General features: G+C 36.3%; 1 protein-coding gene and 2 long non-coding RNA genes across 5 annotated transcripts; all 3 read left to right on the top strand.

Moving 5' to 3' along the window:
- The first annotated feature begins 14,691 nt into the window (after positions 1 to 14,691).
- On the top strand, positions 14,692 to 17,470 carry LOC131547119 (uncharacterized). Its single transcript, XR_009272851.1, has 2 exons — positions 14,692 to 15,161; positions 17,373 to 17,470. It is a non-coding gene; the product is annotated as an uncharacterized LOC131547119 (long non-coding RNA).
- A 12,628-nt stretch (positions 17,471 to 30,098) lies between these two features.
- Positions 30,099 to 120,751, top strand: slc4a3 (solute carrier family 4 member 3). Of its 3 annotated transcripts, none has more exons than XM_058786668.1 (23): positions 30,099 to 30,218; positions 57,824 to 57,984; positions 81,729 to 81,885; positions 84,824 to 85,071; positions 85,995 to 86,170; positions 87,646 to 87,866; positions 97,938 to 98,080; positions 100,025 to 100,205; positions 103,768 to 103,903; positions 107,145 to 107,310; positions 108,394 to 108,496; positions 108,692 to 108,876; positions 112,353 to 112,575; positions 112,657 to 112,875; positions 113,715 to 113,863; positions 114,013 to 114,207; positions 114,743 to 114,946; positions 116,160 to 116,249; positions 116,453 to 116,619; positions 116,731 to 116,984; positions 118,465 to 118,634; positions 119,160 to 119,333; positions 119,436 to 120,751. In XM_058786668.1, exons 2-23 carry the CDS (start codon positions 57,931 to 57,933, stop codon positions 119,511 to 119,513), a joined length of 3,693 nt encoding a protein of 1,230 aa, XP_058642651.1. In that variant the 5' UTR covers positions 30,099 to 30,218; positions 57,824 to 57,930; the 3' UTR covers positions 119,514 to 120,751. The 3 variants fall into 3 exon arrangements, with proteins under 3 accessions (XP_058642651.1, XP_058642653.1, XP_058642650.1); XM_058786670.1 differs by lacking the exon at positions 119,436 to 120,751 and adding an exon at positions 118,738 to 118,802 and having other exon boundaries at positions 119,160 to 119,287; XM_058786667.1 differs by having other exon boundaries at positions 112,353 to 112,875.
- Positions 70,569 to 75,119, top strand: LOC131546782 (uncharacterized). Its single transcript, XR_009272779.1, has 3 exons — positions 70,569 to 70,936; positions 74,070 to 74,149; positions 75,092 to 75,119. It is a non-coding gene; the product is annotated as an uncharacterized LOC131546782 (long non-coding RNA).
- Positions 120,752 to 134,260: the final 13,509 nt, after the last annotated feature.

Here is a 134,260-nt window from a genome sequence, read left to right as displayed (position 1 = left end):
AAACACTGCTTGAACGTAGCATGTCATTGTATATGTAACCAACAGCTTTCCCTTTTCCTGTCGATGGTGCTCGGAAGTTGTTGTTATTGAAGATCTTTCCTCCATTGCATTTTCTACAGGATGAGGCTTTAAGGGGGGCTTCCCTTTCTGGGTATGTTTTTAACAGAGCGATACATATTCAACACCACCAAGTGTGATTTAACAGAAAGACAGTTGCCTGTAATCTTCAATTAAAATTTAATGCAAAGTCAGCGCATCCAACTTTAGTGGTATTGCAAAGACTGAATTTACATTTGATAAGGCAATGTGTGAGATGTTCACAAGTTTGCACTGCCTGAAGAATTTGGCATTTAATTCTTCTATAGAGATGTTATCACGTTTTGTCTGGCATTCTTTTAAAATGCAATCCAGGTGCAGCTTATTTGGTTGCTAGAATTAGCGCTTTGTATCTTCTGGAATGTGATCTTTTCCTGAATGATGCATTACTATCAATAACATTTTAAGGCCTGGTTTCACAGACAGGGCTTAGACTAAGGCAGGATTAGGCCATAGTTCAGTTTGGACATTTAAGTAATTTTTATTAACATGCCTTTTAGAAAAACGGTCCCACTTTATATTAGGTGGCCTTAACTACTGTTTACTTACATTTAAATTAATCATTTGATACAACGCACTTATTGTGTTCATACATGTTTTTACATTGTACTTATATTTTTAAAAATACCTATATGTAATTACATTTGTAATTAATTTCTGTAATTACATTTATAATTGCACTGTTGACCCATCCCTTACACCTTAACCCACCCTTAAATTTACCCATATCACCAAACCTGTCCCTAACCTTACCCATACCCCACCTCAATAGCAGCAATAGTGATTTGCAATACAATATGACCACAATAAGTACATTGCACTTATTTTTTGATGTAAGTACATAGTTAAGGCCACCGAAAGTGTGACCGAAAAAACATTACTGGTGTGCATCTTGAGACAAAACAAAGGCACTGATATATTTTAAGATCAGTCAGTGCAAGTTTCTTTCAGTTGAAACGGCTCAGAATTACATTTTAGTCTGGGACTAGGTTTAAGCCATGTCTGTGAAACTGGGGGTAAGTATTATTAGTGGTGTTTAACTGGGCAAACACCAGTATTACTATTGCTTATATTTTTAGGGTTCAGAGTCAGACTTTGTTTTAAATGTTGTATAGTGTTAAAATTGACACATCCTGCATTGTTCGTGCTACTGACATGAATGTTTTAAGCATCTTGTAATTCTATATTCAGCCATTTCTGTACAGCTCTCAAGATGCAGGATAGCTGCTTTGATTTGTCAAGGCAGGCATGTTTATGCAAGGGGTGAGCGCTGTTGCCAGCAGCAGTGAAAAGATGTGGAAATGCTTGACTACAAGCAGTTTGCAACATGCTTTTTCCGTGTCTAGTTTTTGCATTAGTCAGCAGTGTGGCAATGATAAGTCTTGACAGAATTCATGACAGGCTTATTTAAATTGCATTTCTGTGATTCAGTAATTCTGCCAATCATTGTTGTGTGGTAAACATACATTAAAACTCAGGCTGCCTTTATGTGCTATATTGGAAACATCCTACTTCTGAAGTTGTAATTATGTGGTTGTTCAAGTGCTTTGTTGTCGGAAAGAACAAAGCATGGTGGACGGCCCATTCACGAGTTCATGCTTACCTGTTTTCTTGGGAAAGATTTGTCAAAGATTAGATATACTTCTGAAATCTATTTAAAACAGAGAAAACGCAGACTTCATACTTTATATCCCATTGCCATACCCACAGAATAACTGAGGCTGAGCTAATTTTTCATCACAAACTACAACATTGAAGTTATAATCAACCCTAAACAAAATGTCAAGCCTTTTATTGAGCCTTTGTCATAATATTCTCTATGCTATGCATCCGTTTCTGTTAACTATAGGCCAGCAGTAATTTTACAGAAGATTCTTTGGCACAGGGACCTTTTTTCTTTCGCCAGTGTAATTTAGAAATCTATTTCAAATAAATCTCTTATAGTGCCGGTTCATGGAAGAATCTGATAGCCTGCCAGTCAGATAAATGCAACTGTCTAATGTGGTTTGTTTCATGGTATTTTTATTGCTACCCACAAGGCTTTTGACAAGAAAACAGACTTCTATATTCAAAACATGTGTGGATCTAATCACTTGCATCCTAAAATGTAAACCTCCACTGCAGTTTTTCCAGAGGTTGGCTATTGTTTAATAAACACAAATGGCCTAAACACCTTCAGTTGCAGCCAGAGTGCTATCCAATGCTAGTAATTAACTAATGCCATAAACATACACGTAGTTGTTAGAGCTTAATTTATAGTTCTGCAGGGAAGCCGTAATGTTTACCACCTGTGTCGTTAAGCCTAATTTGTGCTTTACTTACTACACTTACTTTACTGTAACATTAAATACTTTTACAGGTCCCTCAGACTTCACACCTGTAATTTTTTTGTGATTTAGAAAATCGTGATAATGAATTTAAATAATTCACTGAATTAATAAGGTTTTTTTATATTGTGTTTTCATAGTGCTGTTGACTTTGACAATGTGGTTTTAATTGCCAACAACACCATTGAGGTAAACAAGCCTATGCGTTCATTTTTCAGTGAAACACAGGGATACATTTTGAAGAACCCTTTGTGTGAGGAACCAACCAAAAGGTGTCAGGTTTAAAAAATGATTGATGCATCAGGGTTGGCGACATTGATTGCATTGTTTTGGATCACAATGTGTGAAAAAGGTGAAGTTTTCAGTTAAATTAAAACTTTATTTTTTATTTTTGTGGTATTACTTCAGAATACTTTAAATGTGCATTAGTAGTATGGACTTTCATTGTGCTTTGTGGTGTGTTTTTGTCCTCTTTAGAGCTGTGACTGTCCTGCCTTGTGTGGTTCATGGAAAAATAGCAATTTTGGAATGAAATACAATTTTTATCTTTTGAATAAACTGTTCCTTTAAGATCAAAAGAATGTCAACATACTCAACAAACAGATAAGAAGGTTGGCTAGGCAAGTATGCTTCTGTCTGGCGGGGATTTTCAATGTGAGTGCTTAGCCATTTGGGGGTTGGGGTACAAACCGGTAGATGGGGGTTGGGCACTTTGTGCTGTTTCACCCTTGTGTTAGATGACGGATGGGGGTGGTGGTGAATCTCCTGTTTCAAAAAAGGTAAAGGGAGGATAGTGTAGTAAGACAAGCACTTGACGACTACAAGGTGAAAAAATACGGGACTTGAAACCCCCCTTTAAGTAAAAGGGCAGGGTGTTGCTATAGAAACAGACAGATCTGGCCTCAAACTCCTCCGACATTGTAACAGATGGTTGGAGGTAGAGCCGTTCGGGGGTGGGTTAAACCAGCATTTTCTCAAAGATCACCATGAAAAGTTTCCTTCCTGCACTTCCGTCATTGACGGTTACCTGTAAAAAGAGAGGAACAAACCAGAAAGAATACATCACACAGGACAGGACACTTCAAAACCAGAACATTTGCTATGCAATAATTTAACAATTTATTTGCATGATTTGCCCAATTTGGTTAACCTATATTAACCTAAAAACACCTAACAGTGCATGGATAGTCATCTTTGCTGTGTTTTTTTATTACCTGAATCTGGTATGTTATGGAACGGATGTCATCATTCAGAACACAACAGTATTCGCAATAATTTTCTCATGCTTAACCCTGCCCAAATTGCACACATCATGGGTGTATTGTGGTATAATCTGCTAATAGTCAGTATTTGGGATGTCAAACAGTTTTGTCTAATCTGTAAGTAAATTATGTGAGCACAGTCACAAAGTTCTGAAATTGTTAGGGCTTCTTCAGAGTGTCCCAGCCCAGTGTGATTAAGTGGCTTGCAATAATGAGGATGATGCTTCATAGTTTAGCTGTTCACATTTAAATGGAAGAGTAGCACAATTGCTGTACGATTTACAGAGATCAAGGGTAGAAGTGTGTAATGAATTTTATTGTTCGTGTAGTAGACATTTTTGTTCAAAGCAACTTACAAATGAGGAACATCAATATTCCCAATAATACAAATTTCAGGAGTAAGCTAGAGCGGTCCAAAACGTAGTAAAATCAATTGAATTTATTTGTGGGAGTTTCCTTAGATTGTGGCTTTGGTCTAAGTTAAGGATAATTCACATCATGACGTGTAGAGTACAGTTAATTAAATGGGATGATTCGCCAAATAATTCAGATTTTCATCATTTACTCACCCTCATGTCATTCCAGACCTGTATGACTTTCATTCTTCTCGGGGGTTAAAGCAAAAAAAAATCCTGAGCCTGAACTTTTCCCGGGGGAGGGGGGAGGGTGCAGCACATGCAAAGCATACAATGACTGTTGCAACTTAAACATTTGAAAGGATACTATGGCAAAGTTATTGCTTTCCTTATTGAAACTATAGCTATATCATACACTTGGAAAATTATGAGCTATATCACCGCTTATCAACACTATGGGTGTGACAATATACTTAGATCACGAGATGAGACAAAATACAGATACTTGGTTCACTAGAACGAGACAATTATAATGCTATTTTTAAGAAATTTTCAATGACAAAATATTTGTCTTTTAATTACAAAAAGTAAAAATACAGTTTTATTTTGAAATATTTGAACTAATCTAGGGCTGTAACTAATGATTATTTTGGTAATCAAGTAATCTACTGATTATTTTGACAATTGAGTAATCTGATATTTTTATTAACACAAACAGACCAAAGTGAAAACCAGGCTGTAGTATGATTATTTATATATAAACTAACGATGAGGCAATAATAATTGGCTCAAATAAAATATCAAAACCAAGTAATTACATGGTTTTATTGAACAACACAGTTAAAATGCATAATGTAATATGCCTATACATAATATGAACATAACCAATTTAAGTAAATTATGTATTATAGCAAATACCTGCAGAGGGCGCAACGGCCTGGTGACGTTTCGCTTTACAACGTGATTAAATGATGTTTTAATCCATAACATTTTAATATTTAGCCACATGCAGAAACTTTTATTTTGAAATCGCGATGTACAACATGGCATTTAGACATAGGTTGACCTATTCTCAATAGGCAAAGGTTTATAAATGATTTACGTTACAAATCTAGTAAGATAATGCACATTGTTTTCACAGATTAACTTTAAGCAATTCTTACAGCATATACTGAGGAAGAGTTTAGCCCCTTTCACACATACAGTCTTTACTGGTAAATTACCGGAATAATTACCATTAGATGAATGAATGAATGAATGAGGAATTTATATAGCGCTTTAATGTGTATTGCAACACACCCAAAGCGCTTTACAATCATGTGGTGGTGGTGGGGGGTCTCTCCTCAACCACCACCAGTGTGCAGCATCCACTTGGATGATGCGACGGCAGCCACAGGACAACGGCGCCAGTGCGCTCACCACACACCAGCTACAGGTGGAGAGGAGAGAGAGTCATAGAGCCAATCAAGTGGATGGGGATTATTAGGATGCCATGATTGATAAGGGCCAGTGGAGGGATTTTGGCCAGGACACCGGGGTTACACCCCTACTCTTTACGATGAGTGTCATGGGATTTTTAATGACCACAGAGAGTCAGGACCTCGGTTTAACGTCTCATCCGAAAGACGGTGCCGGAGAACTTTAAGCCCTGTCTTCTGTGAAATGAAAGTTTCAGATGAGGAAGATATTTAAAAGACAACATTCTTTTATATATCTTCCTCCTCTGAATTGTATCCCTTTAAGTGTTGTGTTTAATGTATACCAAGTAGCCTATAAATATAAATAGCATCAACTAGATTTGTGGTATCAAGAGAACTACACTCTCCAAGTCATGCTTGCGTGATGATGTCAGGTTCAGGCTTCTGTCAGTGAGTGGGCAGCGAGGGGCCTCACAGAAGCCTTTAGTTACACCGTGGTTTATAGGTCAGCTCTGCCCCGAGACAGCACATTCTAAGGAAAACATTCACACACACAAAGCACCTCTGTTTTAGGAAAAACAGAAGTCTCAGTTTACTAAGGTATTTGGAATTTCTAGAGAAAGAGTTGCATCTTATGGACAAGACAACAGTGTAGCAGAGCATTATTTGTTTGAATGATGCATTTCAAAAATACTTGGATAGAGAAAGTGACTGTGCATGCACGAATGGAAAAGTTGATGACTTCCATCTGGTACACAATGTGCTGAGAGGGTGGGTGTGGTTTTTGGGGTTGATGTGATGTTTTGTCATGTTGCTTGAAGTTGAATGTCATCCATTTTTGATAGGAGTAGTTTTCTTAAAGATGTGAGAGACAGACCCTAAAGTTTATCTTTGTTTCTTTTTTTCACAAAAACATTTTCATTTAAATAGTAAAATTAAATATGTACAGATTAGTTTTTTGCAACTTTTTTTGGTGGTGATCATGTCTAAAACTATGAAAGATTATTTGTTTTCATGCCAAAGTGCTAGGAACACAACCTCTTCTGTGTATTATGGAACCGACCCTAATGTTCATTAATGTCACAAATGCTGAATAAGATCGAACATGTCAGAGAAATGTCCAAAACAGTCATGTTGTCCAACTGAGCAGCCATAATAGAGGGAAGCACGTAAATTGGTTAAAGTATTCACACCTCAGTGCTCATCGTTCACACCTGCTTTGGCAGACAACGGTCCCGTTTTATGCTTTCGCAGTTGAAAGGCTGTGCAATCACATACGCGTAACAGAAAGCCACATGGTGCAGATGCCACACTTTGCAAACTTGAACTCGTAAAAGGACAATTCTAGCGCAGCATTCAGTGTCATGACCTGCTTTTCAGTGAATTGAATATGGAGGAGGAAGGGCTGACGTTTTAACAACGCAAAGAATCCTGACAAATGTTAAGGACCCCTGTTCAGTTGAAGAGGTCATTGTGGGTTGAGACTTCTACCCCCATCCATCCACCAGTGTTAAAAGCGCATGTGGCTCCATAACTTTTTAATTTGCACTGTGAAAAGAAATACCTCAGAGTTTAGCACCAGAATGGAGCTTGTAACAATAGCGTTTGGAAGCAAATTGCTCTTTTACTCTTGTCTGCGGTGGAAGAAATTTGTACAAACCAAATCGTACCTACTGTTCATTGATGTTTGTTGCTGTTTGTTTTTCATATAGTGTCTTATATTTGTCTTAAACCTTGAGCATTACATTTTTCAAGCAACACCATAACTTACTTTGTTGTTTTAAGTGACAGAGGTTGAAGTGTCAAATGCATTTTTTTTAAACATTTGATACATTAATTTAAACATGTATCATCATTTAATAAATATAAATGCCTCATTCATTCGAGAGAGAGAGAGAGAGAGAGAGAGAGAACAAACTTTTTAGCTAGTATCTTTTTGCAGTGCAAATAGTCAACCTGGTTAGCAAAGGTTATTTTCCCAAACTCCGCCCACCATTACACAGTTATTTTTACCTTTTGTACAAATAGCGCATTACTTGTATTTACACTTTGTCTAAATAGCATTTATTATTATACTTAGCGTAAACAAGATGCTATTTGTAGCTGTTTGTTCTTGGTTCAAACAGTATATACCACTATTTACATTTAGTGTAAACATCATTTACTTTTTTGTTAGTGTAAATGGCTACTGCTAATTAATGCTTAAGTTATTCATTGTCCTGCTTTTAATTTTTATAGTGCATTATTACAGAAAGTGTGCATCCTTATTTCTTGTTAAATTGTTTATGATGTGTGTGTGTGTAAATATATATATATATATATATATATATATATATATATATATATATATATATATATATATATATATATATATATATATACACACACAGAGCTGGGTAGATTGTTTACAAATTGTAATCTGTTACTGATTCCAAATTACATCACAAAAATTGTAGTCAGTAACGTAATCCATTACATTACACATTTTAGGTAATATAATCAGATTACTTTTAGATTACATTTAGATTACTTTTGACCTAACTCGTTTATCACATTGATATAAACAAGATAATCTTGTACCATAATGATGTAAAATTACAAAGACTGAGAAAATATATTCCTTTCATTGTAATTAACAACATGAAGTGCATTTAACATTATATTACATCAAGGTTTCCCAAACTGGGGTTCGTAAAGGAACTGCAGGGGGTTTGTGAGTTTAATGAAAGGCAAAAAATGTAATTAATTAATAAAAATGTAAAATTAAAATAAATCATTTTAAAATAACAATCAAAAGAATTCACTTACTAAAAAAGAAGAAATATTTTATGTTTACCTGCACGCCATATGACCATTAATGTCAGAGAACTGTGAACATGCAAATGTGATACTTAATTATTAAAATATTTATTTTAAAATCTCAGGGGTACTTAAAGGGGTCATTGATTAAGATTTCACTTTTTTAACTTTAGTTAGTGTGCAATGTTGCTGTTTGAGCACAATCAACACCTGCAAAGTTACGATGCTCAAAGTTCAGTGCAAAGGGAGATATAGTCTTTTACAGAATTGCTGATTGACCACCCCTTTAAAGTAAATATATTAGATGAAAGTTGACAAAGATAGGTTCAGATGACAAAAAGTTTGAGAGTGTTTGCAAATAAGAAAAAACTAGAATTTGTGCATTTTAATGAGTTTGAAAGACAAAAGCCTTTCAATAATACATGGTTAAATAACCTACTGAGTGATAATTCAAATAAAAATGAATGTGTTCATCAGTAGTTGATGCAATGTTAATCCAGATTACATGTAATCACTTACTACACAGCTCTGTATATATATATATATATATATATATATATATATATATATATATATATATATATATTTGATTAATTTCATATGTACAGGATGTGTTTGGGTTGAGTATATTAACCTGCTAGAAAAGTGCTTCAGTGTACCGGTGTTCATTCAATATTAGCACAGCTAATTTGGGTCAAACCCTGATATTATTGATATTATTTTAAACGATATTGTTTTATAGATTTCTTTTTCAGAAATATTACCAGTGCATTATTTTGAATGTTCTTTTTGTTTTCTTTGCATATTTTTAATAGTTTGTTAATATTTTGGCTTAATTAAAATTTTTGCCAATTACCTGATCCCTTTCCTTCGCAGGCTTGTCTGGTATTATTATAATTAATGCTATTTATAAACTTGCACATTTTTTTCCTCTGTAGTGCTTACAGTTCATTTTAAACTTTCCATGTTCCGTCTTATGACTGTATTTCAAAGGATGTACAGTTTTTTTTTTTTTTTTTGCTGATTCCTTTAAATTGCCCCAGATTACTCTAGCAGTTTTCACTCAGGTGCGATGGAACTAGCCTAAGTCTGGAGAAACAGCTTATCTATACTTAGCTGTGTCTCACAAAATGCTGGAAGTCTCCTTAGCCTTTCAGTGCAAATTAAGATGCTACATAAACTCGGTTCCCTGAGATATGGGAACGAGTACTGCGTGTTACTAGACGCATATGGTGAAAACTCCTTTTCTCCGATAACTGAAGCCTTTTTTAATAATGCAGTGTTACTGCATGGCCATTGGTTCGTGCAGTGCTTTAAAGACGAACCAATGGCTCGGCAGCGGTGCTGTGCGAGCCTATGGCGGCGTTGTCCGCCAGAATGGGCGGGGCATCTGGCTATATAAGCAGCCGCATCGCCATAGGTTCCTCAGGTTTACATCGACTGAAGTCACAACTGAGTTGTACAGCACCATAGCACGGCAATGAACGCAGTACTTGTTCCCGTATCTCAGGGAACCGAGGTTACGATAGTAACCGAGTAAGTTCCCTTTCGATACTTCACTCATACTGCGTCTTACTAGACGCATATGGGGAACCAGTACAACCACACCGTGCTATGGTAGAGGAACGACTGAATAACTAACTTGCCATGGGCACCGAAGGGCCCAGGGGACAAGTAGTAGAAGCCCTTGAAGCAGCGGGCCGAACTCATTGAGGTTGCGCCCGGCCCGGGTAATCGTCCGAAGGGGGACCTATACAGCCTCGGCACCCTGGGGAGCCGAGACCGCAGAAGTAAGCAGAAAGCAGAAAGGAAGCAGAAAGGACCCGTGCCTGCAAGGCAGGGACTTCCAGGTTACAAAACCTAGCAAATGTGGATGGCGAGCCCCAGCCGGCCGCCGCACATATTTCTGCAATGGACACTCTGCTATACCACGTCCACAACAAGGCAGTGCCTCTTGTGGAGTGTGCTCGTACTCCAATAGAGCAATGCAGGCCCAAGGAAGAGTAAGCTAGCATAATAGCGTCAACTATCCACCTTGAATGTCTCTGCTTCATGACCAGATGCCCTTTGGTGCGGTCACCGAAGCAAACAAAGAGCTGTTCCGTCTGCCTAAAGGGGGGGCGGAACGCTCCAGGTAGATTCTCAGTGCCCTAACGGGGCAGAGTAATTTCAGCTCCTGGTCCTCAACTGAGGGAGGAAGCGCAGAGAGCGAAATGACCTCCGCTCTGAATGGAGTGGAGAGCACCTTCGGTACATAACCGTGCCTTGGCTTTAGGATGACCTTGGAGTCGTTAGGCCCAAATTGAAGGCAGGTGGGGCTCACAGAGAGCACCTGCAAATCTCCCATTCACTTGACCGATGCTAGCGCCAGTAGCAGAGCAGGGCCCTCAGAACAGTAGGCAGATCCCAAGTAGGGACTGTGAAGGGGGCAAGGAGCGTTCAGCAACTAAGTTGTTCCTGCCCACCGACTGGCCTGCTATAGGAGCGTGCGAGGCTACTATAGCTGCTACATAGACCTTGAGCGTGGATGGGCAGCGCCCCCTGTCCAGCAGCTCTTGCAGGAAGGACAATATCAGTGATATGTCACAGGAAAATCGTTCTGCGCCGCGGGTTGAGCACCAGGCGGAAAAGACAGACCATTTAAGGCTGTAGAGACGTTTCGTAGAGTGATTGTGTTTTGAACAGTCTCAGGGAGGTCCGTGAGCTCCCATCGAGAAGCCAAAGGTGCAGAGCCCACAGCTCAGGCCGGGGATGCCACAACATTCTGTTCGCCTGAGAGAGGAGGTCCCGTCTCAGGGGAAAGGGCCAAGGGGCTGCAGTGAGCTGCTGAGGCAGCTCTGAGAACCAATGCTGGTTCCTCCAGCGCGGGGCCACTAAAATAACTTTGTGTTTGTGTTCCCTGATTCGTCTGATGACCTGCGGGATCAGAGCAATCGGGGAAAAGCATAAAGGGGGAGGTTGGGCCAGTCGTGGGCCAACGTGTCCATGTTCTTCAAATAATAGATCAGGCAATGAGAGTTGTCTTTTGAGGCGAAGAGATCGACCTCTGCCTTGCCAAAGATCTCCCAGATCTCCTGAACCACTTGTGGATGGAGCGTCCACTCCTCTGAGGGGACGTTGCTCCGTGACAGCATGTCTGCACCCTGGTTCAGTCTGCCTGGCACATGCATTGCTCTCAGCAAACGCAGGTTGTGCTGAGACCATGCCAAGAGGCGCTCCACTAGAAGGAGGAGGCGCCTCGAGGAGAGCCCCCCCTTGGTGATTTATGTAGGCTACCACGGTCATGCTGTCCGAACGGATCAGAACGTGGTGCCCCTTTAGGTCTGGTATGAAGGGATGACCTGCCAGGCCTCGGCCCGCGTGACAAGGGGTTGGATTGACTCGAGTGGTTTGTCGCCGTGCGGGGACGTGCCACTCATATTGTGTGGAAGAGGAAATTTGCTATCTTTTTGAAAATGTTTGTGTTTTATTTGTTCCGCTATCACAGCGGTAGGCGGTTTGGGCGCTTGAACGGTGACTGCAGAAATCGCCCTCGACACCCGGAACTGTACAGGGTGCTTGGAGGTTCAACCGTGGCAGCTCATCAGATCATGATGACACCTTGGGCGCCTGGTCCAGCACAATCTTGTTCTGGGATCCCTGGCGCTTAGGAGGCGGGTGGCGTCCAGCCGAACGAGAACGATCTCGGGGCTCCGGCTTGGACTCCGGCTGGGGAGCCAGTGGCACAGTCTTTGCGAGCTGGGGCCGAGCCAGCTGCAGAGCTGGAGCGCTTTGGCAGGAAGTGTCACATTGCCTGGGATGACTTCTGTGCTGCAGTGAAGTGCTCTCCGCGAGTCAGCGGGGAGATCAGCCAAGCCAGAGGGTCTTGATCCGCTGCAGAGGCTGGTCAATGGCGAGAAGGGCTTCAAGTCTCGTAGATCAGCTAAGACATGTCGTCGCTGAAGTAGAAGAAATCTGAGGATCCTATGGTGATGCAGCTGCTTATATAGCCAGATGCCCCGGCCATTCTGGCAGGCTTTGGCGGGCATCGCCGCCATTGGTTAGTCTTTAAAGCACTGCACGAACCAATGGCCGTGCAGTAACACTGCTTTATTAAAAAAGGCTTCAGTTATCGGAGAAAAGGAGTTTTCCCCATATGCGTCTAGTAAGACGCAGTACGAGTGAAGTATCGAAAGGGAACAAGTCAGCACAAATTAACTTGACTTCAGAGCTGCCATCTATGTGCACAGCCTAGAGCCATTCTTTGGTGTTTCACGTTATTTTGAGCTCACACAAGGTCTGCCCAAAAGAATGAAGCACTTTGCCAGACCACCATTTAGAGCTCAACAGTACAGTGAATTTCTGAATGTCTCTGTCTTTGCTGACAGTGTAATCAGTAATGAGGCCAAATTAGTGAGGAGTCTGTATATTTATGGTTGCTGTTGACCTGAATCATCCATGTGCCACACTTCCTGAACAACCCTGAAAAATGTGTTGCACATCACTAGAGTTTAATGAGAATGCGTTTGTCATTCAAGCAGAGTAAAGTAGTACCATAGCAGGGACATTTAAAATTAAAAAGACATAAAACCACATTCCATCTCAGTTAGAAGAGAATATTTCAGTGTCTGCAGTTGAAATGGCAGTGGCTAAAGTGAATTACTACTAATGTTATGATGAAGGCTTCTCTTGGCTCTGTGACGTAGTGGTTAAAATTCTATGTTTGTATCCCGAAGGTTTGTCGGGTTCAAATCCTGGAAGGGGTGATTCATGGACTGCATTTCAGTGGATGGTTTGCTAACCGCTTGATGCATATCGCACAAAAAATGGCAGTTTGAATATAATTGGCTGGTTTACAAGAAGCCGGTACAGTGAGTGCTTCTGAGTAAGAAGTCACTGGATTTGCCAGTTATAGATATCCTCAAGTAGAAGAGTATGCAGATGTGTAAGAGGATGTGTTTCTGAATTACACTACTGCTAAAAGGTTCAGGTCGGTAAGATTGAAAGACGTTTACTTATGTCTACCAAGGCTGCGATTATGTCATTGAAAATACTGTAAAACAGTAGTATTGTGTAAAAAAAAAACAGTAGTATTGAAGAAAAAAAAAAGTTCTGTATTTGAATTTATTCCTGTGATGGCAAAGCTAAATTTTCTTCAGTGCTTCAGTGTCACATGGTCCTTCAGAAATCATTCTGATGGTGCTAAATATCTTTCGAAACGGTGATGGGTTTTTCAAGATTCCTGATGAATAAAAAGTAACAAAAAAAAAACACTTTATTTAAAATAGAAATCTTCACAATTGTCACACACATGGTTTGGACTTTTGTTCAAACCATGAACAAAACCATGAACATGGACTTCTGTTTATGCATGTGCACTTGTTATCATTAGTATTTAAATTCTTATGTTTGCTTCTTCAGGTTGTTGGGTATTGTTTATCTAAACTTTGGTTGTTGCTCTTCACCTCTGTTTGGATTCCTTCAGTGTCACTTTTAATCAGTTTATTGTGTCCTTGCTGAATAAAAGAATCAATTTCTTTCAGAAATCAATTTATACTGGCCTTATAAATAGTTGTGTTAGCAGTATTAAATCAGTGTTTTGAATTATAATCTGTACTTTAATAATTTTGTATGGACAGAATTTCTAATTACAAAGTATACACACATTTCTTCTATAGATCCTGCAATGTTTGACTGTTGTGAAACTGCTCTGGCACTGCTTAAACACTTCAGATTAATTGCTTTCACAAGTCTGGTCCATTTTTATAGGATGGTGTTTAAATTTTAATCAACACAAATAAGTTGACAAGATGATGCAAAACTGTAATTGCTCATGGGAAACAGAAAAGGCTAGAAAACCGACTCGAGAAAAAAAAAGGTTGCTTTATTGGTTTCAAGGGCTGGTGATGAATAAATAGTGTTGAATGCAAGGGGCTCATATTCACTTTGTCATGGATCTGAAGTTACCATGAGTGACAATACAGCTCTCTAAGGGTTTTGTTATGTAGGGGCATTAGTGACATAGGTGAGCTAAAATTCTCTAAAGCACTTCATCTAAGGACTGGTAAATAATAATGCCAGTGAAACATTACCAAAACATAACAATACTGTTGACAGAATACCCACCCTGTTCTTTCTTCGTCATTACTGTGTTCCAGGTGACTGAAACTGACACGAAGACTGGTGCAAAAGAATCTTCAAGAAATAATCTGCCCAGAAAAAAAAAATTCTGACATAATTTACTCACCTTCACATCACTTCAAACCTATGTGACTTTCTTTGTTCCATGTCACATAAAAGGTGATTATTGAATGACACTTTTTATTTTATGAAAAGTGACTGAGAATTGGGGCTGTCAGGCTTCAATAGGGATGCAACAACACATAAAAGCATCATGAAGTTGTCCATAGAGACCCATGCAACATTATTTCCAAGTTTGTCCTTTTGTGTTGCACAGAAAATATAGCAGCAAATGAGTTTGAAAAGCTGTGAGGGTGAATAAATGATCAAACTATCCCTTTTAGATACTGTCGAGCTAAAAGGCAATGAAATGAGCAAGGAGAACAAGATCCTCTGTCCCCAAGGCTTGTACATATAACTTTTATATTAACTTTTTTTTTTTTTTTTGTAGATGAGCATGCTATTCAAAAGGGTTTTCTCTGCTGGCTGAAGACACAGGAGACTAAACAGATAAAAAGATTGGAGTCAACCCTAGCCAACTCTATTCTTTCTTGATGAAAACCGATATGTCCTAGAGACCAGGCCTGGGAGTAAAATAATAAAAAGTGATTGCCTAAAGAGCTGCTCAGGATGAGTGCATTGTGGGTGATATTATTCTAACCAGGTATGATTACATCCAGGTCTACTTTCTCAGGAGGAAACTGAGCTGGACAAGAGGAAAGTAGCCAAGCGTGGGGGCAAGAGGTAAGTATCTAGCCAAGCATAATTGATCCTATTTCTATTTCTAAGCATTTTCAGCTCACTGGTGCCAAATGGTAAGCCCAGATCTTTAAAACACCTTTCCCCAAAAACGGTTCTCAACAAATCCAGTTCCAGTTGTGAATTTCATTGAAAAGAGAGGATTGACCTCTTTTGGAGTTCTCTGGCTTTTGGTGCTTATTGCAAAATGTAACAACAGAATGTGCAGATTCAACCACTATCAACTTTACCATCAAAAATATATTTTTTTTAATCCTCCAAGATCTTGTTTGTCAGCCAACGTCTTTATCATGTTTAGGGTGTGTAGCAACTTTGTTCAAAAGCTTAGTGGAGAAAGTTAACTGAAGGCCAAAGCACAAGTATTGGAATTCATTCTCATCTGTCAAGTAGTACTGGTTTAAACATTTTAAATTTTCTTTTGCAACTGGATTTTACTTACTTAATGAGATGTATGTTTCCATTATCCATTGAGAATTGATTGGAATGTGAAAAGTGGGCATTGCAAACCAAAATTGCTAGTCATACTGAGTTGCTAAAACTATGCCGACGTAGTTGTTGCTTAACATCATCCAATAATCCATGTGACCTTCAAGTGATGTCAGCAGGAAGTTATTTCAGAGGAAGAGAAAGTTACTACATTTTGATTAAAATCTATGAAGCTGTAATGTGCACAATACATCGTCCAAAATAAACCCAAACGTGCATTAAGGAAGTAAATGGGTCTATTTTCAGTTTGTGATGACTTTAAATTTTGATTTAACTGATACAATATGTTCAGCCAAATAGTATACTTTTATCATAATAAACTGCGGGGAGTATACTAAAGAAAGAGATTTCTCACTCTTCAGGGAAAACCACAGACTAATTTATGGCCTCAATTTGATACCATTGTATTACATTGAGTAATAATATTCATCATAAAACAATGACAAATAGATTTTTATTTTGGCTTGTAGAAACCCTCTGCAAACAAAACTACTTAGACTTTTGACTCACTAAAGGGAGTTGGACCTTTTTTGGTTGTTGGCAGTGGAGACATCCAACACCATCATCTTCGGATTTATCCCATTTGTCTACAGCTGTTTGACTGACACTAAAAGCTGTGGGAGGAATAGCTAAATAGGCCTGTCTCCGCTTAAACACATGAAACTCGGCTTGTGTGCTAATCTACCATGCACCACAGCTAAATATTCCTTCATAGTTCTTTATCAGCATTTTCCTGAATTCAGACCAAAAAAAATGAAATAACACTTCCCTTTGGCCTTGAAACTTTTGCACCAGTCAGACAACATCTGCAAAGGATCACACAAAGCAGGCATCCAGAGGACAAACAGTTTTGTCACTGTCCTAACAAATAAATATTCTAACAGCTGCACTTTAACACCACTAGCATTCTGACAATGCCATTCATGAATGCGTGCTAAATTGTTTTGGGCATAATGGTCACACTAAAGTGTGAATGCATGCTGGCAGGGTCATGTGCTGTTCGGAATTTATTTGAGGTAGAAAAGTGGAAGTGATTTTTATTTGAGAGTTCAATTAATTGAAATTAAAAATTCATTCTCTAATTTTAAACTAGAACAGCGGCATCATAGATATGTTTGAAATACTGCTAATAGAAATTTGAAAATAGTTTATTTATATACTTTATGGAATTTTGTGGAAAATCACTTAATTTCCCAGAATACATTACTTGTTTTGAAGTTCTTTGAATTGCAATTTAATAATGTCCACTTCCTGTCATTCCAGTTCAGTTTCCTGTGGTGTGTGGCCAATCCAAGTTTTTGACTTTTAGTGTTTTGCAGCCACAATAATAAAAATCAATGAAGTCATGGCAAGATGTTCTTCCATTAATTTACCCAATCAAATTAATTTAATCCATTTCAGTTTAGTTTCTAAGTTATATGAGATTCAACTCTATTTTTAAAAAATCAGTTAAGAACAAATAAAGTTAAAATGACTTGTACAGTCAATTTGATGACTTGTACAGTCAATTTGACTAGGCCTATACTTAAAATTTAAGGCCGCAACTGAACTTTTAATTTTTGACTTGAAGTAGGTGAAATTAAAATTGTATACTGTGTATATATATATATATATAGTGCACCTGGCTTTTCTGTTTTAATAATGTCTTAAAGTATGCATTTCTCAAGTTTTTTAGGACTCTTTCCACTTCCTCTCCTTTTAATCTCACAGTCTCCTGCACCAACCTGTCAGTCAGCTCCCATTGAGCATGAAATGAAAATGTCTGCTCACTTCCATGCCAACTAACAACTAGTTATAGTGAATTCAAGGTATTCATTTTATCACTTGCATGGGTTAACTGGGAATCATTGACAATAACTTTAGTCAGGTTAGATGCAATATTTTAACACGGATGAAAACAAAGCTGCTAATGGAAAGACTTAGTCTATACAATGGCACACGCTGTAAGGGCCGAGATCCTGTAATTTTTGCCAGCTCACATTTTCCAGTGAGGTGTTTCATCAGCTGAACAATTGGTATGTTGTTAAAAAACAATACATCAAACTCTGCACTTCTATCCTTCACAGCCTCTTTTTCATCCTGTCGAAACTTAAATATGGCACCACCCTGAGTAAGATCTACTTACATTCTCAGCAATGCAAATCCATCTACTCTGCTGCTACATATATTTTTGGGTCTACATTTCTTTTAGAAAGAAAAACAGCGCATTCAAGAGTTATATCTGGCTGCTGACAACCTCAGTCTCCTTTTTAGAAGAGCGTGGTCTGGAAGCTGTTCATGGTTGTGCAGGTTTTGATGGACTCTTACGTAAGCACTGTTGCAGATCTTGGCTTCTCGCTGTGCAGTTGAGTAAGAATCTATTCACCATGTTGTAAGATCAGATGTGTCCACTTTGATTCAGTGAAACAGGAGAGATTAAACATCAAAGTAGATACAGCAGCATTACAAGTTAAAACATGAGAAGTGTTAACAGACTTTTAAAATAACAAGATGCTAATGCATGAACACAGAGAGACCGTCTCTCAGGCCTTATTGATTTTTACCCACTTTCTAACATCTTAAATTCATTATATCATTCATTAGAGACAAAGTGATCAGTTAAACAACTGAGAACTATCATTAGCAATTATATACTGTGTCAGTCAGGACAGCTGCTTGCACTCAGAGCAAGAATTTTTGTGGGATGCTGCTGACGTACTCAAAACCTTAAAGCAATTTGCTTTCAAACTCCTAGCCACACTTAAGGCTGTTTTCGCTTTGTCTTCACAGGTCTCTTTTCACACTGGATCTGAACTGCAGCATGCTTGCACCATCAATGTGAGTACTACCATGTGAAAGCACTGTTGGTTTAGTAGACCTCTTGGTGTTGAGGTTTTGCCATTCTCCCATCACTCTTATATATTGCTTTATGACCTTTTAATTAAAACTTTATCTGTTATTGTTAGACAGTGATGCTTTAAAAATATTATTTTTCTAAACATAATATTTGTACCTTGTAAAATTATAATTTATATGAACATTTATGACTTATTTTAGTATTTTGTCATTGAAAGAATTCTCTTATACCATAAATAATTTATTTGCATTTAAATACATTTGCAATGCATTTATTTAAACATATTTAAAAATGTAATTTATTCCTGTTATGGCAAAGGTATTTTTTTTAGCATCATTATTGCAGTCACATGGTCTTTCATAAATCATGCTGATTTGGTGCTCAATATTATTTGGTTATCAATATTGAAAACAGTTGTGCTGTTTTTTGTTGTTTTGTTTTGTTTAGTTTTTGTGAAAACTGATATTTTTTCAGGATTCTTGAATAAAAAGTTCAAAAGAACCGCATTTATTTGAAATAAAATCAGAAACTGTATGACTTGAAGTCTGAGATCTTTGTGTGTGTTTAAGTGTCTCTACTTAGTTGATTTCTAATGTAACATCCATGTAAACAAGAAGAGCCGGGTTGCCTAATTTCTGCAGAAGTGTTCTCTGGGTCACCACAGATCAGTGGTAACGTCAAATCTAAGAATACTGATGCCATTTTATAGAAAATCATCCAAAGCATCCATTTGAGCCATGCTTGCTTCAGTAGTAACTGTCTAGGCTAAGGTAAATGTCTTTATAGACTAAACTAACTTCAGAAATTAGAAAGCTAATAGATAAGTTAGATAAAGTGTAGAAATCATATGTTTAGGATGGAGGACATTATGTAACTATTCTGTGTGTCCAATTGTGATTTGTATACAGTACTAAGAACAAAGGGCAGATTAATTTGAATATTACAAAATTAATCTATGAATTTGCCTTTATTTGTTGAAACACTTTAACAAATTATGAGCCAGGTCCCTGACATGACATTGTTACTCTATTACTGGTGTTTTAGAGTGATATTCGTATCTGGACTATCTGGTATTAGTAACTGGATGATCATTGTTTGTTTGCCTCATCTGTCACTTTTAATCAGAGCATTTATTTCATGCTCTAATACATTGACTGTTTTTGAATTAATTTGGATTAGGGTGACAGTATAAAATTAAAACTAAATTTACACTAAACCAATCTTTAAAATACATGTGATGAACATGGGCATTTAACTAAATTAAATTATTTCTTATTTTGCAATACGATTCATAATGAACACAGGGATGTTTGTGCAGGTAAATTGAACCAGTTCATGAACCTATTCATTATAATAATATCAGTCTTTTGAGGAATTGAGGAAAAAGTACCAGAACTGTATTTCATGTCAACTTCCAGTTCAGCCCTGGAAAAACAAACACATGATTATTGATCTAAAAAATTACCGTCATTATCCACACCTTCACAAACAGGCTGACAGATCCATATTAACTGGACTTGTAGGTTAAAGAGTGTTAGACATCTCAGTTTGTTGGTACCAACCAGTGAGTGTCCAGGGTACCAAATCCTTCAGTCACGGTCTGAACAGCAATTAGATTGTTGTTTTAGGATGTGTCCATAAGCTTATCTAATCTGATTGACTGAGATAAACTAAAGCAAACAGCTCTGGCCGTGTCAGAGTGGAAAATCTCAGATTCTGTCTAATCAATTATGACTTTATTCAAGAGCTTTCCAAACGGTGTTTGAGCATGTAGAGATCTTGTTAATTACACTGAAAAGATGCTTCCGCATCTGTTATGAATTCTTTTACATTCCTGGCCATGAAATAAACAGGCCTCCCGTTTATCCATAGACATTGGCTGCTGCCATGCATGCACTTGGTGAATTAATTAGAGACAACGCACACGGTAAATACAACCGACTGGTTTGGCTGGTTTTATATATACGTCACAGTTAGCAAACAGGTAATGGGTGTATATGTATATGGTACGTTATAGTGTGTTACTGCTCAATAATGTGATGTCTTGAGAAATTTGGCAGTCATCATGACATGCTATTACATTGTTTACTTTAAGTTTTCTAGTTCAAATGACTAATTGCTTACTGTTCCTTAAATTGATATCTTGCAGTATAAAGTTTGATATAAAGGTGGAGATTGATAATCTCACTCGATAGTCTGAGAAGAAGTGAGTCTTTCAACAGTGTTCACAGTAAAGTGCATTTAATACATTTGCATTGTATTGTTTGCATAAATTTATAAACATAATTTTGTATATAGTAGGAATTCTTGCTTAATTATTGATGTAGCGTATAGTGGTATGTAGTTGGTGAACATTAAATATGAATTTAATGAATCATTAACATGAATATATGTATTATTGCTGTTGTCATTTAAAATGATCATTTTATTTTCATAATGCATATTTTTATTAATGCAGTTTAATAATAATTTAACAATTATTTTGTACCATAATTTAAAACAAACATGTCATCTCAGACACTCAATCTCTAGTTAGTGATTTAAAGGCCAACCCTAACCAAAATGTCTGAGGATTATGAATAAAGGAATCCATTTTTATCTTTTGACTTAAATGTCTTTTGTAAAACAGCAAAACTGACACTGTTTTATCTTCATCTTTTGCAGTAGTGGTCACTGCAGTGCATTGTGTTGTCAGCTACATGAATGGTTGGAGCACATTTTTGGCGGTGATGAAGCGAGATCAGATATGACGTGCTTTGAAGTCTAGGAAGACTGTTCTGGGGAAAAAAAATGTCAGTAATGTGAATTTGAACCTGAACTACTCTCTCACGTGCACAGATCTTTAAATATGCTTCATCAGCTTGAAAATGCAATAGTGGTTCAGGCATGATGCAGGATTGTTGTCACAGTTACAAGCCAGGGTGTGGGTTAAATTGAGTCTGAATCAGAAGGATTCATTCCATGCCAAATACCTCCTCCACACTATGATAAAACCTGGAATTAGCAGAGCAAATTTTCAGTCCAGTTCTAACAGAACACCAATGTCCACCCCAGTTCATATTCATTTTCTTCCCGTACACACCTATACATAAAGGGTTTACACATTATTTTAAGATACCCTTGCTACAGTGTAGTTATGCATTTAAGTATTGAGTAATATTAATTAACTACATGTACTTACTATAGAGTGGCTTAGGGTTACTTGCATGTAATTATGCGTAATTTATTGTAATTATAATACTAACATGTAATATATAAGTACATGAGAGATTATTCACATTTTAGCTGAAGTAATGATTTCTTCTTGTTTTGATTTATTACAAGATATTTAAACAGATAAAAATAGTTGTTTGAGAGTGTTGGAAAACTGACTCATAAAAGAAGTTCAAATAAACTACAAAATAATCAGAAATGTGTTCCCTGGGAACTTGTCCAAGGTACAAAGAAATGCTCTTTTTGCCTTAAGATTGATTTCTACTAAACAAAAAAACCTTGCCTGCAGAAGAGCTCGTCCGGCTCTTATTTAATATAAGAGGGTTGCACCAAATAAACAGAGGTACTACAAACTCATCTGCTTTACTGTGAACCCTCTGATCCTGTTCCTCTGGACAGGGGTTCAGTTCAGAAGCAACAAAGGGCCTCTGCAAACAAAAGGAGCCCTGTGAAGCAGTTCATTTCCTGTTGTTGCTCCTTGATCCTCACCTTGAACATTTGCCAGAGTGTGGTTTCAGAGAGAGAAGGAGGCAGATATAGAGTTACTAGATGTCCTGGGACAGTTTTAAGAGGAGTGTTCCGACAGTTCATTCATTTCAAATGAAAATATGTTCCTTTAAGTATCCTCAATGTTGTTCAAGCTTTGTGGTTCTCGACAGGACGTTGCAGTGAAGGAAAACTTGCCAAGCTGATGTTCCGATACTTTCATTCTAGTCTTTCATCATATTAGTTCGTAATGTATCTGGTTACCATAACAAAAAACGCTTGCTGCTGCTCCCTGATGTCCACTCAGTGCAAATATTGTCTCAAGTGAGCAAGCTAGCTTGCTAAGCTGGAGAAATTCCCAAACAAAAATGTGTTTTCAACGATGAGCTGAAAGAATCTGAAAATTGCAGGTCATATTCGGACACGTTTTTTTTTTTTTGAACGTTGTTTGGGAGTATATTTGTAGTTTTATGTTTCAGTGCTATACTTTTTGTTTTGTTTTGTTGTTTTGTTAAATGAAAGAAATGAGATGGAATGTTTTCAAATTTAGCATACATTCACATGCAAAGCTTAGTAGAAACAATATTTTTGTAACTTAACATTTATTTCCCTTTGACCATATTCTAAATTTGTGAAAAGCAAATAAAACGGAAAAATGGTTGAAACACTACCTGCTGAATAAAACATCTCGATAACACTTTATTTAAAGGAGTTCTTGTTACACATTACATGCACTTGCTATTATAATAATAATGAATTATGTATGATTACATGCAAGTAACCCTAAGCCAAACCCTAATCCTAATCCTAACCATATATTAAGAACATGTAATTAATATTACTCAGTACTTAAATGTATAATTACACTGTAATAAGGACACCTTCAAATAAAGTGTAACCAACATTTCAAACCAGCCTAAACTTGTTGGCTGGTCTCTCAGCCTATAGTCAAACTAGTCTGTTGCCTGGTTTTAAACTGGTTCTGCACATGTTTTAGCTTTTCGGATTGGGAGACTAGCTAGCTTCCTTCATAAACCAGCTTGGAAGACGGTTTTAAAGCATGCTAATACCACTTAACCAGTTTAAGGTTTTGTTTTTTTTCAGCAGATTGACTTAAACTAAAGAAATTAAACTAATATGATATGCACCAACTATATTGCGAGGCATTTTCTATCATGAAATAAACGGCGTCTTTTAGGATTAATGTTATTCCTATCATTGTTTCAGACAAGAGTCAGTTGGCACCAACACTTCAACCCCCGTGTGTCCCATGGCCAGCCTTCTTTTTTGGAAATGCTAAACTTAAATTGACTGAAGAAAGGAGGTATTTTGCAGTCACGTGTGTTCATGTCTGAACAGGTTACAACATCTTTTTTTTTTTTGTCCCACCCACAACCAGCAGCTCAGGTTCAGATCAGAGGTTTGATATTGTACCTTTACAAGATCACGTCATAGGGATGTACCCAGACAGGGTACATAAATACATAACAGTTTTTAATGGTGAAAAATGTTTCATAAATGGCACTAATAATTTTTTATTTTTTTTTTCAAAGAAAATCTTAGTTTAAGTGTAATGGTTACCTTTTCAAAATCTGTGATTTTCTATCTAAATACCAAGCTTGCCCAAAATTACAAATTAAGTTGACAAATAATCTTTTGGCAAGTTGAGAATCCTGGAAAACAAGACAAAACAAATGAGCAAAGACAGTTTTGTTTTTAGAAACCAAAACAAAACGCTGATCTCATCTATCATGATTTAATTAGAATTTCTTTTCATGTATGATACCATTGTGACTCATCTTTGTCAGACATATTTACACAAGCAAAAAAAAAAAAAAAAAAAAGGTTTATTCTAATCCGAGACTAATTCTGCCCTCTGGTGGATAAAAAGTAGAGAAACACATCAGGAGTCAACCTCTGTACAGTACAGTAATTTGTTTTAAAGAAACCATAGTTATATTGGTCTACTTGGTTTCTTTAAAAAAAACAAAAACAAAAACAAAAAAAAACTTGCTTGCTATCAACTTCATTAGGAATCTAAAGTAGGCTAAATCTGAAGTAAATTCTCTCACTCCCTTGAAAGATTACTTGGTATGAACATACTGAGTTACTTACAGTTACTTACATGTGTGTGTGTGTTAGTTTTTTTCTGTTTTTATTTTCATTTTTAGTTAGGGTTTTAGTAGTGTTTTTTGTATGTTTTTCTCATTTGTATTACTATTTTTTTTATTTTTTTTTACATATATAGTTCTTAATTTGTTTTCTTAGGTTATTTTAATATTTAAAATTGAACTAAAAGAAAATGAAAAATTATGCTTTGGCACCTATAGCTGAAATGAGTTAAATGTTTTTAATATGTTCTGTTTAACCTCAGCTATAGTTTATTTTATTTCAGGTTTTTAAAAATGGTTTTATTGTTAAATTTAGTTAATAATAATAACCCTGTACAGTGTCAACAACATCTGTTGAAGCTCCTGCTAAAGAAAGCTCGAACACAGTTGCTACAGGCCACAAATACCTGGAGCTACTGTGGTTTGGAAACACCTATACATAAAAACAAGACGCAGACATCAAGACATTTCATCACCTAGATGTCTGCCTTTGCTCTCTGTTCATGTTTCCTTAGTCATATCACCTCTGTTTGCATGCAAACCTCTTCTCAACTGTGAGCTTCAGTGAATCACGGTAGAAGTCCCGGTCAGTCTCTTTGACTCAAACACACAGTCAAAAACACATTGATCATGTGCTAAAGCGGTTTGAAACCTGCATTGCACTGGCACGGTTTGCAGTCCAATGTAAACCGCACCAGCAGCATGCAGAATATCATGCTGATTGACACATGCAAGCATCGCTTTGATAGACAGGCTGTATCCTCCTATTTCAGGGCTGGGATCTTCGTTTAGCAGAACGATGCAGCAATACCAACCAACAGTCTGTACTATGCACACTGACGCACTGTATTCCTTATTGTGGCTGAGTAATGACCGGTGCTGCTAATAATGTCTGTACTCCTCCAGGTCTGTGCTGACGCATGCGTTCTGATGGAATGTTGGATCCGTGTCTTTCTGGGATTCACGTCGGGGGAGGAGGAGATCACTTTAAAAGCAGCCGGCCCACCACCACTGACAGGCAAGCGGCCAGTCTGGGCAATGAGCTCTGAGAACAGTGCTGTGTCACTAACAAGAGCCAGATTTGAGACAGATGGCTTTTAAAATTAAAGGAAGCGAAAAAATGAGAGCAGATAAGAAAAGCAATTTGAGGAAGAGCTTTGGAGTAATGGGTCTGGCTACTGCAGCGCTTTCACTGTAATATAATTGTACGAGATTTAAGGGGAGACTGGATGCAAAGGCCAGTTTTTAAGAAATGAATGCTTTTACTCTGCAAGGGCACATTAAATTGGTCAAATCTGACAGTAAAATAAATGAATGCTGATTTTTTTTTTTTTTTGCTGTTTTGAACTTCCTGTATATTTCCCAGCGAAAATGCATCACAGTTTCCACAAACATATTAAGTGTCACTGTTTTCAACATTAATAATAATAATAATAATAATAATAATCAATATTTCTTGAGCAGCAAATCAGCATAATAGAATGATTTCTGAAGGATCATGTGACACTGAAGACTGGAATAAAGATGCTGAAAATTCAGCCTTGTCATTACAGGAATAAATTCAAATTTAAAATATTAAAATAGAAAACATTTATTTTAAATTGTAAAAACATATAAGAATATTGCTGTTTTTATTGTATGTTGGATCAAGTAAATATAGTACATTGCTCAAATAACTAATGCCTGTTTCCACCTCAGAGTAGAAAATAAAAAAAAGTAATTGTGAAAGTGTTAAATAAGATTATGAGTTATAAAGCTGCAGTTGGTAGATATAAAGTCACAAATGTGAGAGATAATGTGACAATTACTTTTTTTGTTTTGTTTGTTTTTTACACTCTGAGACAGAAATGGTCTTCCATTTAAAAAAAAGCACACATTAATTCTATCTTTTGGTTTAATATTTAATACTTTAAATAAAACTGATTATTTTGTTGTTTTCACATTTTCACCATACGGTTGTGATTCATTTATCTGTCAGAAAATGTTTTAAAGAAAATCTGAGTTGTACATTGATTATAATTATTGGAGTTTGTTAAATCCTTTTTACTAATATATCAATCAGATGATGAGTAAAGAATGATGTTTAACCAACAACTTTAAGATTAAATGGATATCAGTTTAAATTGAATGGCATTAAAACATTTTACAGCAGAAGTATACACTGTATATATATATATATATATATATATATATATATATATAAAAAAAACAGTGACAGTGTTTGACCATGGCTTCGATTTCTCAGGCAGAGAGGAAACATTACTGAGCATATTTTGAGTATGTGTAATCACTCTAGTGTTGTGAGAAAGATTTTTGTGTCACAGACATACCTGGTCTCTCTTAGTAAAAACATTGATTACTGTGTAGGGAGGTAAGGCTCTTGGTAGCAACATCAAACCAGCTTATTTATGTTCATTCCACTTCTTAGATGGATTATTGTTAAGAAATTTTCTGTTTTTGTTTTTTTGTTGTTGATGTACTGTATCGGTTGCCTCAGGCAGGGCCTTGCAGCTGAGATCTAGAAATATTCCCTGCACTGATGGGAAAGAAAAATACTGTCCCCCATCTAACAAAATTTGCTCTTCCTTTAAAAGCTCATGAATATTTTAAAGATTTTGCTGACACAGGACATTATTCTTCAGAAACTAGGTTTTTTTCATTTTCCAAAGAAGAATTGAGTGCTTAGCAAAATAGTTCACCTCTCCTATCATTCGTGTCTTTAGACAAAGTGTTGTGTTTGCATATTGACTGGAAGTTGCATAGTCACTGGTAAAGTGATTGGTTTTAGGGGTTTGTTCAACTCTTTAGCTTTCCTGTAGCTCAAATAGTAGAGCATGGTGCTAGCAACGCCAAGATCATGGGTTCGATTCCCAGGGAAAGCAAGAGCAGATAAAATGTAAAAAAAAACTGTAACTTGAATGCAATGTAAGTCGCTTTGGATAAAAGCGTCTGCTAAATGCATAAATGTAAATGTAAACTCTCTAATCTAATGTATAAACAATAGCTATATTGATACTTAATCCTGCTCTGCATTTATCATTCTCTGTCATCACACTGTGAAAACATATAAAGCCTTTCACATACCGCAATCAAATAATTTCATACTTGTATCAAATTTACCCCATTTTAGCCACAAGGAGGCAGCAAAATCTGAAAGTATACTAAATATTACTGTACTGAAGATATCTCTGTATCTGTGCATCTTTGAAATATAACTTAGTAATTATTATTTGATAGTAATTTACACAACTCAGTCAATATGCAAAAACACATCAATTTTTTTCATCAAAGTTTATGTTTGCACATCAAGAAAAAGGTTTACCTTATCCTATAGGGATAAAAGTGTGAAAGGTTGTTGGTTTAGTGAAATTAGCCATCACTAAAAAACAACAGCGGGCCTAGAACAAAATCAGCTTCCTAAAATAAATCAGGGTCAGCATCTCTATTTAAAATATTTTCACAAGACACATGAGTAACCTCTCATAACTTATATATTATTGAATAAAACTTAAATAAATAATCACATTCGCACTAAAAACAAGACTGTTATCGGCAAAACCACTGCATCAGGTTTATCCAAGGAAAACACTCCATTGCCATGTGTTTAATTTAGCTCTTCTCAACTATTTCATAAGCCAGCTGTTGTGTTACAGCATGAGGAGAGCATTCTGCCTTTGAGCTCATCTTTCAGTGACAGGAGAGAAATCAATGACAATAAAACAAGTGATTAGGGATAAGAAAATAAGCAATTTGTGTGTTTGGAAACAGTCCAAGTCATGAATTCATCAGTGCAACACTGCATTCATTTCAGACCCTCTGAAGTATTTTGCTGCAAGGCACTGAAAGGCTAATGAGTGTTATATGTCTGGCAGGAAGCAGTCAGTACAGCCTCTCATCCAATCTGACAATTTCTGATTTTCAAACAAGCATGTATGTACAATCGAAAAGTAAGGTGTACAAACTTTTAAATTGAGCAAAAGGATATTAGGCCTACTTATAAATGGTTATAGGCTTATCCAGAAAAGCACGAAAGCCAATATTGGGCCCAAAAGCCCAAATTAACTTAATTCAACTAGCTATTAATCTACTTGCTGTTTATTCATTCACATCAAGTCCTTTTAAACACCAGGAACTATTCATAGTTCATTTTGAGTAAGACATTACGAAAGCAATAACCCAAGGTTCAGTAAGTGAGTCATAGCCTATTAAGATGTTTTTATACTCTCCAGAAAAAAAAAAAAAAACACTCACATGATTCATTTTGGCAGGCTAATTCGCTGATGAGAGCCGAATCATAGGAGTCTGGGTATCAGAAATATCATTGTAAGTTTTTGATTCACTAAAAAGAACCGCATTATAAGATTTAGCATTTCTGAATCCACTAGGCCACACCAGTCACACTGTAGCCTATTTTTCATTCACTAATAGAACCAATTAACAAGATTCATTCGGTAGGAAATCGGACGACAACGATTGCGCTTTTTTGATAAACCAAAAATGGGCCAGTTCATAAGAGTTGTCGGTTGGGAATTCATTTTGAGAATTGGACTACACTGCACTTGCATCGAAAGCATTATGCTTTGATTCACTAAAAATACCGGCTTAACACAGTCAGTCGCACTACACCAGTGGTGCTGCATGCTTTGAATTCATTAAAAAAGAACCAACTCATAGGAGTCATGCTTTTGGGAATCGGACCGCACATAGGTCACGCTTGAAGTCCTTTTTTTACAGTCTGTTGTTGAAGTAGTTTTCCATGTTTTCTGTCCGCATCAGCAGAACAATGAACATTCGAGAATCATCAAAAATAATTCAGTTTTTAAATTTTGTAAAGAAAATTTAACGTTTTCTCAGATACCGACCTTACTCGTAAATGAATTTAGCATAAACTGAAATTTTTGTATTTTAATTTGACAAGTACGGTGGCCGAGAGAGCTCAACGCGCTGCAAATAGAAAAAAACACCTGCACATTAATTATTCCATAATGTTACACAGTTTCGATGCTATTTTATGTCAGATGATCGTGTTAGATTACATGTGGAAGTATCTGTTGTTTCGGTTTCTTCACTTTTTGTTGGAAATTCTGTACAGAAGATGTGCACTTGTGCCCCCTACCATATAACAACGAAAACACGGATTCTCGGAGCACAAGTATAGCTCAGATATATTTAGACTTTTTCTTAGTATAAGTCAAGTATACTTAAATGTCATTTTAAGTATATTACTGAGAAGTACATAAAGCCCATTTCTGAGAAGTACATAAAAAGTAAACTAAAAGTATACTTTCCTATTTTAGCTTAAAAGAAGTATACTAATAGCACACTTGAATAAACTTCTTTTTCATAAGGGAACAAACGAGTTGCAAATGCTCACAACACAACCAAATAAAGAAACGCACTGCAAATAGAAAAAAAAAACACCTGCAAATTAAGAAAACAACTTCATCAATTTGACAACACACGTTGAGCTCTCTCGGCCAATACATATTACATAAAAATCTAAAGCTAGATTAAAATAAATAAATAAAAAATTAGTAATACATTGAATAAACACGTAGGCCTATACACATTAAAATAATACAATCGATAAATAAATAAACAAACAAACAAATAGTCTATGAAGAAGTAAATACTAATGTAAATAACAGAAACTAAATATTTTCCAAAAAATATTTAAACATATTTATTATATTAATGTATTTTTCTATTTGAGGGTCCGTGGCATCCAAAATACCTGCTGTACAGCAGCATCTAGTGGCTGATACGAGCATCACTCTCGGATGAGAGAGAGAGACAGAAAGGGAGAGATAGAGCAGCTGGAGCGCTTCACTATGGACCAGCAAGGCTTCTGCGCTCTCTGACCGATCGTCTTCACTCTCATTTTGCTTGGACAACTCTCCAAACACACAGGTAGGCGAGCGCGACACTGTCCGGGTCCAGATCTCTAGCAGCATCACACATGTTCATGGTGGCACGATGAGGAACAGAGCAGATCATCTTGGCTAGCATGGATACTAGTGCGTGGAGGCGCTCCTTCCTCCAGAGCCTATGGCAGAAACGAGTCTCCCCGTGGATATGATGAAGGCAGGGCAGGGGTGTGTGCTAAAACAACAAAGCCGACAAAACACTCAATTAGAATGCGTAAAATGTGTGGACGGGTCATTCAGGTGGATGGGAAGATTCGCGTGGAGTCGTTAAGGGAGGTGAAGCGTTTGCAGACACATTTTACGGGTTGGATACAATGCATCTAAGGGGACGTTGAGCCTCCGTGTGTGCAGAAATGTTCTTGAGATTGTCATTTACGCAAAACATAATGGTGAAACGACATTCCGATTCAGAGTATCGAGAAACCTGTAACAAAGGGCAGAGCGTTTGGTGCTCGCCTGTCCTGAAAGGGTTAATGTTTGAAAGATGCTGAAGTAGGTTATTTGAGCTAGTCATCCTGAACATGCATGAAGTTATTAACCCAACCCTGTTATTGGTTTATAAATAGAATGAAAGCTTTATGGCAGAAACTGTTGAAATTAAGATATATGGGTCGATTGACACCAAAAGATCTAAGGTAGTCTAAAATATTTTGAAAATGCAATGAATACACTTGTTTTAAGGTGATCAAATATCAGGTTATTGAATTTAAAATCTATTTAGAATTTTAAAACAAAGTAGTTTGCCCTGTTATAATTATATTTTTATTACTAAAAAGTCACACAATGAATACAATAAAATGGCTTTAAAATATTATTTATTTGTAAAAAAAAAAAAAAAAAAAAATTGTGGCATATTTAGACATCATATTTAGACATCATATAATGATTATTTTAAAACAATTTTCTGAACAATTTTTATTTTTATTTTTTTAATTTATTTTTTATTTTTTTATCATACCTCTTTGCCATTGACCCATATATCAACAAAAGGATATATTAATTTTTGTCTTGGATTTTGTGCAAATATAATTATGAAATTGTTTCCTTAAGTTATTATTATTTAAGCCTTGTAGTAAGGTTTAGGATGTCAGCTACCTATTTAGTTGTTTATTTGTGTAGTGCATAAATTGTTTTCTAATTAATATTTGCATTGACACATATAGAAAGATACAGTCCATTCATGTCTTGACTGATAACAGTGCATGTTGTCACAATGACAACCTATCATTAAAAGCATATTATAGATTGGACTTATAGAGAATATCCTTGTTGCAGTGAAACAGTTCAAACTGTTGGTTAAAATCTACCAAAACCCTAAACCAATGCACTTGCAAACAAAACATAAAAACTCTGCTTTTTAATAAACTTGTCATTATATACTGCAGATACACTGACTCTGTGATGAGTTGCTTATGCCCCTGTATTGTAAGTTGCTTTGGATAAAAGTGTGTGCTAATGTAAATGTGATTGTTGTACCTTCAACTAGGTGTGTCAAAACCATTAAAACAAGCATTTGTGCAGTTTGATTCAGGTTAGAGATATGAGATAGCCCTGGTCTCTTCCCCTACATATTAAGATCTACATTAACTTTTTGAACTTTATGATGATCAAATGTGATTCTCTGATGATGATTAGAAAAAAATGAATGACATTGCGGAGTTGGTTTGTAGCAGGGCTAGAACTGGCTTGAAAATGCATTTTTATGTCCTTGGAGTCTTAATGCCACAGCCCTAATATTTTACAATTCAAATTTGAGTTAACCAAATTACACCTGTCTTCATCTTCTGCATGTTTTGGACTATACTTCCCTCGAACAGAACCAAGGCAGTGTAGTTGAAGCATGTTGGCGACTTCAAGTGTTTTTTCCAGTCTTCATGCAAGTATTAGATCTTTGCAGATGTGCCCTCTACATTGTTTCTTGTGCCCACGCACATATCCAAATATAGATCCATACATCAACGGATAGAACTTTGTGGATCATGCTAAGTAGGCTGAAAATTATAGATACTTCCAGAAGAGGTGGAGCCCGGCAGAGGCTTTGTAAATGTCTACATCTGTGCTGCTCTGGCATTATACATTCATAAGCTGCAGTATGTACACCAGAGATTCTCAAGTGGTGGGTTACGACACAAAAATGGGTCACAGATCTTTTCTGATATGGTGGTTAAAGAAATAGTTCACCCGAAGTTTGCTGAAAATTTACTCAGCCTCAGGCCATTCAAAATGATGAGTTTTTGGAGAAATGTAGCATTACATCACTTGCTCACAAATGGATCCTCTGCAGTGAATGGGTGCCGTCAGAATGAGAGTCCAAACATTATGGTAACACTTTAGTATAGAGACCAATTCTTACTATTAACTAGTTGCTTATTTGCATGCCAATTATTAACATATCAGCTGTTTATTAGTGCTTGTAAAGCACATATTCTGCATGACCATATTCTACATCCCTAATCCATCCCAATACCTAAATTTAACAACTAAATTATTAACTAATTATAAGCCGCAAATTAGGAGTTTATTGAGGGAAAAGTCAAGGTATTGGACCTTAGAATAAAGTGTGGCATTTATTAGTGTGGATTGTTTTTATCAGCTGTTTGGACACATTCTGATGGTACCCATTCACTTTCACTGGTGAGCAACTGATGTAATGCTAAATTTCTTCAAACTTATCTACATCTTGGATGGGCTGAGAGCAAATTTTTTTATTCAACAAGGCCAAAAGCTTGATGGCTAAGCTAATAAACAGGTTTATCAACTTGTAAATGAGAAGAGAAAACTGGCTCCTCCTGATGCAAAACCAGTTGAGAACCACTGCTGTAGCCATTTGAACCTAATAGTCGATAGATTTAATAACCACTAATTGATAAATGTGACTTAGTCAGACAGCAATCATAAAGAAAAAAACTGCGAATGCTTTGTTTTTCAAATCTGTAAGATCTGAGAAGTCGACTGGTGTTGTCTTGAGTCATCAGTGCATCATAGAGCTAACTGCCTATTCTAACACAGCTGCAGACGACCACGCATATTTATACTGTCCGGATTTCACTGAAACATCTTCAACATCTTCTGCAGGAGTCCTTTAAATGATCAAAGCTTCGGTTGTAATTAGGTCTCATCTGTTACACAGATACATGTTCCTCGGCTTGAAGTAGGCCAGGAACACCTGCAGATGTATTTGCTTTCATACAAGCACAATGCAGTAATAAGGAATTATAAGAAGAAGTAAAGGTTTAAAAAGCTTAAATACGATGCAGGAAACTTACTAATTCTGTGACAATCAGCTGGGCTGACGTATATACTGAGCTGTGTGATATTAGAAATGTGTTAGCTGTGTATTGATTTTGCTATACATATTATACTGCAGTAAATATGTTTGTGAAGCTAAAATTTAGCAGGGCTGATTTATACTAATTCATATTATTTACATATGAAAGTAACAAAGAAATTCAAAGGCAAATTAAAATTGGTTGAAATATTAAAATGGCTAAAATTAAAAAATAAAAATATATAAAACTATAGAAATATTAAAAAGTAATAATAAAATGATAAAAACACATACAATTACTAAAACATATTACAAAATTAAAATTGAAACTGAAAACAAAAACAAAGCTAATTCAATCTGAACTTTTGCTTCACATCCAGCATCCAAAATAAAAAGTTAATATTTTTTTAAAAAGTTCATATTTAACTGAGAGTAATACTTCATATATATATATATATATATATATATATATATATAAAACAGGCAGATACACAGCTGAACATGAGTATTTGTGTATATTGTGCTGTTAATGGTGGATCAGTTGCACTGACAGTACTTACAGAAACGTTTACAGTGCATTGTGTCTGTTTTAGCTGAATCACATTACACACAAAGCGCTTATCTACAGTAGTTTCCCGGCAGCCATTCTTTGAGGTTTGAGCTGTTGTTCGGCCTAATGTTTCTCTTTCTTCAGCTGTCAGCAGTGTGTTTACATCTGTAAAGACCTGGATGTAAACAGTGTTCCCTCAGCTTCTTATTTGTTTGTTCATCCTGATGCTTAATAAGTTAATTGTTATATTGAGACAACAAACTGAAGTATGTCTGCTGGAGAGCTTTTTCTGAATCAACATGAAATAGGTTTTCAATCAACAGTGTCAAAGCAATTTCTTAACATTTAATTACCCCCTAAATCATGTAAAATAAAACAAAAAGCAAGCAAACACAAACTAGAATAATTGTACTAGAATAATTGTTTGTATTGTTATTCAGCAGAGGCATTAGGCATAAGACTTAAAGGAATAGTTCACCCAGAACTGAAAATTCTGCCATTATTATCATGTTGTTCAAACACCTTTTGCTTTTCTGAGTATATAACTCAAAATTCTGAATTTTTTTCTTGCAATTCTCACACTTCTGACTTTTTTTCTCAGAATTCTAAGTTTACATTTCAGAATTCTGTTTTTTGTTTCCACCGTGGAATAAAAGACAAGGTAATTGCAACTTTTTTCTCAGAATTCAGTATTTTTTTCTCACAATTGTGAGCTTATATTTCACTGAATTTTATTCTTCTCAGAAATACAAATTTACGTCTTGCAATTCCAAAAAAAAAAAAAAAAGGAATAGCGAGATATAAACTCAAAAAGGCAGAATTTTTAAAAATGTAGTTTACAACTAAAACTTTAAGATTAACATGAAAACTAGTGGTGGGCCGTTATCGGCGTTAACGTGCTGCGTTAACGTGAGACTCTTATCGGGCGATAAAAAAAATATCGCCGTTAATCTATTCTCAAAGTTGGGTTGGGAGCTGGGAGCTGGGTCTATACTACGCAAGCTATGATGACTTTCACCTTCGCGCACACACACACACACAAACAAACGTAAGCGCGCACACAAGTGAGCACACTCCCACTCCTATTTGTAAATATTAAGCCGCAAAACGTCTATTTAAATATGACTTCTGTGTGTCTCTGTGTTAATGTATGGCGCAGACGCGCGGGTTTGTTCACTACTCATACAGAAGACCGCGTGACGCTTGCGGCGATATTAACGTCTGTCGTCTCACTAAATGAGGACATAAATACATGAACAACATCTCCAGAACTGCTCTGAGAGTCACTTCATGAGCATTTGACCGTTTCATTTGAGAAAAACTATCCTCATACACAGAAATGTAAAGGTATTCACGGCAACCCGTCAAAATAAAAGTTCGGTTTCACTTGAAGACATTGGGCAGAACGTAATAGGCTACTACTACTAAAACTATTAAAACCTTATCTTTAAGGAATAATCATACAATGTCTTCAATGTTATTATCAATATTAAATTCTTGATGACTGCTAGTTGTTTACTACTAGTAGTGAACTTATTCTGATCTACTTGGCAGAATTCAAATGAGCCATTTTAATCTAGATTAATCTAGATTAATTCCAAGATTACAGTGAGATTAATCTAGATTAAAAAAATTAATCTATGCCCACCACTAATGAAAACAGAAAAATATGAAATATATATATATATATATATATATATATATAAAAATATATATATATATATGTGTATATGATATACAAAAATATTAATAAAAACTATAATAGTATTTCAATACTGTAAAATAACTGTTCAGAAGTGCCGAAAGAATCATTATGGAACCAGAATCATGAAATGGAATTTTATTCGAAACAAGAATCATTAAATTCTTCACGATTCCCATCCAGAGTCATAGCAGATCACGTGGTCAAGATCCCTCTGTCTTGGCTGGGTTCAGTGAAGATGTGTTGTTAATGTGATGGCTGAAAGGCGGAGACGGGCCGCAGGAATCTGTGATGTGAAGGTGCTGGGCTGTAATCACACCTGTTAGCACAATAGCAAAGGCTCAGACAGTCTGAGAACAAGACACTTCAATAAAACGGCCTCTTTAACTGATTGAGCCTCTCACGAGGGATGCGTTGGGTTTAGCATCGTCTGTGTGTCACTTCATACATATCGAGGTGCATGTTGTAATTTCATTTTCTGAGAGTTTAGTTAATTACATGGGTTTGCTTGCTGTCTGCACGCATTGGCTTAAACATGCAAATTGACTCTATCTACATGTAAGTTCTCCACTTAGTTAATTATAGAAATAACTGTGGAGTTGGTGTGCTGAAGCTTTGTTTAGAATGAGATAAATAGCTTTTTATATCTTTGCATTATGATTGGTGGTAACACATAAGTTCAAATAATGCGTGATTCAATTATGCCAGACTACATTTGTAGTCTGAAGACATTTAAATTTAAAAAGATGGCAGAATCATGTTGGTTATGTTGTGACCTCCTTGCAAAATTAGTAATAATATTCTCTGGCTGTGAGTTATCAAATATATTCTCACATATACTGTAGATATTTTACCCTGAACAGAAGTCGATCCATTTTGCTGCTTATTCTTGCCAAGAATAACCCATATATATAGGACAAGACTTTGACAAATCTGTAAAGCAAACAAACAGTAACTTTATTTATTGTGTTATTTAGGGGTAGGGAGGCTATCAGAAATAGTTCATACAACAGTAATATAATTACAGTTTGTACTGATTAATGATTTAATTATTTTTTTAAACAATATTCAAAATAATATTAAAAATAAGTTTATTTGCTTAGTTTTAATAATGTAATTGTAATATATTTTTGTTTTTTATGTTTGATTTATACATGATTATTTAGTCAATTAAAATCTAATTTTAATACACATTCACCTTATAAAACAATCATTTATTTACACTGAAATTACTGAAACAAAAATAATCATTTAAAGTTTTATAAACATTACACTATATTTTTTTTACGCAGATTAATCGCTTGATAAGGTTTGACCCCAACTTCTTCCCATCATCGCAGCGTGGAAGGTCATTTATCATTGTGTGATGAGGGTACAGCACAGTGTTGCCAGGGTAACGGCACAAGTGGTTTATTTTGAAAATACAGTCGCGGGAAAAAAATTACAGAGCCGTGGTTTGCGGTTTTTTGGGCTACTTTTTTAATGTACCCCGGCCGCTCAAAGTGTATATAGATAAATACAAATTTAAATAGATCCTTTTACTAATGTGTATTATACTTGAAATGTATCCCTGGCAACTTAAGAACGGAGAGGCGGTTGTAACATCACAAACAACGTGAGTTTCAGCAGAGCATACATGTTCAGGCTTTTACACAGCAGAAATAAACATGACAACAGCCACTATAGATCATATAAGATAATAAACACACGATTACGATAGATATGGTCTGTATGTGAATTTCTTGAGATTGAATGTGTACATCTGAAATGCTAATTTGTGCAGCGATATAAAAGGCTATAAATAACATATTTTAACAACAGTAAATGACCAAATTCCACATGTTATCGTGAAAAGAAGTTATTACACACACTCGATGGTGGTTTGAAGTGAGTTCTGAGTAAAAGTGCACTATTAATCTCATAAATTGTCTTATGAAGCATGATGCTAATATTAGCTCTAATGCAGCTGCAGAACAGGTCCAATTCTTCTTCATAATGCATTTTGTCATAATCACATAATGTCGCAAGAAAATGTTTTGTTGTATTTATTTAGAAATATGTTTGATAATAGTTGGGTAAATGTATACTGGGATTGAAGCGATGTGACTTGATAAACGTTTTATTGCCAGTATAAAGGCTGATAATGGCTGAATAAAAACAAAAGAATAATAAGGATTATGTCTCATACCTGGCGGAAGTGTGAAAGGTTCTGTTTCCTTAAACTAGTTTCATGCATTTCTTTTTCAACACAATTACAGGTAAATCCTAGTATTTTAAATGTGCGATTAATCATGATTAATCACAAAATTAAATTTTTTAATCGATTGACAGCACTAATATATATATATATGTATGTATGTATAATTGTCTGATTGTCATTTAATGACATAAATGACGATCAGACGATTTTTCTCAATTATGTGAACTGCTGACTTGATTAATTCAAAACCACTGATTTGTTTATAAATGACATGCCACTAGTCTACTGCTGAGACAAATTAGACTCATTATGCAAAGTAACTCACTTTGAATAAAAGCATCTGCAAAATGCATACATTTTAAAAGTACATGTTGATGAATTATAGATTTATAGATTAGTATTATGTAGATTTGTATATTTTGTCTTATTCATCAAATTCATTGTTTGGCACAATTAATGCTGCTCTGTTACTTCCCATGCAAAGCAGGTGTAAATGTAATTTCATTTGTTTTGTTTAATATTGCTGTTTGTGTGCACTCTCTAGATTTATTCCCCAGTGCATCTTAAAAGCAGACAGAAGTCCAATGACCAAGAAGATTTAGTGGATAGTTACTATATCTGCTGGTTTTTAACTTCCAAAATAGTCAAGGTAGGGCTCCAAAGAGTCTATGAGCCGTGTGCATTGGGGATTTCTTTATTTAGAGCATGTTGAGGCTGGGGGATCAGGCACGCCTGTGATTAGCCTTTGGATGAGCTCTATTTAGACAGCCAAAGCTCTCTGTGGAACCACGCTGTAGTAAAATCCAGGACCCGGAGACAGCTGGAAGACAAGCTAACAAGCGGGATCGCCTTTACATTGAGTGCGTCTGAACTCTCCACACTTTTCTACATTGAGCTGAATGTGTGCAGCTGTAACTAAGCCCCTGCTCAGCATGTAAGCCGACTGCTCCGTGTCCAAATTCAGACTGGTGCTTAAGGGCACCTAAAGGTGGAGGCATTCGTGGTTACAAAGCTGGAAGCTGTTCGTTTCTATAGAGTCCAAGGCCCCAGGGGCCATTAGCTAAATCTTCTGTGCTTTGCGTGCTTAATTGTTCGCGATAAGAGGCTATTAGCGTTAATAATTCACCTAGAGCTCCATCAGAAACAAACATCTGGCCTTGATGTACACTCATCTGCGCAGACCTTAATGTGACCCACACGTCCTCTGGCGTAGAAGGAGCATGTGGATATTTGTGAATCCATTAATGGGTGCGTGTGTCAACTTTGATGGGCCCTTAAAGGTGGGGTAAATGATTTCTGGTAGCCAATGTTGATATTTGAAATCACCAAAACAAACATGCCCCTACCCCATTTTGATAGCTCATTTTGATAAAACTTTACTATAACATAACATAGCATACTGATAAGTATTAACATAAGTAGTAAATAAATTATGATAGTAAATAATCAAATTTGACTTAGTCATCTGAAGAATCATACAAAAATTAAATTAGAAATTAAAGTGCAAATCAACATAAAAGTGCAAAACACTTATATTTTCAGAATTACAGAACAGTTTCAAAACTGAAAACACCTTGATTTCTTTGCAGCATAGTCATCAATGACATCAAACGACAAATTCTGAGAAACAACATTATTGATGCTGATGCTCTTGGGCCATGGTAGACCTCAAGTAGGTTTTAATCAGCTTGAGCTTTGAAAAGCTCCTCTCTGCAGCTCAAAAGTTTCAAAAGAAATTTAGTGCACTTTTTGGTGAATTAAAAGCAAGTAATGTAACTGAAATGAAAACAACATTACAGAAGCTTAAATTTATTTGAAAGAAAATAAAGTAAAATTAAATAAGCAGTTAACTCAAGCGAAAACGTTCCACAGTGTCAGTGTTGCTAGTTAAAATGTTCTAAAAAGGCTATTTCAAAATACTGCATAAACATCATGGGCTAATACACAGTGATTAACTTGTGATTCTTACCTCTATATTGCTCTTTTTTCACTCATTTTATAGAAATGATACTTTCAGAGCACATAAATGACTATTTTAACTGCGTGCGCAATGCATAATTAATGCGTTATGATGATGTATTATAATTACGTCATGAGGCAGAAAGTGTTTAAATTAGTCCAACATGACATGTTGTCAAATCTTACGATTTTTCGTTTGTCAATTTTATCTTATTCTAACATTTGGTCCCACTTTATGGTCCCACTTTATATTAGGTGGCCTTAACTACTATGTACTTACATTGAAATTAATCATTTGGTACAATGCACTTATTTTGTACATACATGTTTTAACATTGTACTTATATTTTTTAAAATACCTATGTATATTTACATCTGTAATTAATTTCTGTAATTACATTTATAATTACACTGTTGACCTATCCCTTACACCTTAACCCACCCATACCACCAAACCTGTCCCTAACCTTACCCGTATCCCACCTCAATGGCAGAAAAAGTGTTTTGCAATACAGTATGAACACAATAAGTACATTGTACTTATTTTTTGATGCAAGTACTTAGTAGTTAAGGCCACCTAATATAAAGTGTGACCCACTTTATATTAGGTGGCCTTAACATCAAAAAATAAGTGCAATGTACTTGTTGTGTTCATATTCTATTGCAAAACACTTTTGCTGGTATTGAGGTAGGATATGGGTAAGGTTAGGGACAGGTTTGATGGTATGGGTGGGTTAAGGTGTAAGGGATGGGTCAATTATAAATGTAATTACAGAAATTAATTACAGATGTAACTACATATAGGTATTTTAAAAATATAAGTACAATGTACCAAATAATTAATTTAAATGTAAGTACATAGTAGTTAAGGCCACCTAATATAAAGTGGGACCTAACATTTTAATCAGTTCGATCAGTACTAAAATTGTTAATAGTCAGTAATCATTTTGCTTAATATATGGGTGTAGTAGCGCACAATGGTCACATCCGAGAAAAAAAAACAAAAAACTTTTGTGCGGCGCCCCCCAATCATTTTGCGCCCTCGGCAACTGCCAATGTCACCTATGCCACACATATGTACGCATCCCAGGTAACGATTAGTTCTGTGGAACAAAGCAAAACCAATGTTACTCACCTATTGAGAAGAAACAAAGCAACCTCGGCATCCGATCGCAGGCCTTCCCGCTCCTTGAGTTCTCTCCAGCGCTGGAAAGCTGATTGGATTTTTACACGGGTCCTACTTCTTGCCTTATCATAACACCGTGTCTACACCGGACTCGAGCGGCGTGGCACCACAAAATACTATAGAACTCATTATAATCACTAATAATGCTGTCTACACTGGATCCTGACAGTAAACTGCTGCCACGTTCATTTCAAATGATTTTCAACAGTTGCGTCCAGTGTAGACAGACTTTAGCTGGTGCGGCGCAACACGACAACTGTCGCGTCTGGCCTTCTTTTGTTCCGCAGACGTTTTCCTCTTTTGTTTTTTTATCCGCCATCTCTATCATTCTGTCATTGCTCGGCTCGGCTAATGTCAGTCATGTGCACTGAGCGTGCTCTCTCCCCCGCATCATGAGTAGACACGCCCCTTACTGCTGATTGGCTACAAGTTTGTTTTGGTACTCGGCCTCGACTCGTTTTCTAAAGCGTTTTTGAAAAAATACATACCCCACCTTTAAAGACGAGAATCCAGATTTGAGCACTAGTGCAAACTGACTTCAATCCTACTTGAACATCTCGTCGCATCCGTCTGGAGTAAAGGCTCATGTCGTCTTAGACTGAGTCTTATATCTTAAAACTGTGCTGAAAAACAAATGATGGCTGAAGCATAAAACATATTTGATTATTATTTGATTATATTATGATTTTTAAAGATTGCAGGTACAGTGAAAAAAAATGGTGTAGGATTTCATTTGAAACAATTCTACGCAAATAAATACAAAGAAATGGCAAGTAACACATTGAATTAAACATGAAATTAAAAACATGTATTTTCTTCTAAAACGTACTCCAATAATCTTTATTTACAACTTTGAAAAATAAGTTTTTACAGTGTAGAGCTGGTTTGGCTGACAGTGTGTTTTGATTAATGATTTAATTTTATTATTCAGTTACTTAATTTAAGAAGAAAAACTAAAATTGAGTGTGTGTGTGTGTGTGTATGTGTGTGTATGTATGTATGCATGTATGTATACACACACACACACATACACTATAGAAAACAACAACAACAACAAAAAAAAACACCTTGTTTTCCAAGAAAATACTCTTTGTGCTTCAAAAGGTCAAGTTGAATAAAATAAATTTCTTTGTGAAATTTACTAGCAGTTTTAAATTAGAGAGGAAATTATTAATAAATACTATATGTAATAATAGATTATATAATATGTAAGCTTAATATACATAAATTCACCTCATAAAAATGTCATTTATTCAAACTAAACTTACTGAAACAAGAATAAAATAGTTTTTGTAAACTTTACACAGGGTAGAATGACAGGAATATAATATTATAAGTATTGAAGCAATTAAAATATTTAAGTCTACTTTTTGTTTAAAAATATTTTTGTTTTGTTTTATTTTATTATGTTACCCACACTATTAAAAAAAATCTGTAAATGTAGGGCATAATGTACTGTATTAATATAAAGGAATTTTCCATTCTGATTTTTTTTTTTCAGGTGTTTAATCTGTATTTTGAATTTTGTACTTCATTGCATTGTGTTTTAGGGTTAACAGAAATGTCAGTAAAATTAGGAGGTAATGTCCTGGCAGAAAATTACCAGTACATTTTCCTTTTTTCCCTTTCCTTTTTTAACAGTGCAGTGTGAATATTACAGTAATACAATATTGATTGTGATTATTATTTTCTTCTACTACTACTTATGTACTCATATAATAGACAGTCCTAGCTGCAGGGAACATCAAGCGACCATTTCTTTTGCTGATCTCTGTTTACAAAGGCAACTCTGTGTGCCAGTACAGCTCATAAATCATTTGTGGTCCTTTGATGGCTTGGTGAAGAGGAAGTGCATGATGAGAGCTGGACACACAGGAAGCAGACAGGGTCACTTATGAAAATGATGCAAGTGTCTGTTAGTTTCATCTTCACATGAGCTTGAACGTTAACGTGACTTGAACTTGCTGGACTCAGAGTGGCAGTGGGACAGAAAGGGAAGTTATCCTCAGGTCAGGAAGATGCCCGGGCTTATTTTGGATCAGAAATTCTAGAAGTGTTTACAAGCATGAGGGGAACCTGCTGCTCTCCCAGGTGAGCACGAATCATCTAATCTGGCGACGTGTGGGACTATTCATTTTTCCCATGATGCCCTGAGCGGGCTTTTCTTTATTAATAGCAGTTTTCCACTTGGGTTATTTGCAGACGGCAAGTGAACCATTTGATGAAATAGTCTACTGCTGCTCTAAAAATATGTCAGATAGACCATTTCCTGCTGTGTGTAGGTTGATGGCAGAGAGAGAGAGAGAGAGAGGGGTGAAGACCCCGAAATATTATTATGCTTCTCATTTAGAGTTGTAGCCAAACAAGATTAAATAAGGCATCCTATAAACAAGAAATAAGTTGTTTTGAAACATTAATTTGAAAGATTTCCACCAATCAACTGGATCGTCCCGGGTTACTTGACTGTAACCCTGTTCCCCGAAAAAGCGGGAACGAGATGCTGCGCTGAAAAGCGCTATTGAGAACATTCTTTGTTCGACCGGTTGTGAAGCACATGTGTCAAACACGCCAAGAATGGGCTTAAATAACCTCGTGAGTGACGTCATTGATTACGTGCACCTGCAGGTTATAGATAGACGTGAGACGTACACAACTTCAGGTTAAACCTTTGTCTGAAGAGACGTCCAGGCATGCCTACAGTGCGGCATTGAGGCGCAGTATCTCGTTCCCGCTTTTTCAGGGAACAGGGTTACAGTCAAGTAACCCGGGACGTTCCCCTATCAAAAGCTACTCTCGATGCTGCGCTGAAAAGCGCTATTGGGAACGAGAATACCCACGCCGCCGCACTGGAAGTGTCTGGACCCCCAATGTTGTGTAGTGTGTGCGCACAAACATGAAAGAGGTCTCAAACATGACTCGCAAGCCCAGAGTAACATGAACATCCAAACTATAGAATCTAACAAATGTGTGGAGAGGACCAACCTGCCGCATCACAAACTTGCTGCAAGGGGACACCTCTTGCCAAAGCCATTGAAGATGCAATCCCCCTGGCTGAATGGGCCCTTACACCTAGAGGCGAAGCTTGACCACGCGCCTCTTAGGCTAGGGCAATCGCATCCCTCACCCAATGTGACATAGTCTGTCCAAGGGTAAAACATACAAAAACCTGCTCCGACTTACGCCACTGGCTAGTGTGGTGGACGTAAACCTGGAGAGCACGTACTGGACAGAGTAAGCGAAGTTTTCTCCTGCTCCGGTGTCGTGAACGGCGGAGGGCAGAAGGCTTTGAGAACGACCAGATTTATGGTCGAGAATGGAACCTTCAGGAGATAACTAGGGTGAGGATGCAAAATAGCTTTGACCAGCCCAGGGGTAATGTCTAAGCAGGATGACGAGAATGACAGAGCCTGCAAATCTCCAATTCTCCTCAGAGAAGAATTAGCCATGAGAAAAAACATCTTTAGAGTCAGAAACCTGACAGGCACTGACTCTAGTGGTTCATAATGGGGTCCCACGAGACCCCGTGGGCACTAAAGCCAAGTCCGACGAGGGGCTGTTGCTGGTGTGCGGCCTCAACTGCTGAGCTACATGAATGAAGCGGGTAACTAGAGGGTGCTTTCCCACAGAAACACCATCAATCAGAACGCGGCAAGCCAAAATGGCGGCCACATAGACTCTGAAAGTATCAGGACATGTGCCTGAGGACAATTACTCTTGCAGGAACTCCAGCACTGAAGCAACCTGGCAGTGAACTGGGTCTGCATGGTGTAATACACCAACTTTCGAAAAAAAGCACCATCTGAGGGCATAACTTCTCCTAGTGGAAGGAGTCCTAGCAATCAGAATAGTCTGTAGTACATCTGCTGGAAACCCAGTATCTCTTGTGGTCCTCCTCAGAGGCCAGAGATGAATGTTCCAGAACTCAGGCCGGGGATGAAATACTGTCCCCTGTGCCTGAGATAGAAGAACTCTCCTGACCTGAATCGCCCATAGCGAGCCGTCAAGGAGGAATATTAGATCTGAGAGCCACACTCTGGTCGTTCAACGGGGCGCTATCAGTAAGAGGTGAGACCCTCGTTGACATACCTTGGCCAGGACTCCTGGGAGCAGAGCGATTGGGGAAAATGTGAGAGAGAGGGGTGGTTCGCACGCCCTTCGTCTCTCAGCCAGCTCGACATGCGAGCCCCACAATCACAACGAGGACGCAGAGGCTCGCCCCTTCCTGAATGAAAGCGAGCCTCGAGCAGAGCACTCCGATCGAAGTGATTACAGTGCTTGCACTCAGCGTCCTCAAAGGCAGCAATAGCATGCTCAAATTCAGACAGCGAATCTGCTCCAACATTCATATGCCCCAGAATGTAAATCGCTTGATGAACTAGAACTTGTCCCACATACAAAGCAGAACCTGCTGTGCAAGCCTTTTCCGGTGGCACAGATGCAGTCTGCCCTGTCAACCTATGTAAGTGACTACCACAGCCTTGTCCCCCCGCACTAGGACATGGTAGCCCCTGCTGGAGGATGTATTTCAGGGCCTAAAATACAGCCATCATTCCGAGGCAATTGATGTGCCAATCGAGAAGATGACCTCTCCAGATCCCTTGGTGCTGGACGGCCATCTAAGACCGCTCCCCAACCCGTGAGGGATGCGTCTGTCATTAGCATCTTGCGACGACAACACGGACCTAGAGTGGGACCCAAAGTCAGAAACCGGGGTCTGAACCACATAGATAGGGTACGAAGCCCCTGGCGCGTAACCCTTATATGCCTCTGGGGATTGGCCCTTGGATTGAATCCCCTGGCTCTGAGCCACAACTGTAATGGTCTCATGTGCAAGACGTCCAAAGGTTTCACGTGGATGCAGTCGCCATGAGACCTAGAATTTTCTGAAAGTAATGTACAGTAGCTTTCTGGCCTAGCCTGTAATCCTTCAGGGTTTTCAGAATGGATTCCATACATGTAGGAGACAGCTGTGCCCACATTATGATAGAATCCTGTTAACCCCTAAATACATTGTGCCCTGGGCAAGAGAGAAAACGCTTCCGTTGAGTCTCAATCCCAGATCGGTTAAGATGAGCAAGGACGACATCCCGATGTCGAAGCGCATGCTCTTAAGACTGGGCCAAATCAGCCAGTTGCCGATGCTAAAGTTGCATCGATACATTTTGCATATGTGCGGGGTGATAAGGCTAGGCCAAATGGAAGAACCCAGGTAAGCTTAACCCCCAAAAGCAAACCTCAGGAACTTCCAAATCGTGTCCTATAGCCCTCTTGTGGAGTCCTTACGACCCATGGAGAGATTATTTGGCAGTAGCTTCCACGCTACCAAATTCTCTGAAAGGGAGACTGCCTGTGACACTTTGATTTGCTGGGGGGGGTGGGGTGGGGGGATGTTAAATGTTTGGTGTCCTGAAACACGGCAGGAGACAACCAAACATGTAACATCTCACTGGAGATCGCTGACTCCCGAAACACCAGTGATGGCGGAAGTTATACAGCGATCCCCTCGTCTTTTTTTTTTTTTTTAGGTCCGGCTCCCTCTTGGCTGTTGAGTGCTATGAGCTGTTCCCCAATCTTTATGAGGGGGCGCATAACTCGCACACTCTAATTTGGGCTTCTCGCCTCAGAGGAGCTGGCCGTGCTGGGACTGGGTGGCGACAGCCCCGACACTAGAGCACGGTGGGGGAGAAACTTATTGAAAGCTTTCTTGAGCTTCTTGCCTTCCTGTGCGCAGATGTTTATGAACGTCAGCCTGATGTGCCTGCAGAACCGTTGTGGTGTGCAGGGCAGCACCAGCATGACTTGCTGCATGAAATGCTCTCCCTACAAGTGTTGGGTGTCCATATTAGAGATAATCACCATGTTTAGAATGAAACCATCATATTTTAAAACATGATATTAATCATATCATATAATAAAATATAATTTGTTGTTACTACTGTAAATATATATTAAATTATTATTGGATCTCCTTCAATACATTCAGAATCTTTATTTATTGATATTATTTTGTTTCTCTATTTTAAAATATATTTTTTTATATTAACATATTTTAATGACAGTATATTTATTGAACAAAACAAAAATGTATTCACACAAAATCTGTTGCTCCATTAATGTTCGATACAACGTATATATTTTTTTCTGCAATTATACATTTTAGGCGCAGTGAGTAGCACATTTTTTCTTAAGGTGGGCCTTTAGCCCCATTGCACCCTATATTTTTTTTAACTTTTACTTTATTTCTGTAAACATTTAATTTATTTAAAGTAAGAAAAATGTTTTTTTTTTTTTTTTATGGTTATAATTTTAGCTTTAGTAAAGTGTATAGTTCAGCCATTAAACTTTACTTGTGTGCTAATCGATTCATTCAACTCAACGTTCTCAGACAATCATATTCACTTTCTCATTACCGTTTACCTATATAACCAGGTTGTATTCAATGAATGTTATGTCTGTGCACTATGTGTGTCCTCATCTTAGCCTACCGCCTCCCCAGCATCACCTGTCTAGATCTGCTACAGGGACCTTTCTCTCTCGAGAAGCAGCAGCTTGTTTCCTTTTAATTCTGTTATCTAAAGCATTAAGCAGAAGAAAGTCTTCTTGCTCTGCAGCAGCAGTAACGTAGCAGATCTAGTCCACCAAGACCAAACCTATATGTACATTCTATTTACATTAATAAAGATTTTACAATCTATCCTGAGAGTTGTCATGACTGAACTATGTTAATCCTGGTGTATAAATCACAAACTTCACAACGATCTTTTTAGTATCTCAGTTGTGGAGAGCAAGTGGAGAGCAAATGAAGATTCTTGTTGAGGTCTCATGCTTCTCAGATTTTTCTCCTGAAAAAATACCTCAGAAATCTCACATCTCTAGTCATGGGACTAGGGCTGCCACTAACAACTATTTTTATTTTTATTAATCTATTGACTAATTTATCGATTAATCGATTAATCTAAAACGATTCATTTCCCACACAAAAAATCTACATTTTTACTTAAGAATATCAGGTAACACTTTACAATAAGGTTCATTAGTTAACTACATTAGTTACAGTAACATTAACTAATAATAAACTGCACTTATACAGCGTTTATTAATCTTTGTTAATGTTAATTTCAACATTTACTAATACATTATTAAAATCTTGTTAACATTAGTTAATGCACTGTGAGCTAACATGAACTAACAATGAACATCTGTATTTTTATTAACTAACGTTAGCGAAGATTAGTAAATACAGTAACAAATGTATTGCTCATGGTTAGTTCATGTTAGTTAATACATTAACTAATGTTTAACTAATGAACCTAATTGTAAAGTGTTACCGAATATTTTATTAAACTATATTTTATTAAATCAAATGAAATCCAAATTTCTATGAAATCCTTTTTTTTTTTTTTAAAGCAAAAGTAGAGTGCAAGATAGAGTTCAAGAAGCAAGTGTCCATCTCAGTCCAAATCAATGAAATCAAAATTCAGTGTTCTAGTCTACTACTAATAAAATTATAATCAAAAAACACTTTTTAAAGGAGTATTTACCAGAAATATCATTTACTAGAATTTATTTAGGAGAAAAATGTAAATGTGCAGTTCTGAAAAAAAAAACTTAAAAAAAATAATTAATTGGAGATGCTTTTGATTATTAATATTTAATGGAACCATTCAAATGAAATCCAGAAAATAATGGGAAACAGAATTTGGTAAAGATAAAACTGTAAGTTAATTTTTTTTGTGGTAATAAAAATAGATGTAAGTGAACAATAGCCTTTAAAATAACTTAAAATACATATATAATAGCAATGATGCAATAATAATTAGTTCAAATAAAGTATCAAAAGCAAGAACTCATATGGTTTTATTGAACAAAACTGTTAAAATACATAATGTATTAAAAACAATAGAGCTAATGTAGATTTCGCATTACAGCAAAGGCCTGCAGGGGGCACCATATATATATACGTAGATGCCTCATTAGCGACTGTTTCTATGGGCCGCTATACACAAGCCGGCCGCCATATTGTAGTGGTCAACTTGACATCATTCACCATAGTAATCACTGAATATTCGAAAGATCCCACAATCCTGCACAGCCGATGGTCTGCGAACCCAACGGCTCTGTGCGAACCTACAGTATGGTGAATGGGGCCAACGGCCTGACGATTGTTTTTACACATTACTGTGCGATTTAATCCTTGTTTAATATTGCCCAAGCACCATTTAATTCAAATATCCACTTAATCTTTCATATTTGTCCGTTTCTTTAGGACAGAAATGCTATAGCCACTGTAATTAAATGAATATGTGGACATCAAAATGTGTAAACTCAGAGTGAGGATTTGAGGCTTTTATTTTGAAACCGTGATGTATTTTCCTGTGTTTGCGTAGATTTATAAATTATTTACCTTACAAATCTGATGAAATGGCGCACGTTGCGTTCCCAGATGTACGTTACAATAAACCCAAACTCACAACAACATGCAGAGATGGAGTTTGAGATGCTCCACACATGTAAATGATAACAGTTTCTGTGGAACTACTGTGAACGGAGCCGCTGTGTGACGTACGTACGTAACTTACACGCATGTAAATAAAGCACATATACTCTATTAGAACTGCATCGCATATAATTATTTAATTAAATTTTAGCGTTTGTGAATTCACAATTATGTTTAATTATGATTTTTAAATGGGTTTAATATATCATACAGCCTTGGAAAACAGCCTTGTTTTATGGTTTCTTGTCTGTGAAATGCGCCACTTCCGGTATTTTGCTGGTTAGTCGACGCAAGCAAAATGAAGTTGAGGATTTGTAAAAATCAAATAACGTTAGTCGAATAAAATCAACGAATCGCAACAGCCCTACGTGGGACCAGGAGCTATGAGAGCAGGGATAGGCACCGATGCCCTGCAGACTTTAGCTCCAACCTAAAAAAAAACTCACCTGCCTGTAGCCTTAGTGATCCTGAAGACCTTGATTAACATGTTTAGGTGTGTTTGATTAGGGTTGGAGCTAAACTTTGCAGGACAGCGGCACTCCAAGACCAACGTTGCCTATCCCTGTATTAGATGGCCACAAAATGACTTGGAACTCTTTGAAATAAGCTATTAAAATAATTTTGTTTAAAATACTAAAACAACTTAAGATTTAGGCCTACAACATCATATTTGTGCAGCTCTGATCTCTCACTCATACACTTTTCTGTTGCAGTGCAGAGTTCTGTGTGAACTGATTTTTCCATCCCACTACTGCGAGTTTCATTCCACACCCACCCACTCCTGCTGAATTTTACTTTGAGTAGGTACATTTGTTCCCTGTTTACAGCGAATGCATTCTCACACAGGCCAGCTTAAATTACGGCCCATTAATGTGGTCCTGCATTTCATTTATTTATTTTTTTCCCCACTGAGCATAAACCAAAAAAATTGTAACGTATAAGTCCAGGGGTTTATTCTTTTAAATACAACCTCAAAAAAGACAAGTGTGGTAGTAATCCTTATTGTAGGTGACTTTTGTCTTAAAGGCCCATTACACCTGTCAGGGCACCATATTTTATTATTATTTTATTTTATTTTTTATCTTGTCTTGTCTTAGGCTATTCTTTGCCTATGTATACTCTAATGATGCTGGAACCATTGATGCCAATAAAGAACCTTTATTTTTAAGAGTGAGTTCTTGAAAGAAATATTTAAACATTTTAGAACATTTTAAAAGAACATTTTAATCATCTAAAGAACCTTTTTCCACTATAGAGAACTTTTGTGCAGTGGAAAGGGTCTATGGATGTTAAAGGTTCTTCATGGAGACATAAATGCTACATAGAATTTTGGTATATATTTTTCTCGTTTTAAGCATAATTCTAACAGAATTTGGTCACACTTTATATTAAGTGGCCTTAACTACTGTGTACTTACATCAAAAAATAAGTTGTGTTCATATTGTATTGCAAAACACTTTTGCTGCTATTGAGGTGGGATACGGGTAAGGTTAGGGACAGGTTTGGTAGTATGGGTAGGTTTAAGGGTGGGTTAAGGTGTAAGGGATGGGTCAACAGTGTAATTATAAATGTAATTACAGAAATGAATTACAGATGTAATTACATAAAGGTATTTAAAAAAATATATAAGTACAATGTAAGAACTTGTATGTACACAATAAGTGCATTGTACCAAATGATTAATTTAAATGTAAGTACATAGTAGTTAAGGCCACCTAATATAAAGTGGGACCCAGAATTTTTATGGTCAAATCCGGTAAATGACTAAATATAAATGTAAATTTTTATGCTTAACATGAAAGCACATGAAATGCATATTGCAGTGTGACAACTTAAAGAGCAATGTCTGAGCAGTCAAATATTCCCATGGGAGATGGTACCAGCTCAGTGTTGAAAAGATTAACCAGTTCTTTTGATTTCAGTCTGATTGGCATCACAATTCTGTGTGGATTCACTGATAATGTTTCCAAGGCAGCAGAAGTGTGATGTTTCAGGCCAGAGATGAGGTGTTTTGCTGAGTGATGCTGGCACATGGCGTTGCCGCTGACATTTAGCAGTCCATCATGAAGCTGCATTCCAGCAGGATGATGCTGAAATGATATCCAGAAGGGTGCGGTTTGGCATAAATGAGATGTATGCTAGGGCTGCCTGCAGTGACGCAAACTCAAGACATGAGTCATCAGCGTCGGCTTCCCATAAGAGCTGTTTATCATACAGCAGACACTGGACTTCCAGATGCAGAGCGCACACTGTCACGATTGCACAACCACACAGCAGACTCACAAATGTTGTATGGTTCGGTACTGATGGCATCCATGAGCTTTTTATAACAATGAATTGGTAGGAGAACACCGTTTTACTTCACTGTTGTTTTAGTGTGAGCATAAGCTTTCATTTTAGGAATAGCTCAACCAGAAATGAAAAACAGCTAAAAATTGACTCACTCTCAGGATATATACAAGATGTAGATGAGTTTGTTTGTTCATCAGAACAGATTCGGAGACATTCAGCATGGATGGATCCTCAGCAGTGAATGGGTGCCGTCAGAATGAGAGTCCATAAAAACATCACAGTAATCCACATGACTCTATCAGTCCATCAGTTAGCATCTTGTGAAGTGAAAAGCTGTTTGTACAGAGTTTCCATTGGTGAGCAAGTTGCTAAATTTCTCCAGATCCATTCTGATAAGGAAGCAAACTAATCTACATCTTGGATAACCTGAGGGTGAATACTTTTTCAACGCATTTTCATTTTTAATAAATAAATAAATAGACGTCAAATAAAGATTTGATTTGGAATAGCTGCATTACCTTACTGGTAGATTAGCCTAAAGTTCCTATCAAAATTTATGAAACAACTGGCCTAGCAACAAAATGAGCACTTCAAAAATATTATTTTAAATTATTATTACTCTGTGATCCACATTACATTTTCAACATATTAAAGCTACAATGTGATATTTATTCCTCTATTTCAGGGATTCCCAAACTTTTTTTAATCAGCCGAATCCTAAAATATTTACTTGAAGAACCCTCTGAGATTACAGATAAAATACTTTGATGGCGGTTAATGGTCAAATAAATAAAATATTGTAATAATATATCTTTGTTTCATGTTGGTTGTTTTTGTTTTAAAATGATTTAATTACATTTTTATGATTTCATTAGTTTTTAATTGTTTTTCATCAGCTTTGCATCTCTTACTGGTTTGTTGTTCTTTCAAGCGATGTTTTATTTTTCTTGTTGTAACTGGAGACTTGTGAGCTTCTCGCCATCTTATCAAAGGACATTTTTTCTGTAGTCAGTAATGATTCTGAGTCAAAAAATGACACCAGTTAATTTGCTGTGATATGATCAGAGAGTGATTTCAGAGTGATATGATAAATACAGTTTAGTGGGCTTTATATGAAAGTATTTGAGTGCTCAGTGACTGTCTGTTATCTATTGTCAGAGCTGTTGGTAGATTCTGACACAAAAGAGAAGCTAACACTGCTGTTACATGGTCATAAATTTTGGCCAATGGTGATTGTCAGAATTGTCCAATTAAGCAGCCTGTATGATATTGTATATCAGTATGTGTGATTACTGCTATAGAGCACAAGGGTTCTGGGTTGGAGATCACACACATAAGAGCAGATGCTCAACAGGCTTTGTTTTTTGTCAGGGCTTGACCTTTTCACGAGTATCCCATCTGTGTGCCTGGGTGGCTTTTCTGTCATAATGAGGGCTGGATATATATCCTGGGTTACCCATGATTTCATGGGTTAATATATAATAAATTGATGTTCCCTATCAGTCAGTCACGTTCGACGTAACGTCAGTGTGACTGACTAATGGGATCTCGCCCGAGAGCCCAATCACCTTCGAGTTTTAACAAAACAAGCCAATGACAGTTGGCGTGCGTGTTTCGCCACACGCACCCCGCCCCGCAGTGCGGGTATAAAAGGAGAGTACATGCAAACGCACATCAGCTTTTCGCTTTGGAGCCGAGCCTTCTAGGAAGACTGAATCTCCGCGAGTGTCTACGAAACAGCTTTGAGTGTTGGTGTGACGGTGCATCAGCGGGGGTTGCCGGTCCAGTGCTGCTGCTGCTTCCGGGTTGGACGGCACACTGCAGCTCGTCAAACTGCGGTCGCACAGCGACCTCTCCTGGGCTCTTCAACACTTTATTTTCTAAAAGAGCAATATCTAAAAGAGCTCCACGAGGGACAGGTGTCTTTTTAAAGATGGCTTCCCGCTCGTGTGTTTCTGAATGTGGTTGTTTCCTGGCTTCATCTGACGGTCACGATCACTGTGTCTCGTGCTTGGGCTTTCAGCACGCTGAAGCAGCGCTCGTGAATGAGTCATGTTCACATTGTGGGAACATGACCATTGCGATGCTGCGCTCCAGATACCTCCTCGTCAAACGGGGGGGGTGTCCCCCTTGCCATGCCCCGTTCTAGCTCCTCTGGTTCTCGGAGGGCTACTTCGGCTCATGGTGAGGGTGACTTGAGGATCACAGTGAGAGCTTCCCCATCGAGTGCATCTCTGCGGGCCTCTCACTCCTCCTGCGCATCGCACCATCTGGTGTTTCCGGACAAGCCCTCGGGATCCCCGGTCAGGGCGGGGCCCAGCACCTCGTTCGGAGCACCAGCGGATGACAGGATGTCGATGCACTGGAGGCCGCCTCCTTCTCCCGAACGCTCGAGGCTGGACGATCGGTTCCTGGGGGCGCAGGCCGATCGCCGGCAGCCGCCTTCGGTTCCATTCTTCCCAGAGGTGCATCAGGAGGTGACTAGGTCTTAGAGGGCACCTTTTTCTGCCCGAAACAGGCCTGGCCCCTCCTCCGCCCTCACCACCTTCGACAGTGGGGCGGCCCAAGGGTATGTGGCAATCCCCCCCAGTCGAGCGCGCTATTGCCATGCAGCTCTGCCCGCAAAGCACCGCCGCCTGGTAGGGGTAAACTACGCCTTCCGTCCAGGGCCTGTAAGATCTCGTCCGCTCTGACGGCCAAGGGTTACAGTGCTGCTGGACAGGCCGCTTCCGCCCTGCACGCCATGGCCCTCCTGTAAGTCCACCAGGCCAAGGCATTGAAGCAGTTGCACGAGGGTGGTGCTGACCCAGGTGTGCTCCAGGAACTGCGCACAGCGACGGACCTCGCCCTAAAGCCGCGGTCACACAGCTCTTTTCGCTCCATTGACTTCCATTCATACGCATGCGTATGCGTCAGACCGCAAACGCAAGCCTGTGCGAAAAGTTTTCGCATTTCGCTGCGTTCCAAAGTTCAAACTTGGTGAACACTGGCCTGCGAATTCGCATCACGTGATACCGTGTGACCAACGGCAGATCGATACATCACAGCATGACCTTCTATCTGAATTCAAAGAAAACTGCAGCGATGCAGGAAAGTGGTTTTAGATGTATTATTATATGTTACGTGTTGAATTTAAGTTTTTAAAAAGACAGCGTGACGTCATATCACAACCGTTGCAGCATGCAAAACAAATTCACATGCTCAAGGACTAGTGTGACCGCGGCTTAAGGGTGACGAAAGTCACGGCGTGGGCCCTGGGTCAGACGATGTCCACATTGGTGGTCCAGGAGCGCCACCTATGGTTGACCTTGGCGGATATGAGGGAGACTGACAAGCATCTCTTCTTGGACTCCCCGATCTCCCAGGCCGGCCTATTCGGCGAGGCTGTGGAGGGCTTTGCTCAACAGTTCTCCGCCGCACAGAAGCAGATGGAGGCGTTTCGTCATATCCTGCCCCGGCGGTCTGCTGCTGTCTCCACCCAGCCGCCGGCTGCAGCCCCTCCGTCTGCTTGTCGCCGAGGGCGCCCTCCTTTCCGCCCCTGCCAAGCCCGTGAGGCGCCAGGGCAAGCGGCGTCCCTAAGACAGGTGACCCGGAGTTTCTGGATTCTGCTCTTCAGGAGATGGTGATGGGTGGAGAATCTTTTGTTCCCTTTTTGTTTTATTCCGCCACTGGCTCCCCAGCCAGTGGTACCCAAAACCTAAAAAAAAAAGAGCAGTTTCCTTTTTCTCTGGGTCCCAAAAGGGCTAGGATGGCGGTGCACGAGACACAGTCTCTATCTGAGGTGGCTTCGCGCCGTTCATGTCCCAGGCAAGCTCAATCGTGCAGCCGACGAGCTCTCATGTCAGCCCGCCCTTCTGGGAGAATGGCAACTCCACCCCGAGACAGTCCAGCTGATTTGGAGACGCTTCGGGGACGCTCAGGTAGACCTGTTTGCCTCCCCAGACATGTCCCATTGCCAGCTGTTTTACTCCCTGTCTGAGGGGACCCTCGGCACGGACACGCTGGCATACAGCTGGCCTCGGGGGCCTACGCAAATATGCTTTTCCCCCAGTGAGCCTTCTTGCACAGACACTGTGCAAGGTCATGGAGGACGAGGAGCAGGTCCTCTTGGTGGCACCTTACTGGCCCAATCAGACTTGGTTCCCCGAACTGATGCTCCTCGCGACAGCCCCTCCTTGGCAAATTCCTCTGAGGAGGGATCTCCTTTCTCAGAGAGGGGGCACCCTCTGGCACCCGCGTCCAGACTTGTGGAATCTCCACGTGTGGTCCCTGGACAGGACACGGAGGTTCTAGGTGGGCTACCTCCAGCGGTAGTAAACACCATCACTTCAGCTAGAGCCCCGTCTACAAGACACGCTTACAGGCTGAAGTGGAACCTGTTCGTCGATTGGTGCTCTTCCTGCCGGGAAGACCCCCGGAGATGCCCAATCAGGGTCGTGCTATCCTTCCTGCAAGATGGGTTGGAGCGAAGGCTGTCTCCCTCCACCCTCAAAGTGTATGTTGCCGCTATTGCCGCACATCATGATGCAGTAGACGGTAAGTCTGTTGGGAAGCACGACTTGGTCATCAGGTTCCTCAAAGGGGCGAGGAGGTTAAATCCTCTGCGCCCTCATCTGGTACCCTCTTGGGATCTCCCCTCGGTCCTGACGGCCTTGAAGGAGGAGCCCTTCGAGCCTCTGCAGTCAGTAGAGCTTAAGTTTCTGTCGTTGAAGACAGTGCTCCTCACAGCATTGGCCTTGGTCAAGAGGGTAGGGGACCTGCAGGTTTTTTACGTTATCCTGAGACCCCGGCCTGGATATGTGCCCAAAGTTCCCACCACGCCCTTTAGGGATCAGGTAGTGAACTTACAAGCGCTGCCCCGGGAGGATTCTATAATCTCTGTGTAGAGCCCGTGTCCTCCCGTGTACTCACCTCAGGTGGCCAGTAACACCGGACCCGCTCTGTGTCGATCACGCTTGCTGCGTCATTCTCCTCTACGGACCGGATACGTGCGCTTTTACTGCTTCTCAGTTCAGTTCTCCTTGGCGAACCCTGTTGAAGTTCCTCCCGCACCCTTGGCAGTCAGGCGTGGCGGAGCGCCAGATGTCAGGTCCAGCACTCGTGTGTTTGCCCAGGGTCAGCCCTTGTGCTGGGCTAGGTGCCCGTGTGTAGTGATTCTCCTTTGGGTGATCCCACATGTGTATTTTCCACGGTACGGAGATTTATTTTATTATTTTTGTTATTAATACTTTTATGCAGTGAGGATGCATTAAATTGATCAAAAGTTGCAATAAAGACTTTTACATTGTTACCTGAAAAGCTGAAATTCAGCTTTGCATCACAGGAATAAATTACATAATTACATAAATTACATAAAATATAAAAACATTTGTAGTAATATTTGTCAATATTACTGTTTTTTTTTTGTTTGTTTTTTTGCAACCTTGGTAAACATAAGAGACATTCAAAAACAAAAGGAATGATCATTTTAATTTCAATGCCCTAATATAACATTGGAAAGTAATAAACAGCAATAATTAAATTCATATATTTATACTAAAACATATAAAAAACAAATGCAGCTCTATGAACATTTTTGTTGAATCGATTCAACTCAAAAGAGACATTTTAAACTGATTAATGGAAATGATCTGAACCTGCCAACCGGGTGCAGACAGACACCATGTAACAGTTTTCTCATTATAAACAAGCTTGTTTCATCGATTAACAACTTAATACGATCAATGTAATGTCACTTGATGAGCGCAGTGGTTATTGATGAGCCCCTGTGTTGTAACACAAGACCTGGAAACAGGTTTGTGTATGTCTTCCCTGTGTGTCCTTAAAACTGACCATGTTCTGCAAATTTTTTTCCCATGTTCCCTTGCTCCTGTGTTTGTTTTGGGGTCTCAGTGACATGATATCTTATGGCCTAATGTGGTCTCGCTCTTACAGGTTATGCCACCCCACAGGCCAACTGGAAATCCAGCCGTGAAAGAGAAGGGCTGATCCCGGACCCCCCTCCCCCCCGTGTTCCTGCAGCTGTGCCCCTCCCTGTCCCCATGGCGACAGGAGGCCATGCCCCCGAGACAGATGTGTTGATCAACCTGCATCAGGTGAGAGATGTCGAGACCCTGCCTGCTGTTTTCAGGTTCAGTAACTTTTAGTCATACTGCTTCATGCCTGTTCCGCAAACCTCACACCTGCAGCCGTGTTGGTTTTGTGATGCTGTGTAGCAGAAGTGCAGCTGCGGGTGGAGTTTCAGTCTATTTTTGCATTGCATGCTCAGCAGTAAAATGGTGAAAATGCACTGTAAATCATTATTCATCTACAACATTCCGCAATATGTGCTCCAACAAGACAATACAGAATAAATGAGTGAACTACTCACTGACTTTAAAAAGAAAAAAAAAAGTTACTAGACCTCATGACTTTCTGACTTTTTCTCTCGCAGTTTTTACTTTGTCTCAAAATTCTGATTTTTTGGTTTATGTCTTGATGAACTTATCTAATGGACTTATAAGTGTGACTTTTCATCTCATAATTCATAATACTTTTTTTTTTTCAAATTTCTCTCAAAATTCTGACTTTTTTCTTAGTTTAAATCTTCCAATTCGTTTTTTTTTCTTCTTCTGTGAAATAATAAAAAAATGCAATTCTGTCTTTTTTCTTGCACTTTTTTCTCTTGACTTTTTCTCTAGTTTATATATAAAACTTCTGCCTTTTTTTCTTTAGAATTGCAAGATATGAACTTAAAGTAATTAAAGGAAAATGCCAGAATCATGAGATAAAAAGATGCAATTGCTTTTTTACTTTTCTTTGTGGCAGAAACAAGCTTCCATGAAATACTCAATGTGGTGATCCTTTTTTTTTTTTGAGGGACCTTTTGATCTATCTGTTATTCTCTCTCTCTCTATATGTGACCCTGGACCACAAAACCAGACTCAAGTCACTGGGGTATATTTTTAGCAATAGCAAAAAATACATTGTATGGGTCAAAATTATCCATTTTTATTTTATGCCAAAAACCATTAGGATATTAAGTAAAGATCATGTTCCATGAAGAGAATTTAGTGAATTTCCTATCGTAAATATTTCAAAATTTAATTTTTGATCGGTAATATGCATAGCTAAGAACTTCATTTAGATAACTTTATAGGTGATTTTATTTCAGTATTTAGATTTTTTTGCACCCTCAGATTCCAGATTTTCGAATAGTTGTATCTTGGCCAAATATGGTCCTATCCTAACAAACCATACATCAATGGAAAGCTTATTTATTCAGCTTTCAGATGATGTATAAATCTCAATTTTGAAAAATTGACACTTATGACTGGTTTTGTGGTCCAGGGTCACATATATGGGCATACAGTTGTCACATGAGTGCTCCTGTTTGCCCTTACTTGGTTTTTCCTGTTTCCTGTCCTCGTTTAGTTTGATTTGATTCCAGGTGTGTCCCTTTAGTCCCCTCATTATGTTTATTATAAAAGCCTTGGTTTTCCCCATGTCTGATGTCCGGTAATTGTTTGTCTTCCCCCCGTGCTCCATGTTTCCCTGTGTTTCTGCTTCATTAAAAGAAGGTTTGATTGTGCTCCTCGACTCCTGCGTTCTCCTTGCTCTAGCGTAGATGTGACAACAGTACATATTATTACTATTATAATTAAATATAACTCAGTGGCGTTCCGTCCATATAAGCTGCGAATGCGCCGCATACCCAGGCCGTCTGAGAGAATGAGTTCACGGGCTAATGAATATAAACATCATTATAAGTTGATCTCTTGTCATTTGAGATGTGACTTAAAGCTTAATAAAGTGTTGGGAATAAGTAGGTAAAATTATTTATTTGAAAACAATGGTCATTTTCTGTAAATCTACGTCAGTGACGGAAGCTTCCGGGTAAGCGGATTCTCCGCAGCTTTGGCGCCTCCGCTCTGTGGCTATGACTCTCAGGATTGTAGCGCGGTCTCAGTGATTTGCTGGTAGGCGGCTGATTTCATGAGCGGGGTAAGCTGTCCACGAAGCGCTCGCCCAGGTGGAAAAATGAGCTGTTTCTGCCAGATCTCGATTGCCGAAAATTAGATTATGTTTGATGCAAAACTAACCCGACGAAATCATAAGAAAAAAAAACAAAACAAAAAACAAAAAAATCATAACTGTATATTTTCATGCTTTCTCAAGCAAAGCAAATTTTGAAAGTCCACTGAAAACATATCTGGTCATAGACAATGTTGATGGCGTTATTGTCAACATGCCTAAGTAGTAAATAAATGTAAAAAAGTTTATCAAAATATATACAAAATTTGAAATAATAACAAACATCAGGAAAAAATAGGAAACAATACCTTTGTTTTCCATATAATTGTGTCGCTTGCAGTTAAAGTCCTTCTGTGATTTTATTGTTGTTTGCAACGTTACTTGGCAATATTTTAAAGATATTATTATTATTATTTTATTATTTATTTAATAATAAAATAATATTGGGGGGGGGCTTAATCTTAGCACTCAGCATACCAGGTTAAAAAAGTCACCGCTCGCCACTGATATAACTACATATTATAACATCATTTAAAAGTAACTTTTCCTATTGAATATATTTTAAAATGTAATTTATTCCTGCGATGTAAATCTGAATTTTCGGTATCATTACTCTAGTCTTCAGTGTCACATGATCCTTCAGAAATCATTCTAATATGCTGATTTGCTCCACCAGAAATGCTTATTATTATTATCAATGTTGAAAAGCTTGTGTGTTGCTTAACATTTTGGTGAAAAAATATATGGTAGAAAGACTTAAATTGGAAAAGGTTGCTGAGCGACGGCAGGTTGGGGTCTGGTGGTGCAGTGGCAGGCAGGGAGGCGTAGGTGTTGGGTTGCATGTGATGGCTGGGCACACAGGCCGTACACAGGACAATAGCATCAGTCTGGCATCCGTTTCGTTTGACACTTGGGATGCACGGATCTCAGCCAGTGTGTGTAGATCTGAAAGACCCTTTTTGTGAATGCCTCCATTGCATGTGTTTTTCAGACTGGCAAAACCTGATTGCAACTGACTCTCAAATTGGAGAGTTAGCAATGTCAAAACTCTCTTTTTTCTCATTTTATGCAGAGACCTTCAAGTGTAAATAGGTATTGCAACATGGCCTTTATTATTAATTTAATACATTTTTAATATAAATATATTTTAATATTTTTTGTATAAAATTGTGCAGTCAAATTTAATCTAAATAAACTGTTTGACCTGTTTGCTCTCATATTTGACACAGTTTTCGTACAAGAAAGCATCAGAGGTAGGGCAGTAACAGAGAGAAGCTCAAAGTCACATTCTTCTATGCATTCAACTGTCACCTTCATCGCGTTCCTGTTGCTTACAGTTCTGCAACCCAAATAAACACTGAAGGCCACAAATAAACACATTTGTATCATAGTCAGGGCTCAATAATAATTTATCCTTAACCTATCTTCATTTTTATTTTGCCAATATTGTGATATGGTTTTTAATTAAACCTTTTCTTTTTAATTAATATATAATTTATTTAATATTAATTTAATTTATATAATTATTTGCATTGATGATAAAAAAACAAACAAAAAAAACTTTTTTTAACAAGTTTTCAGACCCGTGTGGTTTATACGGCGACATTGCATTAATTTTTTGATTCTCCTCCCTTTAATCCAAGTGATGACATTCATATCCACATATAATCAGATGAGCAAATGCGACCTTTTTGGAGCTTGAGACCACCTGCAGTACAACTAGACCCATTACTGATAGTTTACATGTCCTCAGATGTAAGCATAAACAATCAGGGCCTGTGTTTTAAAAGATCTGCCTCGTTTTGAGATGTGCTAATTGGTTGATGTTCAGCGTCGTCCTGTGGTGCTGGTGGATCCTCTCCTATTGATGTCAGGCTTTTAAAGGGCAGCTTGGCTTTCAGAGAGTGAGGCATGTGACAACGTTTGTCATAAAGCTCTCCGATATTACAGAACAACCTATAATTATTTTGTTTTTATTATTGATTAAATATTAATTAAATTAGTGTTTTAAATAAATGAAATTAATAAATGTTATTTTAGTTTTCCATGGCCATTTACCACCCTTTCCTTTAAGCCTTCAAATGAAATGGGTCATTATTTGATGCAGTTCTTTAAGGTATTTATGTAAACAGCTTATTCACACATTAAATGATTATTTATTATTTTCATGCCATGGAATAAGAATATATAAAACACAATTCTGACTTTTCATCTCACGATTCTGACTTTTTCATAGCTTATAATTTAGAAGTTTGTATCTCACAGTTCAGCGCCCCCCCCCCCAGAATTCTGAGCTTACACCTCAAAATTCTGCTTTTAGAATTCTCAGTTTAAATCTCACAATTCTGATTTTTTTCTCTCTCAAAATTCTGAATTTACATCTCACAATTCTGACTTATTTATTTTTTTCAGAATTTTGATTTTAAATCTTGCAATTCTGATTTTTTTTTTCTCTCTCATAATTTTGAGTTTACATCTCACAGTTCTGTAAAAAAAAGTTTGAATTTTATTTATAATTTGCAATTGCAACATAAAAACTCAATTCTGAGGACAAAAGTCTGAATTTAAGTTTTAAGTTTCAATTACCTTTTTTATCATTTATTACATTGTGGAAACAAACTTCTACTAGACAGGCCAAGTTTCAGAATTCTCAATAAATGTTGCTGTATTTGAATGCATTCATCATTCTTATTTTTTATTTTTTTTCAACTGGGTTGGATGTTTTTAGTTACATTATGTTTTCATACTGCAATGTACTCTCATAAGATTAGGGAAATTTTGATTCCTAATGATCTTTTTAAATGCATCATAGTAAGTTGGTATAAAGAAACATACCCTTATTAGTACCCACACATGGAGCATTTAGGGCCTGTTTTCATAAACTCAGCTGACATATTGTGAGTAAGTGTGGCTGGATCGTTTCAGGCAGCAATCTGCTCGCCATGGCGTCAGATAGCAGATTAATTGCCTGGTGTCGACCTGCATGCGGATGGCCATTTGGCATGTTGTGTCTGTGCTGTAGAGATCGCCATATCATGTTTCAGCAGAGAGAATTGAATGTTTAGTGATAAAATAGTGTGCAGGAGTCTTAGTATTAAAACCAAGACAAAATCAACATGTTAATGCTGGACATTTGTGACTTTATTGTTTTCTAAAGCAATAATCAGCATTCCTTATGTTGATGCAGACTCCCCACAAGCAGTGCCTCCTCTTTGAATTGGCAAAAATCAACACAGAATGAAGAAATCAATAGCAGTAAGTGAGAGGATTTGGCCAGACGGAGTAAACAGAAAGTGTTCAGTGATTGATGCACTGATGTTTCAGTCCAGCCCAGAACTGCACACTGATTTCCCACACGCAAATATTTGACCAAATGGTATTTATACTTCCCATAAAATTCAGTGGCTGTAGGACATACTGCAGCTCAGTGTGGTTTCTGAACTGTTTTTTTATGAAACGATGTTCCACGGCAATTCCATTTTCAGAAGTAAAAATAAATGATATGCCTTATTTTTCCCATATGACTTCAGTATGAACAGTCAAAAGTAATGTATTTCTTATGTCTTCCCATTCAATTAATTTCATATTTCATTATACATCATTTATTTTATAAGGACATATTTGTTCCCCAGTATTTCTTAAATTTTTTCTTCTCTTTTTTTCAATCCATTTTTTCTTTGAGTTAATAAAACCTAGCACCAAAGCCTAAAACACACACACACACACACACACACACAAATAAAGACAATAAATAAATTTTTTTTTTATTTCTAAATAGAAAATGTATTTATATTAATATTTAATATATAAAATAGTATTCATCCAACATATATTCCTTTATATTATGTTATATTCTTTATATTTTTATGTAATTTTTTAATTAAAATCATAAAATCGTTGGCTTGGTTACACAAGACATGCACTACTGGTCTAAAGTTTGGAATATTTTTTATTTTTTTTTAAAGAAATCTCTTAAGTTCACCAGACGGCATGTATTTGATCTATAATATGGCAAAATATGAGTCATATAGCAGTAATATTATGAAATATAAGTATAGTTTTACAAAATAAAATAAATATTTTTTATTATATTAATATTAATCATTTATATATATATATATATATATATATATATATAAATATTTTATATATATACAAATATATATATATATATATATATTTTGTAAAATTGTAATTATATTTAATATATTATATATCATATATTATCAATTAATCACTTTTTTGTAGGATATTTTATTCATAGTTAAAACTTATACTTAAAAGTCAACATGAAATCAAAATGAACTGTTTTCAGTGCTTGTTACTGTTGTATATTACAAAAAGATTTTTAGAATGTTTAAATCTGAATATAGAAGTGAAATTGATTGCATTTCATGTTGACATCCAAGTACTATATGCTACATATATTATCCATTAGACAGAGGTAGATTTATACAACAATGCACTTCTCTCACTTTCAACACAGACTCTATACTTCCCAAATACACAAGAAATGCAGGAAATGCAATGTGGAATAAAGCTGTTTAAAACCAGTCAGGCTGAATTTACGCGTCTGCATTGCGGTCCAGAAGGGTGACTCAGAAACGTTCCTTCACCCTATACAGACGGATGTGTGAAGCTCTGCTGTGAATGGAGGAGTGAGAGCCAGCGAGTTCCTTGCACCAAACTGTTGAACTCACTTGAAAAAGGATAGAACATTTTATAAATAGAGTATTATTGCTGTGCAGTGTTTCCACACACACGTGAATTGGCCCTAACAACATACGCACAATGATGTTTTTCTATCATATTTCAGCTACACTTTGTCAAAAAGTCAGTCGGGTTAATTTAGTCATTTGTTAGATTGTGTGTAATTTATTAGGTCCCACTTTATATTAAGTGGCCTTAACTACTATATATTTAAATTAATCATTCGGTACAATGCACTTATTGTGTACATACATGTTCTTACATTGTACTTATATTGTTAATAATACCTTTATGTAATTACATTTGTAATTAATTTCTGTAATTACATTTATAATTACACTGTTTACCCATCCCTTACACCTTAACCCACCCTTAAACCTACACATACTACCAAACCTGTCCCTAACCTTACCCGTATCCCCCCTCAATAGCAGCAGAAGTGTTTTGCAATACAATATGAACACAATAAGTACATTGTACTTATTTTTTGATGTAAGTACATAGTAATCAAGGCCACCTAATATAAAGTGTGACCATTTAATCTGACTGATTCATTCTACTAATCGACTCATAAGAGTAATTTATTCATGAATCAGAATACACTCGCTAAGTGTTGTCGTTTTGTTATTTACTTAATTTTTCTATCTAATCGCATTCAATCCAGAAGGCAAACTCACAACAAAATATAATTTCTTTTTAGTAGCAGCACCGTGAACATTGTAGCAGCATAATGAGTCATACAGCAGTGAAAGATACTACAGTGAAAAATGCAATGTAAAAGTCTCTAACCAATGGGAAATCAAAGCCATTGTCATAGCAGATCAATGATGATGTTATTAGTTTATTCCTTCTATACATACATACACATTTTCCCAAGCCTTAGCATGTTTATGAGCGAAATAAGAGATGAGATCCTTGCATAGGATGGACTGTCCCTGGAATAGATGTCTGGTCTTAATCGGTCCCCTGAGGTCCCTGCTAGACGCTGTGTTATCAGTGTTTACACTGTACGGGGTCGAGGATGTCTCTATTCTCAGTGGTCTGAGCTCATGTTGTCATGGCGACGATGATCTCATAGTGCTGTGTACAGCTGGGGTAACCACCGCCCTCAATCCTGATGCCACCTGTTCAGGTTGGGAGGGGCAACATTGATCTTCTGCTTAGAAAAGTTACAGCATGTGTTTTACTGTACAGAAACATACCATGTTATTATGATTCACTGCATGTAATTTGTTGCACAGTTAGATGATTTGTAAACAGACTTGCATTCTTGAATGGACTGATGTATTCTGGGAAATTAACTAAGATTTGATTCTTATACAATTCTTGATAATTAAAATATCTTATATAATTCTTGATAATATCTTATATGATTCTTGATTGATTCTTGATTCATCTCCTGGTCAGTTAGAGATGGGAGTCACTGAGAAGATGTCCATGCTTTTTGCGAAACAGCTTAACAATTCTGGTTCCTTAATGATTCTTGTAGTAATAATTGATTTTAAGGATATAGTATTTATTTATTTTTTTATCATTTAATTTTGTTATTTTTGGTAACATATTTATGTCTAGTTCATATTTATGACATATAAGTTCACAACTAAATAGATTTATATAAAATAAATTATTTATTGTACTAAAAAATCACTGTCAAATAAATAAATAAATAATAAATAAATACAAGTTAAAAAAAAGAAATAACGCCAGCTTCATTGCTTCAGGAACGCACATTTCACCTGCTTTTGACATATGTGTGAAATCCTGGAGAAATGGAAGCAGCCCTTCTCTGACTGAAATCTCTCTTTTCAAAACCGTGTAATGAAATATTTTTCCATAGTGACGGTGAGTCATTGCTGGTACTGTGGGAAAGGGCAGATGCTGTGAATCTCGCCGTAGTGTGCTAGTGAAATGCCAGCAGTGAGCTGGGTGATCTGGAGTTTTTAAGGAGAGGAAGGTGTCTCTGCTTGCAGCTCTGTTAATGACGCTAATGGAGTTGTTTATAAGCCAATGACTCACGATAACAGGCATAAACAAAACATCTCGTTTACATCACTTCTTGGCAGCATCTGTGAGCTTCATTGCTGTCAACAGTCTCGTGTAAGAGCCACATGTGTAGAGCAGTTCGCTTATTCTCTCTGCTGAGGTCATTGAGCTGTAAGGCAAGGCTAGTTTATTTATATAGCATGCTTCTTACATAGTAATAATTCAAAGTCCTTGTATTATATTTTCGAATCCATTATGTCATTCACAGTGCTTCATGGAATTGTTCTTTATTCCCTCATTAAAAGGGAATAGTCTTATTTTTTGTTGTTGTCTAGAACAACTTTCTTTCTATCACAACTTCCATATTTATTTATTTAGTTCAAATGCTTTTTTTAGTCACAATTTCCAAAAAAAAAAAAGAAGATGAAATTAACATTTGTTTTGTGGTATTTGTATTTGAATAATTTATACTACAGCCAATTAAAAAAATTACAAATAATTTTGAAAAAAAATGTTTTTTGAAAAAAAGTCATTTTTATAAAGAATTATTTAAAAAAATTATAAAAACATGATCTCCCTGATTTTAATTATTATTATTTATTTTGTTTTGGCTGTAGGATCAGTTTAATTATATGGAATATAATTATATATATATATATATTAGTGCTATCAAATGATTAATCGTGATTAATCGCATCCAAAATAAAATATTTTGTTTACATAATATATGAGTGTGGACTGTGTATATTTATTATGTATATAAACATACAAACACATTCATGTATATATTTAAGAAAAATATGCTATGTTTATATATTAAATATGTTTATATATAATATAAAATTTTATAATATAAATATATAAATGTGTATACATGTAAATATTTTCAAAATATATACATGCATGCGTGTGTATTTATATATACATAATAAACAAACACAGTACACATACATATATCATGTAAACAAAAACTTTATTTTGGATGCGATTAATCACGATTAATAGTTTGACAGCACTAATAAAATATATATATATATATATATATATATATATATATATATATATATAATTTTTTAAATATACTTTTTATTTTTTAATTGTAGTATAAAATAAAATATGAGTGTGTGTGTGTGCATTAATAATGCCATTAAATACCATAACAAATGATCAAATGAGTAATTCATACTAAAATATTAAATGCATTACATGTGTCTAAAAACACAGAAGTTAAATTTCAATGAATTTCATTCAATTTTAATTATGTCTTTACCAAAAAAAAAAAGAAAAAAAAAAAAAAGAAGAAATATCTGTTACTAATCGGCTACTTAAATTTGCAGCCTCGGTGTAAGTGTCAGACAGGGATTGACTCTCTTTCCTTGGCTGCCTGGAAAGGTCAGTACTTAATAGTGACTGTGAGAATGAATGAGTATTCTGTACTTACACAAAGAGCTCAGGTGGGCCTCCACAGTCACTTGATATGCAGGCCAGTCTTTGCAGGCATACCTGTACTTTCAGGCTGCACTTCCAGCACCAGAATAGGCTCTTGAACACTCTTTGTCAAGCAGCCTCCTCAGGATGGAGTCCAGACAAAGAATGCGAGCAGATGCTCTTCACTCTCTCACAGTTGTGGCACAGGTTTCATGGATGAGACTCACAATGGAATGTCAGTAGTACTGGTACTTTGAATTGAAGTTGATATTAACACAATAATTAAATAATGTAATAAAAGAAGTTTTCTGCAGTATCAGAAGTACTAAATACTGACTGGATGCAATGCCTGAGGGCTGTCTGACTGAAAAGCGACTGCTTTCCAACACCCACATACATATTTGCGTGCTTGCTCTGTGAAAGGCGTTTGGGCCTTTAGGAAAAATAGAAAACTATGTGCTGTGATCTTTATTACTGAATGTTTACTTGAATAATTATTTGAAAAACAATGTTATTTGAGGCTATATGCCACTGTTTCCTACAGTATTCTGTTTAGCTTCTGCTGACGCGTTCACAAAGCTTCAAAACATTCACGAATCTTGACCAAGTCATGTGATTTCACCAAAACTACTACATGTTATACAAATTAATTGATGCTGATAATTACGGATATTACTGATAACACTTTGCAAATTATACTTTAAAGACGACACTTGCAGTTTTGTGAAACATGATATGTAATTCAACATATTTTGCGACCTTGTTGCATATGGAGTTTTGAGCGAATAGTGAATCATTTTGCGAAGCAGTTGGATCATATGGTTTGAAGTATCGAAAAGCCTCGCTCCCCCATCACTGTGGGAGACTCGTCCTTTCTTCACTATATATATCTTTCATTTATTGTAAAACATTTTATAGTAAATGTGTATCTTTAACTAGACTATATATATATTATACACTGTAAAAAATGCAACAGCACATTTTCCAGTTTACGAAACCTTTTGAGTCTCATATACTGAAAAATGCTATTTTCTTGAAACTACATAAAAACCCTTGTCAGACCAACAAAATTACCCCAAATGTTGTCCCAACTAGTCAAACACAGTTGTCTGAACAAAGAATTTCATATTGTTGAAATGTTAAGGCTTTGTGAGTTCCCAGCATGCGTTGCAGCATGAATAAATTGTGTTATAGGATTATTGTTTTGCTGTTTGCTGATTTCATTTAAACATTTTTTGTGGTTGTTTTATCATTATTGTTAGTTATTTATTGTACTGTGATGTAAAGGGCTCATCTTTTTAACATTTGTTAAATGTAGAGTATGTTCAACCACTTTTGTCCGTTTCTGGATATCTTAGTCTTGTAAGTTGTCTAAAAAACAAAGACAATATTGTCTACTTATTAGACTAACTCATCCATTAACGTGTGTCATTTGTAAACAAGTAAAAAAGTTCACACAACATAATTTGAGACGCATTGGAAAAGCATTACAAGTCTTTAACGAACAAAACTGTGTTAGCTGAACAAAAAAGAGACATGTGACTTTACTCAATGACTTGGGTTGAGTGAACAACTTGGTCCAAAGTTGAGTAAACTCAAAAAAGCTGTGCAGCAAGTTGCCTTGAAATTTTAAGTCAACTTTTCATTTTTTACAGTGTACTCACTTTGATACAGATATCACTGAAAATAATGATAAGTTGCAGTTCAGTCGATGTTGATGCTTTTGAGCTATAAATTAAAAGAACCGGTTAATAATAGTAATTCGTTCAGATGTCAGTCTACACTAGCCACACTGTATAGGCCCTGTCCCAAATGGAACACTTCATGTGCACTTGCGGTCTTACGGACTTATGGCCGCCGCGTGTCCGTTAAGTCCACAAAACCCTATAGGGTGCCCCATTCGTCATTTTTACGCTCAGAAGGCTGCTCACGAGTGCCCCCCTTTGCGGCCGCTATGCTCCCTCGATCCGCACTTCTACTGAGCTTGCACTGGGGCGAGCTTCGCAGTGGACTTCTACCCGACAGTCAAAGCCTCATTATGGCACGAAAGTGCGGAAGACTCTGAGGGTTTAGGGTGCCATTTGGGACAGAGCCTATGTTTTTGATAAACTAAAAGGAACCGGTTCTTAAGAGTCTTTAAAGGCTGCACAGCTCCTTGATATGTTTAAGTTTTGACTTTTGCTATTTGCCTTTTAATATTTTAGAGCTGCTTACAATCGTAGACTGTGAAACATGACATAATCGAGGACACGCTGAGCTGCAGCTATGTTCATTAATTTGCACCTGAACATTCTATTACTATTACAATGTAATGTTTTGGAGCACAGTTTAGTGTTGTTGTAGTCTTTAGGTCCTCTATGCGACTAGGACGAAGGGATCTGTCATGAAGGTAAATCTCTATATAAATACATAAAATACAATTACAAAAACAAATTTCTGAAAGATCTCTAATACTGATCTTCTCTGTCCCTTGTTGTGAATGACTCTTCCATTCACATGCTGCTGTTTGAGTCACATGGCAAATTCAAAGTTCAGTGACAACATTAACAAGGTAAGTTCAATAACATAATGTTTTTCATTTGAATTTAGCATAAAATCACTGTATTTCTGATACTGGTCTTCTGTGTTTTTTTCTGTTCTTAACTCTGTTTATCTACATGTTACTGTTTGAGCCCTTATATGGCAAGTGTGGGTCATGTGGTAACATTACATTAACAAGTTAAGTTCAAAATCCCAAATGTTTCTTACAATATAAAACTAGAAAGTGTTTCATTTGAATACAGCATAAAATCACTGTATTTCTGATACTGGTCTGCTGTTTATTTTCTACGCTTGACTCTCTTCATGTACATGTCACTGTTTGAGCCCTTACTATGGTAAATGTGGGTCACGTGACAACATTACATTAACAAGGTAAGTTCAGTAACAGAATGTGTTTCATTTGAATGCAACACAAAAATCACTGTATTTTGATACTGGTCTTCTATGTTTTTTTTCTATGCTTGACTCTTCATCTACATGTCACTGTTTGAGCCCTTTACTATGGTAAATGGGGGTCATGAAATTAACAAGGTAAGTTCAATAACCCATTTTTTAATAAAAAAAAAAAAAAATGCTTTTGTATAAGTTCTCCCCATTTCTGTTCTTTCCTCGCTGGTTATTGTTGGATTATATTGTGTTTTGCTACCCCAGCTCCTGGATTCCTGTGTTCTTTGTGGATTTAGTATTAAAAGGCTATTTTTGGGATTTACTTCTTCGTCGTGCGCTTAGTATCAGCACCAGCACGTTACTATGTGGAAAATGAAGAGTCACGTGTGACCAGTGTTGGGAAGGTTACTTTGGAAATGTAATAGGTTACAGATTACAAGTTACCCTACTTAAAATGTAATAAGTAGTGTAACTTTTCAATTACTTTATTAAAGTAATGTAACTGATTACTTTTTGATTACTTTTCTAAAATTCTAATGTTTTCAACTGTTAATCATTTTCAAACATGTTAATCAGGCAGGGTTAACCTTACAGTAGTACTCAACACTGATTACTGTCAGATTTTCGAAATATTTCATCACTTGAATTAATATTGTAATATTTTAATTTTAAAGGAGACATTGGATGAAAAATATCTTAATTTGCATATAAATGTGTCTTAGCAGTTTGTTTACACAACCAGCCTACAATGATAGAAATTCACTCCTTTTTTTTTTTAATCCCCCAAAAACCTAAACAGTCTCAATTATCAAGCCATTTTGATTGTGGAGTAAATAACCAGCGCTCTCTTCCACCTTCAATACCACGACTGAGGTGAGACCCTTGAGCAAGGCATCAAACCCCCAACTGCCCCCCGGGCGCTGCAGCAATATGGCTGCTCACTGCTCCGGTTGTGTGTTCACGGTGTGTGTGTGTTCACTACTGTGTCTGTGCACTTGGTTAAATCGGTTAAATGCATAGCACAAATTCTGAGTACGGGTCACCATACTTGGCCACATGTCACTTAACTTTCACTAAATTCGTTTATGTCTGGCTGTGCAAATCATTTTACTCCAGACTGTTTTCTGAATGAGGGACAATTCAAGGCAGGTTTTGTTAAAAATTTAAAACTCAAGGATGGATCACTTCCACAGAAGAGACGGGCAGGGTGAGCAGTGCTCATTAGCATGTAAAGAGATATGCACCGAAACGAGTCACTGTGAACAGAGCTGTTTTTGACAAGGTAAAAAGGGTGATGGTTTACCACTGAGACCATTTCAAGAAGACCCTAATGAATCATACCACCTTGTGGAAAATGGGCATCCGATGTCCCGTTTGAAGCACAGCCTCCACAAGATCAGACTTACTTTAAAATCATGCTGAGGTTTAAATACAGATTTGAAATCAGAACAAGAAATAATTTAATAGCTATGATACTGTTTTTGGAATCAAATCTTTGCATAGCTATGACAGGAAACACTGGATCTAACAATGCCTTAGAAAAAAAAGAGTTAATCTTTAAAAAAAATATATATACATAAACCCATATAGGAAATATAATAGTTATCGGACAAGCATGTTATAAACTTCTGAAACATTGGTGTTTCATATTTTAGAGCAGTCACTGAAATTTATGAAAGAAGTCAATTAAATCTGGATGGGGGAGTGTGTCTGAAAAAAAAAATCTGATTTAACCCCCTTTGTAATCCTTAACATTTTCATAAGTATCTGTAATTTAATTACACATTTTTTCTCAGTAACTGCAACTGATTACAATTACTTTTATTTTGTAATTAAATTACGTAATTCCGTTACATGTAACTAGTTACTCCCCAACACTGTGCGTGTTAAAACAACTTTACAGGTTGTAGCTGTTTTCACCCCTTCCTCATTCTAGTTGACATTAGGTAGAGGAAAAACAGAGGAATGTAATGAGTCTAAATGAAAGCAAAAGATTGTTTTGTTAGAAGATACAGAGGGAAGCAGTATTATCATCTAATACACAAACAATCACTGGCAACGATATTTCGTTGTTATACATTCATAATTGTGGTTTTGTGTTGATCAACAAATTCTCATAAATTTGTAATTTAAGGTGAGGCACCACAGATGAACAGGGTAAAAAAAAATAACTAATAGATATATTTTTACTTCCCTAGGTGATTAAACACATTACCACACAATTGTTTTGTATTACAAGAACATTATGTTTAAATATGCAAATGAGAAATTACAGTATCTAATTAAATATGTACTAGCTGAATACATATTCAGAACAGAAACCAAACATTGTGCAAAGCCATATTCAAAATTATTGTTATTTTTGTTGACATTAGTCAAAAGATTTTACACAGGAGATTCTTTTCATCACTTCATAAATCAGAAAATACTGCTTTCTTTTCACTAGCCTTGGAGTTTTTATTACTCCTGCTTGCATCAGAAAGAGTGTGCATGTGGGTGCAAGGTGAAGGTGAACATGATGATGATGATGTTGAACGTGATGATATTACTTTTGTGCATCGATTTCAGAACAAAAAATACAGCAGTCAAGAACAGAGGTGACAGGAGACCTTCCTAAGATTACGGTTAAATGACTTGATAATAATAATAATTTGCTCCAGCTCTTTTTTTCTGAAGACTACTGTGTTTCTAATTAGACTAGATTAGGGGAAAAAAATGACAAAAATAAAAAGATATTCTTTTTAAGATGACTTACCTGAATTGTTACATCACATTACATGTAGTTTTCTTCCTCTTGAAGGAAATAAACACTTTGTCCTCGTACCTGAGAAGAAATTCAAGTCTGAAGAAGAAATAATCAAAAATTTGCTTAAGCAATTCCAGGAGGCATCCTCCGTGGAGGAGTGTGCATGTCATTTTAGTTTTCTGCATTATTGGTTTAAGAGTAGGAACTAATATTGATACTACAGTGAATGAACTTAATGCTCTCTCAGGTAATGTACAGTTAGTGAATGTGCAATTTATCTGAACTCATTTTAACTTTAATCTTTGACCATTCTTTTTTTAACAGAATGTAAACCTGCTGTTTTCATGGTGTTCCATCACACATTTGACCCAGAGAAATTTGTACCAGATAGCAGCAGCATTGTGACCCGGATGAATACACTCACAGTGGACTGTCTGTTCAACGAGGATGACGTACGTATTGTTGGACTGCATGAAGAATAATGAAGCTCTGCACATAATTTATCAATGGCTGCAGATACAGGTACCCAGAAGGATAAATGTTATACTGTAAAATTAGTATATGGATGTAAATGTAAGTATATAGATTTGTGAAGTTTGCAGTTAAATTGCCCCTATTATGGATTTCTGAAAATGACCTTTCATGCAGAGTGTAACACAGCTCTAAATGAATGAAATCATCTTGCAAAGTTTTAAATCTGAAAATGCTCTGTGCATAAAGTTATTGTCTCTCAAAAGAAAGAGTCGACTCTGAATCATTGAAATGAGTTGTTTTTAAAACGAATCCCAAGCCATTTCATGTTGATGTCAACATGAAACATTAGCATATTGCCCGCCCACTTGTTGGTCTTTTCACGTTGTTCTGAATGAAAATGCAAATTCATTCTTTGCCACTAGGTGCAGCTTTTAGAGCAGTAAAAATAGCGGTTTCCCCGGTAACACTGTACACAAAGCAGCACTGCGCTCACAAATTCTGCTTTATCAGGCATTACAGGCATGATGAAATGGAAATGAGACCAATCGGACCAATCACCGCAGATTAGCATCACTAAAGGTGGTTTTTGGAAAAATAAATCGTTAAACTAATCGTTTAGGAGTCGTTGAGCAAATAAGGTAAAAATAAATGCATCTTATAAGACAATGAAAGTGTTTTTTGACCTTGCATGCATGTCAACCTGTTGTTGGGGACTCCCAAAACCAAAATATAAACCTTTCATTAACCATAATAGGGGCACTTTAAGAGTAAATTGGGAACGCATACGACATTTGGCAAAACAAATGTCATACAAGAGGTTATGTTGCCTATTAAGAGATATTTCTACAATATTTTGTCCCATTTTCTTTTCACATTTGTATAATAAATCTGTATATACTTTTTTTTTTCTGATCCAATAGGATACACAACTACAAAAAGAGAAGCCCCAAGCTAAATCACACTGTGAGTATGATTTGTTTTTAGTAGCTTTAATATTAGTCATTTTTTTAAAATATATTAATAAATACAGAACTGTGAGTAATTGCAATCATGTCAAACAGAATGTGATGACTGAATTAACGTAGTAATTAGTCAGTAATTAACCCTTGTGTGGTGTTCATATTTTTGTTATTCAGTCAGTGTTTGTGGGTCTGGTGGACCCGCTGCATTTTAGTTTTTTTAATTCAACACAATTACAAAATTTATGTTAAAATACTCAACAGATGTTTACTTCATCCCATTTACAAGCAATATAAACAGCATATATGGTTAATATTTACTCTTTACCTTTGTTAGATCACATTTATGAATTAAAGTGCTACTTTGTGCGGGAACGACAGGGGCAGAAACTCACTCACACTCTCACAGATTCTCTCTCTCTCATACACACACACACACACACATACTAACAGCTGACCCAGACAATTGGTGGACAGACTAAAGGTACACAGGACCGAAAATTTCCACACTTTTATTAGCCCCGGGTCCAGTGGACCCAAACATCCTGTATGTAATATAAATGTGTAGGGGGGTGTACAGTGTTTGGTCATTGAAAATTCTGTTGTATGAAAGTTCTGATATGTTCTTCACAGAAAATGAGCCAAGGCCAAGGAAAATAATTAATCGTATAATTTTTCTTTTGATAAAAACTTAAAACGGGTCCCACAGACCCGAACACCATACAAGGGTTAAAACTAGAATTACTTACTTGTATTTGCATAAGGGGTATCAAATGATGGCATTACTATATTCAATGTTTTGTGGGACTATATATATTAATAAATGCAGAACAGTGAGTAACTGCAACTATGTCAAACAGGCTTATGCAGACTCATTTAACAGTATGAATGAGGAGGACAGGTCAGCAGGGGAACAGAAGAACTTCGCTTCAGTCACACTTGCTTCGTTTTTTGTTACTTGTATTTGCATAAGGGGCATCAACTGATGACATAGCTATTATATAATATGTTTTATGGGGCTTTTTGACACTTGTAAAATCACTCAAGAATGCAAATTGTGAAATAAAATGAAACCTGATTATGGATGTGTTGGTCTGTTATTGTCTTCAGTCTCAGAAACTATGAAGAGTCGGCACCTGGGTAGCGTGTCGACATGCAGCGGGTGTCCCAAGTTCGAGTCCCGACTTGAGGACGTTTCCCGATTCTACCCCCATCTCTCTCCCACTTCACTTCCTGTCAGCTCTTATCTGTCCTATCATAATAAATGTGAAAATGCCAAAAAAAAAAAGAAACTATGATGAATATGGTTAGAACAATCCTTTTAAATTGTATCACATTCAATATAAAACTCAAATTGTCGACTCTGGGTAATATATGGCTTTCAGGATCGTGGCTTTTGAAAAGCAAGGCAGGAAACACACATACTTTGTTTAGTTCTTTATAAATATTTGTACATAATGGATACAGAATCATGAAATTTCACTGTATCTGAATCGACTACTGAAATGTTGGCATCGTGATGCTCTTCTCGCCAGAGCGGGCAGCCACCTGTGACGTATGTAACTCTATCTACCGTTTACCCAGAGCGCTTTGCCAGCAGCAGACAAACACATTTGTCAGCCCTCACTGAATTCCCATTGTCATTCTGTTCACCTCTCAGCTGAAATAAAGAGAGCTGCAATCCGTAACCTTTATTGGGAGCGCTTGCACTCAGTCTCGCTCAAGCCATTAACATTTGCACAATTAGAGAACTGCAAGAGCAAATGCTGTTTGGGCCCCTCGATTTCAATGAGAAACAGTGGGAAATGCTGTTCAAAAAGTAATATTCTAAAAAGCTCCTCGTTGTTTGTTTGTTTGTTTTGTTCTTTTGTTACATTATGGTAATTAAGAAGGGGCAATTATATGAGATAAACAAAGAATGAGTGACCAAACAGAGAGGAAGAGAAAAGGGATAATGTTACACAGCTACTCATAAAAACATTAAAGTTTATATATATACAGTGTATATATATATATATAAAAATGCAACTTATTTTTCAGTGTTTTCTGTGCATGTGCAAGACTTCTAGTTCATTAGCCGATGTAGCCAAATAGCGAGAAGAATAACAGTGCAGTAAACATTAAAACTACAAACCACTGTGTTCATAATTAAGATAATTAAAATAGTAATGTAAGCAGGGGCGGACTGGCCATCTGGACGTTCTGGAGAAGTCCAGAATGGCCGTCGGCCTGACTGGTTCATCATCAGAGAAAAAGTGTCAAATTAAGTCAACGGCCGACAAAAGGGGGCGCTAATGCGATCTATTTTTGCTTACAATAAACTGACACTGACACGAAGGAGAGAGGGCTCGTGATGGCAAGCAAAAAACGTGAAGATAACCCTGCTGAAAAAAAACAAAAAAACAATAGAACCCTGCCCAAAACACAATAGAAAATGTAATGGTTTTAATGGTTATAATGGGAATTGTATTGGTTTTAATGGAAACTATAATGGTGTCTACTGGTATGTGATGGATTCTATTGGTGGGATGTTAAATCCTATTGGAAAAATGGCCAAAACACACTACAAAAAGGAATTTTGTAATGGTTTTACTGGAAAAAGCTAATGGTTCATAATGGTATTTTAATGGAAACAACTGGAATTTCTGTGATGGTTTCTATTGGGCTTCTATTGTTTTGTTTTGTTTTTTTTGTTGTTTTTTTTTAGCAGGGAAAGGTGGTTGGGAGAAGCTAAAAAAAAAATAAATAAATAAAAAATTGAACAGTTACATCAGGTTACCTTTGCCCGCCTGTGTAGCTATAGAGCACGTAACCTATAGCACTATAGTAAAAGTCCGAGCGTCCATTGTCTGGCATGAATATTCCATTCATTCATAAAGAGACAGCAGCGATTCTACAACAGGTTACACTTGAGAGATATTGAGTTAGAAAATAGAATAAATGAAGTAGACTATAAGGTGATTGCTCCGATTAACATGACATACACACACACGCACACACACATATGAATACTCAAATTGAAGAATTTATGTAGTTTCAGGTTTCTAGATTTTATGTTTATTATTTTGTCATATAAATTTTAGCTTTCTGCTCTTTTTATGTAGATTTCAAGTATTTAAGTGCATATAATAATACATTCATTTCAATCCCCTGCTGAAAACAACAACAAAAATAGAAACCATTAATAGAATTTGTAATGGTTTTACTGATTATAATGGAAATTGTATTGGTTTTAATGGAAATTGTAATGGACCTTATTGGTCTTTACTGGTAATTGGTTGCCTATTATTGTTGTTAAATATTATTATTATTGTTAAAACCCTAAATCCTAATAGAAAATGTCCCAAAACACACTACAGGAAACCATTATTTAATGATTTTAATGATTAAAAGTTGAAGGTTTGTAATGCCATTTGTAGTGGAAACCATTAGAATTTTGTGTGATGCTTTCTATAGTTTTTTTTTCAGCAGGGTCACCATGGGTTTTATATGGAAGCCCGTTTCCGCCACTGAATAAAAAATAAAACAAGGTAATCGCGACTTTTTATCTCGCAGTTCTGACTTTTTTTCTCGCAATTGCAAGTTTTTATCTCGCAATTCTGACTTTTTTTCTCGCAATTGCGAGTTTATATCTCACAACTCTGACTTTCTCGCACCATAGGAAACCACTCTCCGTGTAAGGCTTTGCAGTGCTTTGTTCAATTTGCACTATCAAAATGAACTAGATGAATGTTGCGTCCAAATATGATTTTTGAACAAACATAAAAATGACTCATTATTCTCCATTTCTGTGTTTTGCGCTCGCAGTTGGACAGTACCATTAACGCTGGGCAGGGTGCGGGAGGGGGGACGGCGCGCACAGTTTTCTGACACAACATTCTTCATTTCTTTATATTTCTGAGTTTGCTTCTATCGCGTTATTTTAACAACAGCTGTGAAAATCCAGGGCCGTTTTTTACTCCCAGTCTGTCCCTGAGTGTAAGACACACTAGTTTGCAGTATCAAGCAGCAAAACGAGCTGCTTTGTACAGCTAAAATTACCTGGAAGCAGATGAGACCAGAAGCCTCGCACATAAAATTTACAAATGGTCACGTTGCCCGCTCTTAGGGGAAAAATAAGGTGGATATATCAAAATTTTTGCATTCGGAGGTTAATTTTATGACACATTTCCCCTTCCTGTAATACATCCAGATGTCTTTGAGTTTATGTAAAGAATATTTTTTCCTTCAAGTAAAAAGTTATTAGATTAACATAATAAAACAACTACATTGCTGTAATACAATAAGGGTGTAAGTTATGTGAGGTTTGGGGTAAAGCCCGAAAATGGGAGACAAAACAAATACAATGAGATGACTTTCAACTAGTTGATGGTTGATAGAAATTCATGTACAAATGTGAAAGTCATTGAATACTTTTTTTTTTTTTTTTGGTCAGTGCTGTTATTCTCAAATGAGACTCTTATTACTGCAAGGGGCCATTTACACAGAAAGTGTTTTTCCATTCCATTGTGCTACTTTTCCATTATTATTATTATTTTTTTATCTAAACATGGTAGATGGACATGTATGACCATTGCGCTCACATCTCGTGTCTTTTGCAGCATCTCGCACATGAGCGCTGCTTTTGTCAAGTTATAAGAATTTCAACTTTTACACGCAGCAACGCTCATCAATGTCATTTCCAAAACCGTGGACCAATCAGAAGACACCGGCGGCAGGTCAAGTGTTGCAAGCTTTTGTTTACGGTAGCGAGTTGTTATTGCAACTTGGCGAAGGAGGCATTCTGTTTTTAAAACCATTCCTGAGTGCCATGTCTCATGTTTTTAGACGCAAAGAGGTGTTCTGTGTGAACGGCACCTAGAAAGTTTTTTTTTTTTACAGCATGAGAGTAAAAATACTACAATTCCTTATTTTTTTCTATAGTAAAGGCAGCAAAAGTATTGTGATGATGTATAAATACAATTTACATTTTGAAATAATGTTTTATTTTTGCATTTTCCTTCTAAAAAATTTACTGGTCCTACAATTACAACAAAATATAATTTTGTATTTCTTCCCATTGATTTTGGTGTGAAACATTTGTAGATGTTTTGACAGGTTCTGTGACACACACAGACAGAAAGTGTTGTGATTCTCAACCAAGCTCTGCTCGAGAGACATTTGAGAGGTTGGAAAAGTGGACATGAAAGAAATGCTGTGATACAGCAGAGTGGCCTTTCCCAGCATCCTCTCTGTCTGTTTCCCACACTGGCTCATTTCCAAGTCTCCCGTTATTGTGAGAGCAAGCCGTTTATCATTTGACTTCACAGGTCAGTGTCTTCATTAAAGTCAGCACTTCAGCGGTGATAAAAGAGCGGCACACAGCGTGCAGACACCAAGAGCTTAATGAAATGTTGTCCTCATTAATTTACGCAAAGCCGAGGGACACAATCAACAAAAAAGACTTTGTTTCCTTTAATTAGTGCCTCGTTCGTCCATCTCTTTTCAGTTTTGCCGAATTTGCCCCATCTCCTCTGGCTGATTATGCAGTCGCCTGACGAGTGTGGCGTTAGATTATTTTGCTGAAGAATCAAAGCAAATGTGGCTATTTAAAAAAATTCATGTTTGTTCTAATGTCTTAGGGTAAATGATTTGTTGGCTTTTATGCTTGCTGTGTTCAGTTGGCCGTTCTGCATCTTGTTGCTCGTTCAGACATGACAGAGGTGCTGTTGAATGCAGTTGTGGTTGTTGATGGGGGCGCTGCAGGGCTGCTGTCGGCGTCCTGCTGACATACTGACATTTACTCTGACTGATCTGCGAGCCTTGTAGCCCGTCAGCATGTTTTATCCCACCCTCGCTCTTTAAAGCCTGCTGCTCACCAGCCAAATGTTAGATGCCTCCCATTATTATTATCAGTAGTAGTAGCAGCAGCAGCAGCAGTAGTAGCAGTAAAAGTTTAGTATTAATAATATTTTATTAAACATTGTAGTATACTATAATAGTTAGTATTCATTTATTATTAGTAATGTTTATTTTAGCATTATTATCATTATATTTTATTTTGATATTTGATGAATATGCATTTATCAGCAAATCTGATAGTTCAACTATTTAGACATGTTAAGAAATTCATGGTTGTATCATGGTTGCAAAAAATAAATCGGAAATAAAACTAAATAAATAAAAGAACAAAATAATTAATTTAGAAACAACAATTTATAAAGGTTAGGTACTTCATGTCACTGACCTTTGCTAAAAGACAAAATAAATAAATAAATTGTATTTTTATTTAAATTAACTTATTAATAATAATATTCTTATGAGTAATGTAAATTAGTAATGTAAATGAAAATGCCCTGTTCTTCAGTGGGCTACAGATAATGACACATTAGAACCCATCCAGAACCGCGGCACATTGGGTAAGCGCTAATGGACGTGTGGTTGTGGTTCAAGCTGAGAGAACATGAAACATCTGGTCGTAACTGCTCAAACTCTCCAGTGCATGCCAGAAGGAATCAGTTGGCCTTAAGTTTATTTCCCTTACTTCCTCAAATGTGTTATAGCATGTGGAACATCTGTCTGGCACTTACTGTGTGGTTTCAAATGATCTCGTCTGCAGGTTTTGTCGGAAGAAGAGAAGGGCTCCACAGCAGGACAAGAAGATGAGGAATGGGAGAAGGCCTTGTCTGTGGAGAGGTTTGGGGACATCATCACTGAGTCTGCCATCAATGGAGCAGACAAAATGGGCCGCAGCTACAATGAGAAAGACTTTGAGTGTAAGTACCGCCTGATGCTTAACTCACCGCAATTATATGTGCTCTCCATTTTCAATAATTCCTGAGTGGATAATCTTAATGTCATATTGGTTTAGAAAAGGTTTGACATTTGTTGCAAATTTAGTGGTCATTTGAGACAGATTTTGATTATTATTATTAAAAATAATAATATTTATTATAATTATTGCAATTGTTATTTATATTGATATTATTATTTTATTAATATTTATTTAAATTATTATTATTATTATTATCATCATCAATAAAATAATGTAATTTAGTAATTCTAATTGCTATTAATATTCATTTTATTTTATTAATATCAACATTATTGGTAGTAGTAGTAGCAATAATAATAATAATAATAATAGTTAATTATTATTTTGGTTTAAATTGACATTAATAATAATAATAATAATATAAATTATTAATGTAGATTATTATTACTAAGCATATTCTATTTATTTGTATTTAATAATAATAATAATAATGTTAATAATAATTTATTATTATTATTATTATTATTATTATTGGTTTTAGTAAATTGGCATAATACTATAAATTATTAATGTAGATATTTATTATGCATATTTGAGTCTTTTTTTTATGTAATAGTAATAATAATAATAATAATAATAATGGTCAGAAAAGGCAACTAACTGAAATAGATATGTTTAGGTAAAAGTACTAAAATTACTGAAATGAAAACTGCTATAAAAATTTAAGGTAAATAAATGTTATTTTAGTTATTTGTTAGTGTTTTAGTTATTTTAATTATGGTTAGTGTTATTTTAGTATTATAATATATAACACTTTACCACTTGTTTTAGAATAATTGATTATTGGCAGTACAGTAGGTGGTATAGGGCACATTAGCATTCATACTTTAAATGCAATCAGTGCATTTCTGACTTCCTTCAAATCTGGTTTGAGTGATCGGATCTGTTCTGCCATAAAAACATGCAGTAGCTGCGCCAACGCTGTAACTGAGGTTAAAATGGCTTCAGAGTATTTTGATTGAATTTGTATTGATCTGATATCAATTTTCATGCTCCATTTTCTTTGAATCTGAGCATAGTTGAGCCAAACCTGTTCATCACATGGCAGATCATACTCTAATTTATCCCGATCAGTTTCGACAGAATACATTTAACATTTTTGCACACCAGTGTTTAGAGCTGTAGTTCTGACTGCTTGTGACCAGATTCCCAGAGACGAATGTTAATAAATGTGTAAATTAGATCAAAGATACAGTCATTTCAAAACATACTTCGTTAAAAGCTATTAAACTTTAAATGTTTTCAAAGCATCAGTTTGCTAGAAAATTCCATGTTCAGATGTGTAATTCTACAGAAGGTGCCTCAGAAGTACAGACAAGACTTTTAATGGCTCTCTCACATTCTCTGGCCTCCTGTGGGGCTGAGTCTGTGCCAGTCGCTTACCGGACCCTGCTAAATCAAGGCCCACATTTCCATCTACATGTGGTGACAGTAGTGGGAGGTGTAAACTAGCCTGTGATTCATTCACAGCGGAGCTGAGAGGCACCCTGAACACAGAGCTGCTGCAGGACAGATCACACATTAACGTCTCTGTTGCTAGAACTACTCATACAGTCAGCATGAAATTCACAGACTTAGACAAACTGTATTATATTTGCTTTACTTCACATTCCCGATCATTTTGTGCCACAGTTCATCAGTTATTCCAAAGGAAAAAAAGGTTGTCTTTGTGATATTTTCGCAAATCAGTCACACTTTTTTCAAACTCCTCCCTCCACCCATCTGATTCCAGTTTTGTGTGTAAATTCCCCATTTTCAAATTCCAATCAGTTCCAATTTTTACTGTCACTTTACTGTCAAAATAAGTCTTTACTGGTACTTCTGATCAATTTCATGCATCCTTACTGAATAAAAGTATTAATTTATTTTTATTACTAACTCAAACTATTAAACAGTAGTGTATAAAGTATTATAATTAGTGCTGTCAAACAATTAATCACGATTAATCGCATCCAAAATAAAAGTTTTTGTTTACATAGTATATGTGTGTGTACTGTGCATATTTATTATGTATATATAAATACACACACATGCATGTATATATTTAAGAAAAATATGTTACGTTTATATATTCAAAATATTAATATAATATATAAATATATACATGTAAATAAATTCAAATATTTTCAAATATATATATACTGTATGTGTGTGTGTGTATTTATATATACATAATAAATATACACAGTGCACACAGATATAATATGTAAAATAAACCTTTTATTTTGGATGCGATAATCGATTAATCGTGATTAATCGTTTGACAGCACTAATTATAATATTGAAAAATGTAATCATATTTATTCATCAATGTAGTTCTGGTTTATTTTATGGACATTTTAAAAATAACATGCAAGATTTAAGTATGTGAAATAGGAGATATCTGGCAACAGAGATGTTTGAGTGAGAGGAACCAACTAATGCTAGCACTGGAGGGGATGTTTCTATGGCAGCTTTATTATCTGTGACCTTTTAAAAGACTTTATCATTGCTTAATACACAGCTCTCTGGAATACTGGGTTCTTATTGATGGTCTGATCAATGGTTGCTATTCTGCGGTCAGATGTGTTTGTATATGGTGCTGAATTGAATAATTGACCGTTGTCCCAGCTATATGATTTCCTACATAGAAGTTAGTCTCGAATTAGTCTGCAGTCATCCTTTAGATAAGGCCGTTAAATTCAAGTGGATTCTGATTGGCTACCAATGTATTTATCGTTCATCAGCCGGAAACAAATGTTCTGGGAGTGATTCCAATGATGTAGGCTAGTTGTAGATTGTAATGATTGATTATTAAAACTTTATAGTTATTATAGCTATAGTTGTAGTTGGTTAAGTGAACAGGATTTTAATCTCTTTGTCGCTGTCTTTACTCATAGATCACCGGCATACGTTCCACCACACCCACCACCCCCTGTCCACCCACCTCCCCCCGCAGCGTTTCCGCAAGAGGGTGCTCAGTATGGACCGCCGGCGAAAGAAAAAGAGGAAGAAAAAGAAGACGTCCATGCCCCCATCAGATGTCACGCCCACTATTCATGAGGTGGATGAGGAGGAGGCGGAGTCTGAGACTGAGGGACAGTGCCAAGCAGCCACACCTACTGAGCCATCTGAAGAGCTGCCACAGGTAACTGAAGTGTTTACCATATTACTAATTTTGCAGAATGAATTATGTATATGTGACTTTTTAGTACTGATATACCTGAATGACTTACCGCTGCATGGTATATTGTATCCCATGATGCAATGCACTTGACTATACCCTCCATGTCAAGTGTGAAATAAGAAAATGGAAATAATATCGAATGCAGTTTTTAACTGTAAGTCTCGTTCTTGACTCTTGTGATTGGACTATAAATTAAAGACATTATTGTGGGGATGCAACTAACAATTTTGATACTTAAATTTGAATCTTTTATTTACAAAATTGTTATTCCACATCCTGCCCAGTGTTGTCCTCCAAAAAATTGCAATTTAAAAGCAATGAAAACAAATATTGTGAATTTATTTATGTAGAGTTTGTGCAATTCGGCATTATGTGAAAAAGGGTTCACTTTTAAATTGATTGATTACCATTTGAAAGTAGTTAAAGTTAAAATAATTAAATTAAAAATGATAAAGAAAAACAAAACCCATTACAATAGTCCCTTTACTATTACTGCTATCATAAAAAAAATACGATTACTTGTTATTACTTGTATCTAGAAATTTGAACTTACATAATGTCTAACAAGAAATATTTTAGATGAAAATGTTTAGATGAATATTTAGTCAGAATTATTGTACTACCTAGGTGCAATAGAATGCAAAAATAAAAACCTGGACAGCACTTACCAAATTAAACATGCAGCATATAATAAAGTCATGTGACAATAGTGTAGAATCCTATTGCTTGAAATGTTTCTCATTGCATTTGAATTCACATGCTATTAAAAATAGTATGCTGTATACAGTGCAGTTTCTTTCTGCATCACTAGATATGTTGGGATAATTGTGTGAGAGATGGGATGGGATAATGGAGAGATGCTGACAGGTGTTGTGATCTCACAGCTCAGTTTGGGAAGTGAGGAGGATCTGGCGGCCGATCTCTCTCTTACCAGCTTCCATATGGAGAGCGAGAGACCCCCGAGCAGTGAGGAAACCCCACCCAGCCCCGCCGGAATGGAGGAGCAGGAGGAAACACAAGAACGACCGGATGGAGGACAGGAGGAAGAGGTTTCCAACAGGTATTTGACAAATAAGTGAGGATGGATCTAAACCTTAAAGAGCTAAAAACACTTATACATATTAAATGGGTTGATTGAAGAATAAATTATAATTCCATTATTATTTTCTCACCATCATATCCTTCTGAACAACATTTTGTAAAGATATTGAAAAGATATTTTACTTGCAATCATATTTCTTCAATCTGGATCAGATATAATAATTATAAGCTAATACATATTTTTCAGATCATACACAACATACATACAAAAAAACAAACAAACAAACAAACAAACAAACATAAAAAGTGCTTTTTCCCACTTGTGAACTGTCACCATTGGCATTTAATGCAACATGGATAGCTAAAGTCAATTAATTTTACGAATAGACCTATCAATCCTACTTCAGTCCTATCAATCAGTTTGACCTCCCTCTCCCAAATACTGCATTCCTCAGTAAATATTCATCTATGACATAAAAAAAAAAAATAAAATAGAGTGAACCGGAAAAGTTGTATTTGATTGCCCTCTGCTGGCTAACTGACTTCTTGCAACATATGTAATTATATGCATATTTGCTTAAGGTAAATGTACAAATAAACCATCATTAGACTTGTATTTATAGCATGGCCCACCTTATTTAACTTTTGATTATTTTTTTCAGGGCTGTTGCTTTGAATTATGGGCCCCCTGACTGTATATTTGTCTGGGTCTCTGACATGAATTAAATGAATGTAGATGCACCAACATCATGTGCAGTGGTTTAGTGAGTTTAATCTAACTTCATTATTATTAAATGTAATTTTTTTTATGGTGTATAATTTTAAAAACAGTTATCTGCAGACAAAATTTAGCTATGTAGCTAATTAATTGTAAATACACTATTAAATGAAATAAATATAAAGTAATTGGGACTATGGCGAGCATTAAGATGAATTTATGATGCAGTGGTGTTTAATTTGTTAAATTGATATGTTAATCGTGTTGCATTAGGGTTAATGCAACCTAAGATGCTAAGATGCTAAGGTTAAGATGCAACTAGTTTAATAAATATTTTTTAATAAGTTGTAAATAAAGTCCATTGGAGTGTGTTTTACAAGAAAACACTTTTTCAGTTCTTCTACATAAAAATTTCAAGTTTAATTAAATGTGTTACTTGCCGTATCTTTGGAATTATTTGTAGAATTTAATAGCAACTTATAAGTGAAAATTGTTTTACCAACAACTTTTTTTTTTTGAGTGTATTTGTCCATTAAGTCGAAAGTTAGTTTTAAGAAATGACAAATATAAACACAACATTTCCATTTAATTTTTTTTTTTTTTTGTCCTTTTCAGCATTTCTGAGAAGTGGTTATCCAGCCACTAGAATCATGCTCATCTTTCACTCTATTAGCAATGCAATTCTGTTAATGCCATCAGACTAATAACAATGAACATACAATTGGTTAGAATCATAGCTTTTAAGGCAATAGTCAATTGTAGGTTTCTTTTTACAGGTTTAGCCCATCTCCAGAACCTGCCAGTATGACAACGCGAGGCTGGTTTCGCAGGAACCCCGTCCACCGGCTGGCTGGAGCTCAGCGGACCAGCTACGACCTACGAGAACGCATCTGTATAGGCAGCATGACAGCCATAGAGACTGCGGTTTACCAGAAAGTACCTACAGACGAGGCGGAGGCTCAGATGCTAGCCAGCGCTGATCTGGATGACATGAAAAGTAAGCAAAAAATAAGTAAATTCTGGAAGGGATGTGAAAATAACAGGACACTAATATTCACCGATATTTGAGATTTGAGACAAAACATCTCCTCAGTTTTACCTGCTTTTCATTTTGACATTTTTTTTTTTTTACATCAGCTATGATCACTGGAATATTCCTATGCACAATTTCATATTTCTTCATATTTTATTTTATCAAAATTAAATTACTAATTAGTATCTAAAAATTCCTAAAATGCGATACATTTACTTGAGTAGCAACGCTGCATGTGATGTTAGTGTGGTGAGCATAAACCCACAGATGGCTAATTAAACCAAGAAAGCTTCAGGGTCCTGATCTGTTTTTTTGTTTTTGTTTTTTTCTTTAATGATAATCATGCATCTTCCTTAAGACAGTACTTAATTAAGAAAGTACATCATTTTTATTTATGTGTTATTTCCCCCTGGATTCTGGTAAACTTTTTTTCTTTTTTTAAATCTTTTTTTTTTTTTTCAGCCCTGTAGCCTTTTGTCCTGTGTCTCAAAAATCAGTGCACTTACTGATTTGAGTTTTCAGTGTGTGTAGCCATGATGATTAAAAGAAGGATTAAAGCAGACAACTTGCATGCTGTTGCGGCCATTCGATCTTAATTGAAATCAGTGCTGTAACTCAAACAAAATTAGATAGGCGTGTTTGATTTCATGTGTCATTGGAGCCACACCAACGAACGAGTCTCAGGCCGATGGTTTAACTTGATCTTGACAAGCCAAAGCTCGTGGCCCCTCCAAATGCTCATTAAAAAGTCACTCCAGAGGAGGGGAGTGATGACAGGGAGTGTTTGTTTAGTGGACTTAGAGGTCTGCATTGGCAAGCTCTCTAGTAAGTTTGGGGGCGCTGGGGTATTTGTGTCCATACTCATAAATGTGTTTTGGTGGAAAGCAGAGCAGCAGGATCATTGGCTGGCCGTGGTCAGCACTCGGCCTGCACTCTCCTCCCTTTCCCGCGGTTGTAAACAAGCCTTCAAGATGTTCAGATGTGGTCAGGATCACTGGATCTGTGCCATGCACCAAAATGCTTCCCTTTGTTTTTACATTAATGATTATCCTTAATAAAAATATAAGCTCAACTGATTACAGGGTATGACAGCCCAAGAATACTACTACTCCATTAAAAACTCTTGCAGGAGTGTAATTGGCACTTTCCATGAATAGAGTACACTCCAGTGTCCCATTACTTTGTTTTTAAGTATTATAAATGCAAATCTCATTTTTTGGAGGTTGGGAGAAATGTTAGATAAACTGTTATGTGAGATAAAAATCAACATAACATGAAGAATAGGTAGGTAATATCGGATGTCTGTCCATAGCAGTGGTGACCGCAATTGTTAAGCTTAACTTTTCAACTCATTTACCAATGTTATGAGGGGGGAGGGGGGGGGGGGGGGGGATACCATTCATTCATTAATTACTTTAGGACAAATCAGGGTTAATATAGATCAGGGTTGTCCAAACCTGTTCATTAAGGGTCACTGACCTGCAGAGTTTAGCTCCAACCCTAAATAAACACATCTGAACCAGCTAATCAAGGTCTTTAGACTCACTAGAAACTTCCAGGCAACTGGTTGGAGCTAAACTCTACAGGACGTTGGCCCTCCAGGAACAGGATTGGCATAGATAGAATGTGTAAGCAGGAAGAAAGCGCATGGATTCTGATATTCTCAGATCAGTTTCAGGCCTCATTCATGTGTGGAAATAAATCTGATATGAATTGGATATGTGCATTTGTGTCTACCATGTAAGTGGACAGATTGGGACAGATTGTCAAAGTGATCTCTCTCCCCTCTGCTGTTTCAATGGGGAGGGGGGATCCTTAATGCTAACTGATTATATTAACAGTGTTAAACTACGTGGCACAAGCTGATTGGTTCATGTTGCAAATGCAGCCAATAAGCATGCTGTTTTACATTTAAATTTTCACTACAGCATTTTGTAGAGCGCTTTCAGAGTTCCCCTGAAACCCTCCACCTTCCCCAGCTCCACCTGTATAGATCTGCTATGGGTTATTATATCGGTTATGGGTCATTTTTAAGAGGAGATGTAAGTTATCAGAAAAAAAATTGGATATAGTCCACAAAATGTAATTGGCCATCTAGAAATGCAGTGTAAATGTGGCCTAAAACTAAAACAGTTTCATTTAATTTAGCTATGATAAACACTGTATAGACATAATAATAATGGTAACACTTTACAATAAGGTTAATAATAATAACAAAAATACACAGCAGAATTAATAAAACTGCGCATGCAATATTTAGTTCGACCTACTGGATTGGACAATGAATATTTAAAAAAAAAAAAAAAAATTTAGGCACTTCATGTCACAGACAAAAAAACAAGATAAAGACACTATTTTATACCCTATTCATGGAAAGGCAGATTCCTGAAGATGTGCTGCACATGACTATGTTTTCCTAGAAGCAAGGTTGTAAATTTCTTCCTGAACTTCAAGGGTTTGGTTTATATGTGCTCCCATGCTCCAGTTGCCCTCCCAGCTGTTCCTCGGTGTGTCATGTGGTGATTTTTCAAGCCATGGGAATGGCCGGACACTCTCTCCTTTATTGAGCCAGATGATCCTCACAGAGCTTAAGTTTAGTGCATTGTTCCTTTTAACTATTAGGTGCCATCTAGAACATTCAAAATCATTAGGTTTGCTTATATGTTTGCTTTATGTTGCATGATGAATGAACCAATCTCTTGATTTTGATCTTTAATGTTCCTACAGTATTCTATAATGTATACTATATATAGTGCATAAATAATTTTAAGTTATCATAATTAGTTAAATTATTCTGTATTTCTTATATAATCATTGTTAAATTATTTAATCTTTATAAAAATAGCATTCCTGCATCTGGTTGGATTTTGAAGGCAGCATAGATATTTCCATCTGGCGTACCGATGCAGGCTCCTTTCATGAATGATCCTGCTGTTTACTCTATGTGACGTACAGTGCATGTAATATGGCTAAATAGCCCATACTCTGGCCATGAATGAAGGCTAGCAGAGTCCAGCAGAGTGCTTTTAGGTGAGGGCTGCAGCAGTTCTGTGGATGCGATCCCTCTGGCTATAATTAACTTCACTGTTGCAATTGATTATCCTTCCCAAAGACCCGCCTGCAGCCCTTCCTGCTTTTAGAAAAGAGGAAGCATTGACTGCTGTACCGCAGCAAATTACAAATGAGGCCGCCACAGTGGAACAGGCCATTGAATTTAAGCCCTGCATCACACTAGCTTGCTATAAACCTCTCATATCAGAGTCTGTCCCGCTCCATGCCAGTGATTTAATATGTGCGGCACCTTTATAGGGCATTTAGATGATATATATATATATATATATATATATATATATACATCAGAATACTCTCTTGTGTAATCCACTGAATTGATTTTCTCACTTTTTTTCATTTTTTGAATGACCCTTTTGTTTGCATCTTATTTTTAGAATGAGTTTGATCATCGATTGTTGAATAACCACAAGTGTGGTCTTTTTCATATCTCAATTGTTTCTCCTAGACAGTAATGTGATGATTACAATACAATTACAGGGTTTTATTTTATTTTAATGTTTGTGAAATATGTATTCAATAAATTCATCTAATTTTAAAATGAATAATTTTACTGATTGTCTCAAAATTCTTCTAGAGAGCAATGTGATTACAGGGCAGATAAAATGCATTAAAAATAAATAAATAAAATAAAAAATGTGGATATTTCTTGAACATATGTATATTCAATAAAAACTACATTTGTTTGCATTTTTAAAGAATTTATTAGTTTGTTAATTGTTGAATAACCACAAATTAGTTCTCTTTCAGTGGCAGGGCCCTCGTCTTTTTTTTTTTTTTGTAATCAAAAATGAGAGATTTCAATATGAGCTCAACATTTGTGACTCTGGACCACAAAACCAGTCATAAATAGCAGGGGTATATTTGTAGCAATAGCCAAAAATACATTGTATGAGTCAAAATTATCGATTTTTCTTTTATGCCAAAAATCATTTTGGATATTAAGTAAAGATCATGTTCCATGAAGATATTTTGTAAATTTCCTACAGTAAATATATCAAAACTTAATTTTTTATTAGTAATATGCATTGCTAAGAACTTAATTTGGACAGCTTTAAAGGTGATTTTCTCAATATTTCGATTTTTTTGCACCCTCAGATTCCAGATTTTCAAATAACTGTATCTCGGCCAAATGTTGTTCTATCCTAACAAATGTATCAATGGAAAGCTTATTTATTCAGCTTTCAGATGATGTATAAATCTCAAATTCAAAACATTGAGCCTTATGACTGGTTTTGTGGTCCAGGGCCATATTTCTTATTAAAATCTCCCAAAATCAAATTATCTGAGCTCTTTATCTTATCTACATAATAGGCTCATTTGAGTCCATATTTGCTTTTCCCAATGAATTTTATTGGAAAGATCTAAGACAAAGTTCTTATCTAAATTAAACATAATTGAGTTATCTTTATGTCTCTATAAAAGAGACATACAGTGTTCTTCTGATATGCATAATATGTAAATAAACCTTGTAAATGTCTGACTATGTAGGCTTTTGGACGCATCTGGACGGTGATTGGCTCATCACCGGGCAGGTAACCCGCTTGAAAACAAGACAGGGTCGAGATCTAGAAGCAGCCGTGGTTTCCATGGAGATCAGTCATGTGGAGACAGCGCTGTGTGATGTGCACCATGTTGTGCACTTCATCGGCACCACTGTTGTTTCGGATGGAGGATTTCACCTGTGCTGTTCTGATAGGGTAGTGTAACCAGCTTCGGACCTGATGAGGGAAAACCGGACGGAGGATAGCATCTCTGTCCCTCATGCAGCTGCGGGATCAATCGACAACGTCATGGAAATCACAGAGGCAGCCAATAGATTAGTGCGAGACCTCAAAAGTAGTTCAGTTGTATCAACATTTCCTCTGGATCGTCAGCCAATTTCAGTGTTCCCTGCTGTTTGCTTGCGTACAAGCAGACACGTCTCACAGAACCACTGCTCATCTGCTTGGAAACCCTGAGGCCAGAAACCATTTTCTCATCAGGAGTCCTGGTGGATATTACAAGCTCTCTACGGATTGAGGGCCCAGCTGAGAGATTATCTTTTTCCTTCTTTCTTCTTGGACAAAATTTGATTTTGATCGAAGATTAATTGCACGATTCATGGCCATTCCATAGTTCTTGCTTCCAGAATCCATTCCTAAAACCCTGAAGATTGGACTGGGATGCAGTAAAAAGCAATTTTGCATCAGTTGTTTTGAATTCTACATTATTGACGGGAGAAGGTACAAAATAGCGGCGCGAAAGAGGGTTGCATCCTGGATGATCCGGAGGTACCAGGTGTGGAGATGACAGACGAGGGGAGGGAGAAGGACACGAGCGGCGGCTCCGATGCGGACTCTGGAAAGGGGCGTTATGGGGATCAGGAAAACCCTCTGGGGAGCTTCGCCGTGGACGGCTTTGCGGACTTTGAGGAGTTTGTGCTGGATTTTGATGATTATGACCTTCTGGAGTCCATCCACTCGCACCTTGGCTCCCCAGTCGAACCGATCCGTAAGTGTGCTTACTGTTAAAAAGTTGGCAGCTTGGTGAACGGTAATATTTTCCAGCCACCTTCGTTTTTGCAAATGTCACAGCGACCTCCACTTTGCTTCACACTTACATCATTTTTTGACTGAATTTTGCCATTGTCTGTCTTTGACAATAGTTTAGGTTCATAAATGGCAAAAAGCCTCAAAGAATGTCTAACAGGCGACTTTTGATGAAACCCAATAGGATTTTCCATTCACATGACTGCGGTTGTGACATTGTAAAAATGCACTCCACCCTCTATAGATCTTGCTAGCATTGGAAATTGATTGCTGGGAATTTGTTTTATTGACCCTGTTGGGAAATACAAGCTAATTAATGTCAAGCTGAGTCCTTGCAAACAGATTGCTGATATGAAACATATCATGGCCTCCAGTGATGTGGCATGTTTGAGAAAATGGATTATGAAGTTCCACATCCCCTCCTGTTGACACATACATGTGCTGCCAAACCGCCACATGCACACACGCATCTCAAGCCAGAGTCATAATACACAATAACTTGATTCAGACATAAAGTACTGTGATTTTTATTGATGTTTCTCGTGTATTGTGGTCAGAGGTTTGCACTTCTGCAATTAATTGGGCCTGAAGCACTTGTGGCGAAGCAATTTTTGTGTTATTTTTTATTTTTTTATTTTAATCAAACTTTCTTTGACTTGCCCTCTGGTCTAAAAGCAGATTTAAAAAGTAAGATTTAAAAAAAAAAAAAACTTTTATTCAGCAAGGATGCATTAAAAGATCGAAAGTGACAGAAAGGTATTTTACGTTGTTAAAAAAGTATATTGTTTTCAACATTGATAATAATAAGAAATGTTTCTTCAGCACCAAATCAGCATATTAGAATGATTTGTGAAAGAGTAATGATGCTGAAAATTCAACTTTGTCATCACAGGAATAAATTGCATTTTAAAATGTATTATAACTCAATAACTCAATTCAACCTTGGTGAGCAGAAGAGACTTCTTTCAACAACATTAAAAAAATCTCACTGGCTGCATATTTTTGAATGTGCATTTGAGTTTACGTTGATAGTCAACTGTGGCATCATTGCAATATTTGCATATTTCGAATGGCCTTCTTTCTTACATCTATTTGCATACTGAATGGTCTTGTCATTACACTGCACCGTATCTGATGTGCTGCCGACAGAAGATAATGTCATTGTAATATTTGCATATGAATTAGTCATCTTTCTTTCATCAACCATAGACTGAATCAATCATCAAGAAGTTAATATTGACTAACTTCCATATTTTAGACACAATATAAGTAGTTGAAAAAGTTTTAAAAGAATCCACATTAAGATCATGGTTTGTTTGGTTTTCAAGCTTGAATGCGTACCATTCATTGTAATTGCCTGAAAAAAGCAACCAGTCCATTATCCGTTCTCTTTTTGTGTTCTACTGAAGAAAGAAATTCATAAATAACCACCAGATGTTCATTTTTTGGAGAAACTGTTTCTTATATAGAACATGATGGGCCTGAACCATTCCAGTTTAAACACTGCTTTTGACTAAGAAGCATACTTATATTTTGATAAACAGTAAAACCCTCAGGCCTGATGCTTTTGTCTTTGTGTAGACTGTTTACTAGTGAGTCTCCCTCGAGGTCTTGTCTGTGATTCTCTCTGCAGTCCTTCTGGGAAAGGTCTGTGTGAAGAGCAGACAGACAGTCTAGCAGAGATCAATTTCCATCTTATCTCTCAGCCTCGCTGTTTCTTTTCAGCTACACACACACACACTGTCATAAAACTTTAATTTGAACTGGAATTTGTTTGTATTTGGGTCAATAGCAAAGGAGAATTCTTAAAAAAAAAAAAAAATGCATGAGGCAAGTTTTTAGTATTGGTATATTAATATTAAAATTAATAAAAAATGATCTATTTTAATTGTATATTTTTATTTTAAATAGAATAATATAATTTTAGTTTTTATTTTTTTTTCATTTTTTTTTTTTCATATAATGTCTTTTTATTTGGTGGACAGAATTTTTCAAATATTAATATTTTAAAACTTTTTTTTTATTATTATTGTATCCAGTGTATTCCTCTGTCATTTAACCATTTTGACAGTATGTTTGGAGGTGTCCCAATTTTCAATAGGTAAAGCTAACAAAATAAGGGAGGGCAGATCAAATGTTTGAATTGAGATTTAAAATCAGCACTTTTGTGCGTCAAACACACGTTTGCGGCCTGAGTTGGTTTCGGCCTGTGGTGTTTTGATGAAAACTTGGCTGTTTTGGTCTCCTCTAGGATTTTTGCTCTCTTGCCATGAAAAGCACAACCAGAGTACAGCCAAAAGGCACGGCCGCCATATTGTTAGCGCTGTGCCCCGGGGAAACAGCCCAGCACCAGTGTGTGCACTTCTAAATTACGCAGAGCTTTGTTTTTTATGAGGGGGGTGGGGGGGTTAGAGGCATGAACGACTCTAGGAGAGAAAGAGTAAAAAATTAAGTTTGTTTACCGAACATCCCCGGGCTACTGGGACAACACAAACCAGCTGAGGCCTTGGGCGTCCTGGCAGGCCTCAACCCTTGGAGAGCCCCGTCCTTTTACTTGGCACTCGGATCAGCTGGAGAGAGAGGGTTTCTCATAATACACCCCTTCAATTATCCCAAATTCAATAAAAACCTCGGTTTGTGGGCTAAAATGATACAATATTAAATCACAGCAATTTTTTTGGAAAGGTCTAGCATCCAAAATACGCCTCTTAGTTGCGCTCAGCTGAGAAGGCCTCTGATTCTCTTATTTTTCTAGGCACGCTTTTATTCTCAATCACACAAATGTATGCAATTTCAGTGCTACAGTTGAGTAAAAGCTATGTGGACCCTTGGATTTACCATGTACTTGTATAAATACCATTGTATTTATACAATGTATAAATTGGTCATATGGCCATTTGTTTCACCGTCGACTGATGTATATCAAGGAATATGGAGGCGTTTTTTTAACTCTCTTCATCTTTATGCAAGTTCTTAATGTTCTGCAATGTTTAACAATTCTTAATGTTACGTATAAAATCTCTTTTTCCAGGCATCGATCAGGCAAAGCTTTTTGTGAATAGAATCATATCCAGATTTGTGAGTTTTTTGTATTGCGGTACAGCTCTGACAAACAACTCCAATCTGGTTATTGTGTCCCTGTCAAGTCTCAGACTTGCTGGTTTTGTACCTGACCACAGGTCTACTTACATGATGCATTTCCTGTATTTGGCCCAAATGTTCAAGTGTGTGTACAGTAGAACTTTTTGGTGATGGGACACACTTACAACATAGCATTGTAATGCAAGTCGATGCAAGTAAAGTTCTTACAGAGTAGCACTGAAAGGGATAGTTCACCCAAAAATGAAAATTTTGTCATCATTTACTATAGGTATTTTGAAGAATGTTGGTAACCAAACAGTTGATGGTAGCCATTGACTTTCATAGTATTTTTTTTGGTGATCTATTCCTAAACTTCTAAATGTCTGGTCCGTAGTACGTATTAAACAGACAGCACAATTGAATGATTAAAAAGTAGTTGTAAACATTTTACAGAATAAACATTCAAATCTCTGCATCCATAGAATGTGCAACACTTTATATTTATTGCCACATTATACATAATATCTGAATGACGGGATATGCTTAGCCTTAAATAGTATATTGGAAGTGTGAATAGTTTTTATTATTATTATTATTATTGTTATTAATCTTTTGAATTTGAATTTCAGGTTTAATTTTTTATTTTAGTTTAATTTATAGTCATTCTGTTATGTACTACACTGTAAAAAAAAAAAGAAAAAAAAAAAGTTGAGCCAACTTAAAATTTTAAGGCAACCAGCTTCAGCAGATTTTTGAGTTTGCTCAACTTATTTTTGTGGGAGATTCTCAAATTTTTGTTGTATAAACTTAAAACGACAAGTTGAGAAAACTTAAAAATCTGCTGAAGCTGATTGCCTTAAAATGTTAAGTTGGCTCAACCTTTTTTTTTTTTTTTTTTACAGTGTATTTAGGTTTAATTTATTTTTAGTTTTTATTTACTTCTAATTAGCATTTTATTTCAAGGCAACATTACTAATTTTCATTTAGTTTGTTTTATTTTATTTCAGCTAAACAAAAATGTTGTAATAATACTTTTAAAGTTTATAATAGTTCTAGTTGATGATAATAGTTAAACAAAAATGTTTTAATAATAGTTTTAGAGTTTATAATAGTTCTAGTTAATGATAATAGCCCTGCTATGAATGTTTACACAGTGTGTTCAAGAAAGACACAAAAACGAATGTTTGTGTATTATTTGTTAAAGGAAACTGTGTTTTTTAAACAGTTTATGCACAAAACCATGGTAAATTCAAGGGTTTGCTTATTTTTCCCCCACATCTCTAACTGCCTTTACAAACCTGACAGTTCTATTTATTGTATTTACCTAACCCTTTCTCTTTACTTTCACTTTAAGGTCACCGTTTTGAGGACAATCCTGGGGTTAGACGTCACCTCGTCAAGAAATCATCACGCTGTCAAGTACCACGAACCAGCAATAGCTCACCTCCTCTGTCCAGCCTGAAGAGGAGGAAGAGGATGGACAAGAAAACTCATGAGGTGAGTGCTGAGCTTCCTAACCGCACAGAGAAAAGAAAAACGAGACCTAGTTTCACACAGCCAGATGTACAGTTTGCTTCACATTATAAATTATTTTTGCTCATTTAGACTAAAGTAAACTGACCAAACGCAGTTTGTTTTGTTTTAATATGGCATTTATGAGAAGATTTATCAATAACAGAACAGTGTGGACAAATTCAAATAATAGCATGGCAGACTCTCACAATTATAAAGTAAACACTGAAAAACTAGGCAAAAATGTGTATTGATTTTTAGATTCTGTCTTGCTCCTCAAGAGCAAGCTCAAAGTAAAGCCGTCGTTCTCCCCAGACTGACATTGATACTGATAATGAGGTAGTGTTAATTGAGATAATCAATGTGGAGGAGCAGAAGGGACCCCGAATTCAGTGATCTTTTCTTTGCTGATATGTATTGGTCCGTTTCATCCAGTGGGCTTCAATAAACGGGTGAAAGCAGTGTCTCTAAATCAGCTGGATTAATTACATAGGGCTCTTAGTCAATCAGCACCGGAGTCTCTGCTATTCATGTGGCTTCATCTGCTGACCTAAGCTCTGAATCAACCAGTGCAGGAGAGTCAGTTGTCTCGCTGGAGTTCAAGATTCAAGTAGATGCATAAAACATGTCTCAAAAGTCCTCAGAGCACACTCTTTAAGCACTTTGGTGCACTTTACTTTTTTTATTTTATCAGTTCCTTCAGTAAATTATTTTTCAATGGTCAGCAGAGATGAATCAACATGAAACTTGGGATTCAAAGCAAAATCTATTTGGAAAAAAATACTTGATGTTTTAATTAAGGCAATAAACTACTCCCCCGTTGCAAATGACATAATCAAATTAGAATTTTCAGTATGATACAAAATGTTTTACTTATAGTAGTCATTTAATTCAGCGTTATTTAAGTATTATTTATGTCGTTTTATAATATATCTTAAATACTAGCTATTATTTTTATATTTTACATTTTACTTGTTACTTGTTTTATTAATTTTATGTGATTTTGTGTTTTTATATTTTTAAATTTAGCCTTAATTAGCTTTAATCGGTTGTAGTTTAATACGTCAACTTAAACCATATTTTATTTCATTTTTTGTTGCATTTATTTAATTTTAATTTTATTTTGTGTTAGTCGCTAAGGTAACATTTCTAATTATGTCTTAAGTATAAGTTTAAGTTTTTACTCTAACATTTATATTTTGGTTTCAGCTCTATTTCAGTTAATGAAAATGATTTTTAAAATAGTAAAACAAAATTTAGCTTGCAGTAACAACACTGATTTACTTAGTCATAAGTGGAAAAATACCAACATGTCTGAATGTATTTATAACTTTTATTACTAAATGTTTAATCATATACGGAGATATAAGTAGTTGGAGAGTGAAGGTAGATGTCATTTGCAATGCTTCATGGCAGCGAACGATTCATGCTGGCTTCCATTGTAACAATAACTTCTCTGATTGGTTGTCATCTTTTTGTTGGAAGCAAAACTCTCAACACTGAGAATTCGGTAATGAAACCCTCATAAAACTTTTGTTTTATGAAACTGAAATTGACTGAAATCTCACTGACTTGTGGCTTCAGCAGAAGCGCAAATCATCACATAACAACCTCGGACCTCACGGTAGGTCTGTCTTGAAAGGTTTTTAGTCATTTTGATGGATCCGTCACCTGTGTTTTTACTTTAGAATGAAAAATGCTAGAACGAAAGAAGATTTATGATATCGCTGTCATACTTTGTTTGCAAAATATTTCAGTCTTGCTCCCCTTCCAACCAGAGCTCTACTTGTTTGCCTATTTCCTAGAAATGAGCTCCCGGGGAGCATTTCCAAGATGGCCGCCAAGTGAACTGAATTGCCTTGAAGTAACTTTGGTTACAATTCATTAAAAGTGCTTTATGATGTGCGTTTGACACCGTGTTCTCTGTAGGTGTTTGTGGAACTCAATGAGCTGATAGTGGATAAGAACCAGGAGATGCGCTGGAAAGAGACGGCACGTTGGATCAAGTTTGAGGAAGACGTGGAGGAGGAGACTGATCGCTGGGGTAAACCGCATGTGGCCTCGCTGTCCTTCCGTAGCCTGCTGGAGCTCCGCAGGACCATCACACATGGTAAGAGTCGGCCGCTCTGCCAGCCCACTCAGAGCCTGTGATCCTGCTCCAATCCTAACATCCACGCGCTTGACAAACCAGTGCCGTGTGACTGACAGAATTCAACTGGACTCTTAAATTAGATAAATGGATTAAACCCTCTTGGGCATATCCACTTTTTGACCATGAAAAGCGGATGATTTTCAATCCGAGGATAACAAGGTAAACAGTGCATTAGTTTCAAAAAAGCATGAGAAAAAATTCAGTCAAAACACATTAGTGAGAAGGTTTTGGTAAGTTTCAGTTCCTGTGGTTGTGGAACCAAAATGACAACCCTGACAAAAGGCATCTTTCATGGACGACAGTGATAGACTGACATGAGGTTTTGCAAAAACAAGAAAAACAGTACTGTGGTCATGTAGAAGTAGGCGGTATGATCAGAATATGAATAATTTGACATCATGGCAACAGTATATGTCATAATATAGTTGTTTTTGTTGAGCATTTGTTTGAAAATGGTGCAATTCTTATCTAATAATCTGTTGAATTAAATACTTTACAAATGGAAGCTACTTTGATTATTTTCTTCTTTTATTTGCAACTCGAAAGACCAAACGTTTATTTATATAACCAGAAGATTATTCATAACAAATAAATGAATAAGTCTGGCAAGAGTGCAAAAACAGCTGCAAATTATGTAATACTTGAGAAAAAAAAAAAAAAAAGATTCAGAACAGTGAAGCTAATATTATAAAACCGGTAGTTCTGGCTACAAATGAAATAATCAGTGTTGGGCTAGTTACTCAAAGAATGTAATATATTACTCATTACTAGTTACTCCTTTCAAAAGTAATATTGTTACTTTACTTATTACTTTCTGGCAACAGTAATTAGTTACACTACTAGTTACATTACTTTTTCTTCACGCCCCACAGAAGTTGTAACTGTGTATCTTCCAGATAAAATTCTTCTAGAATGTTACTAACAACATATTTCTGCCTCATCATTTGACCAAAATCCACATTGGATCTCAGTCAGAAGTTATTACAAACACTCAATAGTGATTGATAGTGGCATTCAAGTAGAAGTGTTGTATTCATCTCATTAATTGTCATGTGTAGCTTGAAGTAATTTTTCCGTTACCCATATGCGATTAAATTTCGTTATGTATTTATAAGAAACTGTTTAATTTTCCAAAAATATTTTGAATTATATTAATATAATGTACCACATGCTGATCAGAGGGATGTAATGCCAGAGTAAAGTAACGCCACAACTTACACAACAGATCTTTGTTCCTGACAAAATCAATATAATGCAATATTTCTGTCTGCTGAATGTAAGCTTTTCCATATTCCTAGCTTGCCTGCTGCACTGGGGACATCACATGCATGTGCGAGTCGTGAGAATTATGAAAATAAATCCAGGAATTATTTGATTGTTAGATTTTAAATCAGCGGGGTTGAGGCATCAAAAGTAACTAAGCTGTTTTATGGAAAGTAACTGTAATATTATTACTGAAATCTTATTAGTAATTAGTTACACTACTAGTTACTGCAAAAAGTAATATTATTACAGTAACTAAATTACTAGTAACTAGTTACTGCCCAACACTGGAAATAATATAGCAGAAACCATATATGCTGTCATATCATCGTAATACCATAACCTTGATATTACAATGGTACATGTCCAAATAAAAAATACAGTATTTCCATTGTGCTACACCATGATAGTTTGTAAATGTAAAATCTAAACTAAAATATATGATAACACTTTAGAATAGGGAACACTTATTCACTATTAACTACGACTTTCTCCTCAGTAAATTCCTAATTTGTTGCTTATTAATAATTTGTAAAGTAGTTGTTAAGTTTAGGTATTGGGTAGGATTAGGGATGTAGAATAAGGCATTAATATGTGCTTAATTAAATGGCTAATTACTCTAGTAATATGCATGCTAATAAGCAACTAGTTAAGAGACCCTAAAATAAAGTGTTACCAAATATATACTATAATCTTAAAATGAAAACACACACAAACACACGTAGTGTTGGGGGTAACACATTACAAGTAACACGAGTTAAGTAATCAGATTACTTTTTTCAAGTAACTAAGTAACATAATTGCAATATTGTAATGCATTACTTTTAAAAGTAACTTTTCCCAACACTGTATATATGTATGCATGTATGTATATATATATATATATATATATATATATATATATATATATATATATATATTACACACACACACACACACACACATACAGTACATATATATACTGTATATACCTATATGAAGATTTCATTTCCAAAACCCCAAAAATGTGCAAAAAACTTTTTTTATTTTTTTTTATTGCGCATTCCAAGTAATATCGATCAAACTGCAGTTGGGTTGTTTTAATTAAGTAATAATAAACAAATACAGGTAATTTTACAAAATTAAAGTTCATTGAAAGTATGTTTTTTTTTTTTTACATATTAAAAGTTTGTTTTATAGCAAAAGCAGATAATCCAACAGTCGTTTTTTTTTTTTTTTAGCAAAAGCAGATAACCACATTTAATGTTTAAGGAGTTAAAAACAAACAAACAAAAAAATAAAAAACACTTGTTTAATCTTTGTAATCTCCTCAGATGACAATGTAGATGCCTGACAAACGTTGTTGTTGTTGTGATCATAAACTGTATGGATGTGATTACACGCAATAGCTACACAATAGTTTTTCCCTCACCATTATAACACGCTGCTTTTGCAAGGTTCTGTGAAAACCTGTTTTTATACAGTCTATGGTGAGAACCTATCAGATTTTATTTTCATTTTTCGTCCTGAAGAAGATATCACAGGTTCATCAAGTTCGTCGAAATTATCCATCCTTGATCACTTTTAGTCAGCTTTGACGAAACTCCTCTCAGCTAGGCTTCTTTTCAAAGTGAAAGTAGCATTTGTCACATTTAGCTGAATACAGCGCGCTGATTGGCTAAAATGGATTTATCGGCTTCTGTTCAAAAACAACAAGAGGTGTGTTCGACTTGAAGCGGCGCTGCACAGAATGATCAGTGTATGACATCAAAGTACCGCGAGAGTGATTCGAAAGCATCAGGATCAATCTGCTCTCTTCTCGCTCTCGTGGTACTTTTATGTCATACACTGATCATTCTGCGCAGCGCCGCTTCAAGCCAAACACACCTAAGGGCACTTGTCGGCTTCTGCAGTAAAACGTGAACTCGCGATGCCCTGAAAGTGGACAATACCGGCTTATTTTTGACAAAACGTGTTTAGGGTTTAGATCGCGCTATATGTGGAGAATAATGCATGGCAATCAACTCATTTTTTTTTTTTTAAAGTGGCGTTTATCGGTTTTTGCAAATTAACTGGTAACACTGCACCCCTGTCAGCTTATATAACAGAATAATGCAAAAGAAGCCAAAATATGGGATCATTCTAAAGACATATTCTCACTTTGAATGCCACAATTCAAAGTGAAAATATGTCTTTAGAATGATCCCATAATTAACTTCTTTGCATTATTCTGTTATATAAGCTGACAATATCATAAACATTGGATTCTGTTACCCAGGTGCCATAATGCTAGATCTGGATCAAACCACACTCCCTGGCATCGCCCACTTGCTGGTGGAAACCATGATAATCTCGGACCAGATCAGAGCCGAAGACCGAGCCAACGTGCTGCGAGCCCTGCTGCTCAAACACAGGTTAGTGGAGGTCAGAATCCAATACTCCAAACAAAGCTCATATTGATCTTCTTTGCTGTGGGCCTTGATGTCAATGTCATTTGTCACAGCTGCCTGTATTGGTTTCTTGCTAAATGAAGTGGTGTGATTACATAACAAATAGACTTCATATGACAGCGCACCAGGCTCATGCCACTTGAGGTTTTAATGACATGTTGCTATTACAGCTGCAGAGACATCAGATACTGGTTGCATCAAAGGGTGTTTAAAGGAATAGTTCACCACAGTGTTGTTTACTCATTCCCATTAAACTCTATTAAACACAAAAGGAGATGTTAAGCAGAACGTCTGAGCTGCTCTTTTATCATACAAGTTATTTGTTTCCTCCAAATAAACAATCTTATTATGGTCCGTCCTCATACAGAGCCATTTTATGATTTCAGAAGACTTGGAGGATAGTGCACAAGTAACATGTCCTATTTTTGTGGTGCTTTTTTGGAGCTTGGCCATATAAATCACCATGCATTTGACATGTTAATTTAGTTTCTTTGCGTAAAAACATATAGGCCTAATGCAGGGTCAGAATGACGTGACGGTGAGTTTTCGATTTCATGACAGCCTCCTTTCTTGAAGGATTTTGAAGTGCCATGTGTTTTCTTTGTTAAGCTCAGCTCACCCTCTGGATCTCATTCTGAGGTCAGAACCGTACTCTACCTGAGTACTAACAAAATGAATATAGCATGGCCTCCGCTACAGAAATCTGGGCTGCATTAATAGTTTGAAGCAGTACTTTTTCTAACCACATTTGTATTAATATTACAAAAGATATTAATACAGTAACTCCAAAAGGTTTTGGGCACTCAAGCCACATTTTAAAATGTATGAATGTCATTGCATTAGATACATACTATTAAAGTAAGTGGAATCAACAAACAAATGATGCTTTTCTCTGAACTATTTTTAGTTTAACTGGTTTTCCTGTGATTTGCAGAGGTTGAAATTTATTTTGTGAATATTTATTGCTTGATGCTTATGCTATATATATATATATATGCTATTTAGTTTGTTTTTGTTATATGCTATCATTCACAATTTAATGTCAGTACGCTTTTTTTTTTCCAAATAAGAAAAATGCATTCTGCTAGGATGCATTAAATCAAAAGAGATGGTAAAGACATATATAATATTACAAAATATTTCTTTTTCATATAAATACTGTTCTTTTGAACTTTGTATTCATCAAAGAGCCCTAAAAAATGCTCCACACTTTCCATAAAAATATTAAGCACCACATCTGTTTTCAGCAAATGTTTCTTGAGCAGAAAATCAGTGTATTACAATGATTTCTAAAGAATAATGTGACACTGAAATCTGAAGCAATGGCTGCTAAAAAAAATGACTGCTCCAAACTTTTGAACGGTATTATATAATGCATTTGCAAAAAAATATATATTTTATTTGTTTGTGTGTGGCTTGAATGTTCTAGTAATTCCTGGGACCGCTGTATATGTTTGATTAAAATTAATATGTGTTTGTGATTAATTGTTTAATCTTGTTCCTAGGCTAAAACTAACATACATTTTCCTTATAAATATTAAAGACAACAAATTTAGGCATCTCTATTCTTCAGTGAGTGCGACAAAGAGATGCGTATTTGTGGTCAGCTAGAGGGATTGGCTTTGCCAGGCTATAAAACATACGCACAGTTAAACGTGATGAAATCAAAAACCAGATTAAACCTCTCTACAGCGTTTCTCATCATCTCAGATGCAGTTTTTAATGGGAAAACCTGTCAAATTAGTCACAAATATGTCTTTGTAATGTGGAAAAAAATACATCAAGGTGCTCTAAGTTAGGTCATTAGTTACTCAAGTGTTTGGAAATGTTTTCAAACACAATTCAATGTCACACCTTGTCTCTTTGTTTTCTTTGTGTGTTTAGTTTGGCTGGAGCATAACTAGATCGCAAATGAGGCTTAATGAGTGTGCCGATGTCAAGCGCTGGACACGGTTGCGGTGACGTGTTTAACAAAGCTGGGCAGCCACTCTTTATTCTTCACTTTTTTCAGGACGCATAGAAGCACCCAAAGCAAACCAAAATTAGTCTTTTGTGAAAAACAATAAAGGCATTTATTAATTCATTGGACTGCCTCTGCGGTTGATTTTTAGAGTTGTATTCTGTTTAAATATTCCCTGATGTTATCTAGCCACATGTTGCTTTTCTGTTGTCTTTAGCATTTTTAACTGATTGCTTTGGCACGTGTTTCTTCGAGCGAACAGGGAATGTGGTTTGGTTTTGTAGTTTGGATTCTGATATCCTGACATGTTGGGTTTTGTGTTTGCTTTGCAAATATTGCAAGCAAAGATGGAAAATTGCCTTTTTGGACTTTGATAAGCAAGGAAATTGCTGTACACTGTGGAGCTAAATAAACACGAGAGCAGGGATATTTGTCTCACAGAGGAGAACAAATGCACTCGAATAGCTTGACAGATTAAATAAGTCATAACATTTTCACTATTAAAGGCATAGTTCACCCAAAAACAAAATGAAAATACTGTCATTTATTCACCCTCTTGTCATATGACCCATATTAACTTACATTCTTCTGTTTAAAACAAAAAGTAAATGTTTTTAAAGAATGTCCTGGCTGCTATTTTTTTAGTTTAATGAAAGTGAATGACAACATTGTGAAAAACAAAACACCATAAAAGTATGAGGATGAATAAAAAATGAGAAATTTAATTTTGGCTCTATCCCTTTAATGCCTCATGTTTATATAATAGAGAGTTGTGTTCCAAAAAAAAAAAAAAAAAAGGATTTACTTAATCAGTATTTTCATCTTTCGTCCAAAAAGATGTTAACATCCATAAAAAAAGCTAAATTTACTTAAGAAGAAAAATATGTGAGGTAATAAGATTTGTTTTCAGAGAATATATATTGAATTTTCTTAACCCATTAGCAAACTTTTTTTCCCTTATTTCTTGCATAAACCACTCTATTTTTTGTTGGATGTTTTGCTTATACAGTAAATAAATATAAAAACCACTTTCATTCAATCTTTTAATTATTGTGTGTGTGTGTGTGTGTGTGTGTGTATATATATATATATATATATATATATATATATATATATATATATATATATATGAACAGAATATGTGCTTGTGCTTATACCTTCATCTTATTTGCTGACTTTTTCTGCCTTTAACATTCTTACATGAAAAATTTCTCACTAGATTTATCAATACTTTCTCTTGTCCAGTCACCCCAATGATGAGAAAGAAGGCCTTTTCCATCGGAACCACTCTGTCACCAGTCTGGGCGGCTTCCGTCACAACCACAATCACGTTCACGACACCAGCCTGCCCCTGGTGTCCCAGGACCACGAGGAGATGCACGACAGCAAAGCGGCAGAACATGACAAAGAGGTGTTTGTGACATTATTTGTGAGTCGCTTGCTTGCTAGTGTGCATGTTGTAGAAAGGACTCAAGCTAATTTGATTATGCTCTTAACTACCAATAAGAGTGTAGCATTGTATTTAACAAATTTTACCCTATTTAAATACATTCTACAGAATCCCACAGGTTTTCAGGTAAAATCAGGTAAAATCAACGAAAAATTTTTTATTCATTTCTTATTTATTTTGTCTTTTCCACTTCAAATATTTAAAATACATTTATTTGAGAGGCAAAATGGCATAAGATATTAAGTTTAGAGTTTTTGCTTACAACAAGAAACAATCGGTCAGTTGGGTAAGAAAAAAATAAAAAATTCCATTTGAAATAGGTTTACTTACCCCATTGGTGGATTGTTTTTTTTTTCCTCCAAAAAACTCACTTAATTTTGGTATTTCTTTGGTATTTCAAGGCTTGGCAAGATATTAAAAAAAAAATAAAAAAAATACAATCATTTTGCTTAGATGTACAGTATTTTGATTTAGATATTTGCACCAGAAAACAAGACAAAATACTAAGCAAGAAACTAATTTTTTTGCAGTGAAAACCCATCTGCACATTTGGTCTGGGCCTGGTTAGCAGCACCGCTAATGCTTGGATCATGTAAGCTGCTCTGCCACATGTGCAGGATTAAGAGTAATAGTGAGTTTACAGGTGCTTCCAGTTAAATTTTTGATACATTAGCTGTGAAACTATGAATGTTCCCCATGGCTAAAATTGTTGGCACATTCGAAACAGCCCATATAAAAAGTGAAGACGTATTGTGTTAAATTGATTTAAAGTGATTTACCATTCACTTTTCCACTTTGTCACCTGGATCTGTAGGTTTAGATTTGCACTCGGTGATACAAAACAGGCACAATGGTTCATTAAAATACACGAAACGTACTCGCACCCCGTCACCCGAACACATGAGCAAAACAGTCGTGTGGAACAATAAACAATCGGAGCGAGGGTAGCTATGCATGCACTATCTGCCAAAGCTTTTCTGCCACAGCTTGAGGCTGATGTGTGACGTTCAAATGGCACTAACTATGTTCTTCTGTCAACAAAAGAAAAACCTCCACCCTGTCCCAGCTGAGGGACATGCTGCCGCCAGATCTATGAAACTCCTGGCAAAGATTCCCAAGGATGCCGAAGCCACTGTGGTCTTAGTGGGTAAGCAAAGCAACGTTTCGTTCCAGCGTTTTGTTGTTTTCAGGTCCAGAGATGATGTTGAGTCATCGCACCAGAGTTTTCCAATAATGCCTCAGTCAGCTAAGCGGAGATTAATGCTTTCGGTTGTGTTTGATTTCTGTCACTGGATCCCTGTTTGTGTGGTTTGAGTTTTTACCGCAATAAATGTGTTTATAGGGTGTGTGGAGTTCTTAGAGAAGCCTGCAATGGCCTTTGTCCGGCTCAACGAGGCTGTGCTGCTGGAGTCCGTTCTGGAAGTCCCTGTCCCCGTGCGGTTCATCTTTGTGCTGCTGGGCCCCACACAGACCAACATGGACTATCATGAGATTGGACGCTCCTTCTCCACCCTCATGTCCGATAAGGTTCATCTTACATGTAATATATATCACGGTTTGCAGATTACTAGGGCCAAGCACCAAAGATGTGAAGAAACAAATTGTATCTGATTGTTTTCTGCTGTTTAGTCTTTTTCTGAAAATTTTGGGGTCAGTATATCTGAAATCATATAACGCAGTGGTTCTTATCCTTTTTGAGTCCAAGGCTGGCCATTGTCCACAACAATATTCGAGGCCCCTATGACTTTACCATTTGTTCGTTAGGTCACACTTTATTTTAAGTTCCAATTCTCGCTATGACCAAACCATTAACTACAACTTTTGCCTCAGTAAACTCCTAATTTGCTGCTTATTAATAGTTAGTGAGGTAGATGTTAAGTTTAGGTATTGATTAGGATTCAGGATGTAGAATATGGTCATGCAGAATATGTGCTTTATAAGTACTAATAAACAGCCAATATGTTATTAATAGGCATGCTAATAAACAACTAGCTAATAGTGAGATTTGGTCCCTATACTAAAGTGCTACCTTTATTTACTTGATAAGGGTTTAAAAAATATTTTTCACTCACAATTTCTACCTGATAAATTATTTCATATTAATCATTGGCATAGGTAGATAAAAGTATATTCATAAATTATATTACAACCCGAATTCCAGAAATATTGGGAAGTTTTTTTAAAATTTGAATAAAATGAAAACTAAAAGACTTTCAAATCACATCAGCCAATATTTTATTCACAATAGAGCATAAAGAACATAACAAATGTTTAAACTGAGAAATTTTACACTTATCCACTAAATGAGCTCATTTCAAATTTGATGCCTGCTACAGGTCTCAAAAAAGTTGGCACGGGGGCAACAAGGGGCTGAAAAATCAAGAAATTTTGAAAAAATTCAGCTGGGAGAACATCTAGCAACTAATTAAGTTAATTGACATCAGGTCTGTAACATGATTAGCTATAAAAGGGATGTCTTAGAGAGGCAGAGTCTTTAGAAGTCAAGATGAGCAAAGGCTTTCCAATTTGTGAAAGAGTGCGTAAAAAGATTGTGGAATACTTTAAAAACAACGTTCCTCAACGTCAAATTGCAAAGGCTTTGCAAATCTCATCTACAGTGCATAACATCATCAAAAGATTCAGAGAAACTCTGAAGGGACAAGGCCGAAGACCTTTGTTGGATGCCCTCAGACGACACTGCATCACTCATCGGCATGATTCATTACTAAATGGGCCCAGGAATACTTCCAGAAACCACTGTCAGTAAACACAATCCGCCGTGCGATCTGCAGATGCCAACTAAAGCTCTATCATGCAAAAAGGAAACCATATGTGAACATGGTCCAGAAGTGCCGTCGTGTCCTGTGGGCCAAGGCTCATTTAAACTGGACTGTTTCAAAGTGGAAAAGTGTTCTATGGTCAGATGAGTCCAAATTTGACATTCTTGTTGGAAATCACGGACGCCATGTTCTCCGGGCTAAGGAGGAGGGAGACCTTCCAACGTGTTATCAGCGTTCAGTTCAAAAGCCAGCATCTCTGATGGTATGGGGGTGCATAAGTGCATACGGTATGGGCAGCTTGCATGTTTTGGAAGGCACTATGAATGCTGAAAGGTATATAAAGGTTTTAGAGCAACATATGCTCTCCTCCAGACGACGTCTATTTCAGGGAAAGCCTTGTGTATTTCAGCAGGACAATGCAAAACCACATACTGCAGCTATTACAACAGCATGGCTTCGTAGTAGAAGAGTCCGGGTGCTGAATTGGCCTGCCTGCAGTCTAGATCTTTCACCTATAGAGAACATTTGGCGCATCATTAAATGAAAAATAAATCAAAGATGACCACAAACTCTTCAGCAGCTGGAAACCTATATCAGGCAAGAATGGGACTAAATTCCAACACCAAAACTCCAGAAACTCATAACCTCGATGCCCAGACGTCTTCAAACTGTTTTGAAAAGAAGAGGAGATGCTACACCATGATAAACATGTCCCCGTCCCAACTGTTTAGAGACCTGTAGCAGGCATTAAATTTGAAATGAGCTCATTTTGTGCATAAAATTGTTGAATTTCTCAGTTTAAACATTTGTTATGTTCTCTATGTTCTATTGTGAATAAAATATTGACTTGTGATTTGAAATTCTTTTAGTTTTCATTTTATTCAAATTTAAAAACGTCCCAACATTTCCAGAATTCGGGTTACAAGTTGTTGAGGTGGTGAATGTAAATAAGAAATATCTTGATTTTTAGTTGTTGCTGTGTCCTGTGAAAAATATCTTGGCTCATTGGTTGCGAACCATTATTACAGTGCCAAAAATGGCTCAAAGTTGTATTTTTGTTTTTGCTTTTTATTATGATTCACTGGGTCATGGTGTTCAGTTCAGACTAGATCTTTTGCCATTTTGGATTTTAACAAATAATATTTTACACTACCACCTATAAATTTTATGCAGTCTTCTCCAGAATAGTGTCAGTTGATTTTTTTCTCATTGTTCTGTAAACCTGTAATGAATTGTGGAGGGACTGGCCAACAGAAATGGAGGATATATCTCCGCAGTACTTAGGCCAGAGGTGCTTATTCCTGTTCCTGTAGCTCTACCTTCCTGCAAAGTTAATCAAACACACCTAAACCAGTTAATTAAGTTCTCCGGGAACAGAAATGAGCACCCTGGGCTTAGTAAAGCTGGGGGGGAAACTACAGTATCGGTGCCTTCATGTCTTAAGAGTGCTTAGTTCATGTTTCATGACATAAAAATGAAATCCAAATGTCTTGGCCTGAAATTATACTTCTGGTTTACTCAGATTCCTTGAGTCAGTCTTTGAGTCATGTTTTGCCTTATTACCTGTCCACCATTTTGAATTTTATTGAAAACAGGTTTTTTACATTGTTACTTCTGCAAATTTTGCCCAATCTTCAAAGTTGGGTCAGCTGATCTGCAGACCAAACCACACAAAGGTCACTGAATGGATTTTTGATTTTGTTTCCCATTCTCCAATAAATTGTAATGAATTTTATGGCAAAGCCGCAAAGTAAAATGTACATGTATTTCTCCAATTCTTTGGCAAACTGAAACGAAACTTTGTGGGTATCAGTGGCATTATATCCTAAAAGTGCTTTTAATCAGTTTTATGATATAAAAAATTTAATTGTAACTTCAAAATGGCCAAATTTATGATTCTGGTTTGCTTATATTCTTCCATTCGAAGTTCTCGAGATTCAACTTATGACCTGTCTGCAATTTAATTTTTTCTGTATATTTCTGAGAAGATTGGACATAATGAGTTCAGGTGATCTTAAACCAAATTTTATTTTCAACTCCATACTACACATTTGATAACCACGCAAAAAAACAGGAAGTAAGACTTTGTCTTGGCTTAGCTGTTGAATATTGATATGATGAGAAGTTTTAGGACTGCAACCTACTGGTCAAAAGTTGTTAAAATAATAAATTGACTTGTGACTTAAACCACTCAGGTTCACTGTTTTTCCTGACCTTCCACAGAACTTCCATGAGGTAGCATACTTTGCTGATGATCGACAAGACCTGCTTAATGGCATCAACGAGTTCTTAGACTGCAGTATTGTAATTCCACCATCAGACGTTGAGGGAAAAGACCTGCTGAAGACCGTGGCCTCCTTCCAGAAACAGATGCTACGTAAGCGCAAGGAGAGGGAGCTCAAGAAATGTGGCAGTATTGTGACAGGAGCTGAGCAGGAGACGAAAGGTGGAATACCTACTGTATTTGTGACCGTATTATCAAGTTTGTATGTTCTGTTATGGTTGACCGGTTCTGTTTGTGTTGTAGATGTAAGTACGGATGAACAGGAGGAGGAGGATCAGTTTGATGTTGATCCTCTGAAGCGCTCTGGTATTCCCTTTGGAGGTCTGATCCACGATATTCGACGCCGTTATCCACGCTACATAAGCGACCTGAAGGATGCCATGGACACACAATGTTTTGCTGCTGTCATTTTCATTTATTTTGCTGCTCTTTCGCCCACTATCACCTTTGGAGGCTTATTAGGCAAGTGAGACAATGAAACAGTTATCTTTGATAGTCTTTTTAATATACAAGCCCATTCCACCACACAAGAATATAAGAATAATGCTTTGGTAAATCATAATTACAAAAAAAAAAAATCTGAATTATGACATAAAAAGTTGAAATTATGACATACTAAATATTATTTATGAAATGAAAAATCAAAACTGAAATAAAAATGCATTATGAGATGAAGAGTCATAATTATAACATGGTATGTCATAATTTTGTGTTTTTATTTCATGATATATATTCAAAATATAATATATAATCATAATTATGAGTTGGCATGTCAATTGTTACTTTTTATTTCATATGATTTTTTGTTATGATTTTGAAATGCTAAATGGCTTGGTGTCATAGCTTTGATGTTTTATGTTATGATAATGAGATAAAAAGTCATGATGAGCTTGTAAGTCAGCAGTTACTGTTTTCATAATTTTGACATCTCATAATCTTTGTCCCTTTTTTTTTAACTCTGACTTTGTTATAATTGACTAATATCCTAATTATTTTTGGCTATAATTATGTTTTAATAATAAATAATTTTGTTTTATAATAACTTCTCTTATTTCCGTGACACAAAAAGTCATAATTATGAGTTTTAATGTAATAATTGTGAGTTTTTATTCTCATAATTATGACTTTGTATGTTATAATTATCATAATTATGACTGTTTCCACTATTTATGTCATAATTATGATTTTAAAAAAGCATGTTTTCTTTTTCTTGGGTGATGGAAATGGGTTTCCATAGTATATTTACAGTATTACTTAATATGCATACATTACATTATCACTTTATATTCCCATTTATTTAGGTGAGAAGACACAAGGCATGATGGGAGTCTCTGAGCTCATCATCTCCACGGCGACAGTGGGAGTGCTGTTCTCCCTGCTAGCAGGACAGCCTTTGCTCATAATTGGCTTCTCTGGACCACTTTTGGTCTTTGAGGAGGCTTTTTATAAGGTACTTTTTGTCTTTACGTTTCAGCCATTACGAAGAACAGGAGGTAATTTTATAACATTAACATTTGTCTGCCTTTCTATCTTCCTGTTCCTCTTTTTTCCATCTGCTATCTTCCCTGTCTCCCCTTCTTTGTTCTTCCTCATTACCAGTTCTGCCAGGCGCAGGGCTTCGAATATCTCACAGGCCGAGTGTGGATCGGGTTCTGGCTCATCTTCATTGTCCTAGTGATCGTGGCAGCTGAAGGAAGCTTCCTCGTGCGATACATCTCTCCATTCACCCAGGAGATCTTTGCATTTCTCATCTCTCTCATCTTCATCTACGAAACCTTCTCTAAGCTAATTAAGGTACGTCACCAATACCAGCAGGTGCAAGTTCTGCTCTGAAATCTAGTGAGCTGCCTAGCTAGACAGCATTTTAAGGTATCAAAGGTGTGCTTCAGATGTGTAGGATGCTTTAAGTGGAAGGTATCTTCTTTTTGCCAAATTTAAAGGCAGCATTGCATGTGCTGAGAAGGCAATCCCATAATGCACTGCGAGAAAACTAAGGTGAATTAGAGAATGTTTTGATTATCAAAAAGTGTCAATTATATTGATATTTTGAGTAAAATAATTAGTTTAAAAATAGTTTAACTACTTAAAATAATTGTTCAAATAGTTTAAATGGTTGGAAAAAAAAACATTTTAATACACAGCACACAAATATGAATAAAATAGTCCATTTTTACTTTTTACCCATTATTTGTGTGCTGTTTATTATAAAGAAGGTAATATTTTTAGGCTATATTTTAACTGTTGTTCTGAGTACTGTTGTAATTAACTGTTGTAATTAATTTACCCAATAATTGTGTAGTTTTATGCTTATTAAAGTATTTTTCCTCAGGTGTTTCAAGAGCACCCTCTGATGAAGAGCTACCCTGTACTGCCTGCCTTCAAACCCATTGACCCTCAAGGGCATAGTGTGATTGGGGAACCCATCCTCAACCAGCCCAACACAGCCCTGCTGTCCTTAGTGCTCATGATTGGAACCTTCTTTGTGGCCTTCTTTCTGCGAAAATTTCGTAACAGCAGATTCCTTGGTGGAAAGGTTTGTAGTGTGGTGTTATTTTGTCAGCACAGTGAAAAATCCTTTGCTTAATCAGCATTTTTGTCTCGTTTTCCAGTAAAATGTACTCCAAAAATAAAAATAAAATAAATATATATATATATATATATATATATATATATATATATATATATATATATATATATATATATTTTTTTTTTTTTTTAAACAAAATAATCAAGAGAACCAAACCACTTTGTCATCATTTTTTTTCTTTTCTTGCAAACTCCATATCAAGATTTTCTATGAATTAAATCTTAAATTTTGGTCTGTTTCTCTTACAAAACTATTACACTAGTCAACATTTGAAGTGGATGAAAACATTTCATCAGAGTTGTCCTAAAACCTAAAAATGTCTTAGGACAACTTTGATGAACTTTTTTGATCCACTTCAAATGTTGACCACTGTATATGGCTTTATTTATGTGTACTTTAATGCTCTGTAACAGTTTAAGCGAATTAAATGTTAAAAAACGATGGCACAAATTTGACTAATGTTAAATGACTGTATTTACTTACATATTTTATATTTATATATTTTAACCACAGAAACTGATTAAAATCCATTAAATCCATTTAATAGAGGTATCGGTATTGGTACATAGTGCTCTGCATAATACTTAACTTTTTAAACTTACTTAACATAATAAACGTTAACTTTTTTAACATACTAAAAAAGTTACCATAAAAAAATTATGAATTAAAAATATACCATCTTCATGTTGTTTGTACAGCAGTTTGGAGATTTAATGTGAAAATATTAATTGTGATTAATTACCTAAAAAGTGCAATTAATTAGTTTTTTTAAAACATTTGACCGTACTAATATATTGACCATTTTAATACTGATTGTACAAATATATACAAATATAATTGCCATATAATTGTTATAAAAAATAAAAAAAAAACTTAAAAGCCCCAGTTTGTAATCAATTGATTTATTTTTATTTTTATGTTTTAAATCAAAATTTCTACCTATCTTTTATAGTTTTTTTTTTTTTTTTTTTGGAGAATCAGTTTTGTTTCTCAAATATATTCATTTCATTTTAATGATGTTTTTACTGGAAATCAACAAAATTACTGATTGCAAACATGATTTTTTTTGTTGTTAGGATTCCTTGTGAGCAAACATTTTGAGCTGATTAAAAAGTTTGGCATCCTCTGTTTGTGTGTGTATCATCTGTTATCATCAAAGGCCAGACGAATCATTGGTGATTTCGGGATTCCTATCTCTATACTCATCTCCGTGCTGGTGGACTGCACCATCCCTGAGACATACACACAGGTAACTGCACTGGTAAACTCTCATGTGTAGTATGTACACTACCACAAAGAAACTCCTCTCCCAGCGTATTCTTCTTATTAAGCTCTGGCCTGTAATTGGAGCCAGGTTTCTTCCGAGTCTGTATTACAGTGTGGTTGGTTTGGCAGAGTGCTGTAACCAATGAATCCTTGTGTTACGAGCGCTTGTGTTTTTTGTGGTTGCAGAAGCTGAACGTCCCCTCTGGTTTCTCTGTCACATCTCCGGACAAACGGAGCTGGTTTATCAGCCCCTTTGGAGATAAACAGCCTTTCCCTGTTTGGATGATGGGGGCCTCCGTGATCCCGGCCCTGCTGGTTTTTATCCTCATATTCATGGAGACTCAAATCACCACGTGAGTAAGCTGACAGATCGTTTGAGAGACGTTCTGTCTAAGCTCAGATGGAAATGCAATACAATTCAAATGCTTTTGTGGCTCATTGCATCAATTTCGTCCCTTCTGCAGCTTGATAGTGAGCAAGAAGGAGCGGCGTTTGATCAAGGGTTCTGGCTTTCATCTGGACCTGCTTCTGATAGTGACTTTAGGAGCTATCTGCCCGCTCTTTGGTCTGCCCTGGCTGACTGCCGCCACTGTGCGCTCGGTGACTCACGTGAATGCACTAACCGTCATGAGCAAAGCCACTGCCCCCGGAGAGAAACCCATGATCCAAGAAGTTAAAGAGCAGAGGGTGACAGGGATGTGTGTGGCTATCCTAGTGGGTAAGAAACACTAAAACACAGTTGTGTAAAACAGATATTGTCAGAAAACGAACTGGGTGAACCGTGTTAATTCACCTGTGACTGCTCATTCCATATACACTTCTGTTCAAAAGTTTGGAGTCGGTAAGATTTTTAAAATTGTTTCGAAAGAAGCCTCTTAAGCAAAACTACAGTAAAAACAATAATCTTGTGAAATGTTATTATAGTTTAAAATAAATGTTAATTTGCCATTTTAATATATTTTAAAATGTTACTTATTCCTGCGATGCAAAGCTGAATTTTCAGCATCATTACTCCAGTGTCATATGATCCTTCAAAAATCATTGTAATATGCTGATTTTCTGCTTAAAAACAACAACAACAAAAAGATATATATATATATATTCATATATTCATATTTTTCAGTCCAGGATTGTTTGATAAATAAAAAGTTCAAAAGAAGAACTGAAACAGATTTTTTTGTAAACTCTTTACTGTCCTTTTTAATCAGTTTAATCCTAGCTGAATAAAAGTATTAATGTCTTTAAAAAAAATCTTGCTGACCTCAAACCAGTGTGTGTTGCATTCACTTTAAGTCAGTATCACTATAATCACAATATTTTTTTTATAATGCCAATCTTCATAACAGCAAAGCGGTTTCATTTTTGAGTTTGATGACAATATAATATTTAATCGCATTAATTTAAATCACATTAACTGGGTAGCATCAGCTGTAATAAAACGACATCAAATGGCAATGAGTTTAGAAGTAATTAACTACCTTTAGCTGTTTTTTTGTTTTTTTTGTTTTTTTACAGTATATAACGTCAAAACAGCCAAAAGGGAAAAGTCAGAGCTTGCAGTTTTTACTATTCCAAAACCTGCAATTACAATGAACACACCAGAAATTTGTTGCATTGCTTGGTAATCGTGAACTTCCTACATTAAAAAAAAAAAATACTTAACATAGGTGGAAGAACAGTTTAATCTGTTTATCAGTATATTAAATTGAAATATTTATTGATTAATGATGTGCTTTATCATATTACTGTTGGCATACCATGATTTCACTATGATTAAAGGGATAGTTCACTTAAAAATGAATAATTTTACCAATGTGGGTAACCAGACAGTTTATGGTCCCCATTGACTTCCGTAGTATTTTCATAATTTGGAAGTCAGTAGAATATAATTCTTCTGTTTAACAGGTTTGGAACAACAAAAGACAGAAATTTAAATATTTGGGTGAACTGTCCCTTTAAGAGGGGGGGTTTCATACTCAGCCTCATGTTGTTCATAAGAACATGATAGTAAAACCATGGCAAACTTACTGTAATGCATGGTGTCAAGTGGCTTATTGCTGTATTAACAACATCTGTTTATACTGTATTTCAGACCACTCAAGTTTCCTAGTTGACATTAACTTTTTGGGGGGGAATACTATTCAATTAAATAGGGGAAAAACTTTCCTGATTCTGTCAATCCCATCACCTCCGTGCAGGGTTGTCTATAGTGATGACAGATGTGCTGCGTCATATTCCTCTGGCTGTGCTGTTTGGGATATTTCTGTACATGGGCATCACGTCTCTTACTGGTATCCAGCTTTATGAGCGAATCACACTCATGGTCACACCTGCTAAACATCACCCTGACCACATCTATGTTACCAAGGTAAGCGCTTGTTCCTGAGACTTTTGAGGTAGTAGTGATGTTATTTACAAACGCAGTGCTGACAGCTTATTATATGTGTTTGTGTTTGATTTCCACACGGTAGATGCTACAAGTTTGTACTAAATTGACATCTGGATTCTGTTTGAAAGCTTTCGAAGCACCCACAAGGTGGCGCACAAATCACCATTTCATTTCGCACTTTTTAACACAACCCTAAAAATTTAACTACAAACCATATTTGACAAATTTGAACACTGTGTATTGTTCAAAAATCTGAGACTACATTGGAAATCTAGATTTGAAAATCTAATTTAAACTTTGAAATCAACAAAGTATTGAAAACCTTTAAAACAAAGAAATCAAGCAATTAAGAACTGTTTGCACCATTTCTAGGAGACTTATGAAATAAGCAAAGTTGTGGCAGATAATATACAAAAATAATACATATTACATTTAAAAAAGGCAAAATAGAAGCTTTTCACTAGACCTTGTCGTAATTCTAGGCACGATTTGTTTCACATACAGGTGAAGACATGGCGTATGAACATGTTCACCATCATTCAGTTGTTGTGTATCGCCCTGCTGTGGGTGGTGAAGTCGACCGTAGCCTCTCTGGCCTTTCCCTTCATCCTAATCATGACCGTACCTCTGCGTAGACTCATCCTGACCAGGATCTTTGAGGAGAGAGAGCTTGCAGCGGTGAGTTCGTGTTGTAGTCATGTTTGTCCGAACGCAAGCAGTCAGCTGAGAAAATCCACCTGGTGTTGATTTCATTTTAAAATGTCGTTTTTGTTCTTGAAGTTGGATGCTGATGAGGATTCGCCCAATTTTGATGAAGATGGACGGGATGAGTACAACGAGATCCACATGCTTGTGTAGTCACGTGGCTCACCTCTTCTTCACTGACCAATCGAATGCAGGTCTCTGGATAATGGGAAAGATGTACGGAATGGGAAGAACTCTGATGCACTGCCCTCTTTCAGAACTATTTCACGTGTACTTTGAAATTTTCTAAATCTCCGTTCTAAAAAGAATCACAGATCATGTTTTGGATACTATTATTTTTCCTTTTTCTCCAAAATGTGGCCTACGTGTTTGTCTGCTGCTGCCCAGTGACCTTTGAATATAACATTAGATACAACCTGTGCACCTTAGACCTCCCAAAGTGCAATGATGGTGAGACTAATCCAATAGGTTGGTTCTTGCACCCCCTATTCACCCCATCCCAATGTACTGCACCCATGTGGACCAGACCTACTGCCTGTAGATCTTAGTTGCCTTGTACTGTACTGTAGGCATTGACCACAGGGTCTAAATATTACAGTAGCACGACCTCTCAGTGCCCTTAGAGCGGTCAGTCCCTCTGCTGTGCTTGAAAACAGTAGTGCAGTCCCTTTAGATGTACTTTATGCAGTAGTGATATTACTTTGATCGATGTGTGCAGTAGTTACAATACATTTAAAGGTGCTATAAGTAATTTTTTTTAGTGGAATAGCATGCAGAAAATGTCCCTGCTTCCTGACAGATATCACTCTCGAACTGTCAGTGATTTTGAATTCTTTGACTTGTGGGGGTTTGCGAAACGGCTAACATTGCTTATAGCATCTTTAATAGGGAAAAAAAACAACAACATTATTTAGCTCATGATTTCCCTTCAAAACAGATTCACTGCTAAAAGTGTATTTTATTTTATTTATTTTTAGTTTCTTTCTTTTATTTCCATCAGAAGCTGTTGTTTAGCTCTCAGTACATGGTTTCATTCCAAACAAATTTGCATACAAAGTGTATTTTATTTCAATTATTTCTTTTTTTTAATCAATGAATTTATTTTTATTAATTATCATCTCATTTTGTTTTGGTTTATTTGTCTTGAAGATTCCCAAAATGATTGATTCATTTTTTTTTTCTTTGAGCAGCTCAGCTTTTCTTGCTATATATAAATTTAGCATTTAGAACTTATATAGGATTTAATGCCCGAATATGTTGCTGTTATAAATATTAGTGCGTTTTCAATATTACCCATTTCAAAGAACTAATTCCATTCCTTATGCTGTTATACTGCAGTGTATTCGGGAACAGTTCAACTGAAATAGGTTAAAGCCATAGAAACTTGGATTTGGTTGATTGCATAAATGCTAACAATGCTATTTCCAAAGGCTGTCAAACTGCCAGTGAGCGAGAGACTTTGGCTTCGATGAAACATGCTGCCAAATTGTTAGTCAAGTTCATAGAGGGTAGCGACAAACTTTAGCTATTTTAAAAGGAAGCACATGACCTTTTAAAATCTTCGCTAAGCCAACAAATCCACTTTTCCTTTGCCTTTAAAGCCTTTAAAGGTGATGTGTGTATTTTCTATATAAGAAAATATTTATTCCAAACCCAACTTAAAACATTGCTCTATTTGTTTGAGCATCCTAATCAACCCGACACGATAAACCAATGAGTTGAGTTTGGGGCGGGACTAGCAGTTTGACCGACCAATGGGAGATGTGGAGGAACTTTCAGGCAACCTGTTTGCAATTCCATTTAGAGAAGAAAAAAAAAAAGAAATTACACACTTCACCTTTAACATCTTCATCTCGATCCCTTTGTGAACAAAACAGCCTCATACAGACCTGAAAACAGGACGAATCGTTCCATTACACTCATGTTTTGAGTTCGGACAATTGCCTTTAGAGAAAGCTGCCCTTTGGACTGTAAATATTGTGCCGTCCATGCGTGTATTGAATTTGTTTGTGCGTAATACAGACTCCTTGGCCTAGTCACGCTAGACTAGCTCATTTCATCACAAACACATATTCCACATGTGTTTCTTTTTGCTCCTCGTTTCCCCAGTTTTTAGTGTGAAAACAAGAGGAAATTGTGCAATAAAGAACTATCTGTCATGGAGTGCTGTGCTACTCTGAATAGATGTTTAGTTTCTTGGAAAGCACAAGCCTAAGTGCTGCTCTCGAGCCTGAGAGCGGTAAGTGGAGATCTGTGGTTGTGAATGGCAGGTCTTTGAAGCACTTAATGTGAAGCCACACATCAGACGTGTTTTACCATGTAACCTTAGTTGAGCCATCGGATAGCTCTGTGTGAACGCCAAAAGGGTAGAACGTTGGTTTTTAATTTTTTCCCCTCAGCATTTATCAATTGGGATGTAGCTGAGAGATGAAATTGGATGAGGACAAGCTGGCTGGAATGCTTTAGAATCAGATTCCCAGTGTGTGAAGCCTTTGGCAGGCTCATTGCATGGTAAGCAACAGATCTTAGCTTCAGCAACAAATGTTAGCTTCCCAAAGGCAAAGGTTACTGCTTGGAAGTGGCTCTTTTCGTAGCTCAGGAGATTTGTTGGAGTTCTCAGTGAGGTTTCATGTAAGGCAATGGAAAAATGGCATTTGGGTTTGACTGGTGAAACTGAATTTTTAATTATACAACATTGAAGGGTCGTACTTGAATTTATTCAACATTTAATTGGATTGTGAACAAAATAGTGAGTGTTTTAGGCCAAAAAGGTGACAGGTGATGAATTGGCGGGCTACAATTTAAGAGTGCTCAATGATGTCAGCAGAATAAAAAACCATTTCAGAGGCAGAGTGAGTTCTTATCCATTTTATGAGGAAAACAATTGCTTGCTTGCAATTGTTCATTAATGAAGTAAGTAGGATTCATTTTGAATTTGGTCTTGAAAAGAGCTGATGGAAAATGTGGAGCAATTTTGGAGCATTTCCTCCATTTTTTTCTCCATTTATTCTCTTTGCCAATCATGCTTGAGAAAAGATAATATGGAGATATTCAAGAGACATTCTCCGTCACTTTTCTTCCCTGTTGGGTTGAAATGAAGCTCCTCTAGCACTTTTAGAGCTGTTGTCTGTTTGGGGTTATTAGTTTCTTATATATCTTGAATATATGTGTTGCTTTATGGACGGACTGAAGTTTATTGCACTGCCATTGCTGCTCACACTGCCGTCACTCGATTTTTGCTGGCTTGCTATGGTTTTTCTAAGTAAATACAATCCAAGCAACAGAAAGGAGCATAAAAGAAACAGAGAGACTTGTTTTCAGGGTTTTGGGTTTTGAATTTGTCAGTCTTCATCTTTCACTGTGAATTAGCACTAAACGCTAAGTTGCACAGATCTGTCTATTGCACTATTTACATAATGGATTGTGGACATACAGACCCAACTTTGTAGCGCTGTCACATTTAAGAGCTCAAGCAGTTTTGGACGCACCTTATTGTATTTGTTGGTTTTCGTGCTATTTTTCCTGTCCACGAAGGCCTTAAACCAATTTTGAGCTTGTCAGACTCTTTAGCACCTAGTTGATTGGTCGCCATATTAGATTTTTAATAAATTGTGCCGCTCCTCTTACAAATTTCATTTCTTAGATGATCTTCAGATGAATTTACATGGGATAGTTCACCCAAAAATTGTTGTTGTGATCGTTAACTCACCCTCATGTCCACTTTATTTTGTGGGACATTTTGAGACTCAAAGGAAGTCAACGGGCTCCAATGTTCCAATGTTTGGTTTCCAGCGTTCTTCAAAATATCTTCTTTTGTGATCCACAGAAAAAGGAAAAGTCGTACAGATTTGGAACTATGTGAGGGCGAGTGCATGATTTATTTATTTTTTTTTCATTTTTGGGTGAACTACACATTGCATTCGAGGAAAACTGACTGAATGATTTGGTGACAGTACAAGCTACTTGTCAAAAGTATTTGCATATAACTTTTGAACAGTTTGGCTTGAAGTTAAACCATTTGGCCTTGTCATTCCTTGAGTCAGCCTGTCTACCATTCTTAATTTTCTTGTAAACTTTTCAACACTTTGGGGTACCAAAACAAAACTTGTTACCATAAGCTCAAAATTGAAAAAAATAAAACTATGGTAAAGATCACTAATAGCATGTCTTGAAGCTACCTGAGCAGTTTTGGGCCAAAACCTAGTAGTGATCACCAAGTTTGCTGCTGTTCTTACAAGTTTATTCCAGTTCTCTCTATGTTTGGCTCTGATTATTTTCAGAGCATGCTGGATAAAAGCTATTCAATGGAGGTTTTTTATTCAAAACATTTTTTTCTACGCCTATCAGTTCAGTGGTTAAGAAGCTGAAGATCTAGTCTAGTGATGGTTATAGCCCAGTTTTTCAAATGTAAATCAAATTCCTCAGCGCATCACCTTATAATTGCTGCTTTCGGCTGTATTTTATATTACTTTTATTTTAACCAATTTTGTCTGCTCTTATTTATTAGCAACCAATATGTTTGGCATGGAATTTCCCTGCAGGTTAAGAGAGGTTGTCCTTTAAGCACAAAAAAATGTGTTTTAATACTGAATCCTTTCATGAGCCACAGATTGACACAGTGAATGTACATGGAGTGAGGTAGATCTCTTGTCCATTATTGTGTCTGCAACCACAGTGGCAATTTTCATGGTTATAGATGGGTTACTCGCCCAAATAACCAACTATCTGGTAGACTTTCGCCTGGTGTGGAAGTCCAGAAGCTCTCTATAGTTGAAGGACACAGTTGTGAGGAGCTCAAAGACATTGATACCTCTCTTATTTTAGGGCCGTATGAGAAGTTGAAAAAGAAAACACTTTGTGTGAACTTGGTTATGTGAGAGAATTAACATCACTTCTAGACTGCCGTTTCCTGCGTGTGGTTTTTAGGATGAAAAGGAAGTAGTATGAATGGTGCAACAGCAAAATGAGCGTCTGAATGAGTCGGGTTTTGGTGGATGGTGCCACCCTGATCGTCCAGACCACCCACCCTATGCTGTGAAGGATGTGTTAGTGTTTAACTTCATGTCTGAACTTTCACTTGCTTTCATGTTGTAAATGTTAAATGTACGCCATTCTTCTTCCCATTGTGATGAAATGGATGACAATCAGAAATATTTGCAGTCAGATTATATTAATCTCATTCACACCCAACATATTTTGCATTCAGCAGTGCACACAGACACACACAACACTAAAGCCAGTGTTTTGGTTCTAACAAAGCATTTTACTCAGTTGTAAACAGTGCATCAGTTAAGACTACTGAGACTCATTGTACAAAGGAAAACACTTACCTCTGTTACATGCTATTACAAACAATACTAATTTACTTTGTATTTTAGATGCACATAAAATGACCCTTAGATAACCCCTTAAAAGAAGGAAAGAAAAAAAAAAAACCCCAGAAAAGATCCTTTATTTCATGTAGTGTTTTTGAGTTTGCATCATTTTAGACTGTGTCAGAAAGACCTCTAGTAGATCTCAAAAAGTGTTGCCTGGTCATAAAGACGTGTAGTTTGTCTGTCAGAAAATAAGACAAACATTTTGAATTCATATGGTAAACATGATGTATTACTTTAGCATTAGCAATACTGAAAATACTATGATGTTATGTGGATATTTAATAGCAGTACTGATTGCTATTCTGTAAAAAGAAAAAAAAATGTTTTCAGAGCACTGTACAACAAATTGTTATTTTTTTGTCTCAAAATAAATATTTATTATGTGTTTCAAATGCCTTTGAATTGACTGTGTAAATTATTATGTCTAGTGACCACTATGAATCAATGAAAATATAGGGCTGAGCAGTAGCAAAAGTTGTACTGTATAAATACTATATATTACATTTACACACACACACACACATATATAAGTTTTGATTCTTTTATTCAGCAAGGACACCGTAAATTGATCAAAAGTTACACTAAGTTCAATGTACAGTGTAATAAATGAAATTAAATATGTTCATTTGGACTTTCTAGTCATCAAAGAATCTTTCTTTTTGGGTCACAAAAATATTAATCGGCACAACCGTTTTTAACATTGATCATAAGAAATGTTTCTTGAGCACCAAATCAGCATATTAGGATGATTAAGATGTACACAAAATAAGAACATTTACACAATATGTTGTATCTTGAATGCAATATAAGTTGTTTGGGTTAAAGTGTCTCCCGAATGCATAAATGTAATCTAATAATATGGTCTTTAGGATACTTTAAAAAATAAAATCATTGCGGAATAATGTGAGGCCTATCAAAACATCTGTGAGTACTTTGATTCATGCAGATTGTCCATTATGAAATGCAACACTGTCCAATCATCAGTCGTTGTTTGGCAGTCTACACTCATGTAGTTTAAATAGTTGGCAGAGGAATGGTATAATGAATGGGAAGATGACACAGGGTGTGATGAGCAGCAGCAGGATGGGAATACCTGGGTCCTGCTTATATGAGCACATGGCGAAATAAACCTTATGGATGTCCAGCAGCATGTAGTGTTTGTAGAAAGTGTCTGTGCAGCATGTGGAGTTAGACAGCTCCTCCAGGCACAGCATCAGGTTGACGTAGTTTCTGAGAGACCAGAGAAAATAGCAGGTAAATTTCTTATTTTCAGGAAATAGAAAATGAAAATTTGTTTGCAATTTACTCACCCTTAGGAAATCCTAAACGTAAATGAGTTTGTTTCTTCATCAGAAGATTTAAAGAAATTTGGCATCACATCACTTGCTCACCAATGGATCCTCTGCAGTGAATGGGTGCCGTCAGAACGAGAGTCCAAAAAACTGATAAAAACATCACAATAATCCACACGACTCTAGTCCATCCATTAACATCTTGTGAAGTGAAAAGCTGCATGTTTGTAGTAAATCATTTTAACTTCAAACTGTTGCTTCCGACTAAAATACAAGTCCTCTATACTATTGCTTTCTCCAGTGAAAACGTTGTGTAGTCTGAATCGGGAGAGAAATATGCACATTAAGGACAGTGTAAAATCAAATACAGTCCAAAGCAATTTTAAACAAATATGTTGTTGGATTTTGATGACAACAGGGGATGGACTTTTTCACTGGTGGAAGCGTTATTATACATTTGTTTTTTGGCCAGAAGCAATGGTTTAAAGTTAAAACACATTAATTATGGATTTGTTTCTTACAAACACAGCGTTTCACTTCTCAAGATGTTAATTGACGGACTGGAGTTGTGTGGATCACTTGTGGATTGTCATGTTTATATCAGCTGTTTAGACTCTCATTCTGACGGCACCCATTCACTGCAGAGGATCCACTGGTGAGCAAGTGATGTAATGCTGAATTCCCCCAATCTGTTTCCATGAAGAAAGAAACTCACCTGCATCTTGAATGGCCTGAGAGTGAGTACATCTTAAGCAAATGTTCATTTTTGGGTGAACTATTCTACTATACTAACTTTTTTTTTTTTTTTTTTTAAACTCCATTTGTTTCCATAAGAAATGGCTCCAAAACATTAATGTTTATCTGACAAATTTATTAATAGTTCCATGAAATGCATGGACTCAACAATGTTAATTAATTTAACTTCAACAGCAACCGATATGGGAAATGTTTTCTCTTCCATTTTTCAAACTGATAAGCCTGTTTATTATGCAACTAACCATATGACCATATTTAGATAGGACAATCTATACATCATTATATAACTAGTTGCATTTATTTCCTCCCATTTTCTCAATATAAAATTGTGACCCATTTTTGGGTCATGACCCATCGGTTGAGAAGCACTCGTATAACCTACTCATTAGTAGAAAGTAGGGGCCAAACCATAAAAATGTTGTCCTGGGGCCCCTGAATTGTAGCGATGGTATTGGCACTACGGAGAAGTGAAGTTGAAGGTAGGCTGTAATTTGTTGGCTCATCGGGATATGCAATTACTTGAACTAAATATTTTGGTTTAAGACGACCCACATGGACGAGCTGTCTTGAAGATTGAAGACTGTAGAGTCATGCTCTGGGTTTGGCGTGACTGTTCATAAAAATCTGATGTTACAAAGACCCTGGGGAAGCAGAACAACTTGACTTTCCCATGACTACAGACTGCAGACCCTCTGTGAGGCGGAGCCATTCAAATCTGGACTGGGGCAATAGTGTTATTTTTGTCCCATCCTCTGCTGTCACTCAATAAACCTGAACAAGAGCTCAAGACAAGATTGATTGATAGATAGATAGATAGATAGATAGATAGATAGATAGATAGATAGATAGATAGATAGATCTGCAGGTTGTATTCTGTATATAAATGTGTATGTGCCAAAAACAATTCTTGAATATAAATATAAAATTACAGATTAAATAAAATAATAAAATAAATTTACAACAAAATTTTAAATAAAATGAAATTAAAAGATAAAAATTATAAAATTAATTAAATAAGATAAAATAAAAATAAGATAATGCAATTACTATAAAATACAAAGATACAATAAAATAAATAACATCTAAAATAAATATAAGATACAACAATAAAATAAAATAAATAAGCATCTGAAGATCCGTGCTGCGTTTGGTGGACTGTATGAAAGCAGTGTTATTTCTATACTATTATAGTTTTTATTTTTGAATTGGCTTTTTATGTTTTCATTTTAACTTGAGATTCATTTTCAGCAATATTTTAATGTGCCTTTTATTTATTTATTTTAAATTTTTTACAGTTAGTAATTTATTTGCGGAGGCAAACAAAATCTTTTTTTTTTTCATCTAATATTTACTTTTTGTTTTATTTCAACGCTATATTTCAATTAACAATAATTTTAGTTAACGATAATACCATTTGAAAGCTCTAGGAGAAGAAAAGGATTTGGGAATATTGAAAAACCTCAGTTTCATACAGTATTTTAGCTTTGTCAAGCCGATATAACGATCCAGTGTCTCACCTTCTAGTGCTTGGCCAGGGACATCTGAGTTGGTAGTCAGTGTTCGCCATGGTCTGGGTGAACGGCTCAATACAAAATTTATAAACGAAGGCATCAAAAGTGTCTTTGTCACATGGCAGTGTCCTACAGTTTTCTGGCAGCAACCAAGCCTTCCCTGCTCCCACCAAGCCTGGGGCGAAGTAACAGAAGATGCATTAGAAAAGGGGCATTAGCCATTTTGACTGCCACTAAAAGATGTATAATTTACACAACGGATGATTTCACATCTGTAAATGGCCATTTCCTCCGAACCAATTGCATTAGTGTGCTACACACAGAAGACGGAGGGTCTGTTGCATCTCTCACACAGGCATACAGTGAGGTTGTGATTACCTGCGAATGCTAAACACGTGATGAAACGGACAGAAATCACAGAGGCATCCCATCTCTCCATCCCTGCAGAATTCTGAGAAAAGCAGAGAACCTGCGAGTTTGGGTTAAATAGTCCAAACAATGCCTGCATTAATGGCACGATGCCTTTCAAACAGATTCACGAAAAGCAGCCCAAGGGATATTCTTTATCTTGATGAGAAATATAAGCCATGGCGGGCTGAGGAGGTGGTCTCATAAAGCACAATATTTAAGTGGTCTCTTTGTTCGGCTGACATGGTTATGGCTGCGGTCCATTTGCACACTTTATCATGTTTCCAGAGCTCTTGTTTAGAGTTCCCCTCTGATGAGTCTCCCACATTTGGTGATTTATATCTTCTAAGTATGCTTGACTTTTACTGACATGGGCAAGATGCACATTTTCTCTTGGCTCTGATTTAATGGAACAATCTTTCCACCAGCATGTGTCTCAGCTGGGCTCAAACAGTGTCAAAATATTCCAAAAAGGCTCATTATTCCCGCTAGCACTTGTAAGCTTTTGTAAAAAATTTTTTACACCCACCATCCTTCATTATGAAACATGTGCGAAAGACCTTTTATTTACAAAAACAAGGGCTCAGATTACACTTGAATTTATCAAATGGCTTTTGGAAAGTCGGTCTCGACCCAAAGGAAAATATTGCTCAGAGATTTCTCCTTCATAACTCATGAGACTTAACAGGAGGAAATTTGGAAAATGGAAAGTTAACAGAGCTCTCAGTTAAATTTCATTAAAGTATCAATTTTGTCTCAAATGGTTCTCCTACAAAAAGTACAAATTTGTTGAGAGACTAATAGTAAAATGCTATAAAACCAGGCATAGTGCAATTCAAATCATTTGGTATGTGAATGAGAATTTGGCAACCTTTGGCAAATGTGAGACTCTATAGGAGACATTTGACTTTTCTTAGGAGAAACAGGAGAACATCTGCTTTCTGTGAAATCTCATTGCTAATGTTGAGATGTTTTATACACTCATTTATTATGACCCTTAGAACCACCCGTTAGTGTTAATACATATTTTTTTACCAATAAAACCCCACTTTATGATCTAAATTATAATCTGCGCTTACCTTGCCTTTGGAGCGGCCCCTCAGATTACATCACCTGCTTATGCTGGAAGATCAGTTGAAGTGTCTTTAGAGCCTGTGCTGTGAGAGAGAAAGATGCACACAGTCACCGAAACTCTTGATGTTAATTAGAGTGGGAATTTGCTTTCGCAATGACAGCCACTGAGCCTCTGGACGTCTGTTTCCTTTCCCAGGCTGCTGTGTGTACTTCCCTGTCGTTCTCAGGCATGTGATCCATGTTCCAATGTGTCCCAGGAGATGAGGACAAACTCACTGCCTGATCAAAATAAACATTCACAATAAGTGATTTTTATTTAAAACCAACACGAAACAGCATTTTGACATGTACATATTTATTGGATGGATATATATAATAAACATACATACAAACAAATAATAGATTAATACAATTAATACATATTGCTAAAGTATTGCAGGGAAATAAATAAATAAATACAATGATATATTTTTTGCATAAAAAATATATCATTTTTGGCATGACATGCTTAAGTACAAATTGTTAAAGCACTGTATGTATGTGTGTATGTGTGTGTGTGTGGGTGGGTGGGTGGGTGGGTGGGGGGTAATAAAATAAAATTAAATTAAAAAAGAAAATAAATAATAATAATTATAATATTAACAATAATAATAAAAAACGATATGGATGAACCACTTTAAAGTCAATGTCAAACAGCATTTTTGGCATGACATAAGTATAATTATTGAATCACTACTTTTTTATTAAATAACTTATTAAATATTAAATAACCACTTATTTTATTAAATAAAATAAATAATAAAAAAATAATTTAATTCAATTAATTCTAAATAATTTTTGTATTAAAAAAAAATGCAACTGTAAACTATGGATACACCACTTCAGTATGAAAGCATTTTTGAAAGCATGACCATACATACTGGTTAAGCTATGCATAATAATAATAATAATAATAATAATAATAATAATAATAATAATCATCATCATCATATAATCATGATCATCATCATGATCATCATCTAAAATAGTAATAAATAAATAAATAAGAAAGCAAAGAAAATAGTGCCATACAGTATAGTTTAGGATACTGAATGATTTTTAATGGATACCACTTAACCACTTTAAACTGAATTTAAAACATGTTTGCAACCCATTTTACTTTCACTATGTGATGCTATCCCAAGTGAAACAGGATATTTGCAATATGGGATTTGATTTTATCTACTCAAATTTAGGGCCTGGGACAAAATTATTATTATGAAGCCTTTTTTAATAGCATGTGCCTGTTGTTCAAACTAAGACCAGGAAAGTAATTTGTAAAATAAAGAAGGCCCATTTTGACTTCATGCTGTGTGTCATGCACATGTACTCCTATTTCTACTGGCCACATGCAAATGTCATGATGTAAGATCTTTATGAATAATTGTGCAGATGTTTAACTCAAATTTATGAGTGTTGTCTGGTGCATGTTAGTCTTCATAATCCTAGAGACGAAGATAAAATGGTGCCAGGCACAAAAAAAAAAAAAAAAAAGATCATAACAGCACATTTCCCATCCATGCCATTTCATAGCATATTAGCATTTCATAAATCAGTTCCTGCAGGGCAGACCTTTCCGTGACCTCTAAAAGGAAAGTGGGGATCTATTTGTATGTGCGCTTGTTGAGGGAAAACATTTGTAAACATGAATTAGGTATGCAAGTGAAACTGCAGAGGAAAAAGGAAAGCTGAATCAGCCGGGCTAGTGCCTTGAACCTTTTCCATTAAATCATTTCCCCGAATTCTAACCATAAAACATGACGGCTGTCTGAAGCCCAGCCAAAAAGCATTAATAACTCCTGTGTTTTGTTTGAGTTTTAATGCTTCTCCAAAGCCGAGGTTTGAGTTTGTACAACAGAACAAGAGTGGAGTTTGGCACTCCGTTGCATTTAATAAACAAAATAAATTGCACATATTTTCAAAGAGAGTCGAATTTAATCATTTGAAGAGCTCATTTTACATGCTAGGTTATAAAAACGTATCTTTCATTGTTCCGTTAAGAACTACAATGGTTGTTGGCTAAAACAGACATTTCATATTCAATACAATATTTTGATGCATACATTTGTCTTGGCCAATGACAAGACTTTCACACCATTGTGGTTACCAGAGATACAGGGGGTCCAAAGACCAGTTGAAAGTTTTTGGATTAGAACAATTTTAAAACAAAGAAGTTATGAAATTATAAAAATATCAAACTGTAAAACTGTATGGATAAATTACTTTCAAGCCGATATAAAATGGCATTTTTAGGCTTAATATACTTAGGCACCTATTGTTAAAGCATTTCATGGGAATAAAATTTAACTAAAATAAAATAAAAAAAGTGACATTGATCATGTGAGTCTTTGTACAGAAGTTCAGGGCCCGTATTCTTAAAGATTCTAAGAATCCTTTTAGAGAGCTCCTAATTTAGCTTAAAAATTTCTAACTAGGAGTCTTAGCTTAAAAGTGATTCAGGAGCAATCTGAGAGTAACTCTGAGTGAGGAAAACGCAAACATTTTTTATCTTAGTGAGGAGGCGGGGCTGACCCCGTTGCTAGCTATGACACAGTCTTTTGAAGACTGTGATTGGTTAGTTGTCCAAGAAGGAAATAAAAGAGCACTTTTAAGAGTAGGGTTCATTATAAGCCTTCGCTTTGAAATTACAGGTGTAATTTTTCCTGTTTTACCGTACGCTCTCTCTCTCTCTCTCACTCTCTCTCTCTCTCACATACACACACACACACACACATTATATATGTATATATTCTTTATTTTTGATTTACCATGCTGTCATACTTAACGTATTGTATAGGAAATGAACAGCGACACAATGAGGTTCTGAAAGTGCTGTAACAAATCCAAATCACCGCTGCTGCAGTGTTGCATTTTTCCAGTTGCCAAATATGTTAATGTAGTTAATGTGGTGATTACGTCCATTTCTGGCGCTATGGCATTTCTGCGCGGTGTTAGAGATATTAGCTTGTCTCAAATAAGATCGATCACAAACATGATTCCTGCACGATCTAATATGTAGCGTCTTATTAACTCACTGTCAAGCATTATGTGCAACACATTTCTTCTCCCTCTTCATGTTTAGTCCATTTTCTCCGCTGCTAAAGAAACTCTTAAGCCTCTTAAGTCTTCGTTCGTACTCCTAACAATTTTGGACCTTAAGACCTCTTTTAAGGGTTAAGATGCTTTCTGAATTGCTTTTTTCTTTACTAGGATCTTTTCTTTAATTTTAAGAGGAAACACCCACATTTCTAAGAATTTTCTTAGAACATTGTTAATAGGAGCAGCTCTTAGCACTAAGATCTTTCATGAATACGGGCCCAGATGTTGTTACTTCCATTAAAGTTTAAGATGCTTTTTGGATCATCTCAGATGCTGGTGAACATCTGAGTTGTTTTGTTCATGTCAGTTTCAGTGCAAACCTAAGACTTTTCACTTGACTTGTTATGCTCATACCATAATTTGCAATGAGAAATGATGTAAATGCAAAACTGAAGCATTTCAGTATTGGTCTCAGACTTTTGGACCACACCGTATATAAATGCATGGCCCTCAGGAACCCTAGATCAATTTTAACACCATCAGCAGATTTCCCACATACTGCTATGTCAACATTGAAAACTAAGGCCTCCCATTGTGCAGAATGAAGTAAGTGCCATATCCATGACTTACATGCACTATTGAAACATTAAGATTGCTGGAGTCTGAAATATGTCATGTTATGGCTTTATTTCATATTTGAAATTACATCATTTAGGGCACATCACTTTCAGATTTTTGACTTGTGGCAAGTCTGGTTGACTTTGCAGATTATTCTGATCACGAAATGCCTGCTTTTCTGACATGTGAAGTGACCAACCGCGGTTTGTTTTGTTTTTGCATGTCGTTTAAGGGCGGGCGTTATCACAGGCTCAGCAATTTCTGTATATATTAATAAAGAAAACATAAAACAAACGACTGCAAATTCTGTACGAAATGAAGTGCTGTGGGGCTGATGCATTTTTGTAGGCCAAATCCAGGAAAAGAGTTCTGGTTCCGAGATCCTGAAGTCAGTGGTTTTTTAAATGGGTTTTTGGTTAAATGACTGATATAAAGTCAGTATATTTTCATGTTTTATTCTACAACATTAAATACATCAATTATACCCCATCATGATTTTTTAAGCTTTTACTTGTCTTGAAAAATGGTTGCTAACAAGTGACTAAATGAGACTACAGGGGTTGTTGGGACATTAAACGGCAAACAGAAAAACTCATCTACTCGCTAGTTGACTTTTTCAGCCTCGTTTTGTTTATACTTGAGCTTTTTTTTTTTTACTTTTCTAACTCAAACTTTCAGGGAAATGATTTTTAAATAAAGACTGAAGAGTTGTTGGAAGCTTAATGATGGTGACTTTAAAGTCATGTGACCGTGGGCTTTTTGATTCTTGTGATTGTATTTAGGCT

The sequence above is a fragment of the Onychostoma macrolepis genome, chromosome 09 (assembly GCF_012432095.1).
Source record: "Onychostoma macrolepis isolate SWU-2019 chromosome 09, ASM1243209v1, whole genome shotgun sequence".
NCBI lineage: Eukaryota > Metazoa > Chordata > Actinopteri > Cypriniformes > Cyprinidae > Onychostoma > Onychostoma macrolepis.
The sequence above is the reverse complement of the archived record's forward strand: the minus strand, read 5'-3'. Positions and strand labels throughout refer to the sequence as shown.

Excerpts from the sequence above, each read along its gene's own strand:
- slc4a3 (XM_058786667.1), top strand. The coding sequence starts at position 57,931 with ATGGCGACAGGAGGCCATGCCCCCGAGACAGATGTGTTGATCAACCTG. Across the intron at positions 57,985-81,728 it reads TGTTGATCAACCTGCATCAG|GTTTTGTCGGAAGAAGAGAA; the intron begins GTGAGAGATGTC and ends TCTCGTCTGCAG. Across the intron at positions 100,206-103,767 it reads CCGCAGGACCATCACACATG|GTGCCATAATGCTAGATCTG; the intron begins GTAAGAGTCGGC and ends TCTGTTACCCAG.